Below are 128,051 nucleotides of genomic sequence, written 5' to 3'. Positions count from 1 at the left end.
TGTACGTTTGCCCACTGACAAAGAAATAATCAGTCTATAATTTTAATGGTAGGTTTATTTGAACAGTGAGAGACAGAATAACAACAAAAAAATCCAGAAAAACGCATGTCAAAAATGTTATGAATTGATTTGCATTTTAATGAGGGAAATAAGTATTTGACCCCTCTGCAAAACATGACTTAGTACTTGGTGGAAAACCCCTTGTTGGCAATTACAGAGGTCAGACGTTTCTTGTAGTTGGTTTGCACACATCTCAGGAGGGATTTTGTCCCACTCCTCTTTGCAGATCTTCTCCAAGTCATTAAGGTTTCGAGGCTGACGTTTGGCAACTCGACCCTTCAACTCCCTCCACAGATTTTCTATGGGATTAAGGTCTGGAGACTGGCTAGGCCACTCCAGGACCTTAATGTGCTTCTTCTTGAGCCACTCCTTTGTTGCCTTGGCCGTGTGTTTTGGGTCATTGTCATGCTGGAATACCCATCCACGACCCATTTTCAATGCCCTGGCTGAGGGAAGGAGGTTCTCACCCAAGATTTGACGGTACATGGCCCCGTCCATCGTCCTTTTGATGCGGTGAAGTTGTCCTGTCCCCTTAGCAGAAAAACACCCCCAAAGCATAATGTTTCCACCTCCATGTTTGACGGTGGGGATGGTGTTCTTGGGGTCATAGGCAGCATTCCTCCTCCTCCAAACACGGCGAGTTGAGTTGATGCCAAAGAGCTCCATTTTGGTCTCATCTGACCACAACACTTTCACCTAGTTGCCCTCTGAATCATTCAGATGTTCATTGGCAAACTTCAGACGGGCATGTATATGTGCTTTCTTACATGTATAAAAGACATCTGGGAGCCAGAAATCTTTCTGATTGAGAGGGGGTCAAATACTTATTTCCCTCATTAAAATGCAAATCAACTTATAACATTTTTTACATGCGTTTTTCTGGATTTTTTTGTTGTTATTCTGTCTCTCACTGTTCAGATAAACCTACCATCAAAATTATAGACTGATCATTTCTTTGTCAGTGGGCAAACGTACAAAATCAGCAGGGGATCAAATACTTTTTTCCCTCACTGTAAGTGTATTGACCGTGTATTAAAAAAATCCCTTGACATATAAAAAGAGTAGGGTATGCCCCCCCGACTGCCAGAATTATTTGCAATGTCGGTACTGCCTACACTTGGATTATACACGAACAGCTGCTACTCGATGAGGGGGGCGGTCTCTTGGGTTGATCGCAGCAGGCATTGAAATGGCTGAGATGAAATGCGAGTCAAGGCACTTTGAGTTTCTAAAGCATTAAAGTGTACCATATATGCTCATGATGAAGAATGCTAATCCCGAATGAAGTGGCCTGTGTGGCTGAGGAGCGTTTTGAGAGTTCTTCTCTACATTGCGTGGAGTTTTCTCGAGGCACTCCGGAGTTAGATGCAAGCAAACAAAATCCATTCTCAAAATAGGCATTTGGCCCAAACGCTTCTTGCGTAACCCATGAGCAAGAATGTTGACAATTGGATATGGTGGCTGGTTGCCTTTATAATGTTCATTGTCATGAGTCATGGTCAATCCGTTGCTAGATGAAGCCACTATCATATCTGACATTCCTGCGGCGTAATAATTCACCGAGCACCCATTGTTGTGGGTTTATTTTTACAAGTGTAGTGTCTTGTAAAATCACTCAGACGTTGTAACAGGTCACCTGCTTACACTTTATTAGCATTTTGCACCAGTTGTAGAGACTCCTATCACTGTCTATATGGTCACTTCTGTTAACCAATTCCCCCTATCTACGTTACACCTCGCTAACCTGCACACAGCAGATCTCGCTCTCAGCAGCTCTGCACTCAAGGCTCCGCACACAGCAGCCCTCCACACAGAGGCTTGCACCCATTAGCTCTCACACAGAGGCTTGCACACAGCGGCGCTCGCACAGAGGCTTGCACACAGAGACTTGCACACAGCTTCTCACACAGCACCCCCTTTCCACCGCTGCCCTCGCCTCCGCTCCCTCGGACCTACTCACTCGTCCATCCCGAGTGGGGGGAGGGATCAACCATCACCTGCCCGGCGACTCGTGTGAGTTGAGGTCCGTTCACGGCTTGAGCGGCAGCGGCGAGACGTCTTATCTCCCTGGTCCCCAGCAACACGAACTCCCGCTCCGCTCTCACGCACGTCTTTATAGCCCCCTCCCAATTATCCAGCTCCTCCCTTGTGTCTCTTAAGGGCCAGACAGGCTGGCGCCTGTCAGGCCATCAATCACCCCTTATCGCACGTCTCCCTGGTAACACCTCCGGTGTCAGTGTGTGACCTCGGGCCGACCTGGTCTGCACTCGCTTCTCTCCCAAATTAGGTGGCAGTTTGCTCGTGCAACCTAATGTTGCACACACGCACGTGTTTGTCCTCGGTTGCAACAGTGTGCGCCACGTATTTAACCACACTACACATGGCTCCGCCCTGGCCGCGCCTCCCTTCTCGAACCCACTAGCAGGTTCCAGGGGCTTCCAGATGAGGTCTTCCGTGGCCCTTGCCCCAGTTCCTCCGCCCTGCCGGCACACCCGTGTATATGCTCAACGGCGTGTGCACTACTGTTCACCGCAGTTGCCGCTGCTGGACAGCAGTCGGCACTGTGTCACTACACACGTGTGTTTGTATGTGTTTATGAAGAGTGGTAGTGCAGTGGTTCGCACGCTGCACTGCGAACCTGGCGACCCGGGTTCGATTCCCGCTCAACGCCAGTGACGAATATTTAAACCAGTCTTGGGCCTCCCCTAGTACAGTATCTGCTGCGGTGTGTAAACATCGCCACTAAGAAGACAAAAGCGGCTGGGCGTGGTTGCTGGCCACCCACCTCCTTGTATGCCATGCCGGCCTTCATAGGTGCCCGCGAACAGGACTTGCTCCTACAGCCTGTTCATGAACATATTGCTCTGTGATCAATCACCATCGTAGCTCCGACTGCACATCCATATATTTGTGGGAAGGTAACTGTATGCCTTGGCTGGAATAGAAGCAGCTGTTATTCTACAGGCATTTGAGTTTGATATTACACGCTGACTGAGGAAGCCAGGGTGGGGTGCTCAGTGCTCGTCTTAATGCATATGAATCAAGTGCGTGTGCACCCCAATTTTGTCGAGGCTTCAAAAAGTGCCCTCATCTTTCAGTGTATTTTATGGCGATAGTAAAGAGGTAACATACATACATACACACGTAAGGGTCAGTTTAACACGTCAGCTTTCGCGACCAATATTATCCATATGAGCCAAGAATGTGTGTGTCCCGCACGTGACGTCACTCCACATGAGACCCACCCCCCCTAATTAATATTCATGAGTGGGTGGATTTTTACACTAACGCAGAGGAAGGTCGAGTCAGTGCTCACCGAGCTGCATTGGATTCCGGTTGCCGAACGGAGACATTACGAGGTCGCACTAATTACACACAAAGTGCTTGCCACAAATGAACCACAATACCTTGCTGATCTCAAGGAGCATAAACCATCAAGGAAATCCCGGTCATCCTCGCAGCAGCGGCTTTTGGCTAACCATCGCGCCCTTTCAGATGTGCTTCTGCAGCCGTCTGGAACACTCTTACTTCCGATATTAGGAAGCCACTGGTGCTATGCACCCTTAAATCTAAATTGAAAACGAATTTCTTTGAACTATATTATTGGTTCTTTCGGTAAAGTCACGTAGAGGAAAACAATAAAATAATACAAATATAAACAATAAAATGCTCACGACGTTTCGACTGCAACAAGCAATCATCATCAGGTAGGAAAAACACAGCAAGAATGTTTTTAAAAAGTGGCGTTTTTTTCTTAACGTCAGCACCACGGACAGCAATTTGGCAGTTGTTCAGATGGACGAGTCCATCTATGATCGGAAAAGAGGAGGGGGGAGAGGAAGAGAATGGAATGGTGCTAACGTTAAGAAAAGACCGCCACTTTTTTCATATGTTCTTGCTGTGGTTTTCACACATGATGATGATTGCTTGTGTTGCAGTCGAAACGTCGTGAGAATTTTATTGTTTTATATTTGTATTAGTTTATTGTTTCCCTTCTACGTGACTTTACCGAAAGAACCAAGAATATGAATCCCTGCAGTCACGAAAGCTTTAAATCAAAATTCTTTAGAACTGTTCATTGTGTTTAGTTCGTTGTCCTTCCCCAGTACTTCTGATTATTGCGGTTGGCTGCGTACAGTGCGAAATCATTTCTACATGCATACATATTCGTTTCAAAGTTAGTAAACGACCCAGCCAGGAGTCGTCTGGTGAATATGAGGGAATGATCTAAGGGGGTAGTGGCGTTATCGTGTGGTCCATGGTTGGACATTGCTGACCACAGTCACACTGTGAAATATTCTTACATTTTCATGAGTGTAGGAGGTTGGCACATATGTCTAACGACGTACTGTGTAATTCAATATAGAGAATTGTTTGCATTTTTTTACGATGCTGAACAATTAATAGCAATAATTACAGACAATATAGCAGCTGTTATAATACAATCCCAAGGTGCTTTACATCGATGCCAATGGGGGAGGGATAGCTAAGAAGTTAAAATCGGAAATGTTTTTGAAAAAAGAAATTAATTTTATATGAAACTTGAAGATCCCAATCGAAAAGAACCCCTTGGCTGCACTTAGTGTGAAACTAAAAGCGCTTAGTATGAAGAAGCTATGCTACTTAAACGGACGAATGTTGTCTTTGTTGTCTCTGCAGGCATCCGCGTCCTCATTGTGGACCAATGGATTGAGACTGGCGGCACAATGAATGCAGCCATTGCTCTGGTGGAGAACCTGGGGGGTACCGTTGCAGGCGAGTGACGGTCGATCGTCGATAATTCTCCGGCTCTATACTCGCGTAGGTATCAAATTGATTAAATCACGACGTTTCGGGCGCAATTCAAGCGTCCGTCATCAGGTGGGACAACCACAGCAAGAAACAATTGCTGAAGTGGGCAAAAGGGCTGCTGTAACAAGAGGCTATATAGGTAAGAGAGGGGGGGAGGAGCCAGGGAGGAGAGATAGAGAGGGGGGTGTGGGGTAGGGGAAGTGGAGAGCTGCCGAGTGAAGAGCAGCTAGAAGGGATTTGTCGGGGGGTGGGGAGGGGAAGAGAGCGGGGCTGGGAGTGGGGAGCTGAGGCAAAAGCAAAAGGAGATGCGGATATGACGATTGAATTATCCGGCTGCTTCCAACATTATGTGGCGGTCCCGGGCCGATCCGACAAAACCGCTCTAAAGACTGTAACCAGTCCGGCGGCGATCGGCACCACGTGCGTGACAAAAAGAGTTGCTATGCTTGATGTCAGTGTCAAATAACACATTCCTGCGGAGGGAGCTGGTAGGAACGTTGGGTTGCTCAGTCAATGGCCAGGGTCAACGGCGGCGTGGTGAATTCCGCAAATATGGCCGACTGTGAGGGTGGGCACAAGCCGGCGTGAGTAGGTTAAACGTTGAGTTTTATAAGGGCACCACGGGGTGACCAGCCCCTCCCCATCCAGCCCCACCCCTCCCACCCCCAACCCAGCCCCACCCTCCCCACCCAGCCCTTCCCCACCCTCCCCTCTCCACCCACCGATCCCATTTTTGGATGCACGACGGACGGACGGACACAATAATCCCCTGTGGGCTGGTATAACCAGGAGGTTCCTACCAGTATAACTGCAGTAATAACATAAAATAGACAGTGCGATACCGGCGAAAAGTTCGCCTGAGCAGGGGTCTAAAGGCTGCATCAGTCCCGCGTCCTTCAAACACAGCGAGTAGTTGACATAAGAGCGTGAGTACGAACATCATCCCGTGCAGAGTCTTCGAGATTGGAGTGGTAAGTACGGTACAGTAAATAGAGTAACTTTTAACAGTGGGATATTTGTTCTTGTCAATTGTTATGTTTCTTTACGCCAATTCCACATAGTAAACACATTTAAAACACGAAAACGTATACACAAGAATGTGCACACAAAAAGCTATTTTAAATAATGATGCGATTTTGATTTGAAGCTTTCGTGACCGCAGGAATCCATACTCATTGGTTCTTTCGGTAAAGTCACGTAGTTAGAAATAAAATAAAGCAAATCACGACGTTTCGATCGTAACACAAGCGGTCGTAATCGACCGCTTTTATTTTATTTCTAACGACGTGACTTTACCGAAAGAACCAAAGAGTAATGATGCGATTATCCGGCGTTTCTGAAAATCCGGCGAGAGTGCCGTCTTTTCCCTCGCACCTCCGATTAGCACGGTTGGCTCCATACGGCGCGAAAGAAATTCAACGTGAGCGTGGCAAAATTGGGGACGAAAATGTGTCCGTAATTGTGCATTGCAGGCGTGGCCACAATCTGCATGGAGGAGACGGCGGCTGGGGTTTCCCTGCAGAAGAGCTACAAGTGCTCCGTGTGCATCCCGAAAGAGATCCAGGGAGAGTTCAACTCCAAGTGCCTGGGCTCCTTCAACGCATTTCAGATTCAGCACGAGCCTCTTCGTAACGGCGTCGGGTGGAAGTGACGTGGAATCGGACCGTACGAGCTCATGAATACACACACAGAAACCGGATTTTCTTCATCAAGGGCCATTTTTCCCGATCGGACTGAGCCGAGATGGAATCAAATGAAATATATTCAAACGTACCAAAAAAGTTGGCAACCACCAATGGGGACGATTAGTCGATCAATTGTTAAAACCACGTGAGACCTCGTGATGTTTATACAAATGCTGACCCAGGGTCAGCATTTTATGACCCACAAAATCCATGGGCTCCATCCATCTCCCACTCCCCTCCATATATGGTTGCCACCTGCCCTGGAGTTCGCAGGATCGTCCTCTTACTGGTAGGAACCTCCTGGTTACACCAGCCCACAGGGGATTATTGTGTCCGTCCGTCCGTCGTGCATCCAAAAATGGGAGGGGTGGGGCTGGGTGGAGAAGGGAGGGTGGGGAGGGGCTGGGTGGGGAGAGTGGGGAGGGGCTGGGTGGGGAGGGGCTGGGTGGGGAGGGGCTGGGTGGGGAGGGGAGGGTGGGGAGGGGCTGGGTGGGGAGGGTGGGGAGGGGCTGGGTGGGGAGGGGCTGGGTGGGGGGTGGGATGGGTGGGGCTGGCTGGGGAGGGGCTGGTCACCCCGTGGTGCCCTTATAAAACTCAACGTTTAACCTACTCACGCCGGCTTGTGCCCGCCCTCACAGTCGGCCATATTTGCGGAATACACCACGCCGCCGTTGACCCTGGCCATTGACCGAGCAACCCAACGTTCCTACCAGCTCCCTGCGCAGGAATGTGTTTTTGAGTTAGCCATCCTGATGAAAAATTCGTCAGTTGCTCCGGGACACTAAAAGTCTAATTTATTTTTTTTGTTATTTATGTAATAATTACACCACGCAAGAGGATGCCTTTCACATGTAGTTCTCCCTTATTTTCAGTAATGAAACACATTATTCTCCCCATCGTGTGACAATTTGTCTTGTACCTCAGCAGTGGAAAACCTAATTTCATCTGCAAAATGGAAGGAAAAAGTATTTTTCGATTTAAAGCTTTCGTGACTGCAGGGATTCATCTTATTGGTTCTTCTTGGTTCTTTCGGCAGCTTGGTGGTGTTCATTCAGACGCTGTCTTTCCGACAGTCCTGTTCTTCACCTGAGGACGGCTGCTTGCGTTGTGGCCGAAACGTCGTGAAAATTGTATTTTATTATGTGTTATTTTTATTATTTTATTATTTCCCTTCTACGTGACTTTACCGAAAGAACCAAGAAAAAGTATTTTTCGCTTTCAAAACAGACTTCAATCTCACGTCATCACCGTAACCGAGGGATGATGTCCATGGCATAGACATTTGATCTTTTGCGACCATCGGCGTGTCTCGTGGAGAACAGTCAAATCAAAATATAATTTCAATTCCTCTCCCCTATTTCCTTCTATTTTTCCATCGTGGGAACATCCTTGTTATTTTTCCATCGGCCGTTTCTCGAGTTCTATTCCGCACATACAACCTTCCATCTCATCAGATGCGTCAGTAATTCCTGCTTGTAGCCAGAAGAAGAGCAACCAAATAGATTTTGCTACACTGCGTTCTGTTGCCCGCCATGTAGCCCCCACAGCAGCCTATAGCAACCTACTGTCCAAGGCAGTTGCCCATCCAAGCAGAACCGGTCCTAGACCTTTGGGGGCCCTAAGCAAAATTTGGTTGGAGGCCCCTTTGATGTATGATTTTTTTCACCCACGAGCTAGCAGTGACTCTAGGGGGCCCTCTGCTGGCCACGGGGCCCTTTGCAATTGCAAGGGTCGCTTAGTGGCTGGGCCGGCTCTGCATCCAAGTAACATCCAGACTCACCCCTGCCCGGCTTCTGATATCTCAACAGATTAGACCAATTCCTGGTGATGTATTCACGTGTGTGTGTGTGTATAAATGTGCGTGCAGGATGAATGTGCTGCACAATTCTTATTCAGAGTGCAAATCAAAGGTAAGGGCTGCAGATATTAAGAGTCTGGATAAGAGGGGTTTAACTGTCATTACATCCCACTAAGTCTTAAGAACCAAACTCCGCATACCCAGTGGATTTGCTGCAAAACAATGTATATAAGAATATGCAATTCTAGTGCAATAATATACTGTATTAAGACAGTATTGTACAGTAATAAAGTTTATTTATGTTTTTTTTTTCAAGCCCCAGTCTGCTTTAACCTGTTATTGCCAACGGAGATCCTTGTAAAGCAGACCTGGGTAACTTTCAGTAGTCCTAACTGGTGTGGACGAAATTTGTAGAAGCAAAAAAAACCACTTTCTTTGCAGCAGAGTTCCACATTACATGCACAAAACAATTCTATAAAATTAATATGAACACAGCTTATGTACAGTACTAATCTGACGAGGACTATCAACTTGAGAACGTACGTAGTTAAACGTACACAATGCACTAAACATAATTCAGATAACGACGCTCATGACACTTTAAAATCCAGGGCACATTCAGTACATTGAAAGGTGCCAATATTCAAATCCCCTACAAATAGACAAGGCAGCTTTACAATTATACTTCGGACAAAAGTATTTCTGTTTCTGACTGTAGTCATGGCTAGGGCTACGTTCTTCGCCTGTTATTATGAGCGTGCCATCCTGGACAGCTGTCTTGTACAGGTATCGATTCCACTTCATTTCCACCTTCGAATTAGTCAAAACTAATTTTTTTTGTATTTTATCAGGTAAGGCCCACTGAGCCATACATCTCTTTTTCAGAAGGGACGTGGGCACAAACGAAACCTCAACTGAGTGATTTCATCGCGTGAAATGTATAGCAGCCAAATAGTCTAAACGCGTGGTTGTTGATTCTAAATATGAAGGGGAAAAAACAGAGGACTAGGAGAGAAATCCACGCGACGACGGGGAGAGAGACACGGCAAACTCCAAATGATACAGCAGGCGTTAGGGTCGGGATCGAAGCCACGACCTCCTGCATTCCAGGCGAGGTAGTTAACATCTCCCGGCCACCGTGATGATGATGAGAGAGAGACACGCAAACTCAAAATATACAGCAGGCGTCAGGGTCGGGATCGAACCCACGACCGTCCTGTATACCAGGCGAGGTAGTTAAGATCTTCTGGCCACCACGGCGCCCCAATTAGTTATCGGCGCCCTCGTGATCGGCGCCGTACTGTCTCCACCCGTATCCAATCCCGATGGACCTTGCACGTGGGCTATTCGTGGTCAGTGCCGAGCCATCTATGCTCAGAACCCAATTTGGACGTACCTCTCTCTCTCTCTTCCCTGTGCTGTTCTCTGATAATTGGTGCATGCTGCTGTGAGATTTCTGGATTATACTGGTAGGAACCTCCTGGTTACACCAGCTCACAGGGGATTATTGTGTCCGTCCGTCCGTCGTGGATCCAAAAATGGGAGGGGTGGAGCTGCGTGGAGAGGGGAGGGTGGGGAGGGGCTGGGTGGGGAGGATGGGGAGGGGCTGGGTGGGGAGGGGATGGTGGGGAGGGGCTGGGTGGGGAGGCTGGGGCTGGGTGGGGGGTGGGAGAGGTGGGGCTGGGTGGGGAGGGGCTGGTCACCCCGTGGTGCCCTTATAAAACTCAACGTTTAACCTACTCACGCCGGCTTGTGCCCGCCCTCACAGTCAGCCATATTTGCAGAATACACCACGCCGCCGTTGACCCTGGCCATTGACCGAGCAACCCAACGTTCCTACCAGCTCCCTCCGCAGGAATGTGTTTGATGCATCCCAAAAAAAACAAATTGGAGAGGTGTTCCTCCTCGGTTGGAGGAGCGTAGACTCCAGTAGGTTACGATATGGTCCATACTATGAGACCTCCTTTACCAGTGGCAAAATATAGTATTAAGTTTTTACCCTTTAAACTGGTACAAAACTGACACCTTTATACAAGGCATCATGTTCGCAATAACCACAACACAAGCAGTCAAAATGCAAACAAAAAGAAACAACTCTGATAATGGCAATGATATGCACTGTGTGGACCAATCAATTTCAAGGACAGTGCATATCATTACCATTATCAGAGTTTAGCTTGCATGGCCACAATTGCGCTGTGACTTGACTTTCATTTTTCAATTTAAGAAAGCGATCTGCACATTGGCCTGTTGACGTGCTGATGCGGCGAATGGTTACACCAGTGGTCTTCAAGGAATATCAAAGCCAGGAGGTGCAATGTTTGGGTCTCGAATGAGGCGTTGCTCCACTCTGTTGGCCACCGTACTTCCGGATTTTGGTGAGATTCTAGGATGGTGACGGCGCGATCCCAGAAGGGGGGATCGGAACTTCAGTTGGCACACCCTTAAGCGGTTGTGCTTTCGCTAAGTTGTCCCCACCTGAAGAAGGACGCTTGTGTTGCGCCCGAAACGTTGTGATTCAACTTACTTTAATTTTTTACCTACGTGACTTTACCGAATCCTTGCAGTCACGAAAACTTCAAATCTATAAGCAGGGCAAGTTGTTAAGGTCTTGATTGATGGGTAGGTTGTCGTTATTAATTATAAAGGTTTTTGGGTTAGATCACATAAATATAAATGTGTCGTAACCCTCCACCACCTGACAGCCAGTAAGGGTTGTCACGTAAACAACGCATAATTTAGTTACTACTTCGGTGTGTTGGTGGACGGTTACGACATGGTCATACTTACGCAATCGAACCTAAAAAAAAACTTTATTATGAATATTGGTCGCGAAAGCCTACGTTTAACTGAGGTTGTTGTTAGCAAGAAAATATGTAAACTCCCTTGTCAATATTACAGCTTCAGCACACCGGTATGTTGGAGAGGAATCCACAACATTAAACAAATGGATTCCTCTCTAACATAGCAGTGTACGGCAGCAGAAATTAATTGGCACTTTTGTTCACGCGACAACTTTATTAATGGGTGGTGTTGGGTGGAGGAGGGTGTACGACACATTGCTTATGCGCTCTGACCCAAAAAACAATTGTGAATCTTGTATGCAGCAGTGTTTGAGTTCTGTAGATCTGTGGTTGACTGTATCACTAAGTTTCCAGATCGACAACTGTGTTGATAGAACCACAGAAGGGGGAGCCCACTTTTTTCAGGATCGGTGAAAAGAGGCGAGGCAACTGGAGAAGCAGATTTGAGTAACTTTTTTAGGACAGGGGTGGAGCAATCTTAATACCACAAGACAAAAACGGATAAATGTGGAATGGGCACATTCTCAGAGGTGAAAGCTTGGCGAAGAATGTTTCTGGAGGGAAAAACATCTTGAGTAAGAATCCAAGGGATGCAGAACAATTTGAATTCTGGTCGATGAAGAAGGAAGAGGAATGGTACCGTACAGGGAAATGAAGATGAAAGTTTACGGTCAGACAAATGTAGGAAACTTGATCCAAAGTCCTTCCATTTGGTAGAGACCTATAGAAGCATCGCCGTAGCCTAAATTATTATATTTTATGTTTTATACTCTTAGGGACTTACTACATTTCATTGGCAATTTTACATATACATGTATCAATAAGTGCCTTCATTATAAGTTACGTTGAAGTCGCTTCAGTGACGTTTAAAAAACAAAATGTTTTTAAGGCTTTTAAAATGGCAACGTTCACATATCTGGCCAAGTAGCACGGTACTGGAGCACGCAGCTTGCAGTTGGGGAGCTGTGAGTTCAAGTCCCAGTTGGAGGTTGACTCTTAGGGGAAGTCGACAGTGGTCGTCCCACCACACATTCTGCCACCATAAACATTTAGCAGATAGGCCTGTGACAGTCCACAGCATGGCAGCACAGATGTGTTTTGCTGATTTAGCATGCCACACGAAACAACACTGCTGTGTTAGTGGTGAGCATACTAGCTAATCTATGAAGCTTGAAGCAACATAACAGGAATGAATAACATGCTCCTGTAATACAGGGTGTTTGAAAAATATGGACCCAATTTCAAAGCAGTATATTTCACGATGGCAACATGTTAAAATACACAAAAAGTTACAAATGGTTTAATGAGTTATCAAGTTTTACTAACCATTTTATAAATGCTCTATGTGCCCTCCACCTGCTGTACGGACAACATCGAGACGATAGTTGAATTCGTCCCAAACGCCTCTCAAAGTGTCTTCTTCCACTGAAGTCACCGCTGCCGTGATTCTGTTTTTGAGGTCATCCAGATTAGTCGCTAATGGTGGCACAAAAACACGGTCTTTGACGTATCCCCACAAGAAAAAGTCGCAGGGTGTGATGTCTGGGGATCTTGGGGGGCCAAGAGTGTAGCGCCAAGTCTTGGGGTCCCGTGCAACCTATCCAACGTTGAGGCAGTGTGTCATTTAGAAAACGTCGAACCTGCAGGTGCCAATGTGGCGGTGCTTCGTCTTGTTGAAACATGAAGTCATCGGAATCTTCATTAAGTTGTGGAAAGAGCCATTTCTGCAGCATTTCGAGATACGTTTGCCTCGTAATTGTGGGCCATAAACCGTTCTTTGAGAAACAGCACAAAACACGTTCACTTTCGGGGAATTACGCTCATGCTCTACAGTTTCGTGTGGATTCTCTTATCCCCGTATGCGCACATTGTGACGGTTAACTTTACCGTTTAGATGAAACGTTGCTTCATCACTAAAAATCAAACGCGGTAAGAAGCTGTCGGCCTCCATGCTCTGTAACATCGCATCACAAATTTCTACACGCTTTCCTTTGTCACCTGCACGAAGAGCCTGTACCATTTGCAACCGGTATGGCCTCGTGATTAAACGTCGCCTCGACACACGCCAGACAGTCGTATGAGGGATCGCAAGTTTTCGGTTGGCACGACGAGTGGACTTGTGCGGGCTACGCAGAAAACTCTTGAATTCTTCTCACGTTTCCTCTGAGGTGTGTGGTCGCCCTGTGCTCTTCCCCTTACATAAACAGCAGCCTGTTTCCTCAAATTGTCGGTACCAACGACGAATGCTCTTTGACATTGGAGGATCAATGGCAAAACGCCGTTGAAACGCACGCCGCAACGCAATTACGGATTCAGTCTTGCTGAACTGCAGAACGCAAAACACCTTGCGTTGTGGGGTCGCCATCTTGCGAATGACTGAGGCTAGGGGCTGTTTGTGCGCTGGGAGAGGCATCGAGCGGTAATCATTTGAAACTCTATGCCCCGCCCTCTCTATGCCCCGCCCTTTCAAGTGGTAAAAGTTTCATTCATGGGCGGTTCGTGGTTGCAGAGATATAACGATTTCAAATCGGGTCCATCTGTTTAAAACACACTGTACAGTATATGTGGGCACATGGCTTAGCAGAAGTCTGTATCCTAGCGACCCAGAAGGATCAAGGATTAACCGACCGTGACAATTCTTAGGATTCAGTTGAAGTTTCCAAGACTCAAAAAAAAAATTTCAAACGGGAAAAACCTCCCAAATGCTGGACTGTGATGGTGCGTACATTTGTTTTGCAACATTGATGGTGTAAAGCCTATAATTACGGTTAACAATTCAGATAATTTTCTGTTATGAGCATTAATAACAGCTGATTTACTCAATAAAGGATTGTGGTTGAAAACCTAAAACGAAGACGCGTGTGTGAATGACTCGTGAAAATAATTATCATCTGCCATGGTCAATTCACTGCTGGATGGCCTCCAAGCCACCGCCATCTCACGATCAAGCGATGATGAAATGATCCAGAGCACCTCCAAAACGAGAGTTTAAATCTCTTCACCTCCACAATTCCCTCTTGAACGCGTTCAATTCCTCAGCTGCCAGTCAACCTTGACCATCCCTTCTCGTGATGTGTCCTACTCAAGCTCAGTTTCTTTAACAAGTCTAAATGTAGACCATTAATCTGCGAATGTTCTGGAATCACATGCCCATATTTCCAAAACAGGGCTTTGGTAATTGAGTCCGGTTTTCAGAGGTGGCCACCACTCTCCTTATCTAATTTTATATTTATAGAGCGCCTTCACTCAAGCCGGTTAACATAGTTAAAGCAACGGTAACAAAATATAATTATTTAAATGGAATGGGAGTGCAAGGGTTGAGGAATGAGTGATCGCGATAGAGGATACTTAAGGGTCAAGAAAGGGTAAAGGGCAGTCCATAAATTACGTCACGCGATTTTGGACGATTCTTGACCCCCCCCCCCATCGTCACAAAGTCAGACCCCCCCTCAAATATGACGTCACTAAGCTCTGCCCCCCTCCCAAAAAAAACATGCTTCAAATCGCTTTAAACTATTGTTATTGTAGTGCGTATTTAATGTGGCGCTGTACTCTGATGTTGTAGGAGAAATATGTATTAATAAGCCTATTTAATTAAGTAGAACGTGTTGTCTATATTCATTTAAAGCTGCGCATTTTGATGTGACGTCACATTTCTCCTCCCCCCCCCTCGTCACACATGTCTGACGCCCCCCCCCCCCCGAGGTGCGTGACGTCATTTATGGACGGCCCCTAATCCCAATGAGATAATGCTGTCATGTATTGTAACATTCCAAGATACATGTCAATGAATACATATAATAACATTTTTTTATATAGTGCATAGGTAATCGTGTTAAGTTATACTAACAGGGAATCAAACGTAATGCTTAACAATTATAATAGGTAAAAGTGCAATCCTGAACATGCTTGCACATTCCACTGCGGACATGTTACTCACCTCTCCTGGGATACAGGTTTGATCCCGACCCTGACACCTGCATATTTGGAGTTTGCATGTGCCTGTCTTCCCCGTGGTTGCGTGGATTTTTATCCGGGTCCTCCTGGTTTTCCCTCCACATTAAGAAACATGCGTTTAGAATATTTGGCTGCTATAAATTTCCGCATGGCAAGCAACTTTGTTCAGCTATCGTCTGCGAGACCTGGTCGCTTCTGAAAAATAACTATATAGCTCAATGGGCCCTAACCTGGTAAAATAAAAAAACTAGTTTAGTTTTAGCCTCCATCTGAGAGAGCTCTGGAGCGCTCCCTGGAGCGTATTTGAAACTAATGGCGGGACCCGCGGCTCTCGCATAAACTGCGTTGCGACGTCATTTTGTCTGTTGAAGGCGAACGATACGGCAATCTATTCCTCTCGACGAGCTCTGCACGATGTGCTAATCAAAGTTATGTTTCTTCTGCGCATTCGTCGCTTTCGCTGCGCTTGGACGACATGACAACAGAATTATCCGTGCCAGGTGGGTTGAGGCATTTATGTGCGCGATGGGACGGAGTCGTCAAAAATAAATTAATTACGATTTTGACTTGTTTATTCGGGACCTCGGGGTCCTGCCATAAGGTTAATTTGGCCAGCTGTCATGCTTCCCACAAGTCCTGCAAGAGGGCGTATCAACGCTTTACTTGCACCACACAATCTGATTTTAACTAACCGTGGTGTGCCCATTTATACTGCTGGGTGGACAGAGGCGTGGGAGTGCTAATTAGTCATAGCTGCATTACATGTCTTATCATAAGGGGGGTGTATCTGGGGTAAAGGTGAAAGGCGGAGTCAGTCGAGAAACTCCGGGAACCAGCTCAAAGGTTCTGGAAAGGGGGCGTGGCCAGAGGTGGAGCTTGGCCGGGCTGGGACAAATATAAGGGGGACTGAGCCAGAGGTTTGTGGCTGTAACGGGTCCTGGCTGTGTCGCTGCTCGTCGTCATCTCTTCGTCTCCGACCACGTGGCTGATCTTCTGAAGAATCTCTCCGTCGCTGCGCTGGTCGAACAGCTTGCGTAGCGAAGCCGGAGATGGGGCTAAGTGTTAGGATCGCCTGTGTGTAGATGCGTTACACAATGTATCGCCCAGTGTGCTCTTAATAAATAAGAAGCCTTCTACTCGACATGCCTCGGAAGTCGCTCACTACACATATATGAATCTGATTTCAGATTGAGATTTCCATATGGGATGTTTTTGACAACCATGGAAGTCCGTGACAGGTCTTTAAAAACTGTCATCAGTAAGAGGAGCAAGCTGTGGCCCCATATATGGAATTCCTTTATAATAATAGGGGTTTTCCCCTTTTTTCTGGTATCAAAACTGAAACTTTTTTTTACAAGGATGAATATCTGCATTAACCACAATACTTGTAGTGAAAATGCAAACAAAAAACACTAATATATGCATTGTCCTTGAAACTGATTGGTCCACACTAGAAACAGCTTTCTTTAGAGTCTAGTCTCAATTGGTGCTAGACCAGATGATGCCAAAAGGCACTATCAAAGTAATGAGGGCTCGGGGTAAGCATCTACATCATTAGACCTCCTTTGCCAGTACCAAAATATAATAATAGGGGTTTCCCCTTCTGACAAAAAAACTGAAACCTTTTTTTACAAGGATTCATGTCTGCATTAACCACAATACTTGTAGTCAAAATGCGTGTTTTTTGTTTGCATTTTGACTGCAAGTTGTGTGGTTAATGCAGACATGAATCATTGTAAAAAGGTTTCAGTTTTGTTGCCAGAAAAAAGGGGAAAACCCCTATTATTATATTTTGGTACTGGCAAAGGTGGTCTAATGATGGAATTCCTTATTGAAATTATAGATATGTGCAATGTTAGAGCAAAAACCGAATTGCAGAGTGCACAGTAGAACCTTGTAAATAAGGATTAAACAAAGTAACAAAAGCATGTCTAGGTGGGTTTATTTAACTCTCATGATTATATTGTTTAAACATAATTATAATTACTTACGGAGTCAAGTGGTGGAGCATTGATTTGCAGTGCACTACTAACCCAGTGACCTGAAATTTGATTCAAAGCCACAGCTAAAATTAGTGGCGAGTGATATCTGAACCGGTGCTGGACACCCCTGCACGAGCTAGCAAGGACGAGCGTGGTCAAGGAGCATTAACCATCACACGAACTCTGGTCATCCCCGCAGGGGCTTTCGTCTTTCCATCGATCAAAGGCGATCACTGCACCGCGCACTTTCAGATGCGCTTTGTAGCCATCTGCAACGCTCTTCCTTCCGATGTTAGGAAGCCACAGGAGCTATGCACTTATAAATCTAGATTTAAAACTCATTTCTTAAAAAGTGCTTTGTGTTTAGTTTGTTGTCCTTCCCCCGCACCTCCGATTAACATGGTTGGCTACCTACGGTGCGAAAGTTAAACATATATATACACATTTAAGGCCACCCCACAGAGACGATCACCCCTCTCTGTCACCTGTGTTGCTCTCGCTATGTATGTATCTTGTGATATCTGTCTGCTAATATGTCTGTCTATAGTTTTCTGGTTAGATATTATGTCGCTATTTCATTATACCTGATGATGATTGCTTGTGTTGCAATCGAAACGTCGTATTCTATTATTTAATTTAATTTATTATTTTATCTTTAGACGTGACTTAACCGAAAGAACCAAATAATAATTCCTGCAGTCACGAAAGTTCTAAAATTAAGATTGAACCACTTCTACGGGGAAGTTTTAAGCTTATCTTTTTTCTCTCTCTCTGGCGACTTGTTTTCTCTGCCTGTGTCCTCTTTAGAATGTTCACACTTAAATTCTAACTTAGCAATCTTTGAAATACGTAATCAACCAGGCTATGCGTTAATTGTGTGTTGACCGACCCTCTGTGTTGTATTACATTACATTTCGATATTTTACTAGGTTATTTAATTTTAGTGTGTCTTTCTCCTGATTTTCAGGCTTGCTTGCTGTGCCATCGTACTCGCAGCACCACGTTTTCTTTTGGACCACTCATTGATATGCTAATTTTTTCTAACCCCCCTCCCTCTCTCTGCCTCCGCCCCCCCTCTGTCTATTTAAGGCCACCCCACAGAGACGATCACCCCTCTCTGTCACCTGTGTTGCTCTCGCTATGTATGTATCTTGTGATATCTGTCTGCTAATATGTCTGTCTATAGTTTTCTGGTTAGATATTATGTCGCTATTTCATTATACCTGATGATGATTGCTTGTGTTGCAATCGAAACGTCGTATTCTATTATTTAATTTATTATTTTATCTTTAGACGTGACTTAACCGAAAGAACCAAATAATAATTCCTGCAGTCACGAAAGTTCTAAAATTAAGATTGAACCACTTCTACGGGGAAGTTTTAAGCTTATCTTTTTTCTCTCTCTCTGGCGACTTGTTTTCTCTGCCTGTGTCCTCTTTAGAATGTTCACACTTAAATTCTAACTTAGCAATCTTTGAAATACGTAATCAACCAGGCTATGCGTTAATTGTGTGTTGACCGACCCTCTGTGTTGTATTACATTACATTTCGATATTTTACTAGGTTATTTAATTTTAGTGTGTCTTTCTCCTGATTTTCAGGCTTGCTTGCTGTGCCATCGTACTCGCAGCACCACGTTTTCTTTTGGACCACTCATTGATATGCTAATTTTTTCTAACCCCCCTCCCTCTCTCTGCCTCCGCCCCCCCTCTGTCTATTTAAGGCCACCCCACAGAGACGATCACCCCTCTCTGTCACCTGTGTTGCTCTCGCTATGTATGTATCTTGTGATATCTGTCTGCTAATATGTCTGTCTATAGTTTTCTGGTTAGATATTATGTCGCTATTTCATTATACCTGATGATGATTGCTTGTGTTGCAATCGAAACGTCGTATTCTATTATTTAATTTAATTTATTATTTTATCTTTAGACGTGACTTAACCGAAAGAACCAAATAATAATTCCTGCAGTCACGAAAGTTCTAAAATTAAGATTGAACCACTTCTACGGGGAAGTTTTAAGCTTATCTTTTTTCTCTCTCTCTGGCGACTTGTTTTCTCTGCCTGTGTCCTCTTTAGAATGTTCACACTTAAATTCTAACTTAGCAATCTTTGAAATACGTAATCAACCAGGCTATGCGTTAATTGTGTGTTGACCGACCCTCTGTGTTGTATTACATTACATTTCGATATTTTACTAGGTTATTTAATTTTAGTGTGTCTTTCTCCTGATTTTCAGGCTTGCTTGCTGTGCCATCGTACTCGCAGCACCACGTTTTCTTTTGGACCACTCATTGATATGCTAATTTTTTCTAACCCCCCTCCCTCTCTCTGCCTCCGCCCCCCCTCTGTCTATTTAAGGCCACCCCACAGAGACGATCACCCCTCTCTGTCACCTGTGTTGCTCTCGCTATGTATGTATCTTGTGATATCTGTCTGCTAATGTCTGTCTATAGTTTTCTGGTTAGATATTATGTCGCTATTTCATTATACCTGATGATGATTGCTTGTGTTGCAATCGAAACGTCGTATTCTATTATTTAATTTAATTTATTATTTTATCTTTAGACGTGACTTAACCGAAAGAACCAAATAATAATTCCTGCAGTCACGAAAGTTCTAAAATTAAGATATATATACACACACAAACAGCCCAGATGTCCGAAAGGTGTGGGGGGGAGGCCTTCGTCCAGTGGACTGATGCAAGTCTCTGATAATTAATAAACCACTTCCAAAATGTATTTCAGCCATTAATCATTATTTATATTTATCACAATTGATCTGCTGGTAGCCGACAGCGAATATAGAGTTGCCAACACAGCATTCTGGAGGCTTTTGTGTTTTTAAATAAAAGGGGAGGTAGGTTTGTCTTTACCTGCGACTTTTGGCGTCAACAAAATAAATCAAAACACTGCCGCCTTTGCGTGCCATCACATATTATCGAGCCGTTTTCTGTTACATGTTCTTCTTCACGTGGCATGCTGTGCAGAAACCATAACGTAATTTTTGGAACAGTAACATGTTATACATTAAAGTATCGGTTATTTAGCCTCTCAACGGCGTTGGTTGTTACCTGATGGAATTGCTTGGGTGCCACTGTTCAACGGTCTTGATGGGCAGCAGTTGAGAATGTTTTTTTAATGGATGATGTTTTACAGAAGTTGTTTGAGACAGTTTTTACCAGTCCAGAAAAGGTGAGAACTGGCTGGACAGGATGCTCTTCTCTCGCATTTGTGATCGCTGAAATTACACTTGGGGAGGGCATGAAAAGAGAGTTTTTATTTATCACTGAATAATTATTTTAATTGAGACAACGGTTCTGTAACAGATCGAGGATTATATATCCAATTCTATTTGTGAGATGACAAAAATACTCAGCTTTTTTTACAAGATCAGGGTGTTAATCAAACCAAAGGTTTGATGTGGGATGAGAACCTGTCCCTGTATAAAATTGGACAAGGGTAATGTACCGTACACCACAAGACAGAATAGGGAGTCGGGTAGTAGATGGGTCAATGTTTATCTACCACATGGGTTACTGTGGGCGGTAGTTTTATAATACATTTCCACCACAAACCATTTAATCTAAAAGAGAAAGCGATCGACTTAATTGAACCAACTTCACTCAAAAGCAAAAGGCGACGATGCAGCAGTAAAACTACATAGTATATACAGATGTGTACACCGGATCGTGATGCGCGCACACAAGATGTAACAATACAAACCAGCAGCAAATAATTTCGGCACAGGTTAAGGTTAAACATGTACTTATTTAATTATTCAAATTCTACAAGTTAAACGGTCAAAGTATTTAATACTGTTCGTGGCCAATGTGGATTCGGAGAGGACGCTGCCATGGCAGTGCTAAACACTCGGGTGCATGATGGAGAACACCAGTTGGAGCGACACAGTTGGGTATAAATTACACGCAGACATACTTTGCACACACGTACACAACTCATGTCCGCATAGACCGCCCCCCCCAGTTTACCATAAAAAGTGAAGGGGAATGTGTGGCACAGCACACAAGGGGCTCATGCTTATTTTATGCAGAGTATGTCCAAGCCAGGTCCAGATACCACTTGTTAAATGTGTGCATAACCAAGAAGATACTCCACATATCCCCATACGCACGAATTATTCGACAGACAAATGTCACTGCTTTGTTAGCAAGCACCTATTAAAGTTGCCATGACAACTGAGGGCTTGTGTGGGCAGCACCAAGCGTGCGTGTCTGGCTGCTTTGGTCTCGGGAGTGGCAATGATGACCACACAGCAACAGGCGCTACTCAGTTCAGGACGAACGACCCCAGAGGAAGCCTGGCCCAGGTTAATGTATCAGTCATAAACTCAGTATGCATTGTCGACAATCAGCTTCTGATGAAAGCTACGACTGCCACGGTGACACCGACAGTACACACACCGCACAAGCACTCACACAAGCATTTTTAACCAGCTGTGCCGCACGCGCACTATTAAAGGATTACGTTACTTAAATGTCGTCTCAAAGAAAGAAACTCCCGAGCAATCAACACTGCCATGGTGCAAACTTCCTCATACTTTACACCTCCTAGAGTTCGCAGCAATGCGCTTATCGGGAAAGAGGATGGGGTAATAGATAAGCAGCGCGTGAAAGAGGAGAGGGGGTGGCGCACAGGGTTTGGGATACAAGGAGAACTTGTGTAAAGGAAAAGCAAGGGATGGGATGCAAGAGGGGGGGGGGGCTTAGGGTGGTGCTGGTGGGGAGCGAGGTCATGTCACGAACGAAACCCCACACTTGCGGAGGCACTGTCCATAAATGCGATAAACAACAAACCAAAAGATGCAGTGTGGAAAAGCGACGTTATTTAGACTTTGGCCCCAGCTGCCAGTCATGAATTTGACATGATCCCCCCCAGCCTTAACTCTCTTCCTATACACACGCATTCACCATAACCTTTACGGAGGCCCTTGCCAAACGGTAGTATTAATCCTCACGGCAAATGTTACATTTACCCAAAAATAGCCTTATTCTAGTCCTAACAGACTTAATCAAAGATCAAAACATATTTAATCCTAGCCATTTTAACTGTAACCCTTTACACCTAGCATAACCCATTAATCATAACAATAATTCTTGCCATACGTCGCAATTTCACCGTAGTCCCAGTCAGAATAAATCTAGGCTTCATTATTCTTAGAACTTAAGCCATGACTGTAATATCGGCATTTGGGCCACAGGCTAAAATACTGTTAATAACATTTGGTTAAGGGCTAGGATATTAAGTTAGGAATAAAGACTGAGCACCCGAGTGAATTAGTGTTAGAGCAACAGGATTAACCCTCTAGGTTTCCACATGGGCCACGAGTCATAAATCAATATTATCGTCGCCAGTTCACTTTTCCATACTGCAGAACCATGTTTTGTTTAGTTTTGCATTACACAGCTATGGTTTATGGAAATACATCATCACGCCCGGACTATATAAAACGAGGACAGCTTTGACCGTTTTTTTTAACTCAATCCGATAACACTTCAGACGTACATTTTGTGTTGTGACAACACATAAACACGGCCAAGTATAATGTTATTAAAAAAGAATGTATCTTACTTTTCTATCGCTTTAAAACAGTCTTGCTACTGCATACAAGAGGGTTCTATGTTGTTTTGAAACATTTGAATAAAAAACGTTTACAAACATTAACGCACATCAGCCACAAGACATGAGAAACGTTCACAAAAGATCTTGCAAAAACCACCAAAGCATCAGTGTATATGGAGGGTTGTCTCTAAAATCATCTGTTCAAGTGAAATAAGATCAAATACTCTTGATGGGTAAATTATTTGGTAAATACATTTTTTACTCCCCGCAAGTTAATCAGCCATAAAAACAATCAGTTATCACTCCATTCTGGTCATCACATTATTTCTTGCAGTGGGCGTTACACATCAATCTTTTCGGACAACAAATACTTGCCCAAATAAACCATCAGGCCAATCAGATTCGGCATAAGTTTCATTTTTCGTCAACACTAGTGACAACTCTGGACACCAGATTGTTTTGGAATTCAGAAAGCATGGCTATGATGTCACAGCAGTGACTCAAACCAAACCGTGTTCAAGTTTCACCCTTTTGCTTTGAGATCATCAGTAGAGCATATTTCCCTTGCTAACCTGCACTGCCATTAATGTACGTGTGGTTTTCCACACGCAAACGTCTACAACATAGCCATGCTCTTTAAAAGTTTATTTCAAGCCGATTGATAATACGCGCTCCAGTGGAACTTTGCAGAGTATTTAGCGAGGTGTCTTGCAACCTTCCTTGTGGCATTTCAACCTTTGCCAATGTTGGCATAGATTTGGTCTGCTCTGCTGGTGTTAATATTAGCTTGCTTATGATAAAATACAAATTCAAGGGATACACACGCAATGTGTCATTTACACCTCTCCCCCCCACCACCACCACCAACAATTCTAATAAATTTCAGGTGGTTCCAACAACATTTTTTTGGCAAAGATACCAGCACATTATACCGAGCAGCCAGGTATATATATATTAAAAAAATATTCTGTTTACATCGTTGTCTACCAGGAGCATGTGGACACACTAATTGAACTTGTATTTAAGCTAAGAGATCAAAGTACAATGGGGAAGGTAGGTCTTGCACTCAGTCAAATGTTCAATTTAATTCCCAACTGCAGCTGTCCGTTCATTCCCTGCTGGGAGCTATGAAACTTATAAGCCGACGTTGAAGACCAGGCGACATCAGCATTGGCAAAAATCGACCTCCAGGCTCAAATTTCAGATTAAGTACCGAAAAAAATGGCTGCATAAAATGAAAAGAATTTACAATAAAAACACTATTCATGTGTAATTGTGAAAAAAATCAAATGCACTGAAATATAGAATTGGCTCGCTGGACGATAGCACTAAAATGGAGGTTAATAACCCCAAATACAAAAATACAATTTTATTTTTGCCAATTCGACAGGGTATTGGAATAAAGCATGCATCAACGGTTCTGTTTAATGGTGGTAATAAACAGCATTTCATGTTATCTGTAAGGCCCATAGGCTGATACCGTAAATATGTTCAGTGACTTCAAAAAACCATGTTACCTTCAATAATCCTACTATAAATACATTTAAAATACCAACCTTTGTAGTCAATTAAACGTTTTTGCCAATCAGGAAATTGGAATGTTGAAACTCTTAAAACAGGAACTATTAATCAAATTGCCATCCGATGGCCCAAACCAGACCACTCACGAATGCAGGCAACGCTCAGTTATCTTCACGGAAAAGTAACAGGGGTACCTAAAATATAAACAAATAAAACATTTGCATGTGTATCCAGAAGCTGGTTTACCCACTGCACACCGCTTATGCGTTTTATTTATTTATTTAATCAGAGCTGCATTATGCATAAAAAGCAGTTTACTAACACTTACAATGTTGAAATCCACGCTCGTTTGTAGGGAGGCAACATGTTTACATTTTTCACATGACACACACTGCGATAAATTACATATTTACGCTGCACAGTCGAGGGGGTATAACGATTAACTGATTAATATCGATACATGCAATGAATCGTGTGAAAGAATCGATGTTTTTTAAAATCGTGTATGTTGTACGTTATAAGTTAATGTCAACTCCGGCAGCCAATCAGCCAACAACATTGGCCGTGACATTCATCCCATTTGATTTGCTTTGCTGGGGTAGACATGATAATTGTTAAACTCCTATTTACCTGCCACAAATACTTGACATTTCCCACCGCCCCCCACCAAACGATCTGGGTTTGTGAAAATGTAAAATACAATGCAATGTTCATGGAGCGTAATTGCACCGCATTAACACGTGGATAAAAATCATGTGCATACATTTTTTTCTGACAAAACATAATATCTGTTTTATATGCAGTAGCAAGACTGAAACACACACAGAAAAGTTATGTATTTTTTTTTCAAACCTCCGTTTAGAAACACAAACATGAGTTTATCTGTTACAGAAATGTGTTTTTTGTTTTAAAACTTTACACTTTTGTACATCAAGGACGGATTACAGTGAATAATTGAGTTTAAGAGAGCAAAAAAAAGTTCAGATTACACATATTTACATGAGGGAGCAATAAAGAGCGCTACATTAATGTGAAAATAACAGCGAAACAAAACATACAATTTAAAAATATATTTATATATAAAATGTCGCTCGGTAAATCTGTGAAGCATATGTTTGGGAGGGACAATGACAAAAACACTTTTTTTTATTGGCATGTTTTTAAAGGGGCAGCATCTCAAACTATCCAGCCTCCTTTACATTTTGCCAATTCCAACCGCTTATTGGTGTGCCTACGTGCAGAAGCGAACCTTTAGTCTCAATTTTCAAACTGGAAATGTGGGCATTCGTAGGAAAATAAAATACATTTTAAATTTCAAATTGCATCACGAATTAAATTATGTTGTGCGAATAAACAATGTTGAAGGTCCAACAATCAACAAAACTTCACATCATCCTGTTGGGAAATGGCCCTGAGAGGTGACATCACAAAACGCAAAAGGTTGCTATTTTCCTGGTACCAGACGGTACTCACAACTATGCTTTGCGAGGAATGATTCGCTGCATGCCAATCATCTGATGGACACATACAAATTACAGCCCCCAGAGCTGATGTCTATCAGTAGCCTAATATTGTGCCAGTTGACTGACAGCTTAGCTTAGATTCCTAGACGTGCATCTTGTGGGAGGGCTGATGTCCATGTCTGTTCAGTGAACAAGCACCCTAAATATCTTGGGGTGAGAAACGGACGCAAACCCTAGATGCCAGGATCACAACTAAAGGTTTTTTTTTACCCAAAAATGTTTTCAAGATAAATATGGAGCGAATGACTTGGTACTCCATACAGCTCATGGAGGGGAAATTCTACTGGCTGTCGTAAATACACCATTAGAGAATGACAGGCAAAGCATTGTGATGTCACTTCCAGGATTTTTCCCCCACACGTGCAGGATCTGTGATGTATTAACAATTTCCTAACATACCTAGATACCGATTTAAAGCTTTCGTGACTGCAGGGATTCATATTCTTGGTTCTTTCGGTAAAGTCACACCTGATGATGATTGCTTGTGTTGCAGTCGAAACATCTAGAGAATTTTATTTGTTTTGTATTTTTCTTATTTTACTGTTTCCCTTCTACGCGACTTTACGGAAAGAACCAAGAATATACCTAGATACCGTTCATACAATTTGGGTATATTTGGTATTTTTTTTGTTTAAACCCAGCGTGAGCAAACCGTTTTAAAATTCAACCAAGGTCTAAAGAGAGGATGGAGGACTTATTCATTATAACGGTGAGTGTGACAGCCCCATTAAAGCAAAAACTACAACCCCTTTAAAAAATCAAACCGTCCACTTCAGTTTGAGAACAGATGACATTAAATCTATGGTATTTTTTTTATGGGAAAAAAACAGCTCATTTGTGGTCAATCACATTTAACAGCTGTCTTTGCACACCAAGGTTTTGAAACAAAGTGAACACAAAATAAAATCACATGCATATACAATCACAGGTGCTTGACAAATGATCGAACACCTGCAGGAAATAATCTAGTAGCTTGAATTCACCTCATTAGCACATCACCACCACCAGCAAATGGACTCAACCATTCTCGACAGCGCAAGTGGACTGTATGATTGGTAAACATTGCTAGATCGCAGACTTCAAATACTGTACTGTGGTCTTGTTTATTCTACATACACTGTTGGGCAGGTGCTTTTGAAGAACTATTAAGGTCAGCATAGTGCACGAAAGTATGGTGCAGAGGACATCACCACACAAACCCACCACCTGGCTGGTGAAACATTAACTGGGCCGAGTACCCATTGTAGACGAGTCGACTTTCCCCCACATCTCCGATTAGCACGGTTGGCTACATACGGTGTGAAAGAACATACACACGCAAGGTGCGATTTGCACTTGTGATAACCACCATGATAAGATATGGAACTTGGATTACTGGGAAGATAGCACAATGCTGAACCTAACAATGCCACCACTATACAAGAAGCACCCAGAGGATTATGTGGACTTTATAGGATTACAGAAATATACATCAGTGACGGGGGGTGGGGGACACACACCATATTGCAGATCCTGTCATCCACAGTGCACCGCAGAGGTAACACCAAATAATCCATGAAAACATTTTCACTCCAACATGGTGTGCCACGGATTATGGGATGAAAGAGCCATGCGATTCCGTGAACCTGAAAAATTTCACGGATAACGATAAATTGGCGGATTACAAGGTTGTGAGCTAAGATCCAAATGGTGCAAAATCTGCTTCGAGTCTCCTTAAATTGATATCCAAGTAAAAAAAAAAGCAGAAATATTATTCTACAAAACAAATCAGGTCAGCACTGTTAAATTAAATAACAAAATATTACCTCTGCATTTCCCTGCAGCACCACACCTATAGCTGTGTTAAGCCCTAGCTATTTCTATAGATCCCCGCTCGTAATCCACGGAGCATTTTCAATCCATTCAGGATTAGAGCACAGCCGCGAAGCGCCAATAATCCGTGAATTACAGGGATTTGTGAATGATTGAAGTTCAGATTTTAGAATTTCTGCTGTATTCAGTATTCATGTAATTGGTATTTTGAAATTTTAAAAACCTGCTGCAGCTCCAACTGAAAAATGATTAAACTCAGCCCATCTGTTTAACAATTATACAGTCCGCTGCCAGCTTAAAACATGACGGTAATGGTAATAGAAGGATGTGAAACCATGAATTCAGAAAGACATCCAACTAAAATGAATATGCCAATAATAGTTACAAGTCCAAATGAAACACAAAGTGTTATACAAAACACAATATGAAACGAACCTCCACAACAACACCCACCAGCCCAACCTCCCCCTAAACAGACCCATCACGTTCACCAAACATTGCACATTGCAGTTATTAGTGTCATGTTATCCAGTCTGCAAATATGCCAATACATTTCAGTGATATGCCATTCTTCATCCATTTGGTGGGGAGGGAGGGAGGGTGGGTCATATGCTTCACGCTTCATAATTCGGCAGATACACAACTGTTTAAGTCAATTAAAACAAAAAGCCCCAAAGTAAAAAAAAACTACTACAGTACTTACAAGATAATAAAGTTAAGCTTTTTTTTCTCTTCCACAGCAGAAGAAACATTAGAATCAACTTTTACAGGCGACTGCTCCTTGTAGCATTGTGCTCATATATTTAAAAAAGCAAATTTAAGAAGGGAACTCTGTCCAGGCCGGCAGAAGACATTTCTTCCACAAATCTTAGAATTATAAGGTGCCTTAGTCTGACTATTTAAGTATTGTGCTTTGCCATTTAATATTGAATTTAGCCGAGATTGGAGTATCCGCAATTGCAAGAAAAGTGCCGGAACGGAACGTGCATTATTTACTGGCAGCTTAGTTCCTTTTCATAGTAAAGTTCTGTAAAGGACACATTTAAAATGGATGGTGATTCAAAGATTTTTCATTCTCCAGAAGGTCAAACTCGGAAATAACAGCTTATCTTTGGCATTACATTCACGGCAATTGGCATGGTTGCTAAGAAGCCTATTATGAGATATGCATGTGAATGTGGCAGCAACTAAAAATGCTTAAACCTCTATAGTTGTCTATGACAGGTCATGAAATAGAGCCTCATTGCTTATTGGGCCCTTCTTGCTGAAATAAATAGAATATATAGAAAATATATCTTCATGTCCGGCTGATACACTCCTGTAGTTTGTTATCATCGGGCCTGTAACATAACTTTAAGCGAACCAGATCTGGAGGCCATTTGCATCGGTTAAGCATTCAAATTGACGAATTAACGGCGGCCGACCTCGTAAACAGTTCGGATTTGTGAAGTCTCATAACCATGCAGCTGTTGTTACTACGTCCATTTACAAGCTGCATGTTATAAAAGAAAAACTCAAATTATGCAATATATATAAATGAACAACATTAACATAACTCCATGTATTACACTCATGTCTAAGCTTCTCCAAATTCAAACGAGGCTTTGGCCCTGCTCATCTGTCAACCAATGGTGGGAAATGCACATTTACTGTTGCAAGAACCATTCCAAAAGTCATTTAACTTTCACAAAGGTACTAATTTTAAATAACGTTGGAGGAATGATGGGCTGGATCAACACGAGCAATTGGTTTTGACTTGACCAAAGTACATGAGAAAAGCATCACCAGTAAAAGTTGATTATTATTCAAAAACAAACAATTTCCTTCAACATCACGTTGATGTCACTAAAGCTCGAGGTGGAGGCTTAAATGTCTCTCTGCTACATTGTCTATAGGATACATAATAACAGCACGTTTTAAAAATCGATAAAATAAAACCACGGAGGAAAAGAAAACGCGAAAATAAATCACATCACACTCTTTCAGAATCCGAGCACGCGATCGACACGATGCCACCGCCCAGCGAGAAAGGGAGTTCATTCACAAGGCCCTGGGCTCTGGAAACCAAAGCAAAACCCAACCACCATCGCCACCACCACACCCAGTCACCCTGCCTTGTCTCGGACTAATGTTAGTGTGTGCCAATGCTAATTGTTGTTGCCCGCGTGGTTAGAGAAATTGGCAGTGCTGCAGCAAATACTTTGTTTGCCTAAGCGCATAAAATAAGTTTCAGAAATTGGAGAGGGTGTGGATAACTTTCGAGGTTGGAAAGAGATCCTCGTGTGCAGCTCTAGCATGGAATTATATCAGAGGAAGTCAATTATAAGGATGCCAGGGAATTTGGAGCTCTGGGTTGTACCGTATATTTTTTGGTATATCTGACATTTTGTTCCACTTGCCAAGGGCTTCGATGGGAACAATTCATAAAGAATAATTAAGTTCCTACAGATGCTCCCAGCACATTGAGGGAAGTGACGGATATCCATGTTGAACAACACATGGTATCACCTGAAAGCACATTGGACAGCTACACAGCACAACCACAAAACCGGTGGAGTACAGTTTGGTTTCCGCAATTCCTTTCCGACATTTACCCCCACTCACATGAATGAGTTATGCTTCAGTGGCATACGTTTGAGAGGGTGTGCACCACAAACCATGGGATTCAACATAGCAAATAGAAACTTCCTCAGTAAGGACACTTAGAACTTATTCCAGGTGGTTGAAGATGCAGTCTAAGTCTCTGCAACATGTTTTGTGGCAGCATTTCGAATTGTCTATTCAGTTTTTGTTTTCTTTATTTAACTCCGATAGCCGGCTGAGATTAATTTGCAACTTGCAAAAGGAGATCTGGATGAAATGCACTTATGCAGATAGATTTTTCATGGATTTTGTACAGGGTTATTCATATGTCCTGCCATGCTTATAATATAAACATATGAATTAATATAACAAGTAATGTGAGCGAATATAGTTGCAATATACAGAATATTAAAACAAATTAAAATTGGCAACGTATGCAGTTCACAAATGACAACATTTACTTTGAGTTATTGGCTTTCAAAAGCATCAGTGTGTGCACTTGGATTGATAAAAATGCAGATTCTGATATTTTTATGGAAAATTTAAAAGACTAGAATTTTGGCGGCCGTAGCTCCCGCGGAGGTCTTCTCAGCGCTTTGCGCCTTCGCCTGTCAACATGTCCTCTTCTTCCGCTCATCCCCAATGTGTGCAGATATTACTGACTATTGTATGAAGGGTGTGCAGGCATATATGCCTACAAAAAAACATTTCTTTTTAGGGGGTGTGAATTTTTTTTGTGGGGGGAGGGGGTCGACAATTTTTGGAAACCTGTTGGATAAACTTTTTACCACATTTGAGGTGGGGGGGGGTCCAATTTCTATACCTTTTTGATTCAGGGCTCCTGAAAGGCTCTTATTTAGTTGATAAAAGGAACGTCCGGCTTTTATAAAAGATGAGGAAGGTCAGGAATCACACCATTTGTGGTGCAGACTGCTGGATTGACCGACTATTGTCTCAAATCTGCATTTCCACATTCAGCCTAAGGGACCCCCCTCAGGGAAAATGGCTCGCAAGCGGCTTTAACATCGAGGTTTACAAGGGAGCCGGTTCGAGACCCTCTATGAAAAGCTCGATAGCCAGCTAGATTCCATCAACTTTGATCACAATAGTGTCAAGGAGAACTGGACATCCTTCAGGGATGTTGTCTACGTCAATCCCTCGAATGTTTTGGATCCACCACTCACAAGCATTAGGATGTTTGATGCAAAGGGAGATACAGTCCATGGTGGGTGAGAAACATTGGCGCCATAAAGAATACCATGACAAGATGTCATCCCCAAATAAAACAGACTTCAGCAACATCCGCAGAGCTGTCCAGGTTAGGCTCAAAAGATGTAGGAGTCCTGGCTTCGTAGGCAAGCAATGACATTCAATGTTATGCCGATATAAATGACATGAAGTGCTTCTATGACGTTGTAAAAACAGCCTACGGTCCCCACAGGTCTGAACCTTTCCTCTCCTTGGTACAGATGGGACCACTCTGATTAAAGTTCTTTGACAGATGAGCAGAGCACTTTAAGTGTTCTTAAACGGTATTTGTCGATCCACGAAGAAGAAATCACCCGCATGCCCCAGGTTAAGGTCACCATGTCACTTGCTGATCCCCACCACCTTAACTGAAACCAAGAAGGCTATTAGCCTTCTGGCAAGATGGATGGCACCAGGTTCGGATGCATTTCCATCAGATATATACAATGTAGGTAGGTTGTGCTTGGTTGAGCTCAGAACATCTTCAAACAATTCTGAGCTGCGCCACACCCTGCCAGGTCGCGCAGTTGTTCCGCCAAGCCGTCATCAACTTGTTGCTCCAATCAATTGTGTCGCTGCGCCACGCACTCCCGGCTTTCAATGTCCAAGGGTCCATTGCTGGTTATCAGCCAGTGGCTTGCTTTGGTGGATTTCCGTTGCTCATCGGCATCCACCCAAACACTGCCCCCTTCCTCGTTCTTGTGCCCATCTCGGCAAACTTTACTCAACCAACGCTTTTAACTCACCTCCAGCATTCCGTCAAATTTCCGCAGTCTTCAGAGCCATACTCATTAGTCACAACAATTTCCGTTAATGCAACAGACGTGGATGCAGGGGAGGGCATAGTCGAGGAGTTAGATGCAGTGCAAATCCTACTCCTGGCAAGTACTCGCATATTATTGTGATAGCTAGCAACAGACGGCCTCACAATAAGTGTACGTCATGATGTTGCAGTTGTATATCCACATCGTGTCTACCTGTTATGTTGCTTATAAATAAGACATCAACAGCACTGCTCAAGCCATAAGCAACATGTCCGGTGCTCGATGTATTCCTCCTAGAGTTTCGCGGCAAACTTTGCAAACCGTCTCTATACACCAGGCTCCACCAAAAGTGTGACGTTCAATGCTTAGTCTGTACGGAATAAGTATGTGTCAATTCACGATCACGTCCTTCAAGAACAGTTGCATTTGAGCACCATTACTGAAAGTGGCATCAAGCATCAGACTGTCGTCATCTTATTACCTGTACGCCGACAGGCTACAGATATATTCAACCGACTCGACCAATGCCAGCCTCAAGATCCGCAAATGTTCGAACCAATGATGGTGAAATCTGTTCGTTCGCTCGCTCGCGAGACATTATCATCTCTCAAAATTGCATTGCCAACGTATCAGACCTTCGAAGCTATTGGGGGTCTTTGTTCATGGCCAACAAGCTGAACTTGCTGGCAAATAATCGGCCAGTTTCAGCACCAGCCAACGACTCATTCTTTAATCAATTTGCTGATCTCTTGGAGAGGACAGCCAACTATGCAGCTTCGATAATCCTACTCGGGGATATTATTCTAATTTTAGACATTGCTACGCACACACTATAAAGTTTCATCGACTCTTCCAGGATCATGGGCTGGTTGCACCATATTAGTACGCACAACACATCAGGATGGTTATCTTCTGGATGTGCTAATCACACACGCAGATAGCAATGGTGTTATTGTTGCTTGTGGAGCCACCCATGCTGTGCGACCACTCATTCTTTATTGTTCAACTACAACAGTGGTCCTGATTGTTGCCCTTATGGTGGGTAGGGCAGTGAGCCAAAGTGCCTCAAGTAGGTCCCTAATTTGAGGGCTTATTGCTCCAGGTTTTGTTGCACACTCGTGATCTGTGTTTTCCTTTTTGATGTTCACGTTGTGTATTGGGTTAGAATAAAAAAAACCCTACAACAGCGAATGTTAAACAGATTTATAGTTTAGCAAGGGGCTCCATCTGCTGGATAACGTGCACATTATAAACCATGGGGGGTATTCAGTTGCTGTAAAACGTTGGTTTGTCATTAGATACACTATTGTGAACCATCTTGGTTGGAAACCTAAATTATCGTATGGCTGGGGAAGCAGTTTCAGTATGATGCTGAGGTTAGCAATCAATTCGGCTTCAGGCGAGGCGGAGTGAATGGTTGTGATGTAACCGGGAACGGGATTATTTCTCAGGGCAGGAGTTCAGTTTGTGGACGAATGTCTGACTTGGGTGGCCAGTCACAAATTGGGCTGCTCCTCATGTTCCACTAGTAGAGCAAGTGGACACATCTTTCCTGGCCTGTCCTAATGTGGTTGAGGGTTGTCCAAGCTTTCCATAAAAGGATGAATACAATAACTCATCACTAAATCTAATTGTTTGCAGGTGCTTGGTGGATTGTCGCATCACAGGACCGTGAGATATGGCTTGGGGATTAATGATTGATGTTCATGATGATGAAATATAAAACATTACTTGAAGCATTCTTGTTAAGTTTATGGTTGTTTACGTCCCCATTGGAAAATATACAAAGAATCTCAATTGGTTCTCAAATGGTTAAATAAAAATGTTGTACCAGTAAGCATTAAAATCAGGGTTAAGTAAAATGAAACTGAAATAAATAGGTGAATCATGCATTTTCTCCAAGCACTCCTCATCCCACTTGCAATAAAGAACGAACAAAGCAACCAGCCAAACATCCAATGCAGGAGCATAATCCTCAAGTTTTCTCAATAGTATGACGTTATTTTTTTAATTGTAAATTTAAATAACTGCAATTGTAACAAACCTATTACAAAACGTAATTAATTCTGTATTATCTGAAAAAAAACTGCTATAATTGAAAAACTCACATCTGTGCAACTGTTACAAGAGAGTTATTTAACTTTTTTAAATGTCAATGGTTCAAACATGTGAACAAAACATTTTGTCAACATGTCATGTGGAAAACTAATTTATAATGTAAAACCACACCGATTCATACAATCTCAAACATTAGTAGATGGATAAGTTGAGAAGGTAGAATATAAGGCTTCAGAACAGTGAGAGATAACAATTTTTAAGCATTTCCAAAAAATGCTTGTTCACATTTGCAATTTGCATTTCACGAAATTATTTAAGTAGTCTCAATTTTTTTATTTGATTTTCCATTCGTAACAATTAAAATACTAAATTACTTTCATCATATCCTTAAAAATATAGCTCTTCAGCATTTCTTATTTGTTTTCACAATGGAGCTTTCATGAAATGTACGTTTTGGCAGCATGTTACTAAATGCACTGCAATTCATTTTACAATGTACACCTACTCTGGTGTTGACAAGCCACAAAACACATTTTAAAATACAAGGAAGCATGCCATCTGGTACGTTGTAGCAGAGTAATGAGACCCATTCGAGTGGTTTTCCTCCTGTTGCTATATTTTAGACCATGGTCAATGGCGGCTCCGGATGCAAATGGTGCAACAGCATGGTTATGTTTTAGGCTGGGGTGCTTGGAGGGTGGGTGGCAATTGGGAGTAGTTGATGGGCGACTGCTGAATCAATTGTACACAACGGAAGAGACAGCTGATGGGCAGGGTTATGTATGCCCGAGTGAGGAGGGTAGGTGGTGGTTAACAGTGGATTGGGTATGGCTTGTCCCCACACCACTCGCACACCTCAAAAGTCCGAGACCAGGTCATCAGCGAGGCCACGGGACCGGCTAAACGCAGCTGAACGCACGCACATGCACCTACGCCAGCTCAAAGACACGCACTGATGCATGCACACTTCCAATCCCGCTCGCTGTTGTAATTCTTATCACTGTGATCATATCAATGATTTTTTTTCCACTTCAACAAACTCAATATTCTCTCAATCCCAATGTGGCAAAAACGTCTGATATATTACAAATTAAAACTTTCAAACTACACGAAAACATTACAATCTTTTTTTTTTCATTTTGTTTAAAATGTGGTTAACTATTTTTTTTCCATTAAAAATACAAATGAAACTAAAAAATGCACACAAATACAAGTAGACCTCAGTCAGTTTATGTTTTTGTTGCTGTTGTTAGTAATAGTAAAAAAAAACAAGGAAAAAAAGGACTTGCTTCAGTTTCTCTCAAAATGCTTGTAGTGTTGAATGTGGATTTTTCTAAGTGGGACCCCCCGATGTGATTTCATCCTCACTTCAGATCCATAAAAATCCCATCAGATCGTCCCGTCTGCTGGGGATGGAGGTAGACACACAGCGAGAAGAGAAAGGATAGAGAGATGCACAATTACATTTTGGGTCAGATGTCAGTAAAATGTGCCTTAAACCCTTCCACCACCCAACAGCCATTTAAATAAATTGTTACAAAAACAAACGTGCCAATTTTCACTGCTTCAGCACGCTGGTATGTTGGAGTGTTGGAGAGAAAGCAATAACATTTAACAATTTGGTATGACCTTTCGATGGTAGTTCTACTAAACTAACTGAAACTATTTTTTATTTCACCAGATAAGGCACAATGAGCGAAATAGCTCTTTTTACACGCTTTTATTTAACTCCAATTCGGCTCGCTGTTGTCGTATCCTTAAAAAATCTTGTCACTCAATTTTTACCCACTCCCCAATGTGCTATCGACTGCAAACTTGGTATACTTATGTTATAATGACGACGAGACTATATTCTATCATACAAATTTAAAAATACATATTTTTAAACATTTTGCATGCCTTTATTTAACTCACTCTGTCTGTTGTCGTATCCTCAAATCTTGTAACTCAATTACAACCGTCTTCCCAATGTCGTATCGACTGCAAACTTGGTATAGGTATGTCATACCGATGACAATACTATATTCTATCATTAAAAATATATTTTTTTAAACAATATTTTTTACGGGTCTAATGGTCCACGCTCAACTCACGTTGCCTGTAAATCACCACGGTCCCTTACACTATGGCAAGCTGCGGGGCAACTTCCTGGAGTCGTGGAGTTCTGCCATCATGAGTACGGTACATTTCATTAAAGCGTGTTTTTAAAAAAAGTATTTTTTTATATTTTATAAAGAAGCGACCTCTTCCAGATTGGTGGTCCTGAGGCAGTGAATGATATCTTACATTCTTATGGCAGGACCAAGGCTTTCCAAATGACTCTCTTTACTTTCGATCATGTGACAAGTCACCAAACGGGAACTCAATTTTACCAACCCCAGCAATACGAAGCCAAATCAACCGAAGCTGATCAGATTAAGAGAGCTCTCCTACATGATTACAAGTAGATCTGGAACAATTAGTCAATGAACAATTGTCATATAATAGTTTGTTTTTAATCAATTACTCAATAACCTATAAAAACAAGGCGGCCACTCCAAAGAGATGTCGCCTCAAAGGCAAACACGAGATGTATAAGAGTGTCATTTCTGAATCAAATGACGATTCCAGTATCACGAAAACGATGAGAGGGGGACGAAATCATTGCTTGCCTAGTTTGCACACTGACGATGTATCGCAAATAACGTTGAATGATCTCTACGGGTTAATGATGCTTGCAGACGTACGCACGTTCGAACACTCACCTACTGACCTAGAAGGCAGAGAAGTAAGCTTGCCTCATATCCGTGGGCTGTGCTGGTGGAAGCACCTCGGCTGCGAGAGAGACAAAGGTACAATGTGGCATGAGTAAAGCGATGTTGGTACATACGGAATCTAATTCGTATAAGCAACTGCTCATGACGGCCACAACATCATTTTTAAAGATGTCAATGTCTCACGCGTGTGATATGCATGTAAGTTCACCGAGCCAGCACCTCAGACACCGGATATAAACTAGAGGTGGAACAATTAGTCAATGAATTGACTAAAAATGTAAATAAACGATCCCTTTTGTGGTTGATTACACAGATTTCTTTATAAACGGAGACTACCCCCACATTCTGTCTCCCAAAGTCGAGCAACCCTTGAAGTGGCTCACAATGTTGAGGATATCACTATGCCTTGCCCACAACCATTCAAAAGCATGCGTGGGAACAAATGTGTGACTTTTTAGCAATTATTTTCGTGTTATTTGATTAGTCAATTGAACCAATAATTGGCACTGTAATTAATTACTTAAAGAATTGGAAAGCCCACCTCAAGTTCAAAATCAAGACCATCACTCACAATAAAACAAGGTTCTCAAGCATTGACAGTATTTCCCAGTCGCTGGTAATTGCAACAAAATAAAAAATATTAGGTACTTCACTTAAATTGATCTAGCTGAAGTCTACATTTGAAAATACATACTTTGCCTCTCAGAATATGGCAATTACCCAAGGTGTTAGTTTAATATAAACCTTTCAAAATGTAATGCAGTTTGTAAATGATAACGGAGCAAAGTATTTTCCATGTATGCTCCTACACTACTGCTAATTAAATTAGCTTTGAAAAAAATTCCGTTCTCGTTTGCTATTCAACCATTTAAACTGCAAATATTAGAATGTAAGCATGACCTGTCATCTAGATGATGATATATATATGTACAGGAGACTAAGAGTACATGTACCATACTCTTTGGTTCTTTCGGTAAAGTCACGTAGACGAAAAATAATAAAATTAAAATACCTAAATTAAATCACATTTAGTTATTTTCATTTTATTATTTGTATTATTATTTTTCATCTACGTGACTTTACCGAAAGAACCAAAGAGTATGGATCCTTGCAGTCACGAAAACTTCAAATCTAGAATTACATGTACCATGTAAAATGCATTGCATTCTACATGGTGACCTCTGGATTGCAAGTCCAGTGTGCTAAGCCACTGCACTACACAGAAGCTCTCAATGAGCATTTGCATTGCTGTCAAAGGTGCCCCGTTTACTTTTGATGCAGACGACAGGCGCCGACGCCCCTGTCACGCCCAGCTGGCCTGTCTGCTGGACAAGCGCCGATCCCCCGGCCGCCTGCGCAGCCTGCGCTGCCTTGTGGCATGCGTTGCACACTGCGTGCGAGGCGCCGGCAGCCGCGGCCCCCTGCTGCTCGCCCTGGTGAGCGCCAGCAGCAGCGGCGGCGGCGGCGGCAGCAGCGGCGCGTCCCGGCGTGGCGCGTGTCGGCTTTCCGCACGAACGGCACGGCACGCGCTCCTGGTGCCGCACCATGTGGGCGCGCAGACGGTCGCGCGTCGCAAACGCAGAGTCACAGGTCTGTTTGGGTGGGTTATAGCCAGGGACGGTGTACAAATGGAAAGATATTGGGGGGGGGCGAGGGGTAGGGAGAAAGGTTTGATGGGGGAAAAGAAGGGTGACTTGATTAAGGATAAGGATTTTCATTTACAAGGCGCTCAAATGCCTTATGCTACTCAAAGTGCCTTCCATCTCACCTGAAGCACTCCAATACCCTGCTGCAGTCATACCAAACCAACCCCCATTGGCAACTGTCCCCTGTGTGGCACAAGGTGTAAGCAGCACCAGCCTATAAATGAGCAGGATTCAGATTTTTCCCAATCAAGTATTTTCCAAATAATGTATCACATTTTGCAACTCATATGTGTTGAATGTGGAGAGTTGAAGATTTTTATTTAAATATAATGTACACAATGGCGAAGCGTGGTTGGCATTCAAGGAACAAAATGGGGCCCATGTCCAATTTCTACCCCTCTTCATAGAATGGAATCTGGGCCCAAACTGCCTTTGGGGCCCAGTGCAGTTGCACGGCCTGTACACTCGATAGTTACGCCACTGAAAGTACATGTTCTGCCAGTTTATTATTCCACTGCTGGATAAGGGCCTTCCCACACCATGATGGTCATAGGGGGTTATGGATCATACTTTCACCACACTGGTCAGTGTGGGTTGATACAAGCAGAAGGCACAAGTGTTGGAGTATAGTAGAGAACATATGGATTCTGCAACACTGCCCTCTGCTGACATTTTATAAAACAATAACTATGAAAATATTGTATACAAAGGAAAGCCTCACTTTTAATAGTAAATGCTTAATGGGCTGAAATGTAAAACTTGGCATGTAATGATGCATATTCAAATATAACCAAATATATTTTCACGCTCAGAATACATGCATAAAATTGCTTATGAAGATTTGATTTACAAATTATATAAATGACATGCAAACATATATGTTAAAATGACTTTAAGCAAATTCAGTGCAGAAATTGTACAAACAAGACAGATAAATGAAAAACAATACACATGAGAAGGTAAAAAAAACACAAAAAAAGAATGGATTCTCAAATAAAATTGCCACCCCCATATAGTGGACCATTCATAAAATAACCAGTAGGTGAAGTATTACATAATCATAAAAAAACAACATAAAACAATAACATCGTCTCGCCGGGTCTCACGACAATTTCAAAAAGGGTCCTGCATTTGATGTTGAGCTAAAAAATAACTTTTTCTAGGAAGAATTAACTCCGTGTGGGTGGAATAGAGGCACGCGGAAAGGTCTTCAGTCAGACACGCATGTTGCAGTTGGAGTGGCGGAGGCTCACGGATGGGAGGACAGGTTACAAACAAACTTATTGCAGATGGAGCTGCCATGGCACATTGACAGGTCAGAGGACAGACCCCATGTAATTGCAATGCGGGTGGAGGAGGTGAAGGCCTATGAACAGGGGGACACAGAACAGGTGCGGGAGAAATTTATCGGAGCGACTGTCTTTCGGCCACGCAATGCTCGGCTCATTCCCGTGAGCCTGTTTGTCCGATATACTGCCGTTGCTGAAGGTGTGGTTGCAATCAGCTACACTGCGAAACGTTTCCCAAGTATCCTAAGACAGTAGGTACTAGCAAGTGGCAAGTTCTCTCAACTCCAGATGCTCCTATTCTGCTCAGTAGTGCACTCAAAGGCACAACCACGCACGCTGGCGCGTGTGTATATGCACATATGGCCAAATGTATGAAGATATAAACGCACATAAAGGGGTGAAGAGATCGTCTGAAGCGGTAGAGGAAGACCTGGTGCTGAGTGGACTTGCAGCAAGTTGGTATCAGCGGTGTCAGGATCAGCCTCTGAGAAGGCGGAAGAGCGATGCTCACAACAAGCAGGTCGGGTGGCTAAAACACAACTAAATGGTACTATGGGGAGTACTAATGGTAGACCTACCAGCTAGTTACCTTACCCTGAAATACTTTTCACCTGGGTCTATCTTGTATTAAACTTATTTTCATGAGCCTTCACCAATTAATGTGGCCTCGAAGTGCACCCGCCATTGTGGTTAACGGTGGCTGCCGATGAAGCATGTTGCGATTAATTGATTTATTAAATGTTTATGCTCACAATGCATGTATTGAATCACGCATTTAAGATATTTGACTTTGAGTATGTGCACGCATTATATTGTTTCAATTGGACTAATGGAGCGAATTGAACCAAATATCCACTTGATACGAGACAGATAAGACAGAACATGGTATACATTATAAACTGGACAGTGCTCACAAGACGGTACAAAAGATACAAAGGATGAAGAACAGATATTACAATTAAGGCAGACAGTCGATATGGTACAAAGACAACACAATTTGTGCTTTCGTTTCCTTGAGGCTAATAGAGATAATCGGTACAACAGACGCAGTAAAACGAGACACGAAAAAAATTAATTCTAAAATTGAATTGTGACCGAATGGTGAGAAATTCATTGAATGGCGGGGGTGGTGAATCATCTCAAAACTCGGTCTGCATTCGTTTGAGGCCTCCAGGAAATTGCTAATGTTGTAATACCAACGGCGTGCAGTGGACGGCGATACCAGACAGTCAAGGCAAGCCTAATCGCGACGCTGCTGTTGTTGTTTGCGTGTAAATGGAATATACCGGGCATCTGAAGGGCCGCTCCGTTGAGTGAACGCGCTTCACGTGGTTGTTCAGGTGGTCGCGGCTGAGAAGACACAGGAGCAAAACTCACATTGGGTACCCAAGGTCACTCTTGGCAAATGCGACCATCCTGGTCCCCTCAAGTTTTCACCGATAGTTAAACAAATTAAACTTGAAACATTTTAATGAAAAAGAAACACATCGACGCAAACATCTAGCTCAGCAGTCATTATAAACAAGCAGAAGTCAATAAAGATCCATGAGAGCTTTGCCAGCGGCAGGAAGTTGTTACCAAAATATATTGTGCTCCAATGCAACTTAGGCCAGAGCACCAAAGTTCTTAAATACACTGACTATTAAGGTTATGCTTTCGTTTGTATTATTCAAGTAATTATTATGGGAAGTTATATTATTGTTGTGGTTGTGTCTGAGTGCATATTTTACTAATTGCCTCCCAGACATCACCAGCATGCAGTGCTATCACGTGGCACTCTCCTTTTAGCAATGGCCTAAAATGGGAATATTTGAGTAGTGGCTTTGTAAATTTGCACGTGCTCACGATTTGAATGACAAGAGCTTCCAATGAATCTAAGCCTTGTAACTTTAGATAAAGTGTGGACAAAGGAGATTGGGAAAGAGCAATAAAGATGTGATCCAATACGCATCTCCCTGCGGGAGGAGCTCAAAAAACACACGCGCGTGATGTGCCGTGGCTCACCGAGAGAACCGCTTGTCGCAGGCAGGGCAGGCGTAGGGCCGCTCAGGGCCACCCTCGTGCGCGCGAACGTGCGCGCTCATGCGGTCGAGCCGCTTGAAGCGCTTGTGGCACACGGGGCAAGAGTGCGGCCGCTCCTCTGAGTGCGACAGCTTGTGCCGGTTCAGGTGGTAGACGTCGCGGAAGGCCTTGGTGCAAACCTCGCACACGTGGTTTTTCTTGACAGGGCGCCTCACTCCGTTCACTGCAGACGCGCCGCTGCGTGACTTCTTGCCGGTTGGCGCTGCCGGAGCTGTCCCGGCTGCCGCGACCGTCCCAAACGCCGGCTGCCCCGCAGTCCCCACTGTGCCCGACGCGTCGAAGCTCTGCTCCGAGCCTGGGATGAGGCCATTGCTGACCATGGCCACATCCACTGTTGTGAAATGCTGCTGCTGTTGCTGCTGCTGCGAGGCTTGTCCACCAAGGTGCTGCTGCTGATGGTGATGCTGCTGCTGCGCAAGCACAGGTTGTGCCGACGTCTGGTCAAAGGGTGTCACGCCGGCGCTCGTCATCACGAAAACGGGCATGGTGAGAAAGTGTGCCGCTGCAGCCGCACTACCACCCCCACCCCCACCGCCTCCACCCCCACCACCCCCGTCAACGCACGGCTTGCCGTACGCGTACTGCGCTGCGCTCGCGTTGCCGGCGGTAGTTGCCGCTGCCAGCAGGTGGTGGTGGTGGTGATGGTGGTGGTGCTGCTGCGACGCACTCAAGTCGCCGGCTCCCGCCGTGTGCACCTGCTGCTCGGCCGACGAAGACGACGATGCCGCTGCTGCCGCGGATGACGCGAGCAGCTGCGCAGGACTCACAATCTGCCCGGCCGTGGCGATGATCTGTGGCGCACCACCTGCCGACAGCAGCCCTGCAGGGCTAGCCGCCGCGATGATCTGTGCCGTCGGTGTGGCCTGCGCCAGGATTTGGCCTGCGGTTGCACCGCCCGCTGCCACCAGCTGCCCGTTGGGGTGCGCAGCGGCAATAAATGCCTGCGACGAGGACGACGTGCCAGCACTGCCCGCTACCAGTGATGCTGAGGAGCCTTGGCCCTTAATCTTGGTGCGTGTGTGCGTCGCCTCGTGCCGCCTTAAGTGGTAGCGGTCCTTGAACTCCTTGCCGCAGGCGGCGCACACCAGTCGCGCCTTGGTGCGCGAGTTTGCCTGCTGCTTGACCTGAGACGGGGTCACTTGCTGCCCTCCAGCTGCCTGTTGCCCGTAGGTTCCGTCAGACGATGCCCCAGCCGACGTGCTCTGGTAGCTCTCCTGCTGCTGCTGTGTTGTTGCTGCAGCAGCGTAGGCGTCTCCCTGCCCGATTGGCGGCTGGGTGGCGACCGCTGACTGATCGGCGCTGGAGGGAGCAGGTGCTGCCCGGACCTGTGGAGGTGGGGGTGGTGGTGGTGGAGCTTCGGTCTGGACTGATGCGGGATCGACTGTACGCTGCTGCTGCTGTTGCTGCTGTTGTTGTTGCTGCTGTAGTTGCTGCTGCTGTAGTTGTTGCTGCTGCTGCTGCAGGGCATCAGTGCCACTCCCGACTCCGACCACCGACTGCAGCATCTGCATAAGGTCCTGTGGCTGCTGTGCCACGCGGTTCAGCTGCGGGGAACACGACGGGCGCCTGTTAAACGTGGGATCACTTTGCTGAACTCACTTCATTTTAATTAATGAACACAACAACATTAATTTGTAAATGACCAAAAGACCATTAAGAGTTCACAGTGCACATTAGTGTCGGTGGCTTAATAAAACTGGGACATTTTAAGAAATACATTGAGATGCTATTTCATGGATCAATTTTGTCAAATCTAAGGCATCACAATGACTATCACCACATTAAAGAGTCAACCGTTCTAAAAGTAAGTCATTCAGCCATTTATCTGCTATGGAGAAGGACCATTGCCCATAACATCAACCTATTATATATTTTTCTGTTACACAGCATTCGTTAATGACAAAGGTAAGGTAAGGTCAAGATACAGCCCTGCGATTACTTTATCACAGCACTGCTGGCAGAATGGCCTCCCTAGAGTGAGCCTAAGTGCAAACATTGAGTGGACATTTTGCCTGCTCTGCCATGTTGGCCAAGGTGACGAAATATGAATTCCCTTGCCTGGTATATAGGAAGCCGTAGGTTCAATCCGGGCCCTGACGCCTGTATATTTGGAGTTTGCACGTTCTCTCCGGTCCTCCAGTTTTTCCCTCCACATTTATAAACATGTGTTTCGAGTATTTTGCTGCTGTAGGGTGGCCAGAGACAGGAGGATTTAAGACATTTCTTGCTGTGGATTTCACACCTGATCATGATTGCTTGTGTTGCAGTGGAAACGTCGTGAGAATTTTTATTGTTTTAAATTAATATTATTTTATTATTTCCCTTCTACGTGACTTTACCGAAAGAACCAAGAATATAAATTGGCCTGTTGTTTCAATGACAGAGTTTTTTTTAATGTGAGCATTGCCTTCAGTATTAGTTATATTAAAAAAGAGTTACAACCGCTATTGTTTAATCAATTAATGTATCTGTGTATAGATAACCTTTTTTGAAAACGAGCTCTCCTTAGGGAGACCGAAGTTACAAAAACAGCAAAAAGAGTCTACACAATGAGAAAAAAAAATACAATTGAAAGCTAAAAAAAAATCACGTGACATATTATGATAATAACTATCATCATAATATGTCACGTGATTATTTTTGAGTTTTCAATTGTATTTAACCACTTGAGAGCTTGTGATGATTCATTAATTATATATTTGGTTTCATGAAGCCCTCTGGTACTGAATTTAAATCGGTTGCCTGGGTGATGGTGGCCGGGTCACTTTTAGGAGTCAGAGTGGAGCTGGAACTGCTGTGATCCTGGGTTCGATTGCAAACAGGCTCCTCCTAATTCTCTTTGGTTCTTTCGGTAAAGTTACGTAGGTATAAAAAAGCAAATTTATTTTCTACCTACGTGACTTTACCGAAAGAACCAAAGAGTATGGATTCCTGCAGTGACGAAAGCTTCAAATCAAGATTAGACTCCTCTTGCACTAAGCCAGGTTCTAAAATGGAGTGAGTTGGGGGGGGTCTCAGCCCAGCCACCAATAAAATCACAAAAATATTGATATTACATTAAATTCAAATGTAATTTTCAAAAATGATCGCTCAAGCCAATTAAAAAGTAAAATGTTAGATTCAATGATGTGGCATGAACAGCTTACACTTGAGTGGATCTATGCCATTCTATGCTACGCATCTTCTATGCATTGCTATGCGAGCATTTGAAATGGATCAAAATTGTTCAAAGATAACATTTCTTAAAAAAAAAGAAATATTAAGTTTTAGTAAATTAAGTAAGCATTAAAGCTTTTATACATTTCATCATATGCTAATGGTGAAGCTTTGACAATTCAACAGTCATATCTCTCGTGATAAAGTCCCAAATAACATTGATAACTTTAACATGGGCTTTCTGCACTGGGGAAATAAGTTTACAATTGAGCGCAAAAGCCTAAACATCCATCACTGTTACACAAAATGCGTTTGGAAACAGTGCCGTGCACACTGCAATCACATGTGCAATGTACATCTTTATCAATGTAACTAATAGATGTTTCAAAGAAATTCACTCGGATGAAATCTGGGCTTTATAAAGCATCTGAATACAATTTCATCCCAAGCGGCGGAATCCCCAAGGAAAGGAACATCACAGCAGCACTCCCCACTCGCGAGGACACTTTCTGCTCCTGCAATATTAGAGTTGGGACTGCTGCTGGAGTAACGATTAATAATAAACTGGCCTTTTCAATCCAGAGGCCACCGGTGTTGTGAAAATGTAAGCAGTTGGCAAGTTCCTCTAATTCCCTCACTTGTCCACACCCAGCAGGATATACAGTAGAACCTCGGAGATCGAACGCACCACAACTCGAACAAATCGGTGTTCGAACGATATTTCAGAACATTTTTTGCCCCGGAAACCGAACAAAATTCGTAGGTCGAACGGACAATCACGACTTGAAAGAACCTGTAAGACTGAGACGCTTATGGCCAGCGTGCATGACGCTTGCCCAGACAAAGGGGACTCCCCCCTTCCAAACAATAACACCACCACCTCCTCCTCACCACCTTCTACTCAAGCCATTAACTCTCCTTACTACAGGTAAAGTGAAGTTCAATGTTCATTTCATTTATTCCATATATTTATTCATTTATTCCATTCATTTATTGTGTTTCTTGGTTTTTTTGTTTTTTTTTTATGCATGTAATTACTGTAAACTTCGTGTAAAAATGCTTTACAATGAGCGATTTCTTGTGTCTGGAACCAATTATTGTCATTTACATTCATTCTTATGGGGAAAATTAATTCGGCGTTCTAATGGCCTTCTGGAACGAATGAAGTTCGATCTCCAGGGTACTTACAGCTTGTCCATTGGTGGGTTGCGTGCAGTGAGATAAAATGTGGATACTCCCACCTCTTTCAAGACATTTGTCTGCATAGAATAGTTGGCCAAATCGAACCTATAAAGGCTCCTCTCGAGCTCCCTCAAGTGGAGGCCCTTCTGCCAGAAGTGTTGTTCGCAATAAATTGCAGGGCTGCACCTTCAACTTTTCTAAAATATGCTTTCCAATGTATCCAGCTTATACACCAACCAACTATAATTTTTAACTAAAACACGGATAACAAGGGACATCACAGCAGTATATTTCCTCCCCACTCACCTGTACAATTTACATTCCGCTATATTGGAGTTAGCGGCGTGGCACAGTACCTTTAAAAGCATGACACGACAGGAAATGTTCTTTTACGTAATGGTTGAATTGAATTGGGTCATGTAAACTCTTGCAGGCACCAGAAGCGATATATACTCCCCACAATAGATATGCTCAAAGGATTCTTAAATAAGATTGCAACTCTAAATGGAGAATTCATCAAATTGCTTGGGTCGGGACTATCGAAGGTGGACAATGTTTGCTGGAGGAGAGAGGAACAAGACGAGAGGAGTTGTTGAAAACTTAAAGTCTTGCAAATTATCCACAGTTGGACTGTCAGTATAGAGAATTGGAGAACTTAGCCAATGTGGTCATTCATGAGTGAGAGTGTGAAGTCTGGCAGAAGCTTTAAGAGAGACTTAAGCAGCACACAGTGATTTAAGCTGGTTGCTGGCGATGATGGAATTATGGTAATCAAGAAGACGCGTTATAAAAATGAGGCTTTTTCAGTTGTATGTGAGGTAAAAAAAGGTGATTGTGGGAGACATTCAGACTTGAGGGTAGGAGTATAACTCCTCTGATACATGGTCATATTCATAATAGTACAAATGCAGTTTGATAAATTGTAAAAAAATGCTTCATAAAGTTTTGCACATTGATCAGTGTTACAATGCACCAAGTGGCATTGAATGCAACATTTATCAACATTTTTAATGGCATTATATACATTATTGCTACAAAATGTTTGTCCCGTCTGCAATGCACCTCTGCATATGAAAACCCTGCAGAAATGTACACCCGTATGGTGATTACATTTTTACACGCTTTTATTTAACTCACTCTGTCTGTTGTTGTTGTAGTATCCTCAAATCTTGTAACTCAATTTTAACCCACTTCCCAATGTGGTATCGACTGCAAACTTGGTATACTTATGTCATACTGATGACAATACTATATTCTATATAAAAAAACATATTTAAACATTCTTTTTATGTTATGTTTCAGCATGGGTCTAATTGTCCACGCTCAACTAATGTTGGCTGTAAATCACCACGGCCCCTTACGTCATGGCAAGCTTTGCGGCCACTTCCTAGAGTTCTGCCATTACGAGCACGGTATATTTCATTAAATCGTGTTAAAAATGTTTTTTTTAAATATTACTTATTTCATATTAAAAGGCTATAGCTTGAACTAGTTTGACTTAGCTGAGAATAAAGAGGCAGGGGTTGGGAAAGACCTTTGGTGTGGCTAGAACCTGGGTGTAAAAAAAGCAGGCCAGGCGAGGCAGTGTCAGACCACCAGAGCACTTCCCACCTCCAGACAGCTCTGCAGCCAACCAGACTTCAAGCGAGGAGGGGATGACTCTTCCTGTGTTTCATTCTCCACAGTTTGATAGAATATTTTGGTTAACATGGGGTTCCCGCGTGGGAAACAATCTTGCAACACGCCTGGGAGAGTGGGCGAGGACGTGAGAGAAGCGACCGCAGTGCTTGGCCTCCTATTGCCAGCAAAGCGTGCAGCAGCGAATAGAGTGGGCAGCGTCAGGGCACAGAGACTAAGTTGCAGGAGGGGACACACGGGCCTGCGGGCACTGTTGTGCGCAGCAGATGTGGGCTGACTCACACCGGCTTCCACAGACAAAGCAAGCTTGATACGCAGGGAAGAGGTACAATAGGGAGTTCCATAGTGAACAAATGCCCAGTATCACCAGATGACACTTCGAATCCAACTTGTCACACACACCCCTGCGCGGTTCTGAATGGGCGCTCACCCAAGACTGTCATGAACACTGTATTTAGAGCCTTTCCTGTATGCAGTAATACGAATAATTGGTTATAGCCTTGCCATCAGGGGGTATGTAAGAAGGGTAAACTGTACCTAATGTGCTTGGAGTGTAGACTCCCATAATTTCCAGCTACAAGTGATAATAAATCCTGAAGCCCTTACAGAACAGTATTGTCTTTCTGTTGCTGCACCCTTGCTCAACATATTCTTGTATTCTTTGAGTCTTTCGGTAAAGTCGCGTAGACAGGTTCAAAGAAAATAACCAAAAAAATAACAACAAAAAACTATGACGTTTCGATCACAACACAAGCGAGCGTCATCATTCACCCATACCCAGTCTAGTGAAATGGATATTGCTAGAGGGACCTAGGGTTTTGAGAGAACGGGTTGGGTCCACTCTAGCGTGTGAAGTTATAACAATGTTGAAACCAATTATGCAAAAAATAATGCATACGAGGATAGATTGCACATTCAGCACATTTAAGTAATTTACATACTTGATATACTATAGATAGCAGTAATGCAGCGGTTCGTGCACTGCGCTATGAAGTCGGTGAACAGAGTTAAATTAGCTGGCCACAGCTAACATCAGTGATGAGTGATGTCCGATCCGGTCCCTATATTTACAAAAGCTTACTTCAGCCGTCCCCACTGCTGCGGAGTGACATTGTTTAACTTTGTAATAAAATAGTACGTGGCTTTGGGTTATTTTCATTTGAGCTCCCTCATTGGTGTACATGTAATAAACATGACTTAAAAACCGTTCCAAAGAACAATACATCTTTACGTTTCACTTCAATGTTATTTTATAGAGCCCTTTGTTAGTTCACTGCTGGATGAAGACCTCCTCATGCCGCGTTCATAGTGGTGGTTGATGAAGTGGGGGATCCAGGTCCGGTTCAGATATCACTGGCGACTTCTGTTCACCCGGGCTGGCAATTGAAATTAGCTCGCCAAGTTCATAGGATAGTGCATGAACGACTGCGCTACCGCAATGACCTGTGGCCCCTCCATCAATTGTTTAGAACAATTTGCTTGAAACAAAGCAATCTCTAGTTCTCTCTTTTGCAGCAGAATATGTTAAGACTTCCACAGTAACCTTCTGCAGTTTAACTAATAACGTTAAGAGGTTTAAAATTGATGTCTTCAAAGAAATCTACAAGCAGTGCTTTTTATTTAAAACTAAACTATTTTAAAAGCCATTAATTACTTTTATTTTGGTTTAACACGTAGGCTTTCACGACCAATATCATCAGCTGTGTCGGGTAATGGCGGGTTTTATCGACACATTTATATATTTACGCGATCTAACCCAAAAAAAACTTCATTATGGATATTTTTATTCTACCAGTAAAGGCCCACCGAGCTATTTTTCAGAAGCAACCTGGCCATAACTGATAGCTCAACGTAGTGGCTTGTGTACATTTCTTGCAGCCAAATACTCTCACGCATGTTGTTTCTCAATGCGGTGGGGGAAAACCGGAGGGCCCGGAGAAAATTCCATGCGACCACGGGCAGAACATGCAAACTCCAAATATACAGGAGTCAGGGTTGGGTTCGAAACCATGACCTCCTGTATACCAGGCGAGGTCGTACAGTGTCCTGAGAAACTGCTGCATTTGTGCACGAAATAATTCCAAACTGTACAGTATTGTAATTGTAGGTGTGAATACTTTTCATTATGCTGTATTGCAAGTTAATTGGAAGTATGTAACAACATTTCAACTCATAACTTACACGACTTGATGAACTTTCCTGATTTCGTATCACGGATTCAATTCAAGAACCTCGCTCGTCCTGTTGCATCCCACAAATATAAAAGTCAATATTTGCATACTATTTTCATTTCACTAAAATTCATACAAGCATGATTCATTGCATCCACCATGGGTTTTGAATACATTTTAATCAATGTTTTTACGAATGCCAACCAAGTGTGCACCAACTAAGTCTCCTGCAACTACAGTACTTTGTCCACATCTCAGTGAGAAATTGCACAAGGTCGTTCAATAGCATATTCAAAGTTGTAAGAACCAATCATAGTTGACAAATGTGCTTTTGATAAAATACGTCGCTACAAATCGCGAAGTAGATCACTTGAAAATGCAGTCTCTGCTGTGAGCAGTGGTTGCACAACTGCTCACACGCGACTGCAGAGACGTATGCATACAAGTGATTGAATTGCATGCAAATGATTGCTCAATTGTGGCCCCTGGCTTTACACTTCACTGCTTCATGTCTTTCTTTTCATGTCTATGTATCGATAGTATCGATAGTTACATTTTCATGTGCAATTTTACTGAGGGTGGGTCTTGGTGTAGTCTGGCACTGTTTTGCTGTTTTGCTGCCTTGGCCAAGCTTGGAAATAAATGTAATTATGCAATTTGAACTTAGGACACTTTATTTTCAGTGATTTGCTTACTTTTCCTATACTTTGCACTGCTATTGTTTTTTGTATTGTTATTATAATATTTCTGACCCACCCCTTCTGGACATCTGTGAAAAAAAGCTCCATAGCACATCAGATTTCTCCTGGATAAATATACACTGAAATAAGTAGGCCCTGTTTCGCACTCATAACCAGTCATTTAATTTAGGTCCATTTCCAAATTTCTATGCAACTAACACCGAACAAAATATTTTATATTTATATCACCTACATATTTTACCACTACAAACGCAACCCAAACAAAACGTAATTTGTGCCTCCAGAGAAAGCATTGCTGCTCACACTGAATACTGTTAATAAATAGCTGTTTTAAATTCTCCACAAAGAAACAACCTGGCAGTTATTAAGAAGAAGCGATCCCATGCTGCGCTTGTAATCAGACAGCGTGTGTGCTGTACGTGCTATAAAGTGAGCATATTAATAATTACTAAACTGTTTAAAAGGAATATTCCGCTCTCAAAGCAAAATGTCTCATCTCGTTGATGCATCTAGACTGCTCTAGGGTGTCCAGACAACGTTTTAAGCTTCATTAATGACAACAGGCAAGTTACATTTCGGGTACACTGCCTTAGTATTGCAGTGATGGGACTGCAAAGGCAGCAAAAAAAGAGCTGTCACTTAAAAGTCGTTATTCTCATTTTAATGAAGCTTTAAACTCGTGTTGGACAATTTATGTGTGGCGATGGTTATGAATAAAACTGTTTAACACATTTAAAAGCAAACTAGTGTAACTGCCTGTCACATGATGGGTTCATAAAAATGTAATGTTTAAATGTAATGAAAAAGACAAAAAAATTTAAGATTGTATTTAATTGATTGAAAAATTGTCTATCACATTTGGTGTAAATTGACGATCATCTCCCAAAAGTTTTCCTTGAGATGAATTTTGTTGATTTGAAGCTTTCGTGACTGCAGAAATCCATACTCTTTGGTTCTTTCTTTAGAACCAAAGAGTATGAATTTTGTTCTCACTGGATTCTCTATTTGAACCTTATGGCGCGGTAAAGCTGGGTAGGCTACGTAGATTTTCATGCAAATTAAAAAAATTAAGTTTCTCATGAAAAGCTGATTACATTTGTAAGTAATTATTAGTTTGTTACAAGAACAATTAATTTTATCCCAAAAATATACCAACGCTGCTTTTGATAAAAGCTCTCGCATAATGTCCATGATGCTGTCATTTTTAGCCTGTTGATGGTCAGCGACTCATCTCGACGAGCTGTACACGATGCACCACTACGGTGCGTACGAGCGTTCAGGGGTTCAGCGCAATCGTCCTCGCTGCGTTTCGACATCGCAGAGTGGCACCGATTTCGGATTGATTGGTACCCCAGTCGTGGAGTTAAGTACACCCCTGAAAAAAAGTGTCCCAGAAATAAAATATTTAACTGCCTCGACCATTTGGTATTATTTGGTACCCCGGGGTACCACCATAAGGATCATTTATGTGAATACAATAAAGATAACTATTTATAAACTGGAAGGACAGGTCGTTGTTCACGAATTTTCACAAATGTTCGCAAAAAATGTGAGCAGGTTGCTTTTACCAAAATGAATATGCACTCGGTTACAATAACTACTGGACTCTGAATTTATGTGAATTTTTATTTTATTTATATTTATTATTGATCGGGAGGTGAGAGGTCAGTGTTCGCTAATTTTCACAAATTTTCACAAAAGTCATCAAAGTGAAACTACACTGAGTTCAAATTAAAAGTGAGATTGCTTCTTTATTTCAATTTCTATTCGATGTCCAAAAAAAATAACTATTGTCACACACAAATGAACCGAATAGATTATTTATTATTATTCTACAATGGTGTGCAATCTAAAAGATGAAATATGAAAACAGGGGCGCACTTGGCTTTCATCAAAAGCAGCGTTGGAATTTTTTTGGAGAAATTGTTCTTGCACCAAACTAATAATTAGTTACAAATTTAATCAGGTTTTCATGAAAAATAAATAAATAAAAATGCATGAACATCGACATAGCCTACCCAGCGTTACATACAGCGTAGTGTTAGGTGTTTGGCACATATCACCAAAACTATATGTATAATAATACAGGTAAGTCCCCGAGTTACGATGGTCTGACTTACGATATTTCGATCTTACAATGGCGATAGTGATACGACAAAATTGCCATCAACAACCTAACATCGTTCAAGTATGCAGACGACGGACAGAATCTTGGTGGTTACAGTACCATATGATACGTTACGATACGTTCAATGCATGTATGATACGTTGGTTTAGCGATTTCATTTTAAGGTTACCACGATGCGATACATTCAATGCATGTTAAAAGTTTTTTTTATAGCAGATAGGATTATTTCCTGAAAAAACTTTCTATTAAATTGCAGTTCATATAGGTAGGCTAAGAATTTACCTTGGTTTTTTTTACTTGACATTTTACTGTGCAATACAGTATTGTAATTAATACATAGTGTATAGTTTATACAGTACGGTCCTGTAAATTGCTCTGTTTTGCTAAATTATCACCATTCTTTAAGACTCCTGGGTAGGCAAGGCCATCTTCGACTTAGGATATTTTCGACGTACGATGGGGTCGTTGTAACACATCTCCATCGTAAGTAGAGGACTACCCCTGTAGTTCAGTTCTGATTCACACACCCTGTGCATTGGTAAATTGGCACGATTTTGGAGTCTGTTCTATTCAGGAATCATATTTGTCTTGTTATGTATCATGTTTCATGCATTGTGTACAGAACATCTTGTCTGGTATGTACTTCCTCATCTGTACAATTTTATCTGGTCTATTTGGTGTTGTTTGTACTCTCCATCAGGCCTGGGTCAATTACAATATGTGTGCAGTTCATAATTAATTGCAATTACAATGTAATTGCAACTGACAATCTCACTGTATTTATAATTATTCCCAGATCTGTATCAGGTCTCATTTGTACAGACTTTGTGTTCTCTTTCCATTAGCTTAATATAATTTTCGATTTAAAGCTTTCGTGACTGCAGGGATTCATCTTCTTGGTTCTTTCGGTAAAGTCACGTAGAAGGGAAGTAATAAAATAATACAAATAAAACATAATAAAATAATTCTCACGACGTTTCGGCCACAACGCAAGCAGCTTTCTTCAGGTGACATTTTGCAGGAAAGCCAACAGATTCTCACACAAACAATTCAATTTAATGTATTTAAAGCATTCACATTTTTTTTTTAAGACTTAAAAGGCAGAACTGATAAATAATCACATCTACTGTCCCTCTGCCGTGTCAACCTTTATATGGTGGTGAATAGGTATTCACAATACAATTGTATTTTATATCGCATCTGAATGCAACTATCTCAATTTGCTGTACAAACGCGGTGGGCATATCTAAGCAGCTCTGGTACATCATGCTCTAAGGGTAGACGAGATTTCCAAACTTAGAATTTGAAAAAGCATAATTGTCATGATTCTGGGTTGCAATTCAATAGATGAGCAGCTGGACTCTCGCACACCTTACATAAACACAGGTCTAATATAAACAACAAATCCTTATATTACACTGGTGGAGGGGAAAAGGCAAAAGGCAACTTCTGATACAAGCATATGTACAATAACTGGCTTTACTCTCCAAGGGTGTGCTTATGTCCCAGCCACTACAGTACTTTAACAATTTTATTTTTGCCATTGTGAAGGGACTCGTGGTTAAGACATTCCTGCGGAGGGAGCTGGTAGGAACGTTGGGTTGCTCGGTCAATGGCCAGGGTCAACGGCGGCGTGGTGTATTCCGCAAATATGCCAGACTGTGAGGCGTGAGTAGGTTAAACGTTGAGTTTTATAAGGGCACCACGGGGTGACCAGCCCCCTCATCCTCTTCCACGTCTGACTCAGGTGAGAATGATTCTGGTGCATCACGAACTGGCAGTCCTTCTCCGTGGGGTACTGGGCATATAGCTGCTGGAATGTTTGGATAATGCATAGTCCACTTTTTCTTCTTTGACGCACCTTTCCCAACTGGAGGCGCCATGCAGAAGTAACAATTTCTGATATTATCTATTCGATCTCTCCAAATGATTAGCACTGCAAAAGGCATATATTTATTTTTCCTGTTCAACCACTGGCGAAGATTTGTTGCACAAGTGTTGCAGCCTATGTCTGGGGCCCACATCTCGTCCTGATCTCCAATTTTGCAGCCAAAATAAAGGTGATAGTCTTCCTTAACCATAGTGGTTATACTGCACTTTAATGATGCAAAAGTCACTTCACCACAAACATAGCAGAAGTGATCTGCTTTGTACACACAAGTACGAGGCATCTCTGCTCACTTGGCTGAACAGAAATGTGTACCTTTGCAAGATCAAACACTGACAAATAAGGGAGCACGACACTGTATGATTTCTAGAGCTGATATAGGGCAATTTGTTCAGCAGAGGGATGCAAGCCTAGTTATGATTGCATCATCCATGACTTATAGGAATAACATGATACAATGCATATCATGTATGACACGATACCAGGTTCAGATTGCATCATTCATCGTTTTACTCAAAAAGTACTGTCCAAACCCAGTCAGTGTTATTCATAGATCCAGTCAAAGATGTATTTTAGTAATTTCTGGTTTAAATTTGAGATCCCTTCCCTTTATAACTCACTGATCCTCCGCCATTCCCAAGTCAAGGGTCGTATATACTGACCCAGTAGCATATCTTGAAAACTAGAGCAAATCAACAATTTAAAGCATCATTTTCATTCTCAGTGATCCAGAATTAGTAAAGTTGAACTACATTTATTTCGGAAGCATTTTGGCTGTGCTATCAGTTTGATTACTCAACGAAACAGATAATATGAATACAGTTGGGGAGGACAAAGCTGCCTAAACACGAATGAGAAGTCAAACACCAAATAATTTCGAGGGTTGAGAATGGTCCAATGGTTGGGAACCACTGATCTCTAGCTAGACTAGTGTCAAAATTACAATTATTTCACAAAATAAATGACTGATTGGTAAACAAGAATGTAATAATTTTTTGAAACTTTAAAACAAAATTTCCCAGATTCTCTTAGCAGTAGTTTATAAACAGAGGTAAAATATTTAGCCAATGTTGTTAGTAATAAACTTGACCAAGTTTTTTAAAATAATATATTGATTCAATACTTCAAAATATATAATCAAATTACTAAGTTGGGCTAGGTTGATTGATGCTGAGAAACTATAAAGGTGGGATACTTGTTTTAATCATGGATTGTCTTGAATTTAAATTGTTTTATAGGTATGTATGTTGAACTTCTTAAACACCATACATAGTCAACCATGCAAATTGGAGGTGCAGGTGAAGGACAACTCAACACAAAAAGCAGTTCTAAAGAAATTTGTATTCAATTGAGATTTAAATGTGCATCGCTCCAGTAGCCTCCTAATATCGGAAGGAAGAGCATTTCAAATGGCCGTAGAAGTGCATCTGAAAGCACGCGATGCAGTGACCGTCTTTGTTCAATGATTAGCCAAAAGCCGCTGTGAAGATGACCGGAATTTGCACGATGGTTTATGCTCTTTGATGAGATCAAGGTATTGGGGTTCATGTGGCAAGCACTTTGCGTGTAATGATTGTGACCTTAAATCAATGCATCTTTACACGTCTAATTAATAGGCTTCATAAATCCAAAGCATATTACATATCTGGCAGGCAACAACATTCATTGATTGTGTAATGTGTTTAAACGAACACACACAAAAGCACTTTAAAATGTTTTGCTAAATTTACTCTATAAACAATCAACCCTTTTTTATTTAAACTGATACCTCAAACACGATAAGCTAACATTAATAAGTTTTCATTGCTGCTATCGTGCAGACACTTAATTTGCAGACAATTAGTTTAAATACTAAACGTTTCATCTCTAATGAATTGGAATTAAAAAGACAAAGCACCTCACTTGTGCCATGGCCTAGAACCTGCTCTCCTCAAGCTACATTCCGGGACAAAATGTTATGAAGTGCATTCTCTAGGTGGAAACATTGGCTCAGGATGTTAATACCCATGTCAGGAGCACTGAACCAGCGGCAACACAATTCTACGTTTGAATCAGGGCAGTCATCCATGGTTGAGCCAGATTCTGAAGTATGTCAGCAAGTTTTTACGTATAGTAATCAGCCTGGTCACCAATGGCTTCAAATGAAATATGTTTGGTGGAAACACACATTATTACACATGAATGGCCACACACACTACATCGTGTAACGTTTTCCAGTAGTTTGCAATTAATTGCAATACCATCACATGGTAAAAAAAGACATTAAGTACATTCACCTTAACCTCCATACGGCTCGACTTGTCATCGAAAGCTCACGAGTTCAAATCTAGGTTGTGAGTTGACACTGCCCATCACCAATTTATGGTTGAAAAATGAGTACAGCTTTGTGTGAAAACGATTAATTGACCCCTACAAAGGGAATGATGAGGAATGTTCACTACTTGTTCAGGGCTGCTATTGGAAGAGTTCTGCCCCTTTTCTGAATAGGAAGACTGACTTTAAGAGGGGAATCTAAAATTTCACAATGTGCCCCGTGTCTGATGAGGGGGGGGGGGGGAATTTGAGCAGAAATTCAAGTGTGCAGTCCTTGACTAACAGAACGTGAATGGACAAGGTGTTGAACATATGCTATGGGGGGGGGGGGGGGTGTCAAGACATGATTGAAATATATAACACAAGTCAATTCAAATTGTGTTTGTCAATTTCAATGCTGCTTTTGTCAATCAAAGATTGGAATATTGTTGAGTGTTTGGTGAAAGTGTTGATTGTGCCTATTTAAAAGTTTTTGTCAGTGTTTACTGTCGATGTTTAAAATTGGTCATGGAATCGAAGTGCATTCTATATAAATGCATGCCCTTTCTTTTATAAAGAAAAACTTAAGACTCAAAAGATCCTATTGTGGGTCCTGCATTAGGATGATTGGTCAATTCTATTTAGAAGTATTTTGCAAGTGCAAAGAAACCAGAGTGCCTGAAGAAAACGGACACATACAAAAGCATACCATTTAAAAGGTTGGCACAAATGTAATTAGAAATCCATTTGCTATAATATGGCTACCTGATGTACCAACCCTTGCCTCCAAAGTGCTGATTACAGACATGCATTGCCACCGCCACAACCGCCTCAATGATCATCTTTGAGCAAACCACCATACCAGCAAGTGTGCACTATTAACATGAATAGTAACAAATGTATCAAAGGTTGGTAACGCTGTGATTGCGAGGTATTATCTCCCTCGCCTGGTATACAGGTGGTTGTGGTCGATCCGGAACCTGGCGACTGAATTTTTGGAGGTTGTTCTCCGTGGTCAAGCGGATTTTTCTCCGGGTCCTCAGGTTTTGCCCTCCACATTTAGGAACGTGTTCAGATTATTTGGCGACGATACATTTTCACGTATGATATGCGGCTTCAATAAACTACCATTTGTGGCCAGGTCACCACTGGAATAGAACTAATAGCAGTGGGCTATATCTGGTAAATATGGAGCGACAGAGCCGCGTACCGCCGGGCGTGGAACTCACCGGGCCAAGGGACACCCCGCTATGTACTGTCAGGGCGGGGTGCGTACAGTACCCGCCCCGTGAGGGTGGGGTACGGACAGTACCTTTGCCCCCAGGGGATAGGGGACCCCGTGTCGGGGGCGGAGCCTGGAGGGGAGTAAAAAGCCGATCCCCGAGGGGAGGATCGGCAGTTCGAGCTGGGAAGAAGAGGACTCCACAGGCGGACTCAGACTCGAGTAGGGGAGTAGGTTGGGTGCGCGGTAGCGCGTGTTAGGTTAGCTAGGTCCGGTGGGTTACCACCCTAGCTATCCGGGTGAAGGGGCCGTTACCCTTTATGTGTTAGCCTGTCAATGTTAATAAATGTGTTTCCTCCTATGCCTGGTTGAGAGTGTGTTTATACCCACTAGAAATATTATGTTTTTAGTTTAAAAGGCCAGGTTACCCACAACCAATGGTTTCAGGATTGGAGTCGAGTTTGGTTGCCTAGAACTCCTACCGATGTGTTATAAACCCACTTGCTGTATGGTCATCTCTTGCCTAAACCACAGGTCAGAAAAACCTATTTCTCATGTTATGGACTCTAGGTCATCGACTAACCGTCTTCAAAGTGCTGTATTACGTGTCCACAGTCATACCCAAAGGCACCACCAACCAGCAAAATATGCTTTAACACAGAGAGCCGCTAACTTATGAATACATGCACAGCCCATATCAGTCCACTAGCTCGATGAGGTTTCCCCCACACCTTGTGGGGTGTTGCAGGTTAATTAACCCTACTTCACATTGGTAAGTGCAGCCTCGTAGAGGTGGGGAGCACAAACAGTGCACAATGCCCTCCATGTAGCCCTGATGTATTACAACCGGTTTATAAATTGTGGTTTCCCTCCCAGGCATTACCCAGATTCAACTCTTGCTTTTCGCTTCTGAGGTCTGATGAGAAGGGGGTGCACTCTGGGCGATTCGGTTATCTATATATATAAAAGGGAAATTTGTGCATGTGTGTCTGTTCGAAATGTTTAGCATACTTCCCGACATGCAACAAACTTGAAATTTGGCATGTGGGTAGTTTCCAGACTGTACAGAATGCAAAACGTATAAAAACAGACTTTTGTATTTTGGGGGGGGGGGGGGTGCGCAATAATGGATATATTTTGCACGGCAAGTGAGCGGTGACGTCACATCCGTGATGTCACCCACATGCGACAGCGTTACGCAGTGTGCCTGCTGACGTCACGCATGCCCCCCCACGCTCCGCGTAGGCCGTGTATTAATCCAAGACAAGAAGTCTCGGGCGAAGCCGGGTAGTAAAGCTAGTCTTCCTCTTCTTATATATAAAAGTCAAACATTGTCTGTTTGTGGCTTTGTGTGTGTTCGCGCGCTTGCGAAGGATTTGGCTATCCAACGGTGGGGTTTACGTTAAATAAAAATAGTCAGGTACCACGCCGTAAGCCCCGCCGTGCTCAAGCGCTATTCCTTTTTCACATCCGTCAACTTTTAATAAGTTGAATTAGCGATTTAGTGCGATTTTTGTGCGCCATCTCTTTATTTATGACGCGTGCACGACCATACCAACTCACGCGCCTTTGGTGGGGGGGACGGCCCATGTCAAGTCGCACGCCTTCGGTGGGAGTGAGGGGGACATTTTCTTTCGCGTTAAAAATAAACTAAACGCTGAGCTTAAATCTTCACTGTGTGATGTCCTCCCCACCCCGATGCGTGCAGTTACTAATATATACAGTCGCTAGATGCTACCACTATAGGCCGTAGATATTACTGCAGAGTGGCCGGGGAGTTCGTGGCTGGGGGGGGGGGGGTCAGAGGTAGCAGCCCAGCCCCAGCCTGCCAAGGTACAACCTCGGCCGGCTGGACAATCTAGGCCGGCTGGACAATCTAGGCGAGGCCGGTGGCTCTGCACGGGACTAGGTCTCACCACGCCACTCTTTCAGGTGAGTACTTTGTGCTATAGAGTCGATAAATACTGCTATAGTCAGCATGTACTACTGTAGTGATAGCAGGTACCACCACAGTCGATATGCACTGCTGTTAGATTTTTAACAGTAGTTTTGAAATATTTTTTTGGCCCAGGTATATAAGCTAGTATAAAACTAAATAAAAATAAATACTTTAAAAAAAGTAACGATTACGACTGACGGGGCAATCGCCAAGCATTGATGGAAATTTTTTTATACTTGCATTTCTGCTACATAACCGACAAAAAATTATGTTTTGTTAAGGATTGTGCTCATTGAAGAAGAAACTAAATGTTCTACTGAAAATTAATCCTATTGTGAATGCTGCACTGCATATTTGGAATCTCAAATGTTAATGCTGTATGATTAATAATACCGAAACTATACTAGATGCCACAGGCATACATTTACTTGAATAAAATATTTAAATATACACTGGTCTGTTTTTAAGTTTCTTCAATGTTTAAAAGTAATTATGCATTGCTTGTTCAATATTTAATTGCATTAAACTAGCAATGCATGTTATTTTTACAAGCATTTAATTCGTCCTGTAATGCAAGAGTTCTCTGTAAAATTACCGTGATGTGGCCCAGCGGTATGTGTGTTTACCACTTGTTGCAGAGGTTTGTGGTCTGAACCTACAGCCACCCTGGATAATACTGCGGGTATATTAACCCTAAATATGAATGCAGTCTCCTTCAGATTGACCGTTAAAGATCGCATGACCTTATGACACGAAGTGTAGGTGAAATGTGCCAGCATCATAGCACGAATTTTAAAATTTACCTGCATCGCCCCGACTGCAAAATTGTTCAGGAGAGGCCTCCTAAACAGTTGAGACTCATTGAGGATTTCTTGTGTAAACAAGTGATAATAATATCTTAAGTTTATTTTTTCTCAACAGGTACATAACTGGTGACCATGGCTACCGACTGCCCTCAAAACACTTTGACAAGTACACAACCCACAATGGAATGTAGTGTAGCATTAAGACATGACACCACCTGTTTCAAGGTGAACCAAAATGCGAAGAGACAACCTAAACATCAAGGGAGCCACGCAGGCCAGCTTTGGCCGTTTCTTCTGCCACAACAAGGAACTTAAGTCTGACTATTTGATCCATTGTGATTTCAAGTGAATCTCAAACATCTTAACAATGGAAACTCTGGCATTTACAGTTAATTTTAACAGATAGAGTTGCGGAGAGACTTCTGATAGCCATAAAGGATATTGCCAATTGGTGGCATGAAAGCTGAATGGCCTGCAATGACCCGAACAAGTAACTAACCGAAGACCCGATGCAGGAAGTACCTGGCGTCAGCCCGAGGAGAAAGCAATGGGCTGCGCATAATTGTGTTCGAAAAATGAACAGCAGTGTGGCTTTTTTGTTCACAAATGGAATATGAACGAGTCGCCCGTTTGTGAATTTGCATTCTGGTCATCACGTAACCGAGCACTGCCCATTGCATGGTTACACAGGATGTACAGATGCTATATGGCATGCAACTCTTCATGCAATCAAATGGAATACCAAACTCAATATACAGTGATAATCATCTCTCAGTTTCTTTTCAATGGCAATACAAAAGACACATAGATTTGTTAATTTAATGTTTTTTAGCATTATCAATACCCGCATACACATAAACTACATTTTTTTCCCAACCTTCAAACCTTGTACAGACCAAATTGGTGAAGTATGATCAAACAAGCCCCATGATTGACATGGTGTGGTAAGGCCTTCATCAAGCAGTAGATTGACAAAAGGGCTCTAAGTTTTATGTACACGTTTCCCTCGATTTATGCAGGTACGATTTGTTTGATTTCCCAAATATATGCGACTAGTGTGTATATATGCGGCTATGTGGTCGGACGTGGGACATTGTGTACTAGTGTATGTACTCGGCACTACGTAGCCAAGCGCGCATAACGCGCGGGAAACATATACATATTTATTGTGTATAACGGGTTAAGTGAAAAATCCCATTGGAACGCAACGTGCGGCTTGAACATTCTCATGGACGATCATTACTAAATGGATTTGATTATAGATTTCATGATTTTTAAGAATTGAAGTCAATGTTGAAAACTCGATAATCGATTCATAACTTAATCACAACTGTGTAACTGATTATTCGTGCTTACCTCATGTGTGTACAGACAATACTGTATTGATTTGCACGAATGTGTTGAATTTCCAATTTGTATACAAATCAAGTGCTCTAAATATCCATTAATGTGTAAACATCCTAATTTCTACTCATTATTTAGCATATTCTTACACTCATATTGCTATTACATAAGCACAAATGAATCAAACTTCTCTTGCAACTGTCTATAAAAAGGCTGTATGATGTATCATATGTACCTTTTCCCATTCTGATGACATACATGTACGTGAAATCAAATATCTTCAGGTCAGAGGACGTAACAAGGCTCCCACAAGGGCATGCGGGAGGGCGTGTGGCACAGTTTGGTGCCAGCTATCATAGTGCGGTCATGTCGCTGCAGTTCTCTGCGGCGAGTACAATGTCTTTTAAAAACAGCGGCGCTATGCCTCTAAGTAAAATTTATGCTAACCGCTTGCGCGTTCCGAGAATGAGCGGTGAACGAAATCCACCCTGCAACTTGCAGACGTCTCGGAATGGAAATGCGTTAAGAGACAATGTAGTGGAAATGAGGTGCATTGCTAGGGATGTGTTCCCGATTTTGGATTAACTCAAAAGATCAGAATATTGGGCGTAGATACAACTTTTTTTACCATCCCAAAAAAATTGCTCGGGATTGATCCGAAAACATGACATCACAGGAAGTAGTCACTTCCATGAGGTTACACTGTGCTTCTACCACCAAAAGTGGTTTGTGGAAATGTAGCACAACATGACATTCCTTTGGTACATCGAAAGCATGTTAAAATCTTTAAAAATGTAAATTGTGAAAATTAAAATCAGACAAATCCAATTTTGTTCTTAAGAATAAAAAAATATTTGTATTCTTAAACATCTCTAGCTCACACAATGATTACAATGAATTGCAATGAAAGAGACACTTATTTTTTGTTTACAACATTCGTCCACCAATGGTTGTCTATTAAATGTAGAAGTTTATTTTAACTCGGTTAAAACTGCAAACATTGTAGAGCCAGCGCTACAATTTAATCATAATTCGCAGTGCATGCTGAGAGCCAGCACTACAATTACATCACAAATCACAGTGCTTTCTTTCATCGTGTTTGTCTATTTTACTCCATTACATTATGCTTTAATTGTGATTTTCAATCTTGCATCAAGGTTTAAACGTTTCATCAAGTTTACACGTTTGAAATGTTTTATGGAATACAACACCACAGATATGATCTGCTATTTTTTGATGGATCAATATTGCTTTGGTAACAAAATCAGAATGCGCCATTTTGTTGTTTTGGGTTACATTTTCCTTTATACTACAATACCATAAAGTACATGGGCTCACTACCTGATGTTAAACCTGGAAGATATTATTTTCAAGAAACTTCCAGTATTGAGTCCTGGATTCATATGAAGAAATGTTGGAGGGTTTAAGTTCTCTGGGTGGCTGCTTATGATGTTGCTTCGTGGCTTCAGGATAATGCAAAGTATTAAGTAAAGTGTTAAGATTTTAGGTTTGAATCCTCACAACTGCCTACCAGGTTCTCCGAATATACAAAAAGCATCAAATGAGGCATCACTTATTTTGTTGTTGCAGTCCAGCTCTGATGGATAAAATTAATAATAAAAACATCATGTCAGGTGTATGACATGGTTCAATTATGTGTAAAATGGAAGAGAAACTTATATAAAACCCAACTTTGCTCATGTGGTTGGTTTGGATCTATTTTGTCCCGTTTGCCATTTTCCTGTTATACTATTACAAATGATCGAAATGGAAATTGTACATATATATGCAACAAGAGGCCAATGGGTCTGGAATTCAAGTAAGTTTTATCTCCTTGTTTTAATAAGTGAATCATTGACTCATCATTCAATGATCAAAGGCATTTTAGTTCAGACTGCATGACGAACCCGACGATGTCATTTTGATTCTCGGCCACGGCTTGTGATATCAAAATCAGTTCTGACCCTCCCCTTTTGGCAACTGGCATTGACCAGCATGGTGTCGTTTGGTCAATTAAAATAAACCCCATGATTGACACAACGTGGGGAGGCATGTATACTATTATAATTGAGAAACATTATTCTACAGATTTAAAGGTGCATTATATAACACATCTAGTATGACAACATGACAGACTGGGTAAGTGTAGTGTTGGGTTTGAGCTGTCTTTAGTTATAAGCTTAGGGTTAGGACAAGAGTTAGAATATTTTCTTTGTGAAAAAAAATTGGTTTGGTAAATGCAAATGTTCAATTTAAGATTTGTGTTAATGGTCGCAGTGGGTAGTGTTTGGTTTTGTGATAAAGGAATTGCTAGGTTTCAACGTAAAATTAAGGTGAGGTAAAGTGTGTTACGTCTCGTATGTCCATTTTTAAAAAAAGGGCTATGCTTAAGATTAGTTATAGAGCTACTGATGCCAGGTATCATGTTATTGCAAGGGTTAGCATTGAAGCTAGTTTTACAGTCAATGTTGACATATGTTAACTTTAGGTTAGACCAATAATGCACAAGGCTCACATTCTTTTTAAAAATGTAAACCTGTTCTGTAGCTTTCCCATCTACTTCAACCGTTTAATTTTGCTCCATAGTAAAGAACTACCTTTTTTAAATGACTCTGGAATTAAATGAAACGGAACAAGAAATTTTCATGTTTCATCAGCAAACGTAATTGGCAACAGCACATGCTCAAAACACACGCTACCATATGTTACGTGACTTTTCGTACGTACTGTCCACTGCAAACAGCAACAAATGACAACGGCTGTTAATTTTTTAAAATACATAATACACTTGCAATATATACATTAGGAACCACAAGTTTTATCTTAGTCTCTAAGCCTTTGTAAGATAAAGTGCTACACAGATTCGTAACGTTATTAGTTAAATCCAGTCTAAAATACCCTGACCAAGACATCCATAGGAATCTTATGGCTCTTAACACAAAAATGCACAAGGCTGGAATATTAATCCATTATGGTTTGTCAAGCAAAAGGAACCACAGGATCATTATAACAGAGTACATCGAGTTTCTAAAGCTAAAGCACTCATGGGATTCATATGGATAAGAGGCAAGTGTCAAGTCTCACAAAGCCTTAGTATTAGAGGCTCCTTTTAAATGCCTGAGGTTCAGACAGCTTGAATAGATCGTTTATCATCTATGGGATCAAAACAATTTTAAAGGCAGTGATAAGCTAGCTGTATTTGTGCAGACCACACTCAAGCTCCCTTCATAGTGGCTTGTTAGAAGACATGGAGACAAATCATCGATTAAATCTAGTTTTTAATGTTATGCATCAAAGCTGGTGTTTTTGAATTAGGAATATTTTATAAAGTAAACCAATTTACGGTTTATGTATATGTTACCTTTTGGACAACTTAAAGTTTGAGATAGCGCAAACGAGATCTCTAGGTGAAAGAAAAAATGAGATACAATTGACTCTACAATTGAAATGTGCCAATGATTTATGGGGGGGAGGGGGAGTTGAAGGATGTCACCTTGGGCACATACTTGCTAGCTTGTTTTGTCCATGTCTGGACACCAAACACATTGCTTTGCCTGCTACAAGCAATAGATTTAATAACCCTACAGCAGTGTTCTTCATTGCAAGGCCCCGAGGGCCATTCTCGGCCCGTGGTGTCCTTTAGTGCAAGCCCTGACGTGCGACCCCCACCAATACACGAATGTGAAAAAACTGCATCATGCTGTCAAACCGAATGGTTTCAAATGTGTGGTCGCCCTCGCACTGATGTCTTATCGGCAAAAGTGCCCCCCCACTGAAAATTAGTGAAGAATATTGACCAACGGTGACTTTTAAAACAAATGTATTTGTAATTCTTACAGAATATGAAATCTTATTTTAACAGTATTTCAGAAAATCCACAATATTTATAAGAAATTGAATTAGTTTTTTGCATTTCATCCGACTTGTTTTGAACATGTACCTCAGTGTGTACTGAATTAAAATTATTCTATAACACTTGTTTCGCTGTACAGTTATTTATCCCGCTAAAGACAGCGTTTGATAATAATGGCAAGTCCGTCAATATCCGTGTCAACATCAGTATCAACGTTCATCTCTCAAACACACGTACGAGGAAGTGCACTGGATGCACAACTAGCCATAAGATTTTGGGATTAAGTGATTTTGGGGAAGTGAACCGGAAGTGACTGATAGAACAATACATTAATTATAATTGGCCTCTCAACAAGCAATGTCTCATTTGTAAAGTGATTGCAGCACAGCCACCTCTGAAAACGAATGTAGATGGGTGACTCCGCATTTAATGCTGATGTCTTTCTCTGAGAACTGACCTAGTACCAGTGGGGACACTGGGTTCAAACATTCAGTCCCAAGCTCCCACCTGAAATAAAAACGAGTAGGGAGATATTGAATCGACCCCCTCCACGATTCAATTGTCATAAATTTGGGTCAATTCAATTCACAAACATTATTTGTTGCCATGGTGGTGTCTGGAGCATCAATGCTACTGCTACTACTAATGCACGGGACTGACGGTAGGTCATTGCAACCTCCACAATAACAAATAATGCGCAGTGTCGATGCCACCTGGGGTTCAAGGCTAAAGGCAGTTCTGCACAACAGTAACCGAGTGACGCCTCCAATGACCGTGGTGCATCTTCCACGATTTTTCTGGCCTTATTCTAAAATGCGAACAGAGACCCAGATGTGACTCATACCAGTTCATTCATCCGTCAGGAATGCCCAAAAACAGTGTGATGGCTACTCGCTGTCACTTGCCAATGGCGGGAATTTCTGTCCGAATTGGCACTGTTTATGCCGGAAAGCATTCAAACCATCACACTCCAAAAATACGATGCTAGTATCGCAGTTGAACAGCACTAGTACGCACAAGTCCTTCTTAAAAAGTGTCCACGGCATGTACGTCTCATGGCATCTATAGTGGCTTTACCTGATTTCCAACAGTTTTCATGTCCAACTTCATGGAAAGTGAATGAGATGGTTCACTGATGGGGATTGTAGATTTATACATGTTTTTCACAAGATTAAAACATTGGATGACTTGAGGTTGACTCTGGCCCTGAGTGACAACAATAAATATCTGGGCTGTAATTTTTGGGGGCCTGAGTTGAAACCTTTTCGTTTTTGGATTGTTCTAAATATAAGCATGGAATTAAACATAAGTGTGCAAAATTGCAGCTTTATAGTTCTTTTCGCACACCATTAAAATGTATATCAGTCCCTAAGATTGTCACTACGGTTGCTGTATTGAATCAGTAACTAACGACCATGTAAAACAATGTTTGTGCAAACTTGATTTGAAGCTTTTATGACTGCAGGAATTATTCTTTGGTTCTTTCGGTAAAGTCAAGTAGAAAGAAAATAAATTAAATAGCAGAATACGATGTTTTGATTGCAACACAAGCAATCGTCATCAGGTAGAACTCAATTTGAGAGAAAGACAAAACACAAACACGGAAACACACAAACAGACACACAAGCAGAGAGAGACAACACAGAGACACACAACATAGACAGACACACAACATAGGCACCGTGTCTATGTTGTGTGTCTCTGTCTGTGTTGTCTCTCTCTGCTTGTGTGTCTGTGTTTTATCTCTCAAATTTAGTTCTACCTGATGACGATTGCTTGTGTTGCAATCGAAACGTCGTATTCTATTATTTTATTTATTTCCTTTCTACGTGACTTTACCGAAAGAACCAAAGAGTAATGTTGTGCACCAAAAAATATTTAAACAATTCATAGAAGCTATGAAAAAATAATTGAGACAAAACTAATTGATGTCTTATTTCTGAAGTTTTCAAAATACAAGCTTCAAAGTGAGACGTTTGATTTCAAAGCTTGAAAAACACATCCAATATTAAGCTGTGCAAAATGTACGCAAGCTGCAGTCAGGAAAAACAAACATCAAACAAATGCCACATGACATATCTTTATGAACCCCAAGTTGAAATATGAAACCGGTTTTAAAATTATATATAAAATAAAAGTTTGCAAACTCATTAGCGTTAATTTGCAGAGCTGATTTCTGTGACAAATCTGTAAAAACAGCCCATGAACCCGCACATAACTTATTATTGTGTACAGTACATCCTAAGATACCCTGGGCTCGAGATGTTGTCATGTGCCCTGATTATAAATGTTAGTGCATCCGATGTGCTTTTGGCAATGCATTAGATGTGTCCGTTAAAGACGTGTGTTAATTTGGATCTCTTGGTTGCACCATGTTGTTCTCATTTTGTATTTTTAGCACTAACCCTTTGTTAAATTGTGTTACTGGAAAACCTTGATGACTTATGAGATTTAAAAACTCACATTTCCACTTTAATGTTTTGTCAAACAAGTGCAATTTAAATTAAGCAAAAATGGGTTTGTAAAATCAACTGAACAGTTAAAAAATATTATTGAACTTCATTTATTCCAATGAAGACCGATACATCTATATGGGTTTTTTTTCAACGGTTTTACTTAACTTGTCATGGTCAAATCTTGTAATACAAATTTTGTCTACTTCCTGTTGTCCAATCAATTCAAAATTTTGCACATGTACTCAGATCTGGTGACAATGCATGCCTGTATCAAAATAAATTCATCGATGAATTCGCTACTTTAAAAGAAATTTACATTTTTTATGGACGCCTTATTATTTATATATATTTGTGTAGGTAAAAAACGTGGTCCCTAAACTCTCGAATCGCCTCGCAGAAGAAGCAGGCGCCACATGTCTCAGACGCGCCTGCTCCGTGAACGAGTTACGGGCACACTCACTCCATGCAAACAAAAGTTGTACATTGAAGATTAATTTATAAAGTAATCAATTAATTCAAGTAAGCGTTGAGGTGGGAGCAGGCGCCGCATCATTGACGTACTTCTCGACCATGAGTTAAACAAAGTTGTCAATAAAACCGTTGATATTAAAAAACTTTTTTGAAGGAGTTTATTTAATTAATATATGTGAAACACGTTTTTACTTGTATAGGTGCAGACACTTTTTATAAACTTAGTAATAAACATGAAGTCAGTCAAACACAATCTAGCATGCTTTGTATGGACAGCCATGTAATCCAGATTACCCAAAACATGACCATGCGACTAATGCAAATTTTTATAGAATTGTTAAAAAAGACAAATTTTGGCTAAAAAGTCAATGCTTAAAAATAAAAGAGTTCATATTTTTTTTTAAACGAGTCAACAAACTATGGCGATTAAATTGGTTTGACTCTAAAAGCTTCAAATCTCTGAACACTGCATAAAATATACAATCGCCATCATTAAAGAATGAGCAGTTTACCTCCGAGGAAGTGTGGCATGAAAGCAGATAGAAAGTTGGCAAAGCCCAACTCTGTATAAAAGGATAAGTATATTTTCTATATAATACGGCTACATGGTCTTGCATTCTCGTAAAATAGTATACACTTATGTATTGATTTGATGCATACGTCCGCTTATATGTACAGCGTATTGAGGTGATATCTAGATGCTTAATAATTATGCCTTGTACTCGAATACATATGTAGTGGCATTACTGGGTGATGCCACTGCTCTCCAGATGTAGTGCCAGCCCCAGGAGGACAGGAGGTGGAAGAGTGCCCCGATTGAGCTGGGCCGTCGTGGCACTCAGGTTGAACCCGGGGGGGGGGGGGGGGGGGGGGGCTCGTGACCGGAGGTACGGACCACAGGACCCCCAAGAGGGGGCTGGGGGGATGACGTGTCCACAGCCCAGGTCCTTCTCGAAGGTTCAAGAAGGAGGGCGTGGCTAGGGGCGGAGAGTCGGGACTGACTATATAAGCCGGACACCCGAACGGGGTCCGGCTTATATACTCGAAGACCCGAAGCCGCCACCTGAAGACCTGAAGCCGTCACCCTGAAGAGGAGCCCGAAGACGGGACCCGGACCCCAACCAGGGTCGGGTCGAAGTTAGCATCCCCAGTGTTAGGGCGCGTTAGCCCGGAGGATATACCTCCAGAGGGTATCGGGTGGAAGCGGCCGTTACCCCTTCGTGTTAAGGTTTATTATTGTTAGAATAAATGTGTTGCCTCTAGTAAAGTCTCGCTCTCCCTTTGACCTTCAGACGGCGGCACAGTTCCCGCCAAGAATGAAGTGGAGCGGCTGTCAGCGGGGCGTGTACCGTCTCTCCAACAACGCCTACCCGTCCTCAAAAAATTATATGCAGCGGATGGCGACTGGGCGGCCTTCCAAAGACGGTTCCTCTCCAACTGCGAGATGGCGGGGTGGTCGGAGGCGCTGCGAGCGCTCCCGGCCGCCCTGGACGACGCCCTAGCTGCCATCATCACCATCCCGCGGGCGGATTCGCTCTACGTTGCAGCAAGCGCTGCAACAGATGGCGGCGATTTATGGACCACCATCGGACACGCGCCATCGCTTTGCTGCACGGAGGAGGGGTGAGTCTGAAACACCCCTCACCTTCCGCAGCGCGTTGTTGGCCTTGGCGAAGGCCGTCTTCCCCCGCATGGACCATGAGGGCATTGATGCTCTGGTCCTGGAGAAGATGCTGGCGTTGGCGCGGGATCTGCGGGTGGTCATACACATGCCGTTTACGTCGAGGACCTGTGCTCCCTCCGGGCTGCCAAGTGCATCCAGGCGCACTTGCTCCTACAGCGGAAAGCGGGTCTGGCGGCCTGTGCTGCGCCGGGCGAGGCGCGCATTCCGCCGGAGGATGCGGAACCCACCCGGGCCCTTCACAGACAATCGGCTGCGTCGGGATGGCTCCCGACAGCAGGGACAGACGTCACCGCGACCGGACCAGGCATTCGTCACCTGCTACAACTGCGGAGACACGTGTCATCGGGCTGCCGGGCGCCTCGATGTCGTTTCTCCGGACTTCAGCCGTCGTCCCCTGGCTGATCCTCATCTCCGTGGCAACCTGAGGCGAGTCGTGGCAACCTGAGGCGAGTCGCGGCACCATACACACACGGCCCCTGCCTTCACCGCATGCATCTCATTGCGCCGGCTCACGCGTTCGTCGTGCGTCGGGTGTAGGGGGTCAGAATGTGATCAATCCGCCTGGCCGCTCCCACCGGGTCAGTGGTCGGAGCTGGTTAATAGAGTTGTATGCTGCGACCGCGGGATCATCGGTCGTTATCGGTTCTATCGAGGGGGTCGCTTTCCAGATGCTGGTCGATACAGGAGTGTCGGCGACCATAATTTCGGAGCTCATTTATAACATCTTACCCGAAAAATGCCGCTCCCTATACCCCGTTGAGGTGCCATGCTTTGCCGCCAATGGGGGTTCATTAGGTATCGTTGGCCAAATTACTGCCCAAATTTGTATTGGTGATAATAAATTAACGGGCCCGATTCTGGTTTCCTCATCCCTTGCCGTTCCGTGCTTACTGGGGTCCGATTTGTTGGGTAAGATGCCGATCAAAATTTTGATCGACCAAGCATGCGTTGAATTGCCATCCGGCCGTCGGTTGGCATTCCTGCCCTCCCTCACTCGGTTGAGTACGGCCTACACCACCGTGCAAGCGCTGACGTCCAGGACGGTGCGCATTTCCCCTGGAGCGCAAATGCTTGTTCCCCTTCGCTTGCACAAACCACTCGATTCGGTGGCGACGGCGGGGTGAATACTCTTGGGTCTGTCGAACACGGCTGTGCGGGGGTTGGAGCTGGTCGGGGCACAAACCAGTGTGCAACGACAGGGAGCCCTTTTGTCAGGTCTTGAATGCCGGGTTGCGGACTTCCGTCATACCACAGGGTACCGTGCTCGCTCACGCGACACCGGCACTCCAAGGTGATTCGGTTGTGGGGCATGTTGGGGCCGTGCCTCGGCCGCAGCCGCACTCGGGTCTGGATGAAGGGTAGTTCACTTCACTTTGCTCAGAGGCTGGCAACCTGTCAAAATCCCAGAGGGAAAAATTGCGGGCGCTCTTGCGGGAATTGACTGACGTTTTTAGCAAGGGTAAATTTGACATTGGCCGCACTAACTTATTAAGCCATCATATTGACACGGGTGACGCTACTCCCATCTGGCAGAACCCCTGTTGGTTGAGTCCGGCGGAAAAGGAGCATGTCCGGTTGGCTGTTAATGACATTCTGGCTGCGGACATCATTTCGCCATCCACCAGCCCGTGGGGGGTGTCGATCGTCCTCGTTAAAAAAACATGACAGCCTGCGATTTTGTGTGGATTTTCACAAACTGAATAAAATTTCGGTAGAGGACGCTTATTCCCTTGCTCGGACGGATGAATCCCTGGACGCCCTGGCGGGGGTGCACGTTATTTTTCCACACTGAACATTCTAACACGTAGGCTTTCGCGACCAATATTGTTCATAATCAACGATTTTTGGGTTTAGATCGCGTTATTTATAAATGTGTCGTAACCCTCCACCACCCGACACGGCCAATCAGTAAAAAAAGTGTCACGTTGACAAAAGACAAATAGTTCACTGCTTTAGCCCACCGGTGTGTTGAAGCGTGAAACCACAACATTTACAATTTGAGTACGACGTTTCGCTGGTAATTGCATCCAGCATCATCGGGCAATTCGCCAGAATGGTGAATTGCCCGATGATGCTGGATGCAATTACCAGCGAAACGTCGTACTCAAATTGTAAATGTTGTGGTTTCACGCTTCAACACACCGGTGGGCTAAAGCAGTGAACTATTTGTCTTTTGTCAACGTGACACTTTTTTTACTGATTGGCCGTGTCGGGTGGTGGAGGGTTACGACACATTTATAAATAACGCGATCTAAACCCAAAAATCGTTGATTATGAACTGAACATTCTGTCGGACTTTTGGCAATTGCCTCTGGACGAGGCCTCCAAGCCCAAAACAGCCTTCTGTACGCCACAGGGCCTTTTTGAATTCAACTGGCTCCCGATAGGTCTCCACTCTGCTCCAGCGACATTCCAGCGTCTGATGGAACTGGTCCTCGCTGGGCTTCAGTGGGACTCGTGTCTGATATATTTGGACGATGTCATCGTCTTTAGCCGCACGTTTGAGGAACACCTAGATCGCTTGAGGGCTGTCTTTGTTAAAATACGAGCGGCCAATCTAAAAGTCAAGCCCCAAAAATGTCCCCTCTTGCGGGAATCCGTGCGGTACCTTGGGGATGTCAGCCAATCAGGCATTGCCACTGACCCGAAGACGGCTTGCGTCCGGACGTGGCCGACCCTCACATCGGTGGGGGAGGTGCGGAGCTTTATCGGATTTGCATATTATTATCATCGGTTTGTGGCGGGGTTTTCTTCCATCGCTAAGCCCCTCCACGCGCTGATGGCCAAAGGGAGGAGGAGGCCGCCTTTGTCGCGCATCGTGAGGCATTGGTTAATGCCCCTCCCAAGCGCTACCCCAACTTTTCCGCGCCATTCATTCTCGAAACGGATGCCAGGAACACCGGCATTGGCGGGGTTTTGTCACAGGTCGTGAACGGGGTAGAATGCGACGTTGCATATGGCAGCAGAGTGCTGTCCCTGGCGGAGCAACACTACTGCATTACACGCCGAGAGCTGCTAGCCATCGTTTTTTTGTGCAGCAATACCAGCCATATCTATATGGCAGACGGTTTACGGTGCCATCTGATCACGCGGCACTGCAGTACGCGTTGCAGGTTGACCAGCCATCCGGTCAACTTCCTCGCTGGCTCTAAGTCCTACAGAATTAATCGTTCACCGTCACCTACCGGAAGGGTACCAATGCTTTGTCGTGGTTACCACCGAGCGACGGGTGCGCGTGCTTCTTGGGCTTGGGGCGCTGTAAGCAACCAGTTGACAGCTCACCCTCACCCCTCGCGGCGTTGGCCGAAGTGGCTTCCTCAGGGGTGGGTTCCTCCAAGGTGGCTGACGAGTCTGTCGCACGGGATGCCGTTCTCAGCTTCGACCTCGCTGATTGGGGACGACTCCAAATGGAGGACATTTCCCTTCTGACTGAAGTTGCGCCGCCGCACTATGCGGCCCGATAGGGATAAGGGTCGTGGGGGATTCGCGTCTGTTATCTTGCCGCGATGGCCTCTTAATGAAATGGGATGGCAACGCGCGTCGATACCAGATTGTCGTGCCCACCACCCTGCGGGGTCAGGCTGTATGGGCTGTCCATGAGAGCCTTTTGCACTTGGGGGTACACAAGACCCTTGCCACGCTCCAGCTTAACTTCTTTTGGCCGGGCATGGCAAAGTATGTGGCTGATTTGCTGCTGGGCTGTGTGCAGTGTGCGCAATGGAAACCGCCAGTCAAGCCATCCTGTCCGCCCTTGCAATCCATCCAGATGTCCCGCATTAATGAGCTTGTCGCTCTGGACATCCTTGGTCCCTTTCCCGCCACCCCCCGGGGTAATAAGTTTGTACACGAAGCCATACAAATATACAAAGACAGATGATGGTTACAAACTGAGTAATCATTGGAAAGATGTGATTAACCATGCAAAAAGGATTTAACTACACTTATTTGGCCAATCTTATTTGAGAGACAACTATCACAGGTTTATCATGTTTAGTTGTTTCTCCTTTTCACACTATTGTTAGGTAGGCCAGGTTGAGTCACAAACCGTGCCTCTCCATAACAAGGGCTCACCCTCTTAAGCCTCACCTTACCATATGAATAGGGAGTGTGCTGTACTTGGCCCTCCCCCCCTCTCCAACCATTATATAAACGGAGTGGTAGCTCCTGCAATCTCTCATTTACTTGATACAGCTGTCGTGGCTGTGACGGTTCCACCTGAAGACGGAAGCTTGTGTTGCCTCCGAAACGTCGTGATTTTTATTTTATTTAACTTTTATTAATTTTAATGTTTTACCTACGTGACTTTACCGAAAAAACCTAAGAATATGAATCCTTGCAGTCACGAAAGCTTCAAATCTAGAAGTACTTACTGGTTGGGGTGGAATATTTCTCACGCTGGCCTATTGCCTGGCCACTCCCAAACCAGTCAGCGATGGACAAGGGTGCTCCTGAGGATCTATTGACCGACCAAAGAAAACATTTTTCTTCCACTCTACTGCGGGAAGTATGCGACCTGTTGGGTACGAAGAAAATCCGTACGTCGCCATATCACCCCCAGATGGTGGAGCATCTGCACAAGATGCTAACCTCAATGCTGTGCCATCAGGTCAGCCAGTCGCAACTTTATTGGGATTTGCAAATTCCCGGTGTTCTGGCCGCATATCGGATGGCCCCTCACGCGGGAACTGGCTATTTAATGTATGGCAGGGACGTCGCCCCCCCCCACCCATTGAAGTGCAGCTGCGGGTCACATCAAACAACTCCAAATCTAAGATCTCGGACCACATGCGCTTCAATATTCAAAAGCTGATGAAAGCGCGGGAGGCGGCAAGGGAAAATTCTCATTCGTGCCAATTGGCCAATGAACGGCTGCGGTGCCTCTGTGCATCTGGACGCGTGTGGGTTGCAGGTGACAGGGCCTGGCTCCACTGCCCCGAGGTACCATTGGCCACGTCGCCCAAATTGCTGAGACCCTGGAGGGGTCCTGTCGACGTCGTTCGGGTCGTCCGCCCGCAGTGCGTTAAGGTTCGGTGGGGCCGGAGGTGCTGGTTTATTCATAATGTTGTCCTACCATCCCAGTTATCAATTTTATTTACCTGTACGATTTAAAAGATGCAGCATAACTGCAGTGTTGGACCTAATTGCCTGCTCAGCCTAGAGTCACAACGACACATTACACTTTCCACAAACATTATTTTAGGGCTGCACTTTTACCTTTTGCAAACTTCACATTCAAAGTAACTCCATGCAGGGATCGTCTCTCTAAAAAGTTGGGGGATGACCATTTTTGTGCATATCAAAGCCGAAGATGTATGGTGGAAGGTTGTAAAAATACATTTGCAGGAATGAAGGATAAATGACCATATCGAGGTGTCTGATGAAGGCTGTAATGAATAAAAACATAGCACAACTCTAACAGTGTGCTATTGGGATTTGTATTTTTAAAATAACACTACGTAATATGAATATATGCAAGGACATGAATGTGGTTGTGTTTTTACTGGGGTGGAACGGTAAATCAATTGTAATGAATTGTCTAGTTCATGAACACGATTACAGTATTGAATAAATTGCGATCCTCAATCAGGACTAAATAATAAGTAGAGTAAATGATTATACCTCTAATGTTCATAAATTGCAATTTAATATTTCTAAACAAACACATAATACGATACAATAAACACAAACTTGCCTATGTAGCTGATTGCTTTCATGCCTGGCTGAGCCTGTTTATGAATGTGTGAATTACTCGATGGGCCCCAATAGCTCTTGCAAGTACTGTATTTTGCATGTTAATGTGACACTAAACTGGATGAGGTGTTGCATTTAAGTTAAACAGTGCTTCTTTGTTGCCTGCAATGTTCTTGAGGTTCTCAAAGGTTAATCGTGACGAATAATAGACACTGCAACTTTGCTTACATTATGCTATTGTTTTCTACAATTAAATACTTTTGCAAATAATCACATCACATTTTAATCGTTAATACAGCCTGTAATAGGCACATTAGGCTATAATCATACATTAATGCTTTTTTAATACATTCCCCAGCCCAAATAGTTCACTCAAATCAGACATAATATATCGGCACAGATCCACAGCTTCTCAGCCTATGAAAACAAAAAAGGGAAGCAGTATAAAACCATACTAACAAAAAAATAATTGTGATACTGTACTCTATTTATCACTTTATAATTAATTCAGTTAAAATTACGTTGATTACATTTGCACACCTTTTCAACAAAAAATGTTCACCATGCTTCTGCAATTTAAACATGTTTGGCTAAATTAATGTTTAAAAGTTATATTAGAATGCATGGCCTTGGCAAAATGCCCTATCATTGGCAATTTTGACCTAAAAGAAAAATCCATTAAATTATACATTCAACAACATGTTAATAAAGCCTGCTGACTTAATATGGACACAATAAAGTTAAATGTGACCAGATTTCAGCCAATTATAATTAAAAATGGTCACATGCGATAGCATTTTCACTTGTTTTAAACATTGTTGCATACCAGCGGGAAAAAAAACCCAAAACGTACATTTCCATAGTTAATTGCAGGCATATATTAAGATGAGTCATACGGGTGTATGTACTGCTGCAAATAATTAACTGCAGAACATTTTCACCGTTTGCCACTTGAGCCTTAAACTGGGATGAAAATGGTAATAATGGCTTCACAGTCGGTGTGCTTAAAACTGTGGTAGTGTGCAGTGTTCACCATTCAACTCTCGCACCTGTAGTAAACCTTTGTAGTTGTGCATGCCGTCATTTGCTTGTGCATGCCGCATGCCAGTCGCAACGTGGTTGTTCAAGTCAGCGAGCGTCACATGTGTATGGACCGTTGAGTGTCATTCTTGCTCAAAGACCGAACGTGAAGATATGGAAGTACAATTACAAAAAAATTGCAGCTAAACAATCAAGATATCCTATAGGTCTTCTTTGCAAAACAAATCATTTATATCAACTGGTCGACAATGCGTTTCTGTAAATTATTTATTGTTATTTTGCCAGATAAGGCCTGCTGAGCTATATTGCTCTTTTTCAGAATCGACTTGGCCACAAATCATAACGCAAAGAAGTGGTTTATCATGTGAAAATGTATCGCAGCCAAATACTCCAAATTCATTGAAGTAAATAAATTGGGTCAGTGTACTCTCAAACGCCTAAAACAACTTTCAGAAACGGCGGCAACATCGCATTTACATCCCAATGCTCACTTTATGAGCAATCTAACAAAAATAAAATGACATTTTAATCGTCACAAATAACTACTCTGCGACTATAGCAATGAGCGATCGTTAAGTAAAAAAAGTCAATTTGTTATTGTCCTAATTACGATTACACTATGACAAATCGCGAAAGAATTTCGATGCAGAGAACAACGTGGGGGGGGGGGGGGTTAGCAAAGTTACAAAATTAAACGTCGTGAGGGTATGCAGGCAGTGATGGTAACAGCTATGGAGATCGGTGGTTAACGAGTTGTCGAGAACCTGGCACTTAACGCAGCATTGATGAGTGATGGGAGAAGCCAAAGAAGCGTGATCGCTGAAGACTTCGGAAACATGCAATGTACGTGAATACTACGTGGAGAACCAATTAGTACATGTTTACTGAATAACAGCGCATGGAGACATTGAAAGAGCAATAGGGGCGACCCAAGAATAGCAGGTACTGTAGGCGAGCAATAGCTGAAGAAAATGAGATGTGACTACGAAGGAATAGCTATGACAGCGATGGCGATGAATCGGAAAGAGATGTAGAAGAGGGTGTTATTAATTGAGTTACAAAATAAGTCAATTGGATTGTCGAGATGTGTGTATATGAATGAGAGCGATGGGTAAGACCCAGGGAACGAGACGGTGTGGGTGGGGGCGACAGAGTAGTGAATGAGAGTGATGGGGGAGGCCCTGGGCACGTTCTGGGGTGGGTGGGGGAGACCCAGTACTGAATGAAAGTGATGATGCGGGAGATCCTGGAGGAGAAACGAATGGCTTGAACGAGACGGGAAAGACCCAAGACATATGACGGGGTAAGGTTCAAAACAATGAGTGGATGGAATTACGACGGAGGGGGGGAGCACAGCAGCGACGTTTGGAAGCCAGCGATGGAGGGGATGGCAATCCGAAGCTATGGTTGGACTGAATGCGAAAAATGTGGGTAGCGTAGAAGCCTTTGGGGGAATCCCACGACATTCAAGGCGATGCGAGGAGACGCACGGTGAACCCAGGCGCAAAGTTAAATAGAAAACGACTTAAGAGTTAACCACCCCCCACACATTTAATTGCGACGCTTTAAACGAGAACCCGACGCGCTCTTAACGTTGTTTTATGTAACCGGGCCCTGACATGTGAAGCTGTGGGGGGTGGTAGGGGGGCCTAGGCCGCGCATTGGAGACGTGCCCAGCAGCAGCGGCAGGATGAACACTTCCAACAGCGTACGCACTCACCTCGACAGCGATGAACGTAAGAATTCAACTAAAGCTGCCGTTCGGAAGAAAAAAAAACTTAAAAATGACAAAAATTCCGCCTGGAATTGGTGGACTGGGCCTCACCCCCTGACGTGGGCCCGGAGCGGCGGTGAGGGGTGGTGGGGTGGGGGGTGGTGAAGGGATTCGAGTCTCGCTTTTTTCTCACCACCCACCACCACTGTTAATCGTCAATCGCCGTCGCATTGAAACGCGTCAAAAAAAATGTAGGCAAGGCGGCTAACGTCGCAAAGCGAACGCGGCACTCACCTGGTACAAGTAGCTTATCCAGTTGGCGTCCATGAAGAGAGGCGGGAAAGTGGGTCTCAAAGTTAAAGGATGAGAAGTTTATTTTTAATTATTTTTTATCTAAAAAAAAATTCACCGGCGCGCCCCCGAGAGGCTTGCGCTGGCGGTCCTGGTGACGGCGGCGCGGCGGAGGGACTAATAATGTGATAAGATCGCGTTGGAAGCCGCCGCGACGCGAACAAACAAAAGGGTTTAAAAGGCGCGGCCTGCTCCCGCGGAGAAGCCTCCTCTCGCCTCGCCTCCGCGAAAAGTGGGACGAGCGGCCACTTCCGGTTGACCCCTAACCCCTGCCCCCCCCTCTCCCTCTCTTCGGTCCCCCCACCACGCAACCACCGCCCTCAGTCCTTTCCGCTTCCCACCATCGCGACTTCCGTCGTGTGACGAGGGAGCTTCCGGTTCACTCCTGACCCCTGTTTGTCCTGCTCCTAAATCGCTTCCCCCTCCCCTCCTCCTCCTCCCTCCACTCAAGCTCTTCTTCCTCCTCCTCTCAATCTCCCTCACTCCCTCCCTCCCCTGTACCCACATCAAATAAAATTTCTTCTCCCTTACTTTCTCTTCCCCCTGCACTCATTTCCCCCTCTCCCCTCAGCTCAGTCTCCATCTCCCCCTAATTAATCCTCTACCCTCTTCATTGTATCCTTCCCCTCTTCCTCCCACTCATCATAACTACTGATAGACTCCCGTCAGAAGGTGTTCTAATATACACTGAATCGCATTACAACTGCTCACTGGCAAAATATGTATCTCGTCCGAAGGAGTTAGAAATAATAAGGTTTAGCTTTTGTAAAATTCGTATTTTCGTCTCGCAGTATACTACCGTCCTGCGAGGGCTCTTGTTACAGCCATCCAAGATCAGTGACCTCTTCCATTTTCAGCCTCGCATTGACCCCACAAATCATACTACAAATACTATATTTATAAAATGAGCCTAAAATGTATTGATTACATCCAATACTTGATTTGTCTTCAGTCCTTACTTCAACTGGTCCACTTTCAATATGTATTTCCCCCCTAAGAAATCAGAGGAAAAATAAGAATAAATCCTGGTTCATTTCTGAACTAAGTCACCTCCGAAAATAATGAGCATGGGCCATAGCAAGGAAATCAAAAAGTCCTAAAGCTACCCTACATTTCAGAATACTCCATAATAAGTGTACTGCTCAAATCAAAAAAGCGACACCATTGTATCCTTCCCCTCTTCCTCCCACTCATCATAACTACTGATAGACTCCCGTCAGAAGGTGTTCTAATATACACTGAATCGCATTACAACTGCTCACTGGCAAAATATGTATCTCGTCCGAAGGAGTTAGAAATAATAAGGTTTAGCTTTTGTAAAATTCGTATTTTCGTCTCGCAGTATACTACCGTCCTGCGAGGGCTCTTGTTACAGCCATCCAAGATCAGTGACCTCTTCCATTTTCAACCTCGCATTGACCCCACAAATCATACTACAAATACTATATTTATAAAATGAGCCTAAAATGTATTGATTACATCCAATACTTGATTTGTCTTCAGTCCTTACTTCAACTGGTCCACTTTTAATATGTATTTCCCCCCTAAGAAATCAGAGGAAAAATAAGAATAAATCCTTGTTCATTTCTGAACTAAGTGACCTCCGAAAATAATGAGCATGGGCCATAGCAAGGAAATCAAAAAGTCCTAAAGCTACCCTACATTTCAGAATACTCCATAATAAGTGTACTGCTCAAATCAAAAAAGCGACACCTAAACACTTGAAATTATAAATATCTCCCAAGACTATTCCAAAAGATTTTGGTCTGCCATAAAATTCCTCCAATCTCCAGCACTCAACACTAACCCTGTTCATAGTCTTAATCAGTCAGTGAAATTTCTGGTGAAAATATTCTTGACGCTTTCAACAATCGTTTTCTACAAGCAGAGAGTACCTTTTAAACTAGTAATCTTTCATCAATGCATGTCACTCATTCTCCCACACCAAACCCTAATTATTTTGCCCCCAAATTTCTCAGGACATTCAGACTTAAAATTAAAAACAATTCTCTACATCTTTTTTTATCCCTACAATGCTGCTGAACCAGACAGCATTGTTCAATTATTTCAAAAATTAGGAGACAATGCTCTTGCATCCCTGATATGCCATTTGCTTAATATGTCTGTACATTCCAACTCAATACCCATTTATTGTAAATTGTCATATGTCCATCCTTTGCACAAAGGGGAGGGGGGGATTTAAATAGCCATCCAAATTACCAGCCCATCTATGTTGGTCTTTTATAAAACGTAAAAAAACGGTTCAGAAACAGCTGGTCAACTATCTAGTCTTATGGAAAATTCACTGAACATCAATCTGGCTTTATACCTAAGCTGATCACCATCACTACTTCACAAAAAGTTTTAGACAACAATGTCTCACAACGTCCACGTTTCGTTCGAGCATAATCACTGGCTCCACGATCAAATTCTCTAACCACATAAAAAAATATTTGGCGTCATTCGACTCCAAATTTTCCTTTGACAGCTACTCCAACCACATAATCAGATCTTGCAACTACCACCTCAGGGCCTTCTGTCATGTATGTCCACTCATCACCACTGATATCGCCAATACCCTTGCCTGCAGCATCATCTAGTCCTGTGTCGACGATTGCAACACTGTCCTTGTTTGATTCTCATCAAGCAATTTCAAGAAACTCCAATGGTTGCAAAACAATCTTGCCTGCATAGTCCCTGGTGCATGTCATCCTCAGTTAGATTCCCTTGCCTCCCTCCACTCTGTTCACTAGTTTCTCATCACCACCAGGGTCAGCTAAATTATCACCTGTCTGTAACATTGTGCCTCTTTTTTCAGTCCACCTTATCGCTGTTCACTTGTCACTCTGCAATACAGCTCATGGTAGAACTATCTTCAACACAACTCACACATTTCTCTCTATACCAAGGACCAGGACTAGCATTGCCAGGCATAATTTCTCTGTGGCAGCCTCTGCCATCTGGAACACCATCCCGCTGAAAATCTACATCGACTTTTAAGATACACTTAAAGACCCACTTCTTTAGCCTGGCGTTCGTGCGACACTGAGCTTGTCGCTGCACCTCTGAGTCATGGTAATATACGTCTGTAATATTGTGCGCATGATAAATTGCATTAGTATTATTGGACCTTTGATCATCACATCTTACAAGACAGATTACTCGATTCTGGCCTTAGTAAAAAAGCAACAGACTTGTTTATAAATTATTTATAAGGTAGAAAACAACGTGTAAAATTGGTAATTATTTCCTTTGACTTCACTTTACAATAGAAAGGTGAAATCGTAGGGTTCAGTGCTCATTCCTATTCTATTCTCGATCTACATAAAGAGAATATAGTAAAATCTATCTCATTGTAAAATTTGACTTTTGACTGATGATACTTATTTATACCCCAGGATCTTCATTATAAATGTATGACAACAAATTACAAGACTTTACCTTTTTCTTACATAATCGCCTTGAAACCCCACCTGAATTCAAACACAACTAGATGTTACTTTTAGGAATATCTACTACATCTCGGAACAATTTGCAATTGTCCCATAAGCACTCTGCTGTAGAATTGAAAATGTTTCTTGACATCTGGCTCAATTGTCATCTCGACTTCAAACATATATAAAATTTGAATAAAAAAACTTGTATAAAAACAAATCGTGCTTCTCATGTTCTACACAGAAACATTTTATAGCTACTACCGTTATGCCTATCATAGACTATGCTTACATCGTATATGAATAAGCCTCTAAAACCACTCTGGATTAATTAAATACTGTACTATCTTTTATACTTCCTTATGTTTTATCTTACAAACTACTCTACTATCGCTGTGATCTATACCCCAAGACCAGTTATCACCCACTTTGAACTCGAGAGGGAAAGTCATTGGACAAGTTCATATTTAATGCATACACACATAACTCAGTCCCTTACCTATCCAAAGTGTTTATCCATGACCACAATCCTCAAAATCTTAAGGCGAACCACAGTACTGAAGTGTATTGTACCAAGGGAAAAACGCTCAACTGGTTCTCACTCATTCTCTATAAATGTCCCAAACATCTGGAATTCTATAGATTCAAACATGTCCATGCTCACTCTTCCATCTAAATCACAATGTAATGCTAAACTGTTGATTCTTTAGATCTTTAAATCTAGATCTTCATGAAAACTTAACCCTGCAATTGATTTTGGCATACATCCTTCTCTGACATATATTGGTATAAAGACCCACCTTATATTTGAATGTTTCTGTCATTTTATTGGCAAATGTATTTTGATCAGTCTAAAATATAATTCCCAAGCTGACTTACATTAGAGGGAATCTATTATGTATTTAACAATTATTTATATTTGAGCAATCATTTATAGTTCTCATGTGATACTGTTTTAGTGCTAATTTATATTTGCTGAATTGATGTACTTTATTTGTTTTGCGATTATCAGTATGTTACCCAGGTAAATTTTGCAATTAAGACTATCCTGGTTTCTTCAGTTCTCACCTATGCTGTTGTAACTTTCTGACCGGCAAATACTGGACATGTGTGAAAAGGAGCTTCATGGCTCATCGGATTTCTCCCAGATAAATACAAGCTCTGATTCTAAACAAAATAAACATTAACCTTGACTCCTCCCATTCCCCCCTCTTCACTTAAATCCCCCACCTTCTCTTCACTGTTACAAAAAAATCAACAGATTCGTCAAAAGCCTTAAGATAACCAAAAATAGGTGATGTTTCGGGAAATGAACCGTCTCCAACAGCACGTAAATCATAACTGTTATAACTTATACTCTTAGGTTTTTTCGGTAAAGTAAAAAAACCTAAGAGTATGAATCCTTACAGTCACAAAAGCTTTAAATCTATGGTATAACTTATCACAATACTTTACATTGACCTGCCCCAGATGAATTTCCGGCCCCCACCCCTCGTCCTTTGCCCCACCCTTCCATCCACCTCCAACAATTCGATTCCCTCAATTGCGTAAAAATTATACATTGCGATTCTCGCATCTACTCAATGTTTTGCCATCGACGTTAACGTGATCGATCGGCAGCGATTGTGAGCTCGCAGACATGCCATAGACACGTGACGCGATAGAAGCAAGCTCAACCTTCAAAAATAAAATAAAAACACCGTCAACTGTGTCGAGTTTACATACATCGATTCCAACAAAACCAGAAAAAAGAATCGTTGGTCGGGGTGAATCGACGCGAAATCGCGGGAACCCGCGGGCCCACGTTTTTGAACTCCATCGCGGCGGTGGAGGTGGAGGCGGCGGCCGCGTCTCGCCGCGGACGATCGAACAAGCAACATCGCAACACCGCGACGAACGTGTGTTTACATCCCGTTCACCACACAAGCGGGGAGAACACAGGGGCCGGGGGCGGCAGTGTTCGACAATATGGCGATACGATGTGACGATAATCGTATCGTCCCGTTTTTCCCTCCCGAAATTATCGAAATATCGCGATTATCGCGGCTGATTTTTATTCTTTCCTTTTTTAATCGCTGTATTTGCTGACCCAGAGGGATGCTGCTATTTTGTGGAAACAATTCTTTAAATGCCGCGTTGGGAGTATTTTTCTTTACCGGAGTAATAGAGGCATGGCGGTTGGCACCATTGTCGGGATTTTCTGTAAATATTTTAAGTATTTCTCGTGTACGTATCCGACAACCGTGTGCGTGAATATATTGTACAGGTAACGATTGTACGTATTATGGCAGGATTATGATAAAATAATAGTAATCGAACGTTTAAATAATCTGTACTGGCAGCGCAGGCAAGAAGCAGGAAAACGGTAACAAAAAAATATCGACAATCCGTGAAATGCAAAGTTATGGGGAAACATCGCGATAATTGTCTTATCGTGGGCATTGGTATTGTATCTTGTGGTAAATTATACCGCGGTAATCGTTGGTCATAAAAGTAGTGGGGGGGGGGGGTTTGTTGTTATCGACTTTTAACGGCGCTTAAATATATGGCAATGAGTCGACCTGCCAAGCAGCGAGCCTTCGAAATTTCACGTGGCCTCAGAGTGCACCTATCCTGGCACCGCCACTAAGTGGCGAATGGCGTTTGTTAAACCAACACTGGGAAAACGCAGCGCACGGTCAATTCGGCACGTCACAACAACACAGCGTATCGTGATATACGTATCTTCATTGTTTTTTTTACCAAATATTTACATTGAAATAAATGTTAACGAGCAAGATATCTGTGGTTCTAAAGCTATATCAGTCGTATACCCATTGATTGATGTTTTGTTGTCATTGACGCAGGTCCTTGGACCCACGTGGATGCCCTAGGACTCGTCGTTGCTGGTGCTGTACCCCTGGTTGCTTCATCCCGGGCTGTGCTGGAGTGCTGCTCTCTCTTCTCTCTTCCGTGTTTCCCTGCCGCTAAGCCAAAATCCCACCCCTTCTACCCTAATATCGAGTGATTGACGGCCCAACGTTTATGTGACCCATCATCGTTTTCGTCACCAGTAATACACAAAATGGAGTCGGCATCAACAGCAGATGTTGACGTTTTGCTCTTTCCACCAGAGAAACGAATAAAATCAGCTGTCTGGGAATATTTTGGCTACCAGAAAGATGACAAAGGCTGCCTTATTAATACTGGATGGCCAATTTGCCGAACGTGTTTGGTTGCAGTATCCAACAAGGCTGGTAACACATCAAACATGATGACTCATTTGCGTGAATATCACCCAGCACTGCATACAGAAGCATCATCTTCTGCTGGTGTTTCCTTTGTTTCACCAAGCACCACCCTTGCTACTCCTAGATCCATTCGACTGTCATTTGCTGAGACTATTGAAGGGACAAGGTCTAAGAAGTTGAATCGTGAATCAAAAGAGGCCAGAGCTTTGGATAAGGCTGTGTCCTACTTCCTGGCTAAAGACATGCAACCTTTTTGCACAGTTGAAATGCCTGGTTTTAAGCAGCTTGTCTCCAAGCTGAATCCTAAGTATGACATGCCTGGCAGAACCTTTTTCACGACAAAGGCAGTACCAGAACTTTACAATGAAACAAAGGCCAAGGTCCAGCAGTCATTGGATTCTGCCTGCTGGTTCTCTGTCACAACTGATACCTGGGTGGGCTGCACTGGGAAAGGGGAGCCCTACATGAGTCTGACAGTGCACTACATCAGGGTAACAGCAGACGGTGAATGGAAGCTCGAGTCACACTGCCTGGACACATGCTACATACCCGAGGATTACAGCGGCATGCAAATTGCAGAAGCTTTCCAAGAAATGCTGCAAGAGTGGAGCCTAAATGTCCTCAAACTGAGCAGCGTCATCACAGAAAGTGCTACCAGCATGAAAAAGGCATTCAGTGAGCGGATGAAATTGCAGTGGTTAGGCTGCTTTGGCCAAAACCTAAACCTGGCCGTTCACAAGTCTCTGAAGATCGAGATTGTGGAGTCGGCAGTGAACTTATGTCGTAACGTGGTAAGTGCCTTCAATAGGAGCTGGAAGAAGAAGAGGGAATTGACGATGAAACAAGCTGAGCTGGGAATGGAGCAGCAAACCCTTATTCAAGACACAACAACCAAGTGGGGGGGCATATACGAAATGGTGGCCCGACTCCTGGAACAGCGGCAACCTGTGCGTGCTGTGTTGGCAGCAGACCAAGGAAACTTGCATCTTAATCCAATGGATACTGACATTGCAATACTTGAAGACCTGGCAGCGGTGCTCGGCCCACTGCACGAGTTCACAGACTCATTGGCCTCTGAAAAATATGTCACTGTGTCTGCCTTGCGACCAGTATTACACCACATCCTGAATGACATATTGGGGGAAAAGTACGGTGACACCAGCTTGGCGAGAGACTTAAAGACGTGCATCGCTGGTGAACTCAAGTCTTGCTATGCCAGTGACAACGTTAAGATTCTCGATGTGTGCTCATTTCTAGATCCTCGATTCAAGAGTGACTTTGTAACAGATTTACCATCTGTCACTGTGGATTTGATGGAATGCATCAGCGCAGTGGAAGAAAATATTTTCACGACGCAAAGTGTTGCCACGTCTACAAAACTAGAATCCGGTGCCAGCTCAGCAGGAGCTTCTGCTAATGTGACTACCTCTCCTGTAAAAGAAGAAGTGCCTGGTGCAATCGGAGCCAAAACTAACAAACTTGGGGCAATACTCAAAAAGATTACGGCCGCCAACCAACTTCATAAAGAAGGCACTGACGCTGATGACGGTGCATCATTAGCAAGCAGAGTGAGGAAAGAGATCCACCACTACATTTCTGAGCCTCTATATAATGCTGAAAGTGACCCTCTGCGCTGGTGGTCCGTTCGTTGCATTGACTTTCCCTTGCTGTCAAAGGCAGCTGAGAAGTATCTGTGCATCCCTGCCACCAGCGTACCATCTGAGCGAGCATTCGGCACACCGGGGCAAATTGTCACACCGTTTAAATCACAGCTGTCTCATGAACACTTAAACATGCTTATTTTCTTGCATCACAACTTAAAGTAAGCCTCGACTATTGTAGTAACGCATTTTCTGGATAAAGTACTCTGGAAAATAGATGCACCCCATACTTACATAGGAGCCAACACGTGGGAGTGGTGGTTAGCACACAGCGTTCACTGATACCATAAACTCGCACCCCAAACTTGCACCCGGTGTCAATAAAGTTATACATCTGGTAACATCTACCGAATTATAAGATGCAATGCCCAACTTTTGCTTTAAAATAAGGGGGAGAAAATGATAGAGAATATGGTAGTTTCCATTTTGTGTAACTGACAGCATGTGTGTCTAAACAAAGCAATTTGGATTGTAAAGTTTTAATGATTCTAAGACTTAACGCAGGTTTTTTTTGTTAAACTACAGTTGCTGGCACAGGCGCAAAGACCCAAAATGTCAAGCAGTCTTCAACAGACAGCACTGTCAAAGTTGTACGAGATAAGAGTTAACTTTAGAAGTCAATTTAGCAAGGTTATAAGGACTTGGGAAAGAGACGAGTGGGATTTCCAAAATTGAACAGTGCACTGAAAGAAGTAGAAAGAGAAGTGGCTTGAGCCATAGTATGGGAGTCGAACACAGTCTGGATGTATGGTGGTTGAACAGGCAAGTAGATTTAATCCTCAAGATGGGAATAGGAATCCCTGAGTGAAATCCACAAAACAGTAACGGTCATAGCAAGAGTGATACTATGGTGACTGACCGCCGGTGAGCGATTGACTGGAGTAAATCAGTGAGTTCTGGATCATTAAATCAACCTGCTGTATAAAATCTATCAAGTATAGTGAAGTAGGAACTGTATGCTTTACTCCATATGACAATTTTTCCCATTCAAATTTGTGATTCAAACAGTTCAGAGTAAAGAAAAAGGCTTTGACATAAAAGAAAACTAGCTATGATACCTCCTTAGCCAGATTAGCAATTCCATGACATCAGGTTGGGTTGTTTCAAGTAGATTAATAGTTTTACTATGGATAAGAATATTGTTTAATATGATGGCAGGAACAATGAAATTTCCAGTCTTACATGATATATAAAATACGTATCACCCTTTTTTTTTACTCCATATATGATGAATTGCCCTTTTTATGTTGAGTGAACTGCAGTTAAGCAAATAAGTCATCTTGATACCGGAAGTATTGCAAAACACAACAAAAGATATACGTGTAAAATACAATTAACACAATTTATGAGAAACTGACATCGTGATTATACCACAACCTAAATGTTAACACCTGTACACATGCACCCTGCAAAATGTTATATAAAACAATGTCTCGAATCTGATCCGCTGGGGACTGAGGTACAGAAACACTCCGACTAGCTGGACTAATACGGGGGGCCCTGGTTCGGTTATTCAAAAAAACGTCCGGCTTGCCACGTAATTTAATGAAAACCTCCGGTTGTATTTATTGTTACCAGGCTTGTTTACACAGGAAAGCCTCGCTGAATCTTGACTTTTTCAGAAGGATCTACCAAATGCTTGTAGGAGGGAGTGATGATTGCTATGTATATTCCAATTGAGTAATTTGCAGATAATTTTTTCAAACTTGGACCATGACGCCCACACACAATGGCCTATTCTTGCGAATGACATAATGGGATCTTGAACGTTCACTGTGAAACAGAACACGCTATTGATAGTCCATGTCACTGCCGTACGTAACAAAAATAAAATCTTGTGTACATATGTTAAATGTGTGCATTTTACTCGATAAACCAAAAACAACGAAAAGTACTGGCTGTATGTGTCCCATGTATCGTTTTCTGTCGGTCGGTTTGGTACGTTGCCACCCCATCATCTCCCACCATTCATACGCCAACCCCGATAACCCCACCACTCCTGCACTACCTCTATCAAAACATTCCTGCGGAGGGAGCTGGTAGGAACGTTGGGTTGCTCGGTCAATGGCCAGGGTCAACGGCGGCGTGGTGTATTCCGCAAATATGGCCGACTGAGGGTGGGCACAAGTCGGCGTGAGTATAATAAACGTTGGGTTTTATAAGGGCACCATGGGGTGACCAGCCCCTCCCCACCCAGCCCCACCCTCCCCACCCCACCCAGCCCCTCCCCACCCAGACCCACCCCTCCTATTTTTGGATGCACGACGGATGGACACAATAATCCCCTGTGGGCTGGTGTAACCAGGAGGTTCCTACCAGTAAAACAGTCCTTAAAGAGCTGCATGCGGCTCCTGAGCCGCAAGTTGCTGATTCCTGGTTGAGTCAACTAAAGACCATGTTATAAATATCTTATCGTCTAGTCAACAAGACTCGTGCAGTTTGAAAATAATGTTACTGCATATTTTATGTAAATGATTCAGTGATATTATTTAATTTAAATTAGTTTTTTTTTCATTGGTCCACCCATTCCAGCTAAATGTAAAATCCGACTACCTGGGGGTTTTACTGTGGAAAAATGTTGAATATGCAAGTATAGCAAATTACGTTGAAATTTTTTCTTGTCATGCACAAATAGGCATACAAAAAATATTACTGGACAAAAGTAAAGTACAAACTACTTTGAACATAGGAAAATGCTTTACCTTATAAGTGAATGTAGGAGAGATTAAGAATACCATGTACAGGTAGTCCCCGAGTTACGATGGCCCGACTTACGATATTTCGATCTTACGATGGCGATATGACAAAATTGTCATCAACAACCTAACATCGTTCAAGTATGCAGACGACGGACAGAATCTTGGTGAGTACAGTACAATGATACGTTACAATACGGTCAATGCATGTATGATACGTAGCTTTAGCGATTTCATTTTAGGGTTACCATGATACGATACATACGTTCAATGCATGTTTAAAAAATGTTTTTATAGCAGATAGGATTGTTTCCTGAAAAAACGTTCTATTAAATTCCAGTTCATATAGGTGGGCTAAGAATTTACCTTGTTTTTGTTTACTTTACATTTTACTGTGCAATACAGTATTGTAATTAATAAATACATACAGTATATAGTTTATACACAACGGTACTGTAAGTTGCTCTCTTTTGCTAAATTATCACCATTCTTTAAGACTCCTGGGTAGGCTAGGCCATCTTCGACTTACGATATTTTCGACTTACGATGGGGTCGTCGTAACGCATCTCCATCGTAAGTAGAGGACTACCTGTATGTGAAAAAGTCAGATCTGTAAACATCGCAAGAAAATGACAGACCGTGCAAAAATTCTGCACTGGGGTGGGGGCGGTTAATTGGTCAGGGCAGATATGTGGTCAGATATGCAACTCTTACTTATAACCTACGAGTGCACGGATTTTCCAAAAATAATAAATTAGACGATGTTATATTCTTAAATAATATGTACAAGTTTGCTAAACATTTGGGAGATAACTGTGTAAAAGACACAACTTGAAAACAATAATATTCTTAAATAATATGTACAAGTTTGCTAAACATTTGGGAGATAACTGTGTAAAATACACAGCTGGAAAACAATAGTAATCTTAAATAATATGTACAAGTTTGCTAAACATTTGGGAGATAACTTTAAAAGACACAACTGGAAAACAATAATATTCTTAAATAATATGTACAAGTTTGCTAAACATTTGGGAGATAACTTTAAAAGACACAACTGGAAAACAATAATATTCTTAAATAATATGTACACGTTTGCTAAACATTTGGGAGATAACTGTGTAAAAGACACAGCTGGAAAACAATAGTAATCTTAAATAATATGTACAAGTTTGCTAAACATTTGGGAGATAACTGTGTAAAAGACACAGCTGGAAAACAATAGTAATCTTAAATAATATGTACAAGTTTGCTAAACATTTGGGAGATAACTTTAAAAGACACAACTGGAAAACAATAATATTCTTAAATAATATGTACACGTTTGCTAAACATTTGGGAGATAACTTTAAAAGACACAACTGGAAAACAATAATATTCTTAAATAATATGTACACGTTTGCTAAACATTTGGGAGATAACTGTGTAAAAGACACAGCTGGAAAACAATAGTAATCTTAAATAATATGTACAAGTTTGCTAAACATTTGGGAGATAACTTTAAAAGACACAACTGGAAAACAATAATATTCTTAAATAATATGTACACGTTTGCTAAACATTTGGGAGATAACTGTGTAAAAGACACAGCTGGAAAACAATAGTGATCTTAAATAATATGTACACGTTTGCTAAACATTTGGGAGATAACTTTAAAAGACACAACTGGAAAACAATAATATTCTTAAATAATATGTACACGTTTGCTAAACATTTGGGAGATAACTGTGTAAAAGACACAGCTGGAAAACAATAGTAATCTTAAATAATATGTACACGTTTGCTAAACATTTGGGAGATAACTGTGTCAAAGACACAACTGGAAAACAACATAAATGAGTACCGAGAGCAAATACCGAAAGTGGACTGGGATCAAAATTAAGAGGTGGACGAGAGCAGATTGGAGTGAATTTGAAAAGCTAAACTTGACATTACGGAACATACTAATATCTGAAGTACTTTATTTTTAAATCAAGGCATATTGCCTGATATGGCATGGAGCGTAAACATGAACACTGACGAATAATGTGGAACAAAAGCTCAAAAGTGCGCCAAGCATGGAGCTATGCATTCTTGGGATTGTCGACAGAGGAATACGTGGATTCAAGAACATGCAGGTTAAAGACTTCATCTTGACTTAAGTAAAATATGTGTGCTTGGGCATAACATGTTGCTGCTAAAAGGGATAAATGGCCAGTGGCTGAAAATAACTACTGAGTGGCAAAGGAGGGACCGTGCCCAAAACTACGTCAATCGCAGAATTGGCGCAATGAGATGGGCTTGTGTGCAGGTGCTACGTGAATCGTTACAGTGCGAGGGATGGGGAGGCCTTCATCCAGCAGTGGATTTTTAAACTACAGGATAATTTTCGTGATTGTATATGCAAACATTGAGCATTTTTCAAGAACTGTTAAACGATATATTGAGCAACAACACAACTGCAACAACTCGACTACAATCACACAACTAGAACTTCTCAATTACAGCAACATGACTATTATTGGGTTGAACTAGCTACCTTGTATCCGTTGGTACACACGGTAAAGGCACCAGCAGAGTCAATGATATGTATGGGAAAATTAACCAGGAACTGGAAATTAAAGAGAGAAGACAAAGAATGGGAATAGGATGGAAAAGGAATGGAAAAACGTGCCCAAAGGGGTAAGAAAAGATTAGGAAAAGGCGACATCAAAACCTCGACGCTGCTGCACGGAACGGCACCTGTTTTCAGTGGGCGGTGGGGTTTATGGGCGGCTTGAGCTGAATCACAGAAATTTAGATATTCTGTCCTGTATAGATGAGAAGGGAGTGGTTCAGAATGTGGATGGCCACACACAAGTCTCGGTATTAAACGAAACTATGTTTTATTTGACCAGGTAAAGTCCACTTAGCTTATATATCACCTGGCCAAAAACAATCGCTCAACGAAGTGATTGGTTCTTTCCGTAAAGTCACGTAGGTAGTATACCTACGTGCCTTTACCGAAAGAACCAAAGAATATGGATTCATGCAGTCACGAAAGCTTCAAATCAACTCTCAACGCATGTTGATTCTAAATGTGGAGGGGAAAACCCGGAGGACCTGGAGAAAAATCCGCGTGGCCACGGGGAGAGAGTTACCGCAAAATCTACATATAAAAGGCCTCAGAGTCGGGATCGAACCCACACGCTCCTGAAAAGTTGGCGAGTTTGTTAACATCTCGTCGCCGTCATTTGTGGGAGGCTTGAGCCGATTAATATCGATTAGAAATCGCGCTGTTGGCTACGCACGGTGCGAAATAAGTTTTAAATAGATACATACAAAGTGCTATATTTCTGAAAACTCCCCGCCTCAAGCATCGACAACAACAACAACCACCACCACACGAACAACATCAGCTGCTTGACCGGTGCTTTCACCTCTTACATGACAATATTGTATGGGACTTCTTTCGCACCGTACGTAGCCAAACCGTGCTAATCGGAGGCGCTGTATTGCCAACATGCGTTGGCAGTGGTGCAAAAGCACAAATTACAAAACAACTCAACACGTTCGTTCATAACACGAGCCTGAAAATGGAATGCAAATAGAATAGGCGACGTTTCGGGCAATAGCCCATCTTTAAAGCGCACATTGCTACAGCGAATAACAGTTGCAGACTGCACAGTTTACACCATGAGGCCTGATAAGAATCACATCCGGATTAAGTTGTTTTTATATATATACATGTGCGTATTGTTTCCTAGTAGGCGCTATTATGTAACAGAAACACCCTTCGGTAATAAAAATAAAATAAAAAAACACTCCAAATAATCGATTACAAACGGCATCATCGGGCAAAATCGCTTTTCGACGAAGCCGGTTGTTGTAATCACCAAGCGAAACGTCACGGTACTCTTAAATTATAAAAATGTTGTGCGTTTTACTCTCTAACACACCGCCGGTGTGCTGAAGGCGTAACGAATTGGCACGTAATGTTTACCTCACAAACCTTACTCATTGGCTGTGTCGGGTGGTGGCGGGTTAACGACACATTTATATTTACGCGATATAACCTACACCCACTGCGCCCCTCTCCTCCCCCCACCAAAAAAAAGAACACCTTTATTACAGATATTGATCGCGAAAGCTTACGTTTTAAACCATTACTGTACGGTCACAAAGAACGACATGACGTCACGTCAACGGTAACATTAACTCGATGGATGACGTTATGTCAACGGTAACGTTAACTCGATAGATGACGTCACGTCAACGATAGGTAGGCTGGGGGGGGGCTAGGGGTGACGTCAGCCACCCCCCCTCAACTGCCACCATCCTCACTACATCATGGCGGGGCTGACTCGCATCGAGCGTCACGGCACCATCTTCTCACGGTGCGCCCCCACCTCTCCTCCTCCTCCTCTCCTCCTCGCGGTTGTCGCGCCCCCGCGTCGTCGTCGCGCCGCTCTTAGCCGCCGCGACCGTGGCTGCTGCTGCCGCTGTTCGTCGCGGGTTCTGTGAGCGCGTCCGACCGCCGCCGCCTCTTCCTCCTGCTTTAGGCCGCGGCGTTCAGGGTCACCGGGTCACGTGACCTCCCCCCCCTCCTCCCCAACACGTGGGGAGCGGTGGCGCAGCAGTGAGCGCAAATCCAGCCACTTGTGCCCGATTTGTCGTGAATTCCATGCGCACGTCTTAGTCACACGCGCGCGTTGTGAATGTGCCAGACTCCGAATCCGTCGGGAGGTTGGCCCACACGAAGCTTGCAGTTTCTCTGGACAAAGTTATGCCCTGGTCCCCCTTCCCTACGCTTGGCAAACGTGGAATCATTCAAAGGAACATCTGCGCCGGTTTGAAATTATTCAGGCTTGGGTTTAAATAGCAGAGGTGTGGACTCGAGTCATGTGACTTGGACTCGAGTCAGACTCGAGTCATGAATTTGATGACTTGCGACTCGACTTGGACTTGCATAACAATGACTTTGTCCCACCTCTGTTAAATAGACTGGATATATTGTGAGGAGCTCAGATCATTCAGATATTTTGGACACGTTCCCGTTAGTGTGATTCCTCCGGCAGGCAAGGCTGCGTTGGCTAGGTCATGTAGCCTGCATGCCCAGCCACCGCATGCCCACACAGCTTCTGTTTGGCTGGATAGAGGGGGGATAAACGGGCTTGGGACTAACTAGAGAATAGATGGAGTGATGTGGTACAGGAGGATGTGGAGCTGATGGGACTTGCCGACGACTGGTACCGGCGGTGTCAAGACGGCCTCTTTGGGGGAGGTTGGTGAAGGACGTTGCTACTGGGCAGTTGGAGGCAGTCGCCCTCCAGCAACAGCGGAGGAGCGACGCTCACAACAACGAGCGGAGCGCCGGGTGGCTAAAACACAGCAAGTTGCCACAGTAGGAAACACAGGTGGTGCATCTGTCGGTCATCTCAGTCAACCCATGACAGCGAGATCTGTTCCGTGACCTGCCAGCGAGCCTTCGACATTTCACGTGGCCTTAAAGTGCACCTAGAATTCTAGATTTAAAGCTTTCGTGACTCCAGGAATCCATGCACCTAGCATGGTACAAGCGCCGTGATGAACGGCGGTTGTTGTACCTGTGTGTATGTGTGCAAGAACATGAATTAAGTTAATATATTGTCGATAACGGAGGATAGATTAAATTAGTTTCCTGCGTAAATTTATTGCCGGTTTTTGAACGTACATAAAGAATGAAACGGAGCAACACATATTGAGGTGCCGCGGTGGCGAGATGTTAACCACCTTGCCTGGTATGCAGGAGTTGGTGGGTTCCATCCCGACCCTGACGCCCGTATATTTGAAGTTTGCATGTTCTCCCCGTGGTCGTGTGGATCTTTCTCCGGGTCCTCCGGTTATTTCCTCCACATTTAGAAACGAGTATTTGGCTGAAATACATTTCCACGTGATTAGCCACTTGAGCTATCATTTGTGGCCTGGTCGCTACTGATAAACAGCTACATACCTTCCTTGGCAAAGTAAAAAAGTTTAAGTCTTTTTATGTGTATCGCAGGGTGCGCGACCTGATGCGTGCCCAGGTGATCAAGGAGGCCGACCGGCCATTGTGGTACGACATCTACGCTGCCTTCCCACCAAAGCGCGAGCCCAAGTACCAGGGCACGTGGACGCCACTGCTGCCCACGCGCTCGCAGCGCAAAGTCGCGCACCGTGAACAGCTGCGCCCCGAGCCAGACCCCGTGCGCGCCATCGTTTACACCGAGGACACCGTTCGCGCGTACGTACGTCCGTCGCGCCCTCGCCCTCCTCTGGGACAAATATAGATTCCATTTTATTAGTCAGGTCTCTTAGAGACGCTTTTAACAGATTGATCTGTCAAGTCTGTTGTTTAAATGCATCCGTGAAAAAGATTAGCTCTGAGCTTCATAGCTCATCGGATGCCTCCAGCCTAAATAAAGATTCTGATTCTGATTTCCAGACTTTTGCCCAAGGACGTCGCAAGAGACCACCTCATCAATGTTTTTTGTATAGAGATCTCAGCAGAGACTGCGGTGTTGTCGATGGTTCCTGTCATGGAACTGGCTTGGCAATCTATTCCCAAACACCCCCATTAGATCTAGATTTGAAGTTTTCGTGACTGCAAGGATCCATACTCTTTGGTTTTTTCAGTAAAGTCACATAGGTGAAAATAGAATAAAAATTAACATAACTAAATTAAATCGCGACGTTTCGGGCATAACACAAAACGCCGAAGTATGCCTAAGAGGCATACTTCAGCGCTTGTTTTTTCTCTGTGTTTGTCCCCACCTGAGGACGGACGCTTGTGTTGCGCCTGAAACGTCGTGATTTAATTTAGTTATTTTTATTTTATTTTCACCTACGTGACTTTAACGAAAAAACCAAAGAGTACCCCCATTAGAGACTGATTTGTTAGTCTTTTGTCTGGAAACTCCATCATAGACTGTTGTACAGTCATGCGCCTGTATGTGAGAGTCCACATGTGAATGTTTGATCGTGTGTTCATATGTGCTGGTCTGGATGTCACATTTTTTTTGCACGTAGTGTTGTACATGTATTTACCTGTGTGTGCATGTGCGTGCATGTTTATGTTACGTGTTTGCGTATGCAGGCGATTTTTCCAGACATACACTGCGGGCCGGTACGACCTCACCAGACCCAACTTTGTGTCGCTCTCACAGAGGTGAGGTGTGCTAGTCATGTGACCACAAATGATACGTATGTATATATGTTGAACTTCTTTCGCACGTACGTAGACAACTGTGCAAAAGGCAGTTCTAAATATATGAGTTTTCAATCTAGATTCAAAATTGCCTAGCTCTAGTGGCCTCTTAATATTGAAAGATTGCTGATTGTCATGTGCTTGTGTGATTGCATTGCAGAATTGTTGCAGCATTGTGTGTTGGCTTTGAATTGTTACATAGTAGTTGGTGTCCATTATTTTTGTATGAAGCATATTTAGGGATTGGTGTGCATGATATGACTGTTGGGGTATGGATGTTTGTGTTGGCGATATGCAACGTATTGGGGTAATATTCTTTTTTATTGCCATGAAATTTGGTAATCCTTAAAAGTAAACTTAACGTTCATGCTTTGTTGTAGCACTGCACCTATAGCAGCATCATATGTTGCAGCTGAAGTGGGCATTGTATCAGTAAGGTGTACATTGATGTTAAATTGTATTGCGCTTGTGGTGACATACTGCCAATGTATATTTTCTATGGCTGTTTGAAGTGTGCTAAAATCACCTCCACTGCCGACGCGATGTGGGGAGGCCTTCATCCAGCAGTCGATTGACAAATGGTTGATCATTGTGGCAATTCGTGGCTGATCCAATATGGTTCTGGTGTGGTTGTATGGGTGCCGCACAGGTCTATGTGCTTGTTCGTGGAGAAGTGTGGTTGTTGATGTGCGGTGATTGTGATGATTTGGTCTAGGTTTGTGCAGCGCTATGAGGAGCTTCAGGCATCTGGGGATCACCCTGAGGAGAATCTATTTGAGGAAACTGGGAAAGCATTGTTGGCAGATGGCATTGTTCTGCGGCGAAAAGGCAGCAAGGTATTCCACATGTTGAATCTGGACCCTACAACACACAGCCCCCAGAACCAACATTCAATACCATAACACAGGAACACCAAAGTCGTCAACTCAAAACACAAAAAGCACCTTTGAACCCAAGAACTCGTAACACACAGTGTACAAAACCCATGGTCTCAAAGCACGCAACACACTCAGGGTTCTAGACACACATTACTCCAACACCTTTATTTTGGGTTATGTTTTGGAACTTGCTCATAGCCTTTGTCCAAGGTTGATCAACGACTATTTTGGGTTTATGCTGAGGGTTTTAGTCATTGATTAGGCAACAATTTATCCGTTCATAATAGAACATGGAAACAAAGCATTTAAGATGCAATTATGAAGAAGAACAGGTTGCGGTCATGGGTCGGAGCACATGTAGAGGATGGAGGAAGGAAATTTACCGAGACAGCATTGGAGTGGTTTCCTAGATGCTTGCGACCAAGGGAAGGCTCTAAAGCCAAATTGTGCGATATTACTAGTAGGAACCTCCTGGTTACATCAGCCCACAGGGGATTATTGTGTCCGTCGTGCAGGGAGGGGCTGGGTGGGGAGGGAGGGGCTGGGTGGGGAGGGGCTGGGTAGGGAGGGGAGGGGCTGGGAGGGGAGGGGCTGGGTGGGGAGGGGCTGGGTGGGGGGGGTGGGAGGGGTGGGGCTGGGGCTGGGTGGAAAGGGGCTGGTCACCCTGTGGTGCCCTTATAAAACTCAACGTTTAACCTACTCACGCCGGCTTGTGCCCGCCCACAGTCGAGCATATTTGCGGAATACACCACGCCGCCGTTGACCCTGGCCATTGACCGAGCAACCCAACGTTCCTACCAGCTCCCTCCGCAGGAATGTGTTTTGAGAAAGGCCCTTGTGGGCTGGGTATCAATTTTGCAGAAGCTGAGTGATTTGGCAGAACGAAATTGGTGATTGTGAGGCGTGGTGGCATCGGCAGCATTCATTATGATGGCCTCTTGAACTTGCCTTCAAACCTTAGGTATATGCCCTTGGATGCATCATGTATTATTTCATTGTTTGCTGAATTAAGGTCAGTGTTGTGCCCTGGGATTGTGTTCTGGCAGTGTCCTGGTCTGTTTTCTGGTTTGTATGTCAGATCAGCATGAGGTTTGTACTAAGAATGTTTTTTCAAAGCTGCATCTTGGGCTAGTTTAAAGTTTATTTTGTTTAACCAGGTGAAAACTCAAGAGACCAGGATAGTCTAATTTGCAAGAGTTACCTGGGACTGGTTATTAGTTGGGTGAAAAAAAATATTCATGGCTTGTGTCAGGGTTTGCTGGTTATGTCCTGGTTTGTGTTGGTGCCAGGTGTTATGTCAGAGTTTACTGTAAACAGTGTCCTAGTTTGTGCTCTGTCGTTATGTCTCTGGACAGGTAGCAACACTGACCTTCAGGTACTGTCATTCAGTTGCGTGAGATGTATTCATCAATCGACGTCGCTGGTGTTAATCGTTTGTGTGTTTGCTTTTCAGCTTGAAACAGAGGTAGAAGCCGCCACCCCTGTGGGAGCATCAGACCAGCCTTATGAACCCGCAGCATCTTAACCACAAAACAACACGTGCACCAGCAACTGAATACTGTGACATTCATTGAACCAGCTTAGAGAGCTCACTGGTTGTGTATATCTATTCTGGAGAGATATATTCCAAATAATTCACACAAAAATAGTTTAATCTCTTTTAAATGAGCTAAAGCAACCATCACCCACACCGCTCGTCGTGACCTTTATCGCTAGTGGATACTTAATACTCGGGGATAAAGATTTTCCCTTGCTAAGACTCCTGTACATCATGATGATAATTTATATTGTGGTTCAGTATGCATGTACAACATGGGCACATGTACATGCCCACCCCCCCCACCCTATGGACTCCCAAAAGTATTTTACCTGGTTCTAGATTTGAAGTTTTCGTGACTGCAAGGATTCATACTTATTGTTTTTTCGGTAAAGTCACGTAGGTAAAAAATTTAAATAAATGTAATTAAATCACGACGTTTTGGAAGCAACACAAGCAACCGTCATCAGGTGTTGACTGCTCCAGCAAAATTGCTGTGATTTTTTTTTTTTACCTACGTGACTTTACCGAAAAAACCTAAAGAGTATTTTACCTGGGTCAAACAAAAATATGACAGGACCAGGGTTGCAGTCAGTTTCCTCTAACTCGAAAGGGCCACACTGTATAGCACAGTGTACGAATCACTGCACCACCGCTGCCATTATAACATTTCCAAAAGTGAATGTTGGAGATGGACCTTAACGATGGATCAAATTTACATCATGTGGCCAAATCACAATGTTTTCAAGGTATTGTGGATTTTTTTGTCCATTTGGCAATGCTGCCCTCTATTGAGAGGCAAATTAGAAACCAGTGACGGGTGCATGGCTGGATTTTGATCAGCTCAGTTTATTTTGAGTTGAGGCTGATTGACCTAAGAAGCGATTTGCATTGGCTACCTGACCATAATGTCTGATACGGTATCAAACACGTGATATGGGAAGGTAGGGTTTAGAGAGGTTGCATAGAAAATCGTGGCCATTTTATCAACATGGATAATTACCAGAATTGTGTGCAATCGAAAGCTTGTGCATCTGATACAGCTGTAAATATATGGTGATCACCCTGGTCTTACACAAGATATTTGATGAAGCATAATTTACACTTCATAATTGGCTTGGTAATACCACAGTCGCTTGGGTATTTCATTAGTTTTTTTTACTGCAAGAAAACATCTGTTTAATAAATAACTATTTATGATCCCTAATCTTGCCTTTTTTCAGTTTTCACAAACGTACACAATGTACATTAAGCAAGTAAAAGCAAATTGATGTCACCAGCACGAGAGAGTTATACCCGTGAATTTCCGAATGCTATCCAATTACAGCAGGGGACACCTTATCGGAGCTGTGTAGGACACTGAATTGTGGATATGGACATCGAGGTTATGAGATGTTTCACATCTTCAACTCTTAAGATTTTTTTTCCTCCCGAGTTTGGTAGCTCCTGTTTCTGACAGTGACTTCCCTTGCATTATTGCTTTTAATAAAAAAAATGACATCGCCTGAGTAGATTTGGTCTTGTCCATTTGGTCTTGTCCATTCGGTCATATCTGTCACTTTTACAATGGATGTATAGACATCCGTCTACATAAGGTGCTTACATTTTTTTAATATACGAATGAAAATTTGCAACAATACCACAATAAATGTGCCTCCGGCCTCTGGAGACCACCTGGAGAAGATTCCCTGCATGTGTTTACAATGATGGCGAATAAGTGGAGACTGACTTTTTGAAGCTATTAACATACATTTATTATGTTAGTGTATCCGTTTCTCATTAAAAACGACAGTCCCATGAAAGTGTTAAAACATTTTTTAAGCACCCTGTTTATATGGAACAGATACATTAATGAAAATTCCTCGAAAAATTATGGATATCGAATCCTACTTTCCCTTCGTATACGGAAAATATAGTTGTTGAAAAGTTGCTCAAATGGCGAATTTCCGTATATTGTTTTGCCGTAAACGAGGGATGATTTTAAAGCAGTTCTGAAAAACAAGATTTGACTGGCACTTCAGTGCTTACGTACACTAGGGGGCACAGTTGATGCAATCACAGGCGAATCGCCAAAGACATTTGGCGAAGCTGATGCGTTGGCAATGGTGCACAAGCACAATTAAAAAAATAACTAGACCACATTTCGGGCGATGGGAGTTCTCTCCAGCATGCGCTATATATATTTAAGGAAGTGTCATTGATTAATGTTTTTCAGCCAAAATAGGTGGTGGTGGGGAACTGTTCCCCACAACTTTCCATCCTGGCAATCTTATGATTTACCACAATTCGGGGTTCCAATTTTATTCAAGAAAAACACATTTTTAATTGAAGTCAATTGGGGTTCTAGTTGCTGCAGGAGTTTTGGAACCTATCACTGTAAATACAATCTAGATATGCAAAAAGATTAGATTGTTGTGTTTTGATGTACATTGTGAGATTAACGACGAATATCGAACGATGATCTAGTGCTTCATTATACACCTACAATAGAACCTCGGAGATCGAACGCACCAGAACTCGAACAAATTGGTGTTCGAACGACATTTCCGAACATGTTTTGCCCTGGAAACCGAACGAAATTCGGAGGTCGAACGGGCAATCGCGACTTGAAAGAACATGTACGGCTGAGACGTGTATGGCCAGCGTGCATGACGCTTGCCCAGATAAAGGTTTTACCACCTCACCACCTTCCACTCAAGCCATCAACTCTCCTACTACAGGTAAAGTGAAGTTGAATGTTCATTTATTTAATTTATTCAATTTATTTATTGTTTCTTGTTTTTTTGTATGATTTTATGCATGTAATTACTGTAAACTTCGTGTAAAATGCTTTATAATGAGATTTCTTGTGTCTGGAACCAATTAATGTCATTTACATTCATTCTTATGGGGAAAATTAATTCGGTGTTCGAACAAATCGGTGTTCGAATGGCCTTCTGAAACGAATTAAGTTCGATCTCCGGGCTACCACTGTATTTGTCAATTACATAGTTACTTATGAGCAAGCCTTCACCACAGCACCTACGTCTGTCCTATGCCCTCCCATCAGTGAGCATTCCATCTGTGACACGCGTATGTACCTCGTCTTCCTGGTAACGACTTGTCGCATGTCGTAACGCAATTCTACGTGTGTTCATCCACAGTTGCCCACACTTGCACATCGGTCATCTCAGATATGCATCGCATTCGTGAGGGTTGCATGTGGTGGCGCACGCTTCTGTGGTCCAATGCCTTTTTGGCGGGGTTTGGTTTGGTGGTCCACATAGATCTTTAGAAAAGCCTCAACTCCATTGAGAAGTGAGGTGGCTACGAAAACCTGGGGTCACCCTGCTGTGGTCAAAGTCGAACTTTGAAAATTACTTGCAAATTGCCTGATTGGGTAACTCCACATAGCAACGTCGAAACTGCAGCGGATTATCCTCGTCTGTAAACAAAACTTTATTAATGACCTCGTGCTATCAGAATGGCACGAATATCAAACGGACTCGATATTGTATTGCATTTGATTGGCAGGACGACTGAAGTCTCATCTAGGATTGCTACCACCAAGGTAAAATTGACCAGGACATATCATGGGGATAAGAATAACCCACAATACCAGTAGAGGGGAAAACTACGATTTTGTCATTCAAGCAAACTCTGATTAGCACGGTTGGCTACACAAGGTGTGAAAGAAGTTCAACATACGTACTAATTGCATATCACAACGATGCACAATCGGCAACACATAAACATCATATATACCCAGAGACCTTCTAACTAGATTCTTCCGTGAAAATGTGTTAAGCTCTGTTAAATCTATCATTTGTTTTTCCTTCAGCATTGCAAAACCTACTCAAGCCACGCAGTGACGCCGTCGCTATTATTGAAACATTACAGATGTAGTGGTATTATTGTGCATCTCCCATGCTGTTAGCCGGTGGTATCGGACACGTGCCAATAGGGGGCAGAAGACGGCCTCAGCCCCAGTGTTAAGGGACTATGGCCCACAGGGCCCAACGGTAACCCCTATGGAATAGCATGACCAGAGGTCCAGACCCCAGGAGGGGGGCTGGGGGTTGACATCACCCCCAGGCAGAGGTCGCAAACGGATTTTGATTCCTTACCCGTACCCGGCCGCACCAGGGTCGCAAATGGGTACCCGTACCCGGCCGGGTACGGGTACCCGTTCACTACCCGTACCCTACCCGAAATGAGTGACAAACGGGTACTCATCAGTGACTCACGGCCTACCCGTACCCGTACCCGGCCGCACTAGGGTCGCAAACGGCTACCCGTACCCGTACCCGGCCGGGTACGGGTAGCCGGGTATCGGGTAGGGTACGGGTATCGGGTACCCTGTTGCGACCTCTGCCCCCAGGTCCTGCTGTAAGGTTCTAGAAGGAAGGTGTGGCCACGGCTCTGTATAAAAGCCGGACCTCTGAACGGTCCCGGCAGTCGTTGCTCGCCTGAAGATTGAAGAAGCCTCCTCAAGAGAAGAGCCCAAAGGGCAGAGCTGGACCCCTGGCCAGGGCCGGCTCAAGCGAACCAGTGAAGACTGAAGAGAAGAGCCTAAGGGGCAGAGCCGTACCCCTGGCTAGGGTCGGCTTAAGCTTATACCAGTGAAGACGCAAGCTTCATTCGTGAGAGGTGTACGTTAGCCAGTAAGAGGCGTATTAGTCTGTAGGGGCTACCTCCCTAGCATATCGGGTGTAAGGGGCCGTTACCCCTTTGTGTTACGCAGTTATTGTTTAAATACAAGCGTGTTGCATCAGATAACTCTCCTCTAGTTATTTACCCACTACACATACATCAATGCGTATTCAAAACATAATGGCAACAAGCCATAATACAGGTTTTTTGGGTTAGATCGTGTGAACATATAAAAGAAGAACACACATACTCTTTGGTTCTTTCTGTAAAGTCACATAGGTAGAAATAAAATAAAATGAATCACGACGTTTCGAACGCAACACAAGCGCCCGTCTTCAGGTGCAAATCGCGACAGCTGCGATGTCTGCTGCGAGCAGCACGATGTCTGCTCCCTTGTGAAGAGAAGCTGTTGCCAGCAAGAGTTCATATACGTTTTGAGAACAAAGGCAGCCGAAGTAGTGTTAATGGGGTATTATTTATTACCCTTACACTATAATACCGCAGCTGTCGCGATTTTCAACAGAAGACTGGCGCTTGTGTTGCGTTCAAAACGTGATTTATTTTATTTTATTTCTACCTACGTGACTTTACCAAAAGAACCAAAGAGTATGGATTCCTGCAGTCACGAAAGCTTCAAATCAAAAGTACACATTGTCATTTATATGCATTCATGAACCCCCCCCCCCCCCCCCACTTTGCGCAAGAAGAGCACACAAGTGTTGTCATCACATCTTCCCCTCTATTTAAGGAACGAAGCTTAAGGATTTTTTCACAGCTCTGGCTGTCGCCTGATGAAGCTAGTTGTAATTACTGGCGAAACATCGTACTCATGTTGTAAATGTTGTTGCTTTGCTCTCCAACACACCGGTGTGCTGTACTAGTGTAATGTTGTACTCACACGGACACTTAACTTTTCTCGTGTGTCACTTTATTTACCTTGCATCCAGTGTTGATGCTCCTCACACTAAAACACACTCTTGTTCCGAACTCCCCGACTTCCCCCTACTCACCTCCACACACCTCGTGCGCGGTAACCACTCTGTCTCCCCCACTCTCTCTCACTCTATGCTCTGCTATCCTGTCCTGCATCCCCCACACCTCCGCCCTCATCCCTGCCCCCAGCAGGGGATCAGCCAACACTGCTAGGGAGGACGAGGTGAGGAGGGCGAGGTCCCAGGCGTCTTCTCCCCGACTCTTGTGTTCTTCATCCCTTGAGCACCAACCAACCAACTCCCCGTGCTGCTCCGCACACTCCCTTATATGTCCCTCCTCATTTGGGGTCCTCACTTACCCCCCATTAAGCTGGCGCCTCTACGGCGCCTCCGGCACTTGCTCTCTCTCTCTTATCGCCTCCATCTCCCGCCTCTCCGGCGCCCCAACACACACACCTGCTCGTCCCCAAATGCACCCGCTCAATCAATGCTTCACCCCATAATTGCTGCCACACCACTCCAGTGTCACCTCACCTCACCCTTTTGCTAACCCCGCACGTTACGCCACTACACTAGTAACCAATTGGCATGTTCTATTTACGTGACAAACCTTACTAATTGGCTATGTCGGGTGGTGGCGAGTTTAACGACACATTTATATATTTACGCGATCTAATCCAAAAAAAAAATCTGTATTATGGATTATATTGGTCGCGAAAGCCTACGTATTAAAATGGCAACAATGTCCACGACCCTATGTGTAAACGCCATCACAGTGGGTGTGCGTTGTATAAAGTGCGAGTGCACGCCAGCTTGAGTTAACCAATTGCCTTATTTAAATGCATTTTCTCGATCACGCCACCACTGGCAAAATGGCCTCTACCAGGGGCAGCCCTCGAGAGCTCCTCTAGAGGGTCATTTTCCTACTCTTCCATACTGACCAGACGTTTTTTAAGAGGTTGGAGTATCCGCACTTTACTTTACCACCCGCGACCGATTGACTGTGATGTAGTCATTCGCATTGCTGTGTGGAGGGAGGTGGCAAGGAGATTTAAGAAAAGTTCCCATTATGTAAACTGCCGTGCCAGGAAATCGAGCCGGTGACCTCTGGATGGCAAGCAAAGTGTGCAAATTATTTCACCATTCATGATTATTCCTAAGAAGTAGAATAATCAACAAAGTCAACTAAATCTCTTAACTGCACATGAGGCCATTGGGCTTTTGCATGTGTTTTTACAAGGGAGACCGGCACAGCTATTATTCCATAATTGTAGTCTGACTACATCACTGATATTTTATAACGAAAATGGAACAAAATCTGTACAGTGCGCAAAGAAGCATGCAAAGGTGCATACATTGCTTGGGATATTATGCGGAGAGACAGAAAGTGAAACATGGATCAGAGGGCAAATGCAAGTTCGAGAAATCACATTGACTTAAGGAAAGTAAGTGGGCTTGGGCAAGAAGTGTCACTCGAAGTGATCAAGACAAATCATGGAGTGGCACCCGAAAGACAGGACGTCTACCGAGCATATGGAGCAATGAAATAGGTTAATGTACATGTGCTAGGCAGATTATTGCTTTAATCCAGTTGTGGATTAACATAATAACACACACTTTTGAGCGCATATTTTTCGTGAATCGGACGCAATGTTCAATCGAGAACTCAGGGGCACGCTGCCAGAGCTCAACGTCCCTCATATGACAGTCTGAACAGGCGAGAACCTGAAAAGGTGAGAGACTGAACAAGTGAGACTTAATCGGCTGCTTGAAGGTAGATGATGGCGCTTGGATGCTGATACTCCGACTGATGCTCCTGCTGTTGTGGAGTGACTCATGCAACCAGCTATGGCTGCAGGGTTTGGTGGTCCATATTGTTTATGTCGTTTATTGTAAAATTTCGGTCACAGTACCTATATCACTGTTACATTGCTTTCATGGCTTTATTTTGGTGATTTCGAAAAGTTTTTTGGTTTGGCCATGTGTGTTCGTTGTGGTACGGAGTTACACTGATGGCCATAATCTAAGTTGTCTTGTGGTTGTTGTTGTTGTTTGACTTGCATCCCACTGGGATTTTTGCACACAGCGTTGGTGTACGGTGCTTTTTCTGGAAGACTTTGCAGTTTTTTCCTGGATTTTCTATTTGCACATAGTCACATAGTCACTTTAAGATGTTTTCTTGTTCATGTTTTTGTTTGTTGCGGTTGCACCCGATTCAAGAGCCGAATGGCTCACAGGGCTATACCAAATAAATCAAACTGAAACTGCTGCTTTGTGCAACTTCCAGATGATTGCCAGTGCAGTCACATTGGAAAACGCCCCTCAGCCAATGCAAGTCCTGGTTCTGGGTACGATGCCCCCGATGTTAGATATACTCCGTAAGACGTGGCGGTATTTGCCGAGGTCAGTGGAGTGAAAAAAGGCGACGAGGTACGGCGAAAGACCTTGACAAAGAGCTCGGTGGCACAAGGCGGGATGTTAGTTTGAACGTAGTGTATATAGCGCCTTCACCAAGACGCTTTACAGAGAAACACGTTCCTTCGGAGTGGGCAGGTAGGAACTTGGTTGGACAGCGCATTCGTGCACGACAGAAAGCTCGCGGTCACGTGACGCACTTCAACCTATCCGGGAGCGTACATGTTTGGGAGGGGCTATGCACGACAGACAAATAATCCCTGGTGGGCAGTGTGGAACTGTTGTTCCTACCTGTATTAAGAACGCTACGTATGAATGCAATGGTGGAGCTGAGGTGAATAAAATAGATGAGAGGAAGCAATGGGCGAATATGTGATGCATGAATTTAGCCAAAGCGAAATTGATGACAGTAAATGACGAGAATGAGTGATAGCCGTGTAATGGGAATTTGAAGAGGGAACATTTTGACTTAAAACTTTCTTGACTGCAGGAATTCATATTCTATGGTTCTTTTGGTAAAGTCACGTAGATAGAAAAATAAAAAAAAGTGAATAAAAATATCACGGCGTTTCGATCGCAACACAAGCTTTCGTCACCAGGCAAAGGAGTCAGCCTCTAGAGGCAAGCTGTTTATAAAGGTTTAGGGATGGGTGTAGCCCAAGTGTATCAACAGCACCAGGAGTATGGGTGGTGCACGAGTGCCAATGCAATAACAATGCCGATGTAGCTATCACCAGCATCCGGAGCATCGGCGGTCTACGAGTGCCAATGCAGCAACGATGCCAATGCAGCAGAATGCCAATGCAGCAGCAAAGATCCCTGCACCCTGCGCTACACACCACATCGTTGACGGTGGAGGTTGATTGACAAGAAAATACAAGTCAAGTCATGATCCAAAATGGTTGATTACATCTTTCCAATGATTCCCGAGTCTATAACCTTCCTCTCGGTTGAAATTGTCTCTGTGTCTATATATATGAATGGTTTCATGAACGAATCTTTGTTGATAGCCAGTAGGCTTGCAAAGAACCATCGTCTTAGAGAAATCAGTTTCGTGTGAGCCAGCCGCATTAAAATAATGATCAGCCACGGCAGAAGTATTGCTCCTACCGTCTTTCAAATCTGCCTTATGTTCACGAACACGGTCCGAGACATGTCGCTGTATCTGCGGCAGTAGTTACATTGGGGAAACTAAGCGACATGTCTCGAGACCGTGTTTGTGAACATAAGGCAGATTTTAAACACGGTAGGACGCCTGGCACACTTTACACCCTCGCCCAGGACTGGTGATCTCACCCCACAAGAAATGCTTACCCACACCGGTATTACAAGACAATTTTAATTCCAGTTGCACAATGCGGGAATTACAACATCCTGGCCTCCCTGGGTATTGCGACATGAATTATCGCCGCACCTCTCATTGCCCATCCGCAACTTCATCGATGTATAGTAGTGGCTAACGTAATTAATATATATTATACTCTTTGATTATTTCGGTAAAGTCACGCCAATTGAGACTATCTTGGTCTCTTGAATTCTCACCTGGAAAAACAAAATCAAACTTAAAGTTCAATGTTATAATAATTACACCACAACATAATATTTCTTCTTGGTTCTTTCGGTAAAGTCACGTAGAAGGGAAGTAATAAAATAATAAAAATAAAACATAATAAAATAATTCTCACGACGTTTCGGCCACAACGCAAGCAGCCGTCCTCAGGTGAAGACCAGGTCTGTCTCCCCGACAGACCTGGTCCCCGACAGACCTGGTCTTCACCTGAGGACGGCTGCTTGCGTTGTGGCCGAAACGTCGTGAGAATTATTCTATTTTTTTTTATTACTTCCCTTCTACGTGACTTTACCGAAAGAACCAAGAAGATGAATCCCTGCAGTCACGAAAGCTTTAAATCGAAACATAATATCTATTGAATCTTGATTTGAAGCTTTCGTGACTAGAGGAAGCCATACTCTTTGGTTCTTTCGGTAAAGTCACGTAGATATAAAATTGCTTAAAGTCTCAATTGGCAGTAGGTGGCGATGATTACTATGTATAATCCCACCGTGGAAGAATAGACCAAAACATTCTCGAGAGGATATCTTTACAACTCCCTCCAATCGAATCCCTTCGACCAGCAGTGGTGTGAGCAAAAATTTGCCTTCGCCTTTTATCTTTTTTTTTAATCATCATCAGTAATTGAGTATCCACTGCTGGATGAATGCCTCCTCGCTCAAATTCCATCTGCCATGGTCTTGCGCATTGCAGTTCTATAATCTGCATCATCTCACTCTTGCACACGAGCCGATTTCATTTCGCCATCATCGCGAAAGTCATTCTCTTCCTCAGATGTGTTTTCTCCTATGGCTGCCATTCTGTCACCAGCCTCGTCCATCAATCACTTTTTTACGATGTGTCCTACCTATCCATCTCTTCTCTTTTTGTCTCTCAGTTTAATTCCATGCTTCTCTTCGTGCTTCTTTTTGCACATGACCTTTCAAGCCTTTGTCAGTGTGTTCTTTGTCAGTGTTCGCGTTTTTGATCCACGTCATATCAAGTAATGCGCACTGATTTAAACGTTCCTCTTTCGACACATCGGCGTGTTGCTTTTGAATTCCAGATTCTATTTTTTTTAACCATTCAATCCTGCTACTACTGTTTGAAGGGGTTTTATTGTATTGAGTGCGTGCCTTTTTTCCACGTGCAAATCCATTAATTTTGTTATTATATACTGAAGCAATGGTCGTTAATGTGCCTGCTACTGCTTCCATAAGCATTGCAAAATCATGTTTCTACAGTGGTCCGGCAACCACAATATGGACCGTGTAGCATCTTATTGAGCCCAGCGAGTTTGATTCATAGCCACAGCCACTATCATCAGTGGGGAATGATATCTAAACCGGTCCTTAACTCCCCCTGCCCCAACCTGCTACTGATCGGCGTGGTGAAGTTTTGGTCAATCTCTGCGCCTTTCTCCCTTCCCATCACTGGCACGGCGTGAAGTTTTCATCCAGCAGTGGATGGACAAAGGTCTGCACATTTGTGTTGATTTATTTCATATTTGGGTGCCTTTGTTTCTCCAAACTGATTTTCAATGCACATCTTCTAAAGTGTCGCTGGGAATTACTTTGTCGAATGCGTATTCCCTCGTCCGTCTCTCCCTTCTACAATGTATTTATCATCCGCATGTCTTCTCGCTGTGTCTGCCAATGCTGTCTGGGTGTGGTGACACGCGTCAAGTCAGTTAATCCAGCGCGCAGGAGGCAGGATAAGTGGCAAACGTAAATTCCCCTCCGATTTCGCTGAACTGTGGGTTGGGCAAGAAATTTCAGTAGTTCGTGGAGATTGTTTTCGTCACCCACATGCGCAGATTTGTTGTGGTCATCCACTATTTTGCGAGTAGGGTTTTTCTACAAGTATTCTCGTTTCCTCCTGCATGCAAAACACTCATTAATGGGAGTGGCTAAACATCCCAAACGCAGGTTCACTCGAAAGTATAGAACAAAAATTATAACTCCTGTATACAGTGCGGGATATAATTATTAACACAGTCATGTTGACATGTGCAGCCCTCTGTCAACCTACTGCTGGATGAGAACATTCCCCGTGCTGTGCGAGTCATGGGGAGATTATACTGGTAGGAACCTCCTGGTTCCACCAGCCCACAGGAGATTATTGTGTCCGTCCGTCGTGATTCCAAAAATGGGAGGGGTGGGGCTGGGTGGAGAGGGGAGGGTGGGGAGGGGCTGGGTGGGGAGGGTGTGGTGGGGAGGGGTTTGGTGGGGAGGGTGGGGAGGGGCTGGATGGAGAGGGTGGGGTGGGGCTGGGTAGGGAGGGAGGGGCTGGGTGGGGAAGGGCTGGGTGCGGAGGGTGGGGCTGGGTGGGGATGGGAGGGTGGGGAGGGGCTGGGTGGGAAGGGTGGGGAGGGGCTGGGTGGGGAGGGTGGGGAGGGGCTGGGTGGGGAGGGTGGGGAGAGGTTGTGTGGGGAGGGTGGGGCTGGGTGGGGGGTGGGAGGGGTGGGGCTGGGTGGGGAGGGGCTGGTCACCCCGTGGTGCCCTTATAAAACTCAACGTTTAACCTACTCACGCCGGCTTATACCCGCCCTCACTGTCGGGAATATTTGCGGAATACACCACGCTGCCGTTGACGCTGGCCATTGACCGAGCAACCCAACGTTCCTACCAGCTCCCTCCGCAGGAATGTGTTTTGACCGTCCTTCGCCACGCTTTTCGGCGCAGGTTGGTGCAGGCAGAGGTGATAGACGTGGCAGCATAGAAGGACACTGCAACTGATTTTGCCGCACTGCCTTCTGTCGCCCTCAACGTAGCCCCGCCGCAACCTATTTCACCAGTCGTGCATTATGGTCACCCATGCGAGCATTGTCCATAATTTGCAGACACTGCAGCTGCAAGCAATGCCGACTCGGACTGTGAAACCAACACAGACCCTCCTACATCAGTGGGAATTCAGCGCACCACCATGATGCTTACAGACGGTGAAGCAGCTGGGCTGGATGGTATTTCTCAAGAACTGTTGAAAGGTGCTCTGCATCCTATCACAGAGGGTTACATCAGTTTTTCATCAAGGTCTGGATGTCCGGCAAGGTACCCGCTGATTGGAGAGACAGTTCAATCGTTTCTATGTACAAGAGAAAGGATCCCGTACGGCATGCAGCAATTATAGACCTACTGTGTATCTCTACGTTCGGCATCAGGAAAGGGTTTTGCGCGTGTACGTCTGGGTATGCCGCAGCCACTCCTGACCAAACACCATCAGGAGTTGCAGCTGGTCAATCTACGATGGAATCTGTGCTTGTACTCTGCCTACTTGTGGAACTGCACTGTGAGTTCGGCCGCCCATTGCGTGTCGCTTAGATTAATTTGAAGGGGGCTTTTGACTCTGTGGTTCAATCCACTTTCTGATCTGTCTTGAGAGGGATTGGGGTTCCTTGCCTCCTGCGGAACCTTGTGAACGATCTGCATGCAAGCACAAGCGCAAGGGTAGGGTTCGGACTTTCGCCACAATTCGAGACCACGTCTTCCGTGCGTCGGGAATGTGTCCTCGCACCAGTGATTTTCTTGTCAGCCAATTGACTGGATCTTTGAAAACATGACCCACGACCTTGGAGTCAGAATTGGCTGGCACCGCTTCACTCCCCTCGACTATGCCGATGATGCGGCTCTGTTTGTTGAGAAGCCTGAAACATTACCATCAGCCCTCCAACATTTCGACAACAATGCGAGAATAAATGTTTCATGGTATAAAAAAAAACGTCCAGAACTCGGGCTCCAGACCTCCAGAAACACCCTGCATAATCGACGGCAACACTGTCGAGGCAGCGGGGTCATTTGTCTTCCTGGAATCTGCACAGACCAATGATGGACGATGTAGACCTGATGTCATGCCCTGGATCGGCTTGGCCTCGGGAATAATGAACGGTTTGGACCGGGTTTTGTCCCAGAAATTGTAAAGTGTGGACACCGAATTGAGAGTCTGCCAGTGCTGTGCTTTGTCAGTTTTGTTGTTTGGTGCAGAGGCCTGGACATTGCTTCAAGCTGATTTAGATCAGCTGCAGTCCTTCCACATGCGATGCCAAAGACGACTTCTTGGCATCGGACGGTTAAACTTCATCGGGAATGTCACCATCGCATCTGCGACCGGTCTCCTAGCGATTGAGAGCTTAGTTCGAGGGAGACGGGTGTCACTTTTTTGGACACGTTGTCCATCTTGATGCGCAAACTCCAGCAAATTGCGCACTTCAGTTGGCGGCTGACATTTGAGGTGGACTGCGACCCTCAAAGGAACAGCTCAACAGACACATTAGGAGTGAGCAACAGGACAAAAAGGGCCTTTTACCCCACATAGGTCTCTTACCTGACCCTAGCAAGATGCGTGACTAATTATTTGGCATGTGGAGTGGATAGGGATGTTATTGTGATATTAATTGTATTGCACAATATTACAAATTGTTGGTGAGATAAATATAATGATAGTTATGTATGTAAGTTGAACTTTTTTCGCGCCGTACATAGCCATCCGGATGTGCAATGTCCTTAACCGAAATTAATTCTTATCTATGTGAAGTGGGCGACATTAACGATAACATTTCCGTGCAGTTTCAAAGCTTTAAATCCTCCGCAACTAGCCTTAGTGTATGTTCACGTAATAATCCATCGACTGACAGAGCGACTTACATAGATATACATCAACTCACATATAGACCCAGATAATCCTGATTTGTACAGTATTAAATTTGTATTTATTTAATGAGTATTTATATACATACTAGCAGAAGTACCCGGCGTAGCCCGGGTGAAAAATATATTTCTTAATAACCTTACATATATACACAGATACTAAGGTATTGTCAAAGCCCGGTGGGCTTTGCCAATACCTTTCACCACTCACCACTCACAACTCACCCTCACCACTCATCCTCACCACTCCCACTCACCCTCACCCTCACCACTCACCCTCACTACTCACTAATCACCCTCACCCTCACCACTCAACCTCACTACTCACTAATCACCTTCACCACTCACAACTCATCCTCACTACTTACTACTCACCTTCACCACTCACCTTCACCACTGACCCTCACCACTCACCCTCACCACTCATCCCCACCACTCACCCCTAACCACTCACCCTCACTACTCACCATCACCACTTACCCTCACCACTCACCATTCACCACTCACCCTCACCACTCATCCTCACCACTCACCATCACCATAAACCCTAACCACTCACCCTCACCACTAACCCTCACCACTCACCCTCACCACTAACCCTCACCACTCACCCTTACTACTCACCACTCAACGTTACCACTCTTCGTCACCACTCACCATCACCACTCACCCCTCACCATCACCACTCACCCTCACCACTCACCATCACCACTCACCCCTCACCATCACCACTCACCCTCACCACTCACCATCACCACTCACCGTCAATACTCACCATCACCACTCACCTTCACCACTCACCCTCACCGCTCACCACTCACCCTCACCACTCACCCTCACCACCACCAATCACCCCTCACCACTAACCTTCACCACTCACCCTCACCACTCACAATCACCACTAACCCTGACCCCTCACCACTGACCACTCACCCTCCCCACTCAACCTTCCTACTCACCACTCAACCTAACCACTAACCCTCACCCCTGACCACTCACCCTCCCCACTCACCACTCACCCTTCCTACTCACCACTCAACCTCACCACTCACCCTCACCACCCACCACTCACCCTCACCACTCACCCTTCCTACTCACCACTCAACCTCACCACTGACCACTCACCCTTACCCTCACCACTCACCCTTACTATTCACCACACACCCTCACCACTCACCCTCACCACTCACCATCATCACAAATCCTAACCACTCACCCTCACCACTCACCCTCACCACTCACTCTCACCACACCCTCAGCACTCACCCTCCCCACTCACCCTCAACACACACCCTCACCACTTAACCTCACCACTCAACCTCACCACTCAACCTCACCACTCACCCTCACCATTCACCCTCAACACTCACCCTAACCCCTCTCCCTCACCACTCTCCCTCACCACTCACTGTCACCACTCACCACTCACCCTCACCACTCACCACTCACCTCTCACCATCACCACTCACCCTCACCACTAACCCTGACCCCTCACCACTGACCACTCACCACTCACCCTCACCACTAACCCTCACCATCACCACTCACCCTTACTACTCACCACTCAACCTCACCACTCTTCGTCATCACTCACCCTCACCACTCACCCCTCACCACTCACCCCTCACCCTCACCACTCACCCTCACCACTCACCATCACCACTCACCCTCACTACTCTCCCTCACCACTCAGCACTCACTCTCACCATTCACCCTCACCACTCACCCTCACCACTCACCCTCACCACTCAACCTCACCACTCAACCCCACCCTCACTACTCACCATTCATCCTGACCAATCACCACTGACCAATCACCACTCACCACTCTCCACTAACCCTCACCACTCAACCTCACCACTCACCCTCACCACTCACCCTCAAAAGTTACGACTCTCTCACCACTCACCCTCACCACTCAGCACTCACCCTCACCACTCACCCTCACCACTCACGCTCACCACTCACCACTCACCCATCACCACTCACAACTGCCACTCACCCTCACCACTCACCCCTCACCCTCACCACTCACCCTCACCACTCACCCTGACCACTCACCCTCACCACTAACCCTCACCACTCACCCTTACCACTCACCCTCACCACTAACCCTCACCATCACCACTCACCCTTACTACTCACCACTCAACCTTACCACTCTTCGTCACCACTCACCCTCACCACTCACCCCTCACCACTCACCCCTCACCCTCACCACTCACCCTCACCACTCACCCCTCACCATCACCACTCACCCTCACCACTCTCCCTCACCACACACCACTCACTCTCACCATTCACCCTCACCATTCAGCCTCACCACTCACCCTCACCACTCACCACTCACCGTCACAACCACCACTCACCCTCACCACTCACCCTCACCACTCAACCTCACCACTCAACCTCACCCTCACTACTCACCATTCATCCTGACCAATCACCACTGACCAATCACCACTCACCACTCTCCACTAACCCTCACCACTCAACCTTACCACTCACCCTCAAAACTAACGACTCTCTCACCACTCACCCTCAGCACTCACCCTCACCACTCACCCTCACCACTCACGCTCACCACTCACCACTCACCCATCACCACTCACAACTGCCACTCACCCTCACAACAACCACTCACCCTCACCGCTCACCCTGACCACTCACCCTCACCACTAACCCTCACCACTCACCCTTACCACTCACCCTCACCACTAACACTCACCATCACCACTCACCCTTACTACTCACCACTCAACCTCACCACTCACCCTCACCACTCACTCTCACCATTCACCCTCAACACTCACCCTAACCCCTCTCTCTCACCACTCTCCCTCACCACTCACCGTCACCACTCACCACTCACCCTCACCACTCACCCTCACCACTCACCCCTCACCATCACCACTCACCCTCACCACTAACCCTGACCCCTCACCACTGACCACTCACCACTCACCCTCACCACTAACCCTCACCATCACCACTCACCCTTACTACTCACCACTCAACCTCACCACTCTTCGTCATCACTCACCCTCACCACTCACCCCTCACCACTCACCACTCACCGTCACAACCACCACTCACCCTCACCACTCACCCTCACCACTCAACTTCACCACTCAACCTCACCCTCACTACTCACCATTCATCCTGACCAATCACCACTGACCAATCACCACTCACCACTCTCCACTAACCCTTACCACTCAACCTCACCACTCACCCTCAACACTCACCCTTAAAACTAACCACTCTCTCACCCTCACCACTCAGCACTCACCCTCACCTCTCACCCTCACCACTCACGCTCACCACTCACCACTCACCCCTCACCGCTCACCTATCACCACTCACAACTGCCACTCACCCTCACCACTCACCCTCACCACTCACCCTCACAACAACCACTCACCCTCACCGCTCACCACTCACACTCACCCTCACCACTCACCACTCATCCTCACCAATCACACCCTCACCAATCACCACTTACCCTCACTGCTCACCCTCACCACTCACGCTCACCCTCACCCCTCACTAATCACCACTCACAACTGCCACTCACCCTCACCACTCACCCTCACCATTCACCCTCACTACTCACCACTCATCCTCACCAATCACACCCTCAACAATCGCCACTGACCCTCACTACTTACCACTCACCCTCCCACTCACTACTCACCCTCACCACTCACCCTCACCATTCACCCTCACCACTCACCGTCACCACTCTCCCTCACCACTCTCCCTCACCACTCACCCTCACCACTCACCAGTCACGCTCACCACTGACGCTCACCACTCACCCTCACTACTCACCCTGCCCACTCACCCTCACTCACCTCATCGCTCACCACTCACCCTCACCCTGACCACTCACCACTCATCCTCACCAATCACACCGTCACCAATCACCAATCACCACTCACCCTCACCTTCACCACTCACCCTAACCACTCACCCTCACCACCACCACTCACCCTATTCCCGTTTAAAAAAAAACTTGCTTACGTGTCGCCAAGTATGCTTAACAGTTCACTAATTTAGATTTTTGACATTACACATACAAAACGTCAGCTTGTACTACTGTCATGATAGCAGGTACCACCACCACAGTGATGGTGAGTGGTGAGGGTGAGTGGTGAATGGTGAGGGTGAGTGGTGAGGGTGAGTTGTGAGAGTGGTGAGGGTGAGTGGTGAAGGTGAGGGTGAGTGGTGAGTGCTGAGGGTGAGTGGAGAGGGTGAGTGGTTAAGGTGAGGGTGAGTGGTGAGGGAGAGTGGTGAGGGAGAGTGGTGGTGGTAAGGGTGAGGATGGTTGGTGATGGTGAGTGGTGAGCGTGAGTGGTAAGGGAAAGGGGTGAATGGTGAGGGTGAGTGGTGAGGGAGAGTGGTGAGGGTGAGTAGTGGTGGTGAGGGTGAGTGGTGAGGGTGATTAGTGAGTGGTGAGGGTGAGTGGTGAGCGTGAGTGGTGAGGAGTGAGGAAGAGTGGTGAGGAAGAGTGGTGAGGGTGAGTGGTGAGGGTGAGTGAGAGGTGAGGGTGAGTGGTGGTGAGTGGTGGTGGTGAGGGTGAGTGTTGAGGGTGAGTGGTGGTGGCGAGGGTGAGTGGTGAGGATGAGTGGTGGTGGTGAGGGCGAGGATGATTGGTGAGGGTGAGCGTGAGTGTTGAGGGAGAAGGGTGAGTGGTGAGGGTGAGTGGTGAGGGTGAGTGATGGTGAGTGGTGAGTGTGAGTGGTGAGTGATAGTAAGTGGTGAGTGATGAGGGTGAGTGAGGGAGAGTGGTGAGGGAGAGTGGTGAGGGTGTATATATTTTTGCCTATGATGACAGCAGTACATGCTGACGTTTTGTATGTGAAATGTAAAAGCTAAATGTGTGAATGTGTGTGTCTGGGACACGCAGTTTGTTAAAAAGGGAACAGGGCTATTCTAAATGAATCGACAACCATCGATTCCTTTGCGCGATTCAGAGAATCGATTCTTGGCGCATCGGGTTTAAAAGTAATTACAGAGTTTTATTTGCATTGGTATGTTTTGTTTGAAAGTTTTCAGGAGTTTTTAATTATATTTTTGCCCCGGTCAATGCCGGATATTTCCCATTCGTAGCAGTTTATATCGACTCTATAATCAACTTATTTTAAACGGGAACAGGGCGATTCTAAATGAATCTACAACCATCGATTCCTTTGCGCGATTCAGAGAATCGATTCTTGGCGCGTCGGGTTTAAAAGTAATTACACAGTTGTATTTTCATTGGAATGTTATGTTTTATATTTTTCAGAAGTTTTTAAATGTATTTTTCACCCGGGCAACGCTGGGTATATAGAGTTTATAGCACAAAGTGCTCGCCTGACACGTGTGTGGTGTCGAGGCCTAGTACCGTGCAGAGCCTCCGGCCTCGCCTAGATTGCCCAGCCGGCTGAGGCTGGGTATTGGGGTCGCCTCCCCCCCCCCCCCCGCGCTACAATAATACTGTCTAATCGCTATAATTTTATTATCTGCAGACCCTATAATAGTAATTGCGCACACTGGAGTGGGGGGGGGGGAGTGAAGAGGACGTGAAACCTTGATGAATTTACCTCAGCGTCGCGTGTTAATGCGTGTGCATATTTTTAACGGGAATTAAAAATAGCGTCCACCCCGCAGCGAAGGCGTCGCTACCCGTTGCCAGGGGCAACCGCCGTGGTCCGCGCCTGTCGGCAATAATAAATAAATAAAGAGAAATCGCACTAAATCGATAATCGGTCCGATTTAAAGTTTAGAGACGAAAAATCGGAAATGCCTAAGTTTACCGCGGGGCCGGGGGCGTGCCCACCTGCAAAAATGTTTCTTCCTAAACCCCACGGCCCGAGCGCCAAATCCCTCCAAGCGAGCGTACACAGACGGACAGACAGACAGACAGACAGACGGACAGACAGACAGACGGACAGACAGACAAAAAGTGACGTTTATAGGTAAGATTCCCGACCCTAACATTAAAAAACGTATGAAAAATTGGAAGAGAATGTAACTATTTCTAAACCACCATGAGATTCGTGTGGTGAAAATGTTAGTCCATCGTTTTTCATGATCTAGGTTACACATGCCATAGCTCATACTTAACTAATTTTCATACATAGCTCATGGTTTCTTGATTTCTGTCGGCCAGATATGAGCCCTAACTGGAACGAGAAAAATTGCTCAAGTTAAGAGTTGTGACTGACAGACCCCACAGACGGATACACGAGGGTGCTAATATTGCAGGTTATTTTTCGCCGAATCAACATCATGGTGACAGCAACTTGGGATGGCCCATTAAGCTGTATGTTCATATAGAATTAACGAATTCAATTGCTCATAAGGGCGCCTCATAAGAGCGCTTCGTGTGCGAGTGTTTTCACCATTTTTATGTAGCCACAAGGTATTACACCAAAACTCTTTAACATGTCATCTTCACCCAGTGGCTATGTAGGCAGTTGCCCGTGTAAATACTTTATTCATCAAGCCAGGGCATTCATCAGCTCCAAGTCCTTGTGACCAGAGGTCGCAAACGGGGTTTGATTCCTTACCCGTACCCGCACCCGGCCGCACCAGGGTCGCAAACGGATACCCGTACCCGTACCTGGCCGGGTACGGGTAGCCGGGTATCGGGTAGGGTACGGGTATCGGGTACCGGGTTGCGACCTCTGCTTGTGACCCACCACTGCCTTGCCTTTGCACGTTCACCAATTATTTTCTCTGTGCACTTTGTTGTTGTTTGTTATACACGTGTACCGGTTGTGTGCAGCCGACACAGTATCGGAACGAGCCCGACCACCCTCATCGTGTGTGTGTGCCGTGCCAGCCGGCATAAGAGGAGCACGCCAACCCAGCACACCGTTAACAAACTCGCGTGCACGCGACGTCGTTGAGAAATGGATTTAAAAACACAGAACAATGTCGTCATCGTGAAGTCAACGGGGTTCTTGGACAGGTTGCGAAATCAGGCAGCGGTGACACGTTATTGCGAGATTCAATCATCGCTTTTGCAGTACATGTACTATACATACGCACCAAATAATCCCATTCTAAGCGGCTGCCAGACTTCTCACCCGCACTCGTAAACAAGGCCACATCACCCAAATAATGCTCTAATCGCTCCACTGTGCTCCCAATCCCCCCGGATCGGTTGCAAGATCGCACTCGCAGTCTACTTCAAGATCCTCCATGGACACCCACCCCTTGCCTCCCCTCTCATCTCTCTTCTCTACTCCCCTCCACGAGCTCTGCTCTACCTCTCTTGCCTCTCCCCTCTTTCATGATGTAGACATTGGAGGTCACGTGTCCACTGTGCAGCAGAATTTGCGGAATCTGGCAGGGGTAGAATTTGTTGCCGAGATATGGTGACATGAATGGCTTTGGCCATGATGATATCTGCGTTTTGAGCCAGGAAAAGAAGTCTGGAGACTCAATGAGGATTTTCTCGACAACTAAATCTTATTATAGTGAAGACAATACAGCAGGGTTCCCTACCACTTGCCTATTGAGGTGCATTGGACATCGTTTCCTCGCGACTCTTGTGTATAGATTGGGTAAACATAATATCCTGGAATAAAATATGATTTATACAATAAAATGTCGATGTTTTTATAGCGTATACATGCGATCACATCTCAAGATGCTGTATGGAAACAATGGCCTCCATATTATGTTTTTTTTTTATCGGGAGAGGCAGTCAGTCATAGGCAGATAAAAATGTAACATCTTGAGCCTCGACTTCAGAATGAGAATATGTATTTATACTGGAGGAATCCGATGAGCTATAAAGCTCTTTTTCACAGGGTAGGGAGTTCACCACACAGACGGGTAGGGGAAGGGAATTCGATATCGTGAGGGCAGCAGAGGAGAATTTATAGAAGCCTTCACATAGCAAAAGTTGAGTGGGGGCTTCGATAGAAGGCCTTGGTTGCTGAAGCAGAGAGTGCGTGGATGGGAGAGTTGTGAATTGAGAGGGGATAGGTAGGAAAGTGTGTGTGTGTGGGGGGGAGGGAGGTAGAATGAGATGACAGGGAAGAGTTAGGGGGGGGACTAGGAAGGGAATAGAGTGAGTTGACAGAGCGGCGATAGGTAGGGGGGTTCATGGAGGACTTCCCCCCGTGGTCACTGGACTTTCCAGGATCATTTGAATGTCTCAGTAACCGGGCCCTTCCCAATCTTACAGACACAGTCCTATCCAGCAGAAACGTGTTTTGCCTCCTTTTCAGTCGAGTATTTCATTGGTATATTTGATAAATTTCATAAAATAAATAATAATAATACGCGAAATTTGAAACGGACAAAAGTCCGTGCCTCTTCATAAAAAAAAATCTAGCCCGACAAGGCTGTGGGCGTTATGAAATAAAGTTTCGTAAAACGTTTGTTTAAGCAATCGAACCCTGGGTTTTATCAGCATATTGGCCATCAATGACCGAGTTAATGCGTTGAGAAACTTGGCTACTCGGATAATTCCCACGCATACAATAGTGACAATTCTCGATTTGAAGTTGTCGTGACTGCAAGGATTCATACTCTTTGGTTTTTTCGGTAAAGCCACGTAGGAAAGTTGTCCCCACCTGAAGAAGGACCCCTGTGTTGCGCCCGAAACGTCGTGATTTAATCTATTTTATTTTTTTACCTACGTGACTTCACCGAAAAAAACCCAAAGAGTATAGAGTGACACTTAGAACTGTACTACTAACTCATGGCCACCTCACAGCCCGACTATGCCTACTACCAGAGGTGTGGACTCGAGTCATGTGACTTGGACTCGAGTCAGACTCGAGTCATGAATTTGATGACTTGCGACTCGACTTGGACTTGCATAACAATGACTTTGTCCCACCTATGAGATGTGGACTCGAGTCATGTGACTTGGACTCGAGTCAGACTCGAGTCATGAATTTGATGACTTGCGACTCGACTTGGACTTGCATAACAATGACTTTGTCCCACCTCTGCCTACTACACCTGGGAAGCCGTGCATCTGGTACTCTGTGTGGAAGTCAAATGTAAATGCATTCGCTAAAAAACGTTCTATTTACATATATATTGTTTGCAGGGTGACTCATGGCATCGTATCAGTCGGATTTATCCAGGTCCGCACACGGCACACCACATCCATGATACATCTCTCGATGGCAGTTCAAACAAGGGGGCAACCCGAGTCAGATGTCCCCTCACGACCAACAAAAGTGGTGAATAACTGCACCATTTATGGGCCTCCTCTAGGTCGAGTCAGCCGTAAAATGAGTACCAGACGCGTTGTCTAAACATCAGCACTGGAAAGACAAAGGCGGCCGGGTGTGGTGTTGCCCCCCTTCCACCATGTGCTGTGCTGGCCTTTAAAAGTGCTCGCTAACCGCACTTGCTCCAACAGTTTAGGAAAGGCTATATATTACTGTTTTTTGAGTGTCCGAACCGGTAAAGGATTCTGAAAATGGTTACCGGTTTCCCGGTTACACTTTAACAATGCTAACATAAACCCTCCAGCCGCAACACAAACCCACAGCCTCAGCGTAAATCCAGCCTTAACACGAACCCGCGAGATTAATCAACAGCTTCGATACAAACGCACAGCTTCAACACCAACCCACAGCCTCAATCAACACTGACCCACTCACAATCAACACCGACCACAGCCTCAACACGAGCCATAGCCTCAACGCCGATAGCACAAATCTAGGAATTTCAAAAGAAGCCGTGATACCCGTTCCATGTTTCTATGAATATGTTTTTTCCAGATTCGAAGTTTTCGTGACTGCAAGGATCCATACTCTGGTTGTTTCGGTAAAGTCACGTAAGTGAAAAGAATAATAAAATATAACTAAATTTAGTTGTTTTTTCATCTTTACATTTTTTTACATTTAATTAAATTTTATTCTTACCGAAAGAACCAAAGAATATGTTTTTCATTGACAGGAGCAGTCGATTGACTCCGGGATGTGCATTATAATAAGACGTATTATTTAAATAGTATTAAGTTTTATTTGGTAACCATTTTGAGCTACGTGCGTGTGTGTGTATTTTTGTGTGCAATGGAGTTCTTGCGTTGGATGTCAAGTTAAACGCCACTTATTTGCCCATATGGGTGATTCACAAAACAGCAATTCAAAAACACCCACCACGTGTTTTGTTTTGATCAGGCACGTGTTCGCGTGGGGACCTTGCACGTGCGCGGCTTGACGCGCATCCCGTCAAGCGCACAAAGATCCTTCTTGAGACCACATAATCAGAAGGCTCTTTGCCCGAAACGTCACATTTTATGTTTCCATTTTAAAGCAGTGTTATTGTATGGATGTTCACCTCCTTTTGCAATCTACGTAGCCAACTGCGCTAATCGGAGGTGCGGGGTAAGGACAACAAACTAATAAACACAAAAAATCAAGTGCTGGGTGTTCGCGCGCCTTGTGCGTGTTGTGTTTACATTGGGGTATGGGGAGAGGTCGTGTAGCGGTTAGCGCGCTGCGCTACGAGTTCCATTTCCGCTCACGGCCAATACCTAGTGACGATTATTTGAACCGGTCCTGGGCCTCTCCTAGGTCGACTCAGCCTCCAATGGGTACCTGGTGCGGTGTGTAAAAACATCGCTACTTGGGAGACAACGGCGGTTGGGCGTGGTGCTGGCCACCCACCCCCTCGTGTACCGTGCCGGTCTTCATAGGTGCTCGCTAATAGGAATTGCCCCCAACAGTCTGTTAAGGCTACACGGGGGATCTTTGCCTTTGCCGCGATAAAACCAAATATCGCACGATACAGTGAGGGAAAAAAGTATTTGATCCCCTGCTGATTTTGTACGTTTGCCCACTGACAAAGACATGATCAGTCTATAATTTTAATGGTAGGTTTATTCGAACAGTGAGAGACAGAATAACAACAACAAAAATCCAGAAAAACGCATGTGAAAAATGTTATAAATTGATTTGCATTTTAATGAGGGAAGTAAGTATTTGACCCCTCTGCAAAACATGACTTAGTACTTGGTGGCAAAACTCTTGTTGGCAATCACAGAGGTCAGACGTTTCTTGTAGTTGGCCACTAGGTTTGCACACATCTCAGGAGGGATTTTGTCCCACTCCTCTTTGCAGATCTTCTCCAAGTCATTAAGGTTTCGAGGCTGACGTTTGGCAACTCGAACCTTCAGCTCCCTCCACAGATTTTCTATGGGATTAAAGTCTGGAGACTGGCTAGGCCACTCCAGGACCTTAATGTGATTCTTCTTGAGCCACTCCTTTGTTGCCTTGGCCGTGTGTTTTGGGTCATTGTCATGCTGGAATACCCATCCACGACGCATTTTCAATGCCCTGGCTGAGGGAAGGAGGTTCTCACCCAATATTTGACGATACATGGCCCCGTCCATCGTCCCTTTGATGCGGTAAAGTTGTCCTGTTCCCTTAGCAGAAAAACACCCCCAAAGCATAATGTTTCCACCTCCATGTTTGACGGTGGGGATGGTGTTCTTGGGGTCATAGGCAGCATTCCTCCTCCTCCAAACACGGCGAGTTGAGTTGATGCAAAAAGCTCCATTTTGGTCTCATCTGACCACAAAACTTTCACCCAGTTGTCCTCTGAATCATTCAGATGTTCATTGGCAAACTTCAGACGGACATGTATATGTGCTTTCTTGAGCAGGGGGACCTTGCGGGCGCTGCAGGATTTCAGTCCTTCATGGCGTAGTGTGTTACCAACTGTTTTCTTGGTGATTATGGTCCCAGCTGCCTTGAGATCATTGACAAGATCCTCCCGTGTAGTTCTGGGCTGATTCCTCACCGTTCTCATGATCATTGCAACTCCACGAGGTGAGATCTTGCATGGAGCCCCAGGCCGAGGGAGATTGACAGTTCTTTTGTGTTTCTTCCATTTGCGAATTATCGCACCAACTGTTGTCACCTTCTCACCAAGCTGCTTGGCGATGGTCTTGTAGCCCATTCCAGCCTTTTGTAGGTCTACAAACTTGTCCCTGACATCCTTGGAGAGCTCTTTGGTCTTGGCCATGGTGGAGAGTTTGGAATTTGATTGATTGATTGCTTCTGTGAACAGGTGTCTTTTATACAGGTAACAAGCTGAGATTAGGAGCATTCCCTTGAAGAGTGTGCTTCTAATCTCAGCTCGTTACCTGTATAAATGACACCTGGGAGCCAAAAATCTTTCTAATTGAGAGCGGGTCAAATACTTATTTCCCTCATTAAAATGCAAATCAATTTATAACATTTTTGACATGCGTTTTTCTGGATTTGTTTGTTGTTATTCTGTCTCTCACTGTACAAATAAACTTACCATTAAAAGTATAGACTGATCATTTCTTTGTCAGTGGGCAAACGTACAAAATCAGCAGGGGATCAAATAGTTGTTTCCCTCACTGTACAATGGCTTTCCACGGGGATGCTTCCATGGTATAACACGGTTTTCACACTCGATTTGCAACCCAGAGGTTGTCGGTTCGATATCCTTATAAAGCTTTCTCGACCAATATGTATTCATAATTACTGTTTTGTTAGATCGTGTTGTTAAGGCAATGGTTAAAAACGCAATCGGGAATACTTTATTTGCCCACGTGACAACTTGATTTGATTGATTCTCTCGGGTAGTGGAGGGTCATAATAGTTAAACATTGACATTATACTTATGCACATTATAACCCCTAAGAAACTAAATAAGAATCAGTTGAAAAATGGTGTCGTAGCTCAATGGACCTTACTCGAAATAAACTGAAATGGGCCCTTCCGCCAGCAGTGGGTGGTGAAAGTAACTTCGCTCGGCTGCGCCTTTGCCCTCCATTATCACAAAATAAACACGGGACCCACATTGTCGTCCGTTTCGCACAAATATCGTTTTTTTTGTACGGTGATTATCGTTGCCCATGATTGTTTTATAAAAAAAAAAATCATGACTAAAGATTGATGAAATTACGAACTCGAAAAATGTAAGTGGTAAATAATGACTGGCTGTGTTCGTCATTATAATTCTTGCTTTGCAATTTTTTTTCGGAACGATTGACCGCTCGGTAGTTATATAAGGCAATCATTTTCGTAGTTGACACACCAGTATTTGTTTATTTTTTAATTGACAACACACGTGTGATATAAGCGTTACAGATTGTGTAAAGTCGTCATGATTAAAACGGCGTATGGCAGCAGGCTTATATTGCGTGAATTTTATTTGCAAAACAACTTTCAGGGATTCATACTCTTTGTTTTTTTCAGTAAAGTTACGTAGGTAAAAATTATATAAAATCAATGAAAACAACTTTTTTTTACATTTTTTACCTACGTGATCTAAACCGAAAAACCCAAAGAGTATGAATTCTTGCAGTCACGAAGGCTTCAAATCTAGAATTAACTTTCAGGGACTTTATCGCTAGTCCTACCAAACAGACGCACAGCAAACGTAAAACGATATAATAAAAAAAATGTGAAATACTATTTCAAAGAGTTACTAAGACATTTTATATCGTAAAGCATCGTGTAAACATTATGTCATGGTAACCTGATAATTTGCGTGTGTGTCATACAAATTGTGGCCTGTCCCTTTATAGGTGAGAAACATGTGCCACCCAGGTGCCAATATTGTGCAATACTCAGGCTTGCTG

The 128,051-nt window shown here is 43.9% G+C and overlaps 4 protein-coding genes across 10 annotated transcripts in view; 3 read left to right on the top strand and 1 right to left on the bottom strand.

The window, feature by feature from the left end:
* Window positions 1-6,502, top strand: part of LOC144948285 (adenine phosphoribosyltransferase-like) — a 20,000-nt gene extending 13,498 nt beyond the window's left edge. The window contains exons 5-6 of the mRNA XM_078877719.1: window positions 4,720-4,815; window positions 6,324-6,502. Of these exons, the coding sequence (XP_078733845.1) occupies window positions 4,720-4,815; window positions 6,324-6,502 (275 nt within the window). The remainder of the gene's footprint in view (window positions 1-4,719; window positions 4,816-6,323) is intronic.
* Window positions 6,503-20,415: 13,913 nt separating this feature from the next.
* LOC144951977 (uncharacterized) lies at window positions 20,416-94,785 on the bottom strand. Of its 7 annotated transcripts, none has more exons than XM_078882375.1 (6): window positions 77,614-77,719; window positions 41,865-43,486; window positions 41,147-41,210; window positions 38,196-38,517; window positions 36,922-36,983; window positions 20,416-35,572 (listed from the first exon to the last, which is right to left on the bottom strand). In XM_078882375.1, the coding sequence occupies exons 1-5, from the start codon at window positions 77,665-77,667 to the stop codon at window positions 36,922-36,924; spliced, it is 2,124 nt and encodes a 707-aa protein (XP_078738501.1). In that variant the 5' UTR covers window positions 77,668-77,719; the 3' UTR covers window positions 20,416-35,572. The 7 variants fall into 7 exon arrangements, with proteins under 7 accessions (XP_078738501.1, XP_078738523.1, XP_078738514.1 ...); XM_078882397.1 differs by having other exon boundaries at window positions 20,416-35,575; window positions 36,914-36,983; window positions 38,196-38,457; XM_078882388.1 differs by lacking the exon at window positions 77,614-77,719 and adding an exon at window positions 94,653-94,785 and having other exon boundaries at window positions 20,417-35,575; window positions 36,914-36,983.
* LOC144952015 (E3 SUMO-protein ligase ZBED1-like) lies at window positions 86,574-89,808 on the top strand. Its single transcript, XM_078882409.1, has one exon. The coding sequence runs from the start codon at window positions 86,577-86,579 to the stop codon at window positions 88,158-88,160; it is 1,584 nt and encodes a 527-aa protein (XP_078738535.1). The 5' UTR covers window positions 86,574-86,576; the 3' UTR covers window positions 88,161-89,808.
* Window positions 94,786-94,959: 174 nt separating the features above from the next.
* MRPS23 (mitochondrial ribosomal protein S23) lies at window positions 94,960-101,798 on the top strand. The gene is made up of 5 exons (XM_078882342.1): window positions 94,960-95,046; window positions 96,690-96,911; window positions 97,764-97,835; window positions 98,590-98,710; window positions 100,206-101,798. Exons 1-5 carry the CDS (start codon window positions 95,000-95,002, stop codon window positions 100,275-100,277), a joined length of 534 nt encoding a protein of 177 aa, XP_078738468.1. The 5' UTR covers window positions 94,960-94,999; the 3' UTR covers window positions 100,278-101,798.
* The last annotated feature ends 26,253 nt before the right edge of the window (window positions 101,799-128,051 follow it).

The sequence above is a fragment of the Lampetra fluviatilis genome, chromosome 3 (assembly GCF_964198595.1).
Source record: "Lampetra fluviatilis chromosome 3, kcLamFluv1.1, whole genome shotgun sequence".
In the NCBI taxonomy this organism is placed as follows: Eukaryota; Metazoa; Chordata; class Hyperoartia; order Petromyzontiformes; family Petromyzontidae; genus Lampetra; species Lampetra fluviatilis.
Note: the sequence above shows the minus strand (reverse complement) of the source record. Positions and strands in the feature narration are given on the sequence as shown.

Bases quoted from the DNA above. Each gene is read 5' to 3' on its own strand.
- LOC144951977 (XM_078882375.1), bottom strand. From the start codon at position 77,667: ATGCGGCATGCACAAGCAAATGACGGCATGCACAACTACAAAGGTTTA. The intron at 41,211-41,864 runs GTGAGCCACGGC...GTGTCTTCTCAG, and splicing joins TGCGACAAGCGGTTCTCTCG to CCGCGACCACCTGAACAACC. The intron at 36,984-38,195 runs GTAAACGGGGCA...TCTCTCTCGCAG, and splicing joins GCCTGTCGTCTGCATCAAAA to CCGAGGTGCTTCCACCAGCA.
- LOC144952015 (XM_078882409.1), top strand. From the start codon at position 86,577: ATGCAACCTTTTTGCACAGTTGAAATGCCTGGTTTTAAGCAGCTTGTC.
- MRPS23 (XM_078882342.1), top strand. From the start codon at position 95,000: ATGGCGGGGCTGACTCGCATCGAGCGTCACGGCACCATCTTCTCACG. The intron at 96,912-97,763 runs GTACGTACGTCC...TTGCGTATGCAG, and splicing joins ACCGAGGACACCGTTCGCGC to GCGATTTTTCCAGACATACA. The intron at 98,711-100,205 runs GTATTCCACATG...TTTGCTTTTCAG, and splicing joins TGCGGCGAAAAGGCAGCAAG to CTTGAAACAGAGGTAGAAGC.